Below are 137,641 nucleotides of genomic sequence, written 5' to 3'. Positions count from 1 at the left end.
TGCGACTTCTGCTACCTTTGCTGATGAAAAAGCCAATAAACCAATAATTGTAATAGTACCCAATGATTCCCTGAGCAGTATTTATATTAAGACGGGCGAGTATGACTTCATTTGGCTAGCGAACGCTCACCTTAGCAGTACACATTTGGCTAGTGGACACTCACCTTAGCAGTACACATTTGGCTAGTGGACACTCACCTTAGCAGTACACATTTGGCTAGCGAACACTCACCTTAGCAGTACACATTTGGCTAGTGGACACTCACCTTAGCAGTACACATTTGGATAGCGAACACTCACCTTAGCCGGAAGCATCGAAGTTCGACATCGTACTAAAATTTCTTCTAGTGGCTTGAAGCTTCTTACCCTGAAAAGTAAGTAAAATAAAATTACTCCGAGTTTCACAGTAACCCCAGGCACCCCAACACATGTTTGTATTATATATATCATCCACCATGAAATTTTCATAGTGCCCCTTATAAACTGTTATCATTATTATTTACTTATTCTGCCACAGTACATAAATATATAGAGTATATATAATTTATATGAAGAATATATATACAATATATATTCTGTATATATGTTTACACACAGCTATATATACACACACAAACACATACACACAGGGCGCTGGTGGCTGAGTGGACAACACCCTGGGTACGTAGTCCTGTGGCCCGGGTTCGATTCCCGGCGCAGGCGGAAACAGATGGGCAGAGTTTCTTTCACGTATTTACTGCCACTGTTACCTAGCAGTAAATAGGTACCTGGGAGTTAGACAGCTGTTACGGGCTGCCTCGTGTGTGTGTGTGTGTGTGTGTGTGTGTGTGTGTGTGTGTGTGTGTGTGTGTGTGTGTGTGTGTGTGTGTGTGTGTGTGTGTGTGTGTGTGTGTGTGTGTGTGTGAGTTTGTCTAATTGTGCTTGCGGGGGTTGAGCTTTGGTCCCGCCTCTCAACTGTCAATCAACAGGTGCACAGGTTCCTGAGCCTATTGGGCTCTATCATATCTACACTTGAAACTGTGTATAAAGTCAGCCTCCACCACATCACTTCCTAATGCATTCCATTCACTTCCTAATGCGTGTGTGTGTGTGTGTGTGTGTGTGTGTGTGTGTGTGTGTGTGTGTGTGTGTGTGTGTGTGTGTGTGTGTGTGTGTGTGTGTGTGTGTGTGTGTGTGTGTGTGTGAAAAAATTAGTTTAGATTTTGCTATGTATTCTGTGTATTGCTTTCTGGCATATTATATTTTTTAACTAATGAAAGGTTTGCATGCAAGTATAATTTAAGTCACTTTTCTAAGCTATTATAATAATAAAGGGATTTAATGTAAATACAGTAAAGGCTAATTATCTTTTCAATTTTTGGCGACTCAAGACTTCGCATGAAGCCATTTGTCTGAGGTAATTGACACAAATTTACACGTTATATTCAACTGCAAAGATGCATTTATATTATTATTATTATCTGATTAATTTCGTAATTTTGTCTGAAATATGACAAAATTATCACAGTTTATAGCTAAAAAAAATCAAAATAATTACATATAACCATATGACTTCGATGGATAAATAAATTTGTACCACCATTTACAAAGTTTTCCAAACTAATATGTATTGATCTTAGGTGGATTAATTCAAATCAACCCAACACAGATTAGTCAATATAACCATGCTTATCTCAACAAAGAGGCAGTTATCTTATTCTTCACCCTGTCCGTCGATAAACGCTGGCAAAATCTCCTGTGCTTGCCCTTCCTGAGCACTCCAGGTGCAAGCTCTGTGAGCAGGAACTGGGACATGATCTCGCACACTACATCACCGAATGCCTAGTTCAGACCATTCAGACCCATTGGTATGAGGTACCTGGAGCTTTGCAATTACTTTATTCACTCTCGGGTTCTTGAGGATATCCTCATAATGCATCCAAAATTTGCCAGTGTAGGCTACCGAACATATGGCCCTGTATGACTATGATGCGAGATGGGGACTTGTAGTATCACTGCTGCCTTATTCACTCTTGTGTTGATGATGATAGCCTCATAATGCACCCAGAGTTTGCCAGTGCAGATTACTGATCACATGCCTCTGTATGACTAACCATCCTGTGTGATGAGGAGTTTTAGCATCACGTAGCTAGTTTTTGGACACGCTGTACTCCCCTTCATATAGTCTAGGGTAGCTGCACAAATGAGATGTACCTAAATGTGTTAATAAAAAAAAGTATAAAAATGCTTAAGCAACAAATAACAAACAGCCTAATATTTTTACCATCACCTCTCTTGAACCTACTGATTCATAATTTATTCTAAAAATTAACTAAGCTTTCAGAAAAAGGTATTTACCAAATCTTAGTGCAGGGCCATAGTCAAATTTATTGTCAGTCATTCCATTTGTGATCTCTGAAGACATTATACCACACCAAATAAAATTGAACGTTACATTTCAACTCCCTTAACTAAAGCGTTTCGAACTTGTCAATACGTACTTATACTACAGAAACTATCTGAAACCAAATTAGATACTAATGCATCCTCAGAAGTGGAAAATCTAGGCAACTAAATTTCCAGCTCCAACTATATTTATGACACCAACTTCCAAGATGTCTTATAATAAGTTGATATCGTGACTACCAACAACCTACATAATTTAAAAGTGATCTATAGGTATACTAAACTTGAATATACTTATATATTCAAAGATATAATGCATATCATCAGTTTAAAAATCGTCAACTTTCATATCAAGTTTCAAACTTTCCAGCTTCCATACCATTTGATGAGGGAAATTGGTAATTTAAAACTCATGTGTGTACCTTAGCCATAACTTTATTTATTATGAATTAACCATAGCTTTATTAAAATGACTTGTGTTTAAATTTGCATACCATTGTACTCACCTAGTTGTGCTTGCGGGGGTTGAGCTCTGGCTCTTTGGTCAGTGTGTGAGTACGTGAATAATCAAGAGAGAGTTGTTGCTAAGGGAAATGTGTATGAAAATTTAGTATATTGTAATTTTAGTAAATTGTATATTGTGCACCCCATACACCCCATGTATGTATATTGTAATTTTAGTAATTTAGTATATTATTTAGTATTATTGTATTTAGTATATTGTGCATTAGCATATGCTCGATGCATCGAGCATATGCTAATTTAAGGCAGTTTTCAAAACAATAGTCAGTTGTCCGCTAATTTGCTAAATTAGGCTTTTACTTAATTTGAATGATGCATCACATTATTATGTAGAATAAGTGCAAAATGTACTGCAGAATTTATGTAAGATATGTTGGTCTATCAGGGTAGGCCTAGGTAGATATAATCTGGGTTAATATGATTGGGTAGGAGTGTGAACTCGAATCAATAATTACTACTATTAGCTTCCATAAGAAATTTCAAGGAGATTTCGGTGAATGATACTAATTAAGTTGCAAGTTTCAGTTACATAAATTATAAAAAAGTCAGACTATTGTAATTAATCTACTGGTTAAGCCTTTGCCAGAGCACAATAAACTATCACTCGCAGGATGAGTATGGGGTGTACAATAAACTACCACTCACAGGATGAGTATGGGGTGCACAATAAACTACCACTCACAGGAGGAGTATGGTGTGTACAATAAACTACCGCTCACAGGATGAGTATGGGGTGTACAATATACTAATGCTCACAGGATGAGTATGGGGTGCACAATATACTAGTGCTCACATGATGAGTATGGGGTGCACAATATACTACTGATCACAGGATGAGTATGGGGTGCACAATATACTAATGCTCACAGGATGAGTATGGGGTGCACAATATACTAATGCTCACAGGATGAGTATGGGGTGCACAATATACTACTGCTCACAGGATGAGTATGGGGCGCACAATATACTACTGGTCACAGGATGAGTATGAGGTGCACAATTTACTACTGCTCACAGGATGAGTATGGGGTGCACAATACACTAATGCTCACTGGATGAGTATGGGGTGCACAATATACTACTGCTCACAGGATGAGTATGGGGTGCACAATATACTAATGCTCACTGGATGAGTATGGGGTGCACAATATACTAATGCTCACTGGATGAGTATGGGGTGCACAATATACTACTGCTCACAGGATGAGTATAGGGTGCACAATATACTAATGCTCACAGGATGAGTATGGGGTGCACAATATACTAATGCTCACAAGATGAGTATGGGGTGCACAATATACTACTGCTCACAGGATGAGTATGGGGTGCACAATATACTAATGCTCACAGGATGAGTATGGGGTGCACAATATACTAATGCTCACAAGATGAGTATGGGGTGCACAATATACTACTGCTCACAGGATGAGTATGGGGTGCACAATATACTAATGCTCACAGGATGAGTATGGGGTGCACAATATACTAATGCTCACAGGATGAGTATGGGGTGCACAATATACTAATGCTCACAGGATGAGTATGGGGTGCACAATATACTAATGCTCACAAGATGAGTATGAGGTGCACAATATACTACTGCTCACAGGATGAGTATGGGGTGCACAATATACTAATGCATACAGGATGAGTATGGGGTGCACAATATACTAATGCTCACAGGATGACTATGGGTGTACAATATACTAGCAGCCTAACCAACCGCCAATCAAGACGCTCTTCAATATACCGGTATTATCTAAAATATAAATTATCATATATTATGGCTTTTTCATAGGCCTTGGTTAGGTTAGATTAAATTTGATGTTTAGGTTATGTTGATATTTAATTGTATTTCAACCCATCCTAAAGCAAGGTTCAATTTAGTAGCTATCTCTAAAGGTATATAGAATACGTTAATGTTCTCTCATACAGTGTAATATGACAAAAACAGAATTATCTGATTTTTTAAATATTAAATACAATGGTTAAGGATATAGGGTCAGTTTAGGCTACGGTTTTTTTGTTCCATTGACAATGTTCTTCATTTTCCATACGTGAGCTTGTGAAGCAAATTTAATAATTAATAATTAATTTTTCATTGTCCCATTTTCTTCTTGTCCTCCGACACGAGGAAAGTGTCCGGGGACAGGAAGCCAGAGTGTATTCATACACGTTAGGCGTGTGGCTAACGTGTATGAGGGGGTACTTCCCCCCCCCCCCTCCCACAAAGGGGGGGGGGGGAAAGTCGAATTACTGCCCCTGCCAAGGATACAACCCCCCCAACAAGCTGGTTAATTTTGACCAGACCACACACTAGAAGGTGAAGGGACGACGACGTTTCGGTCCGTCCTGGACCATTCTCAAGTCGATTGTGATGAGGAAGATTGATTGATAAAGATTGTTACCCAAAAGGTCGCACGGGCATGAATAGCCCGTAAGAGGTGGCTCTTTTGAGCCATTGCCAGTATCAAGAGCTGATACTGGAGAGCTGTGGAGGCGCGACTGCACCCTGTGTAACGGGATATGTCTCCCGTGTGACGAGGAAGATGATTGATGAAGATTAAGCCACCCAAGAGGTGGCACGGGCATGAAGGATTGATTGATGAAGATTAAGCCACCCAAGAGGTGGCACGGGCATGAATAGCCCGTAAGTGGTGGCCCTTTCGAGCCATTATCAATATCAAAAGATGATACTGGAGATCTGTGGAGGCGCAACTGCACCCTGCGTGACGGGAGATATCTCCCGGACCAAGTGGTGACCAAATGGTGTTCAGCATGAAGGAAGTAGATGCAGGCAATAAATAGGCAAGAGAGAGGTGAGGAGCAAAGTAAGGTGTTGTAGAGGGTTGTTGTTTCAGATTTAACTACTCAGAACAAAGTGTCCATGTAGCACGGGCTATGGTGAGCCCGTGTAGGAATAAGAACTGCAGAGGGCCTATTGGCCCATACGAGGCAGCTGCTATTATAACCACCGAATGCGAAGGAGATAGTGATAGGAATAAGAAGAGGATAGTAAGGGAATGTAAGAGAAAACAATGAACAGAAATAAGAAAGAGAGAAGAGACAAAGAAAAGGAAAGAGAAAGAAACATAAATGAAGCTGGTTAACTCCTGAGTATGTACTCACTGCTAGGTGAACAGAGGCATTAGGTGAAATGAAATGTGCTTAACCATTTCGGTCTTGCCCGGAATTCTCGATTGTGCGTCGAGAATTCCGGGACCTACAGCTACCGAAGCGGTAGTTTTATATTGACTGATGACTGAACAGTAATGACACTAACAGCGAAGTGGCTATAGCGCCGCACTCATGTTTAGAAATGTTTGGAAAACAGGAACAAAGTGCAGCACTATTCATGAGGGGCTTGCAAAGTATACCGCAGGTAAGGTAATTATGAGGGTCAAGTGTCAAGCCAGCATGACTATGGAGCACCAACGCAAGTAGTCATCTGTGTATGACTGTTAAAGTGTATATTCATAAACCAGGGTCCGCAGGCGGCGGCGTTGTGGAGATGGTCACCAATATTTGGTGGGCGGCCTATCTTGAGGTTATCTTGAGATGATTTCAAGGCTTAGCGTCCCCGCGGCCCGGTCCTCGACCAGGCCTCCTTTCTGTTACACATTCCCCAGGAAGCAGCCCGTAGCAGCTGTCTAACTCCCAGGTACCTATTTACTGCTAGGTGACAGGGGCATCAGGGTGAAAGAAACATTTTGTCCATTTGCTCCGCCTCCACCGGGGATCGAACCCGGAACCTCAGGACTACGAATCCGATGAGGTGTCCACCCAGTTGTCAGGCGCCCTAGCGCCCTAGACCAAGCACCCGCCATCAGGGCAAACCTGGTCACAGTGCTTCACATTTGACTAACCGGGAAAGCACTAATCTGGTTCTGGTAGTACGGTATAATCAATTCGAACTTTGAAAAAGACAATCACTTACTTTATCTGGGTTGAAACGTTTGAACTAGATCTTCCAGCGCATATAGTCCAGCCAGCCTAAATTTCGACTTGACAAGCACTCGCGATATTTCACTAATAACTATTACATATCATTGCTAAGTTATATTACGCATGGCTAATTCTATTGTAATTAACGCCATTGATATTTTAAAAATGAAATCACTTTACGTGTGATGGTATTTTAAGCAATTTAAAACAGAAATGTTTTAGCCTAGCAATGAGTAGTACTTCCCACAGCACAGGCACAGGACACACTAAGCTGCCCAAAGTTGGGCGGGAAAACTGATTACCTTCATTTCATTCCTTTATTATTATTATTATTATTATTATTATTATTATTATTATTATTATTATTATTATTATTATTATTATTATTATTATTATTATTATTATTATTATTATTTAAAATATATATATCCACCAAGGAGAAAAATAAAAACATCATAGCGCTTATACAGATATTAAAAAAAATCACGAAAATGCAACCCCCAAGCCTAAACTTTCCTCTATGCATAGTACATATATGTAATAAATTTTATCTAAGATAGCATACATTAGGCGTAAAATTAATTTATATTTAGGTCTTGAGCGGGCTGGATTATAAAGTTACTATACTATTAAAATTTTTAGCGCACCATTTGCGATATTCCATTAGTACAAAACATGAACGTTTGGCAGTCTATATATATATATATATATATATATATATATATATATATATATATATATATATATATATATATATATATATATATATATATATATATATATAATATATAATTATATATTATATAATTATATATATAATATATAATTATATATATATATATAATATATAATTATATATATAATATATAATTATATATTATATATATAATCTATTAGCTTATTAGATTTGCCTAATAAGCCAAGTTTTACTGAATTAATATTTTTTTAATTTTTTTCTTATGAAATGATAAAGCTACCTATTTCATTATGTATGAGGTCAATTTTTATTTATTGGAGTTAAAATTAACGTAGATATATGACCGAACCTAACCAACCCTACCTAACCTAACCTAACCTATCTTTATAGGTTAGGTTAGGTTAGGTAGCCGAAAACGTTAGGTTAGGTTAGGTAGGTTATGTTGTCGAAAAAACATTAATTCATGAAAACTAGGCTTATTAGGCAAATCGGGCCTTGCATAGTAGGCTAAGAAGTGAGTTCTGGCTACTAGGTACGACATATATATATATATATATATATATATATATATATATATATATATATATATATATATATATATGTCGTACCTAGTAGCCAGAACGCACTTCTCAGCCTACTATGCAAGGCCCGATTTGCCTAATAAGCCAAGTTTTCATGAATTAATTATTTTTCGACTACCTAACCTACCTAACCTAACCTAACTTAACTTTTTCGGCTACCTAACCTAACCTAACCTATAAAGATAGGTTAGGTTAGGTTAGGTAGGGTTGGTTAGGTTCGGTCATATATCTACGTTAATTTTAACTCCAATAAAAAAAATTGACCTTATACATAATGAAATGGGTAGCTTTATCATTTCATAAGAAAGAAATTAGAGAAAATATATTAATTCAAGAAAACTTTGCTTATTAGGCAAATCGAGCCTTGCATAGTAGGCTGAGAAGTGCGTTCTGGCTACTAGGTACGACATATATATATATATATATATATATATATATATATATATATATATATATATGTCGTACCTAGTAGCCAGAACGCACTTCTAAGCCTACTATGCAAGGCCCGATTTGCCTAATAAGCTAAGTTTTCCTGAATTAATATACTTTCTCAATTTTTTTCTGATGAAATGATAAAGCTACCCATTTCATTATGTATGAGGTCACTTTTTTTTATTGGAGTTAAAATTAATGTAGATATATGACCGAACCTAACCAACCCTACCTATCCTAACCTAACCTATCTTTATAGGTTAGGTTCGGTTAGGTAGCCGAAAAAGTTAGGTTAGGTTAGGTTAGGTAGGTTAGGTAGTCGAAACACAATTAATTCATGAAAACTTGGCTTATTAGGCAAATCGGGCCTTGCATAGTAGGCTGAGAAGTGCGTTCTGGCTACTAGGTACGACATATATATATATATATATATATATATATATATATATATATATATATATATATATATATATATATATATATATATATATATATATATATATATATATGTCGTACCTAGTAGCCAGAACGCACTTCTCAGCCTACTATTCAAGGCCCGATTTGCCTAATAAGCCAAGTTTTCATGAATTAATGTTTTTTCGTCTACCTAACCTACCTAACCTAACCTAACCTAGCTTTTTTTGGCTACCTAACCTAACCTTACCTATAAATATAGGTTAGGTTAGGTTAGGTTAGGTTAGGTAGGGTTGGTTAGGTTCGGTCATATATCTACGTTAATTTTAACTCCAATAAAAAAAAATTGACCTCATACATAGAGAAAAGGGTTGCTTTATCATTTCATAAGGAAAAAATTATAGTAAATATATTAATTCAGGAAAACTTGGCTTATTAGGCAAATCGGGCCTTGAATAGTAGGCTGAGAAGTGAGTTCTGGCTACTAGGTACGACATATATATATATATATATATATATATATGTCGTACCTAGTAGCCAGAACGCACTTCTCAGCCTACTATGCAAGGCCAGATTTGCCTAATAAGCCAAGTTTTCATGAATTAATTGTTTTTCAACTACCTAACCTACCTAACCTAACCAAACCTAACTTTTTCGGCTACCTAACCTAACCTAACCTATAATGATAGGTTAGGTTAGGTTAGGTAGGGTTGGTTAGGTTCAGTCATATATCTACGTTAATTTTAACTCCAATAAAAAAAAAAATGACCTCATACATAATTAAATGAGTAGCTTTATCATTTCATAAGAAAAAAATTAGAGAAAATATATTAATTCAGGAAAACTTGGCTTATTAGGCAAATCGGGCCTTGTATAGTAGGCTGAGAAGTGTGTTCTGGCTACTAGGTACGACATATATATATATATATATATATATATATATATATATATATATATATATATATATATATATATATATGTCGTACCTAGTAGCCAGAACTCACTCCTCAGCCTACTATTCAAGGCCCGATTTGCCTAATAAGCCAAGCTTTCCTGAATTAATATATTTACTATAATTTTTTTCTTATGAAATGATAAAGCAACCCTTTTCTCTATGTATGAGGTCAATTTTTTTTTATTGGAGTTAAAATTAACGTAGATATATGACCGAACCTAACCAACCCTACCTAACCTAACCTAACCTATATTTATAGGTAAGGTTAGGTTAGGTAGCCAAAAAAAGCTAGGTTAGGTTAGGTTAGGTAGGTTAGGTAGACGAAAAAACATTAATTCATGAAAACTTGGCTTATTAGGCAAATCGGGCCTTGAATAGTAGGCTGAGAAGTGCGTTCTGGCTACTAGGTACGACATATATATATATATATATATATATATATATATATATATATATATGTCGTACCTAATAGCCAGAACGCACTTCTCAGCCTACTATTCAAGGCCCGATTTGCCTAATAAGCCAAGTTTTCATGAATTAATGTTTTTTCGTCTACCTAACCTACCTAACCTAACCTAACCTAGCTTTTTTTGGCTACCTAACCTAACCTTACCTATAAATATAGGTTAGGTTAGGTTAGGTAGGGTTGGTTAGGTTCGGTCATATATCTACGTTAATTTTAACTCCAATAAAAAAAAATTGACCTCATACATAGAGAAAAGGGTTGCTTTATCATTTTATAAGAAAAAAATTATAGTAAATATATTAATTCAGGAAAACTTGGCTTATTAGGCAAATCGGGCCTTGAATAGTAGGCTGAGAAGTGAGTTCTGGCTATTAGGTACGACATATATATATATATATATATATATATATATATATATATGTCGTACCTAATAGCCAGAACGCACTTCTCAGCCAACTATGCATGTCCCAATTTGCCTAATAAGCCAAGTTTTCATGAATTAATGTTTTTTTCGACTACCTAACCTACCTAACCTAACCTAACCTAACTTTTTCTGCTACCTAACCTAACCTAACCGATAGAGATAGGTTAGGTTAGGTTAGGGAGGGTCGGTTAGGTTCGGTCATATATCTACGTTCATTTTAACTTTAATAAAAAAAAAATTGACCTCATACACAATGAAATGGGTAGCTTTATCATTTCATAGGAAAAAAAATAGAAAAAATATAATAATTCAGGAAAACTTGGCTTATTAGGCAAATCGGGCCCTGCATAGTAGGCTGAGAAGTGCGTTCTGGCTACTAGGTACGACATATATATATATATATATATATATATATATATATATATATATATATATATATATATATATATATATATATATATATATATATATATATATATATATATATATATATATATATATATATATATATATATATATATATATATATATATGTCGTACCTAGTAGCCAGAACGCACTTCTCAGCCTACTATTCAAGGCCCGATTTGCCTAATAAGCCAAGTTTTCATGAATTAATTATTTTTCGACTACCTAACCTATCTAACCTGACCTAACCTAACTTTTTCGGCTACCTAACCTAACCTAACCTATAAAGATAGGTTAGGTTAGGTTAGGTAGGGTTGGTTGGGTTCGGTCATATATCTACGTTAATTTTAACTCCAATAAAAAAAAATTGACCTCATACATAATGAAATGGGTAGCTTTATCATTTCATATTAAAAAAATTAGAGAAAAGATATTAATTCAGGAAAACAATATTTCTTATGTTTCTTTTCACTGTCGATGGTAATTGAAAAATCAATTCTCCAAAAATCATTTTTATTTTTAGTCTGACGCGACGCCTGAACGCGTTTCGTAATAACTTATTACATTTTCAAAGACTTTAGTTTACACGCACAACTGTAACCTGTAAACACGCTGTTGTTGTTTCAGATTTAGCTACTCAGAATGAAGTGTCTATGTAGCACGGGCTATAGTGAGCCCGTAACTCTCTAAACACGTTGTTGTTATAGATTCAGCTACTCGGAAGTTCCAAGTAGCACGGGCTATGGTGAGCCCGTAACTCACATGGCACAGGAGCGGGGCAAGTAGCACGGGCTATGGTGAGCCCGTAGTGGACTTGCCTGGCAGAGAAGCGGTGCTGTGCTTTATTGTGCTTAGGCTAACTCATCCTAAACCCATGCACAGAAGCCCTCCAGAATTTCTTTATTGAAGATCAGCATTGTTCCAAATGGATGACTAAAACTGGAACTCAACTTAGAATGTATCAGGTTCATAATTTGTACCAAGAGAAAGAACAACTGCACTTTCCTGCACCGTGGGAGATTACACCCTTTCCAGTTTTAATCCCTCCCTTTCCACCCAAGAAGCAAATTAGAGATCAGCCCAAGCTTCGTCTTGAGGCAAAACTCAACGCCTTAAGCCATATTGATGCTCTGTCCACAGAGCATTCTCTCTCTCAAATCATATACACTGACGGTTCCCTACACCGCACCACGGGTGCAGCTGGAAGTGCAGTGGTCCTGACAATGGGCGATGGCTTGTACTTTGAGTGGGGAGTCCGTATAAACAACTGGGCCTCTACCCTTCAGACTGAACTATTTGCCTTGATCTTTGCACTGAAATGTGTACAAGTATCAAAACTTGATACATTAATTGTAAGTGACTCCTTATCATCCTTAAATGCTCTCAACTCTTTAAGACATAACTGTAACATGCTCGTGTCCGAAGCTAGACACAAATACAACAAAATTATTAAGAATGGTAACAGTCCATTTCATGTGGTCTCCATCTCATGTTGGCCTCCGAATGCATGATAGAGCTGATAAGTTAGCCAAAGAATCTGCCTTTAAAGGAGCCGTTGAGTGTAACCTTGGATTGTCAATGAGCAATCTGAGAGAAGCAGTACACCGAGAACTTCAACAAGATCTTGTAGATCTGAGGCAAAGTGAAATTGACACCAGTAATTCCATCTATCATCATACTATCATGCAAGAGGAGCCACACCTTTATGGTTCATCCAATAAAATCAGCAGACTAATAGATGTTACTACTGCTCGGCTTAGACTCGGTTACAAGTTTATTTATTTATTTATTTATATATACACAAGAAGGTACATTGGGATTGTGAGGATACATAGCGTAATAATTACATTCTTGTAAAGCCACTAGTTAGCGCAGCGTTTCGGACAGGTCCTTAATCTAAGAAAATTTTAAGTAGGTAAATACTAGCAAAATTTATAAAAATGATAACAGGTACATAGCAAGAAAAAAAGAGAGAAATTTGTAGGTATATTAAAGCACATAGGTAGCTCAGATTGATTGCAATGACAGCTTGAATGGTAGTTAACAAAAATTAGTAGGCACAATACAGCATATGGCTAGCACATAAAAGAAGACAGCAATGAACACAATGATAGAGTTGTTTGGGTTAAGTACATAAAGATTGGGAGATTGGGTAACACTAGATACAGAGCAAATTTAAAGCTCAGTGTAGGAAACTACGAAGATGAAATTAGGTACTTTTTGGTTTCGTTTTTGAATGAGGCAAAAGTTTGACAGCTTTTCAATTCACTAGGGAGTGAGTTCCATAGACTAGGTCCCTTTATTTGCATAGAGTGTTTACACAGATTAAGTTTGACCCAGGGGATATCAAAGAGATACTGAATATCTCTGACTTATTATTGAATTTTGTAACTAGCTCATCAAGATTGTAACTTGCTTAGCTAAATGAATTGTGGGGTTCAGTCCCTGAGCCCATTATGTGCCACTGTAACCCTAAGATTGTAACTTGCTTAGCTAAATGAATTGTGGGGTTCAGTCCCTGAGCCCATTATGTGCCACTGTAACCCTAAGATTGTAACTTGCTTAGCTAAATGAATTGTGGGGTTCAGTCCCTGAGCCCATTATGTGCCTCTGTAACCCTTTCCACTACCGTCCACAAGATGAGTATGGGGTGCATAAGAAATGAACTAAACTAAAAAAAACTACTAGAATCACTAATAGTACTGCAACGGCTCTTGATCACATCTGGACCAGCATAACCTCTCCGCTTACTTCAGGGATAATCATCGATAGCACTACAGACCATTACCCCACATTTCTCCTAACCAACATTAACAAACCACCTCTAGAGACAAGGGAGATAAGCTTTAGACTGCACAATGAAACTGCTATAGGCCATTTTATAGATGCTGCTGCTAATGTCAACTGGGAGTCCGAATTAGGTAACATAGGGGACATCAACCTAGCAGTGCAATCTTTTCTTCAAAAAACTCTCAGCCTTTATAACACCCACTGTCCTATGCTAACGAAACAAGTCACAACTAAAAGGCTAAACAATCCTTGGCTTACAAAGGGGATACTTAAATCCATTCATAAAAACATGACCTTGAGAAGAAGTATAGGTTAGTAATCGTCTCCAAAGAATTTTCAAAGAATTACTCATCATTGCTATTTAAAATACAGTAATTACAAGAGCCAAAATTAAATACTACGAAGATAAATTTACCCACACAAAGGGCAATATTAAGAAAATATGGAGTACAATTTCACAAATATTGGGATCAAAGAAGATTTTAAATAACAAACCAATACTCCTGTCCAGTAATGATGGTCTGCTTACAGCCTCTGACACTGCTATTGAATTCAATAGGTTCTTCTCTTCCATTGGGTCATCCCTTGCAAATGATATTCCATCTTCCAGTACTAATATTCAGGACTATCTTACAGGTAACTATCCACAGTCTCTGTATCTAATGCCTACTAATTCCACTGATGTTACTGACATAATCCTTTCCCTTAAAACCAAGTCTGGTGCCCTTGAGGAGATACCAACTCTAATTTACAAAAAATCCTCCAGATCTTTAGCTCCTGCTATTGCATTGCTCTACAACAAGTCACTTGAACTCCAAACCTTTCCAGATATTCTAAAAAAAAGGCGCGAGTAACCCCTGTCCACAAATGTGATGATCCCACTGATGTTAACAACTACAGACCTATATCAATTCTACCAAACTTGTCAAAAATATTTGAAAAACTAATCGACAAGCAGCTTTGCTCTTATCTAGCCAAACTCAATATACTTAGCTCTTGTTAATATGGCTTCAGACCCAAAAAAGCACTAACGATGCACTTATTAGTATAATTAACTTGATACATGCAGCTCTTTATAAAAATGACTTCCTTGTTGGGTTATTTGTGGACCTGCGCAAGGCTTTTGACACTGTCAACCACCAAAACCTTCTTCTTAAATTACATCATTATGGAGTCAGAGGTCACTCCCTGCAATACCTCAAATCTTACCTTACTGACAGGCTCCAGTATGTTTCTGTGAATAATTCAATTTCTCCCACCCTACCCACCAACATCGGTGTTCCTCAGGGCAGCATACTTGGCCCTCTTCTCTTTCTCATCTACATTAATGACCTTCCAAATGCCTCCCAACAATTCAAACCAATTCTGTTTGCTGACGACACGACCTTCATTTACTCCAGTTCTGACCCCCTTGCTCTAAATGTCACAGTGAATACTGAGCTAAATAAAGTCCATCTCTGGCTAACTGCTAACAAACTCACCCTCAATATTGACAAAACTTTCTATATTTTGTTTGGCAATAAATCATCAAATCAAATAAATCTCAGGATAAACAATACCCAAATTTGTAACAAAGTAGATGGTACATTCCTTGGCGTTCTCATTGACCACAAGCTGAATTTCCAGGGACACATTCTAAATATATAAAAAAAGTTTCAAAACTGTTGGCATTCTTTCTAAGATCAGATATTATGTACCTCGCCCTGCCCTGGTGACACTCCATTACTCTCTCATCTATCCTTATCTCAACTATGGTATTTGTGCTTGGGGTTCTACTACCCAAAATCATTTACGTCCTCTAATTACTCAACACAAAGCTGCTATTAGGACAATATCTAACTCTGGCCCCAGACATCACTCGGTACCCTTACCCAAATTTCTGAATATGTTAGATATTAAGTCACTGCACATCCTCTCATGTGTATTTATATATATATATATATATATATATATATATATATATATATATATATATATATATATATATATATATATATATATATATATATATATATATATATAAAACGCTGAATTGTAATGTCAAACCTGACCTTAAAAGCTTCCTAGAAGGTTGTAACAGATTCCATGAGCACCACACCAGAAACAAATACCTATTTGATATTCCAAGAGTACGACTTAATCAAACTAGAAATGCTTTACAAATCAAGGGACCCAGAATGTGGAATGACCTTCCAAATTATGTTAAAGACTGTACCTCTCCCAACCAGTTTAAGATAATTCAATTTCAATTTCTTTTTTTATTATGCACCCCATACCTATCCCGTGGGTGGTGGTGTAAAGTATTACAGAGGCACATAATCGGTTCAGGAACTGAACCCTCTAGTTCGTTTAGCTAAGCAAATAACAATCTTTTGACGATAGTTACAAAATTATTAATGTTATATATACATGTACACATACTCATGCATACATGTACATATACATACGTATACATATATACATACACATACATATTTAATCACCACACAAATACACACATCAATAATCTTTTGTGTCACAAGTGATTCAACAAGAGGTTCACAACAGTCACTATACAAGGCACTTTACATCTATGATGAGTCGCACAGTTACTAGTCATGTGCTCCACACCCACCCAACTGGGCGGCAGCTTTACAGTCATGTGCTCCACACCCACCCAACTGGGCGGCAGCTTTACAGTCATGTGCATGCGTTACCTACAGTAAGCAAATTTTGGATCCTTCGCCAAGATCTCGGGCAGCACATCATTATGAATGAAGTACTTACACATTTCATGGACACTATTGATGGTGTTATCTCTAAATTCCGCGATTTTTTCACATTCCATTATATAATGACGCAAAGTATGCGAATACAGTTTAAGATAAAAACTAAGTACTACCTAATTAAACTCCATGTAACCTACCTAAACAGGGTTACAGATGTTCATTGTTATGTGATGGGAAATGATATTGATGTTGTAGCTCTCCAGGAGACAGGGGATAGGAATGAAGGATTATTGAAATTAAATGGCTATAAAGGGTTTCACCTCTTCGCTGCAAATAACATCAGAGGCACGTCGATTTATGTTAAGAACTCCATACCAGCAGAGTTAGTAGAACCGCCATCAAAAACGCAAGGTATAGAGAGTGTCTGTGTTAAATTATCATTAAGGGAAGGGGAATTTATTGTAGTTAATTTGTATGTATCCAGGAACTGCTTCGACGCTAACTATTTACCTGACTGCATTTATACTAATCCTTCACTGGTCATTGGGGACCTTAATGCTCGGCACACAAGCCTTGGGACAGTGGGTAGTATTAATGCTAATGGGGTCAAGTGGTTACAGTTTCTACAAGATCATCCAGATACCTGTCTATTGGGAAACAATGAACCAACTCACATCAGGGGAGGACGGCTTGACTATGCCTGCGTTTTAAACTCTCAGGGGATTATGGGGGAGGCTCGGGTTGTTCGGGAACTACTTAGTGACCACTTTGCCTTGAACGTTGAATTACCACTGGGGAAAAAACAAGTCCACTTTCAAAGGAAAAGGCTAAATATTAAGAAAGATATGAAAAATTATTTTATTCAAAATATGGGAGATTGGTATCAACATTACACGCCGCTCTGCGTTGATAGTTTTTACGAGGACATGGTCGAGAACATAGAGAAATTAGTACAGAGGGAAAATAACGGGGGCAGGGGAAGCAAGACGCACGGACCTAAGAAATTTAAATATTCCAATGATCAGCAAGTCAAGGGATGGGAGAGAATGCTACGGGGTGCGCATAAAGCATGGTTAAAAAATGGAATGAGGGATGAAGAGAAAAATACAATGTTGGAAGTGGCTAGGGAATGCAGTCAGGTGAGGAAGGAGGCGCGGGACAGATACTGGCAAGACTTTGCTCAGGCCATTGGTAATACTAAGAACCTTAAAGACATATGGAGAGCAGTAAATAAAGTCAGGGGTTGTAAGACTAAATTCATTGCTCACTCAGATCCAGGGAAAGTTGCTAATGAGTTAGTAGATAAATGGGCAAGTGCTGCTGGTATGGAGTCCTTACCTGCAGACACGAGAGTCGCCATTGAGTCATGGGAAAATATTAGAAATGGAGTAACTTTATGTGCCTTAAATACAAGATCTATAGCATGCACTGAGATAACCCACGATGAGCTACTGGATGCTATAAAAAGTGGCAGCTCCACTGCTCCGGGAAAAGATGGAGTAACGTATGACATACTTAATTATTTAGCCGGTATGAAACCTAATCCCTTACTTGATTTGTTTAATATGAGTTATAGAGAGGGAAAGTTACCAAGAAAATGGAAAGAGGCTGTCATCATTCCTATCCCTAAGTCAAACGGAGGCTACAGACCTGTCTCCTTAATATCCTGCTTTTGTAAAATGATGGAAAGGATTTTGTTAAATAGGCTACTCTACCTTGTAGGTGATAACATGTCCAATAATCTCTTTGGTTTTATCAAAGGCAAAAGTACTGCGGATTGTCTCTTAAAGTGTTTGTCTAATGTGGATGACAATTGTAGAGTTTTTGTTGATCTACAAGGAGCGTTTGATAAAGCCAATGGGGAAGTAATCTTATACGAATTAGCCAATCTGGGAATAACAGGGAGATTGCTACACTGGATAAGGGATTACCTGCAAGGCAGAAAAGGTCAGGTGTATTACCAGGGATACATGTCTGAGGAACGGAGGTTTCAGTTAGGTACCCCACAAGGGGGAGTATTAAGTCCCACCTTATTCAATGTATTAATGAACAGATTAGCATCAGAGATGTATCCTCCAGGGGTCACGACGATCATATATGCTGATGACATTCTTATACAAGGCACTTCTGGGAACAAAATTCAAGATGCTCTTAACATACTTGGTACAACCTGTCACAAGTTAGGCTTAGTTATAAATGCAGATAAAACCAAATACGAGTATAGGAAACGAAGAAATATAACACTTACTCTAAATGGTGTGGAACTGAGCCGTGTACAGAAGTACAAGTATCTGGGCATGTATGTTGGATACACATGTGAGAGTAAAAATGCTGAAATAAATCATATCAGCACCTTATGTAAAGCCCGTCTGCATCCTCTAAAAGCACTGGCTTTTTCTGGTAAAGGTGTTGGGGTACCTATCTTGCGGATGTTATACATAAGCACTGTTCGATCCCTGATAGACTACGCAGCACCCGTATTGTCTTACACAGGCCAAGGCAGAATTCAAAAAATAGAGCTGATACAGAACGAGGCTATGAGGATTATTCTTGGATGTCAAAGAAATGCAATGATTGAAATAATGAGAATGGAATTAAATTTACAGAGTGTGTGTGATAGAGTCCGTGACATTAACACTAGAGTATCTATTCGTTTCATGCGGAGAAAAGGAGGGGATAAGCTGTTTGAGAGCGTTCAGACCTGCTTGAGTGACGTACACACTTCCAGGAAACTGAGGGAGACACGCTATACGAGAGGATTAGCTCATGACCTCAGGGAATACGACGTACTTGACTGCTGTAAACCCTCTCGAAAGTGTAATATGTCTGCTCCCTGGAAAGTACAGAAAATAGACGTCGAAATTGTACCCCTCAAGGTGAAAAAGATTCATCATGAACCGGGACAATTACGGTGTTTGTATGGAAGCATGATATCTCGGTTACCAAGAGGCAACAGTTTACATGTATATTGCGACGGGTCGGTGGCGGAGGATGGCAGGGCGGGGTGTGGTGTCCTAATAAGGGATTATACGGAGTTTGGGACTGTGGACAGGATAATTGAACTCCGGCTTAGTAATTATATATCATCCACACAAGCTGAACTGCAGGCCATTCTGGCGTGTTTGGAGGAAGTACGTCATGACGACAAAAATGTTTTTGTATTTGTCGATAGCCGAGGAGCACTGGAGTCCTTAAACAGTCGAAACCCAGTCTTCATGTCTATAGTGGAGGACTGTAAGAGAAGAATAACTGAGATACAGCTGAAAGGTTATAGTGTGAAATTCATGTGGATTCCATCTCATGTTGGAATAGTGCTCAACGAGGTGGCGGATGACTTGGCCAAACGTGCCACATCAAAACCACAAGTTGACATTGAATGTGAATTCACAATGAGACAAATAAGAAGCAAAATCAGAAATATTCAGGCACAGGCGGGAGTGGAGAGGAGAGAGATAATGTATGAGAGTAGTCAAACCATGCAACACTACATGTATGTGAGTCAAAACACCCATTTCACTTATGGTAAAAGGAGAAATGCTTGGAGTGACTCTGTGTACATGCGGCTCAGGCTTGGGTACAAATATTACTGGGAATATGGGATAGATGTTCATGGTAATGACACGAAGTGTAAACTATGTGGTATGTTAAGGTCTCACACCCTTGCCCATTATATTCTTGATTGTCCGTTGATTAGTGTATATAGAAACACTGAGATAAGGACTGTTCCTGAACAAATAGCCTGGATGTGTCACAACGGAAAGGTTGATGATATTCTTGAGAGATATAAGAATTTTGCACCAAGATTGTAATATTTTGTTGAATTATCTGCAGATGTCTTGCAAATTGTCTATACAGTATACCTAGGTCATAAAAGTATTTGTGTGTACGTCTGATACCATACTACTTGTGAAGGAGGAAATGTATATTTTTACCTCTCAAAATGTTTGGTAATGTGTTTATTTGTGATGTGTGTCTATGTATATATTAACACGTTGTACTGAATGGGGTGAGAATAGCTTGAGCTACCTCATCCCTTTGTGTGTATTTTACCTCAATAAACGTATTTCAATTTCAATTTCAATTTCAATTACCTCACCCCTAAAATGTCAACCCATGTCTACTATTTTAAACAATGCTGTTTGTTGACCAAATTGTATTTTTACTATTTTTTCTGCCATGTTCCCTCCCCCTTTTATTTTTTTTTTATTTTCTCAGCACAATTTATACTTTATCTCAATTAGTCTTAAGTTTTAGTCTGTTTTTCCTGCCCGAAACGGTTTGCGTAATAGTGGCTTTAGGCATTATATGTACTAGCTCTATCTATAAATCCATCAACGTTTTGTATCTCACCTTGTATGTATGTACTTTACCTGAATAAATATTTGATTTGATTTGATTGAAATACTTCAATGCGACCTTAGTATGATTTCTAACGTTCGAGTTCAACAAAAGTATCTCCACCATTATTGAAAATCGTGTTCGTAGTAATATTAGTCTGTGTAAATTTAATTATCGCGTACACTGCGTACTTAAATCAAGTATTTCATTAATGGTTTAAATGATTCCGAGATGGAACTGAAATTGTTCAGGTGGAGTGAACGCGAGGAGTACTATGGCGGCAGTTTGTAGTGAGCTGCGCGAGGGTGAGCAGGTGTAAGGGCAGCTGCCTCACACCTTGCTCTCCCTGTATACTGTTATTGAAGGTAAACTGCAGACGTTATGTTCCTACCAATCTCACACCTTGCTCTCCCTGTATACTGTTATTGAAGGTAAACTGCACACGTTATGTTCCTACCAATCTCACACCTTGCTCTCCCTGTATACTGTTATTGAAGGTAAACTGCACACGTTATGTTCCTACCAATCGCACACCTTGCTCTCCCTGTATACTGTTATTGAAGGTAAACTGCACACGTTATGTTCCTACCAATCTCACACCTTGCTCTCCCTGTATACTGTTATTGAAGGTAAACTGCACAAGTTATGTTCCTACCAATCTCACACCTTGCTCTCCCTGTATACTGTTATTGAAGGTAAACTGCACACGTTATGTTCCTACCAATCGCACACCTTGCTCTCCCTGTATACTGTTATTGAAGGTAAACTGCACACGTTATGTTCCTACCAATCTCACACCTTGCTCTCCCTGTATACTGTTATTGAAGGTAAACTGCACACGTTATGTTCCTACCAATCTCATATACTCATTAGTGTGTCAATAAAGATTATTTCTTGGCTTGGTAGTTGGTCCACGACCAGTACGTCACACTGTCTTACTAGTGACCTCACATTAACATAATAATTAAATGAACAAATCCTCTAGGGCCGTGATGAGAGTTCGAACTTTGAAGTTCAAACCCTCATCACGGCCCTTGTGATTTTTTTTGTATTGTGGACCATTTTAAATACTTTACCATAGACATATATGAAGTTCTAAAGAAGATACATGTGTTTTAATAATCGCCGAGCTCCGACCCTGCACAGACTGATCGACAGAGCAACTCTCTCAGATCAATGCTTATTTCACTTAAATTTGTTAATAAACACATGTTTTATATGTCTTAAGAAAGACAGAAATATATGCTTCATTTTAAATGCTTTACCATATAAAGCTCAAGTGAAGATACGTATGTTTTTATTGTGGCGTTCAGTAGCTTGTTGGTCATGAAGCCTAGATACGCTAATAAAGGCTAAAATATTATATACCTTCAGAAAGATCGAGATTTAAACGTTATTGTGAGTGTACCGAAGGAAATATATCTTGTTGGAGGACAAAGATACATCAATTTTAAATTAAGTCAAGACTCTACTCTCGCCCCATCTATTGGAGATTCTGTCCACCTAATGACCCAAAGCTACTCAAAGCCTCCTAACATTACTTAAGTAATGAAGAAATATGGTATATTTACTCACTATAATGTTGGTGCTGAATGCAGAACATGAGAAAACATATTTACGATGAAGTAATATAATTTCATTATGAAATAGGTAAATATGTGGCCTCAAAGGAAGTAGACGGTCCAAGTGTCAATGTTGTGGAGCGACTTATCCAAGATATGTTGCTGCCTGGAAAGTGTTGGCATATCAACCTTCTATATACAGTGATCCAGTCGTCTCACTTCTCTCATCAAATTATTGCAAATTTAATTTGATATTAACAAGTAGAATGTGTATTTCTAATAATATCTAACCTAACTAGCCAGAAAACATTTAAGATTTATTGAAAAATACTGTACATGTCTGGAAGTTAGACTTCATAGAACAATAGTGTTGGTCTATATATACTAATCGTTATTCGTTAGTGTGCGTTCGCTATTTAAACTACCATTTACTGTACTTATGTATAATCTCCCATGTCTCTTCGCACATGGAACACCGAACCCTACATCCTTTCTGATCTATCGTTTAATAGAGATTCACAAATGAAGCTTATAACTGTATAAATTATACAAGTTATCAAAAAGTCATAGAGATTAGATCTTATTGAGAGAGGAAAGATATTTATATTTTAAAGAAGGTTTTTTGGCCGACGCTCTCACTATTGATGGAACTACAACCTAATGAAGATCAGTGTTAATTTTATGTAGATACTGTAATAAACGAAAGTTTGTCATCAGAAAGGTAGAAATATAGGCTACATTTTAAATCCTTTGTCATAAATATAACTGAAGTGAAAGCAAAGATATATGCATTTTGATAGTTACTTGATGGCTAGCTCTGAGTATGTGAAGCTCTGCACTCCAGCTAATAAATTGTGTAATTAATTTGCATATATGCTAATTAACCTTAAAAATCTAAGTCAGAAGAAAGACATGTGTAGACGTTAATGTGACAAAATTTCAAGGAATATATACGTTACGTTAAATAAATAATACCACCCCATCGCCGGTGTCCGGACACAAGAAAACTACCTATTGGCATCAGTGACCAGCCAGGCGGGGAACACAGGCTGCACAATACTGATAAAATATGTAATTCACAGAGATGCGCTGATAAACATTAATGTTTTACTTTTTATTAAAAATAAGCATGCCATATGTGAGTTTAGTTCATTTATTATGCACCCCATACCCATTTTGTGGGTAGTAGTGGAAAGGGTTACAGAGGCACATGATGGGCTCAGGGACTGAACCCCATATTTAATTTAGCTAAGCAAGTTACAATCTTGATAAGCTAGTTACAAAATTCAGTACAAGACGTCACATTATCAATGGGTTCGAGATCGACCACAAGTACAGTTTCTGAATTAAGCAACTGACATGTGGAGAGCTAGTGTCACAATTGATATGTTTGTCCTGCACATGGGGGGGAGGGGGCCATTCAGTGGGCAGCGGTGGATAGATTAGATTGGATTAAATTTTTTATTCAGGTAAAGGTACAGTATACACATTGAATTACATACATAATGTTGGGTTTAAAGATATAGTACATACAATACCTAAAGCTACTAGTAGCACATAACGTTTCGGGCAAGGTGAGGGGGAAAGAATAAAAACGCTTAGATAATTTAAATTTTAAGCTCAATTACTATTAAGTTTGTGTTTAAAAACATAAAAGGGGGAACAAGGCAGAGAATAGCAATTAAACAAGTTGGTCAACAAACAGTATTGATTACAATAGTAAGACATGGGTTGATATTTAGGGGTATTAAGGTAGGTTACATGGAGTTTATTAGGTAGTTTTTAGTTTTTATCTTAAACTGGTTGAGAAAGGTACAGCCTGTGACATGATTGGGAAGGTCATTCCACATTATGGGTTCTTTGATTTGTAGAGCATTTCTAGTTTGATTTAGTTGTACTCTTGGGATATCAAATAGGTATTTGTTTCTGGTGTGGTGCCCATGGGTTCTGTTACAACCTTCTAAAAAGCTTTTAAGGTCATGATTGACATTACAGTTCAGAGTTTTAAATATATAAGTTACAATCACTTGGTTACTACCTACAGTTAGCAAACTGGGGATATTTGGCTAAAATCTCTGGTAGAAGAAAATTTTGAATGAAATATTTACACATCGTTGGAACATTGGTTATAGAGTTGTCTCTAAATTCATGTATCTTTTCGCACTCCATTACATAGTGACGGAGGGTGTGCGAATAATTTTGTTGACAGTTTACATTTGGTCAGGTCTACATCGGCAGATAATGAGAATTCCCAGAGATACTTGTAACCGAGTCTAAGCCGAGCAGTAGTAACATCTAGAAGTCTGCTAATTTTATTGGATGAACCATAGATGTGTGGCTCCTCTTGCATGATGATATGATAGATGGAATTACTGGTGTCGATTTCACTTTGCCTCAGATCTACAAGATTTTGTTGAAGCTCTTTGTGTACTACTGCTCTCAGATTGCTCATTGACAATCCAAGGTTACACTCAATGTCACCTTTAAAAGGCAACTTCTGTGGCCAACTCATCAGCTCTATCATGCATTCAGAGGCCAACATGAGATGGAGACATGTACCCAGATGAGCCACAGACGTTAGAAAGAATTTTTTCAGTGTCAGTGGTTAATAAATGGATTGCACTAGGCAGTGATGTGGTGGAGGCTGACTCCATACACAGTTTCAAATTTAGATATGATAGAACCCAGTAGGCTCAGGAACCTGGATCTAGATTCACGAAGCTCCATGTATTTCTTCGTAAGTAGGTTTGCTACGAAGGTTCCTAAGTATGCCCTAAGAAGATGCTTAGGTGCCATTCACGTAGGTCCACTTAGGAAGATATTTGTGGGTTCACCTGCGTGCCGATAGGTCACTACTGTGTTTCGTATGGCCAATCAGAGAGCAGGCAACATTCGTCATATTGAAGATTTAGCGCTGGCTTATCGGAGCTCTAATGCCTCCTATTTACGTCGAATTTTCTTATAAAATTAGTATATTTCGAAGTAAAACTATGTTTTTTCAACTTCTACAGCCAGCACCAATATTGTAGTAAACAAATATGTCACATTTGTTGTTTACCTACGTAATTCTAAGAGATGCTGTGTAGCTGTCCTTGTTGCTCGGAACATGCGCTGACAATTATTGCATATACTTACTGAATTTACCCAAGGGCCACTAACTATCTAGTGGCCTCGAAGAGGACAGAAAGCCGGCAGATTTTGCCAGTGGAGGCTAATAGATCAGCCTTAAGTATTTTGTTCTCTCCTGATTCCATGTATGACTGGCCATCCTGTGAGCTGAGGATGTTGGATGAGCTTGTAGCTGGTTTTTGATCAACACTGTGTGGTCCTTCATACAGAATAGGGAAGCAGAGGCCGAGAGAGGGAGCCAGTCGGCCTAGCGGACAGCACACTGGACTTGTGATCCTGTGGTCCCGGGTTCGATCCCGGGCGCCGGCTAGAAACAATGGGCAGAGTTTCTTTCACCCTATGCCCCTGTTACCTAGCAGTAAAATAGGTACCTGGGTGTTAGTCAGCTGTCACGGGCTGCTTCCTGGGGGTGGAGGCCTGGTCGAGGACCGGGCCGCGGGGACACTAAAAAGCCCCGAAATCATCTCAAGATAACCTCAAGATAACAAGAAGCAGCATATTGCTGTGTATACCTAAACATGTTAAAAAATACATTGTTTGAGAGGAGTCTTGTAGAAACTGGTAAGAGTAATAATATAATGTTTCCATGATTCAGTGCTTACCTCTTGTGAAAATCGTGAAGAGTTTTTTAGTCAGAGTTGATTTGTTTTTTGTATTGAGGCTGGTATTTTGTACCTTGATTCCATGTATGTCTAACCATCCTGTGAGATGGGAGTATTAGATAAACTTATAGCTAGTTTTTTATTTACTCTGTGTAATATTCCATATAGAATAGGGTAGAAGCACATTGCTGTGTGTACCTAATCTTCTTAATAAAAAAAAATCAGTAATAAAGATTTTAAATTATAGTTTGTATTATTACAAGTACTGTATTATCCTTATTAAATCATGTTAACCATGGATCATTAAGATCTCATGTTGATATGTAATAGTCATATTTCTTTTGAACTGCTTATCCATGCTAATCATTTTTTAATCATTCATTAAATTGTGCATTATGTCTCAATTTTTCACTTCCTTGGATATACTGTACAGTACAAAAAGATAGGATAAAAATAAACCAGTAATATTTCTTTCATTATTTTTTTTTTTAAATAACTGCATCATTATTTTTACAGCTGAGAGGATTTGTTTTACCATACACGTGCATTATTTGTTAAAAATATTTGGTTTATTGTTACACACAATGGTGCTACATAGGCTTCCCAGCTTGGTGCTTTCTTTTAATACTTACTGATTAATAAATAAATAATAATAAATAAATTTTATTCAGGAAAAGTACATACAATGGGGCCTCGACTTGCGATGCTAATCTAATCTAACCCAGAGACGGATCGTAAGTCGAAGCGATTTTTCCCATAAGAAATAAAGGGAATTGAATTAATCCGTTCCCCACCCTCAAAAATATTAACATACAAATACATTTTATACTGAATACAATGTTTTTTCTAACTACAATACAGTACCAAAGTTGATCTTACCTTTATGGAGGGCTCTTGATGGCATATGGTGATGAGGGGGGAGGAAGAGAGTTGTTCCTGTTTGGAAGGGGAGTCCCCTTCCATTATCACATCAGGCAGTGATGTTTTCTCTGGGGTACTCTCTCTCCTACGTTTTGCCTGAATACCACTAGGACCTGGTTGTGGTTCAGTGCTTGTTTGTCTCACTACAAATTTGTCAAGAGACATTTGTTTTTTCCTTTGTTTTAACATTTGTCTGTAATGATGCATCAGTGTCATTGAATAGGTTAAGGCAACGACCTACTGCAGCTTGATTTGGGTTAGTCGTTTCAGCAAAGGTTTGCAATTCTTCCCATACTGCACACATTTTCTTAATTGTTGAGGAAGAGACATTCTGTACTCTTTTTTCTGCTCCTTACATGGGTTTTCATATGTTGAGCCTTACCACTGACTTTCCTGGGACTCATGGCATGATATATAATAATTACTTTAATGTTCAAAATGCAAAAAATCACCACAAAAGCGGAATTTCTTATAGGCGCGATCGTCACTAAGCGGGCAGCTATAGTAAACTGAGGCAGGTCGGCCACGTGACTGGGAACCACGCGCTCGGTCGACTCGAACGTGCACCAACAAATATCGGAAGTCGACGACACCATCGGATGTTGAGTCGCATTTTTCGATGAAATTTACATCGTAACTCGAAATTATCGTAAGTAGGGGGGGGCAATCGTATGTCGAGGTGCCACTGTACAGTTGATTTACAAACATAATGTTGGATTTATAGACAGCTAGTACATACAATACCTAAAGCCACTAATACTCATAGCATTTCAGGCAAGGTGTGGGGGGAAAAACACTTAGACTAAAACTTAATAGTAATTGGGATTAGGTATAAATTGTGTTGAAAGAAGGAATAAAAAATAAAAAACGGGGAGTAACATAGCACAAATCAGCAATTGTACACGTTGGTGAACAGCATTGTTTAAAAAATAGCAAGACATGGGTTGACATTTAGGGGGTAAGGTAGGTTACATGGAGTTAATTAGGTAGTACAGTACTTGGTTTTACTCTTAAACTGGTTGAGAAAGGTATAGCTTTGACATGATTTGGGAGGTCATTCCACATTCTGGGTCCCTTGATTTGTAGAGCACTTCTAATTTGGTTACACACAGCCAAATTGAGTAACAGGAAGAGGTCTTGGACACAAATTTGTTCCATGCTAAATGTAGAGGAATCAGCTGAGTATTCCTCAAATAAAATAAGCTGCCTCAGCTTATAAGGTAAATAAAATAAGCATTTCTCAAATAAGTAGCTGCCTCACCTCACTGCCTTACTGCTATATAGCCTTCCCGGCATGGTGCCTTCTTTTGATAATTACTTGTTCCACACCCAAGTTGTGTAACAGGAAGAGGTCTTGGACCCCTACCTGCCTCTTTCTTTTTTAATAGTCCATATAGTCATAATTATAGCTTTAAGTATTCAATGAATAAAGTTTTTGACATTTTTACCCTTCTTACCTAACATCATTTGTGCAGCATATTTTTATTTTATCTCACCCCGATTTAATTTAAAAATAAAACCAAACTAAATAAATTAGAAATGGGTATGTATAGCTAAGGTACACCCTTACTACTAGGTGAACAGGGGCATTTGGTGATAGTAAATGATCCCATCAGGCAGGGCTCATCACCTCTCATATTTCACATTATCTTGGTTATCTTGAGATGATTTCGGGGTTTTTTTTTTTTTTTAGTCCCCGCGGCCCGGTCCTCGACCAGGCCTCCACCCCCAGGAAGCAGCCCGTGACAGCTGACTAACACCCAGGTACCTATTTTACTGCTAGGTAACAGGGGCATAGGGTGAAAGAAACTCTGCCCAATGTTTCTCGCCGGTGCCCGGGATCGAACCTGGGACCACAGGATCACAAGCCCAGCGTGCTGTCCGCTCGGCCGACCGGCTTCCAGTCAGAACATGTTCACCAGTGTTTATTTACTTAAATAACTCCGGGTATAATATCTTGCTATTATAAAACTTATTCCACTATCATAAAAGACATATTTACTTTAAGTTTCAAGCAGAGAATGCATATATAACTAACACAAAGGACTCCTCTTCACGAGATTCGCCAACTAATAATCTTTTGTTATATTAAAATTGATCCCAGTGTTATGTAGTAGAGAAAAATTGAGTTATATCCAGTTTATGTAAAGCTATGAGTTGTCGACACCACACTTAGATCCCGGACCAAACTTACGAAGGTTTTTCGACTTAGTGTAGCTACCTGAATACCGACGTAGCTGCCACGAAGGCGCTAAGAAGGAAAACATTCGTAGCCAAGAAGAAAAACCTTCGTAAATACCTTCGTGAATCTGGCCCCTGTACACCAGTTGAGAGGTGGGACCAAAGAGACAAAGCTCAACCCCCGCAAGCACAATTAGGTGAGTACATGAAATGGACTTACCACCCTTAATAATTTCATTGTATTTTTGTCTAAGCTTCAGATACGAGCATGTTACAATTATGTCTTAAAGAGTTTAGATCAATTAAGGACGATAAGGAATCACTTACAATTAGTCAAGTTTTGGAGACTTATATTTCAGTGCAAGGAGCAAGGCAAATTGTTCGGTCTGAAGGGCAGAGGCCCAGTTGTTTATACAGACTCTACTCAAAATATAAGCTATCGCCTATTGTCAGGGACAGCTGCACCCGTGGTGCGGTGTAGGCGTGAGCCAGGGATTATTTAACCTTTTGCGTTATTTGCTTGGTGAGGAGAGGACAATAAGTATTGTAAAGGGTTAATATTTTGGAAAGGAAGAAGTTAGTTAATAATACACAGGATATAAATGCATTACCATAAATTAATTATAATTTAAAATATAATTTAACCAATTTAACAATCTAAAAAAAAATTTAACTTTTCCTCAATCTATCAAATTTAAAATTATCAGAATCTGCACTAGGCGGAACGTGTTCTACGGCATACCACTTAGCCGCCCTCGTTTTTATTGGTATTTTTTTTTTTTGCGCGTTTGAGCTGGAGTTGTAGACTCCTTTCATCAAGTAGCGCTGATCCTGGTGCTGCTTCTACTAGTGATTGTGGTCCGACAGTGCCTCCATTACCTATTTAAAAGGAATTAAAACAATTATATACAAGGTACATTTGTTTTGATAGTACATAGCATAGATCTTTTTTACGTTCTTTTAAAGCCACTAGCACGGATAGTGTTTCGGGCAATTAATATTAATTTTCTTAAGTGGTGAACATTCCAATTGTAAACTATGAACAAGAGCTGGGACATTCAAACACTATATCCGTGATTGTTCTGTTGTAAGTGCTTTAATGCTATGAGGTACTTTTAGCTCTAATTACTTCATATACACACAAGAACATCTTCCAATATTCCTACGCTGTACCCAGTTTGTTAGTGGAGACCTTACATTTTATGTTCGCCTGATGTTTAGTCAGTTTTTTTCTTTGTATTAAGGCTGGCATTTTCCTGCCAGTCTATTTCCATTTCTCCCAGAATGTCCATTTCTGGAAAGTCCATTTCTCCTAGAAATGTACTTCCTAGAGAATGCTTCCTCCCTTATAAAGACCCTGGTGAACTGCAATATTATACAATTACTACACAGCACCGCTCCTGTGCCGGGTAAGTTACGGGCTCACAATAGCCTGTGCTACTTTGAACTTGCTCCAAATAGCTGAATCTATAATGCAATATTATCAGCACTCCCCCAACTGAGACTTTACTCCCAACAAGTGCCAGGACCCACGTGTGCAGAAACCCTCAAAGAGTAAGAGGAGGAAGTTTACCCAACAAGCAACCACCACTAATGACCCCCAAAGGGGGCCTACAAACATACAAGTACCACAGGAGACAATTGGTGAATACCAAAGAGGTAGCCTAGGGAGACGAGGGATAGTGGGCATCAATGCTTACCACACACCCGCAGACAATGCTGCACACTCACAGACACCCAGGACTCAGACCCCAAACAATATCGAATGCAAGAAACAACCCCACACGGTTAACCGCAAGACCCTCCAAGAACGTATATAAACTCTGCACAAAATTCCAGCACAACATTCTTGGTGCTAATACAAATGAAGTCTGCATTCTTCTAAAGTCACTCTTTCACCCAAACCCCCCTAACCATTCAGCAGGTAAGCAGCAGCAAGTTTAACACAATGTGCAACGGACACGCATCTATCCCAAACAAGCCACGAGGTGGAAGCCTGGTTGATACCTGGTTGATGGGGTTCTGGGAGTTGTTCTACTCCCCAAGCCCGGCCCGAGGCCAGGCTTGACTTGTGAGGGTTTGGTCCACCAGGCTGTTGCTTGGAGCGGCCCGCAGGCCCACATACCCACCACAGCCCGGTTGGTTCGGCACTCCTTGGAGGAATAAATCTAGTTTCCTCTTGAAAATGTCCACGGTTGTTTCGGCAATATTTCTTATGCTTGCTGGGAGGACGTTGAACAACCGCGGACCTCTGATGTTTATACAGTGTTCTCTGATTGTGCCTATGGCACCTCTGCTCTTCACTGGTTCTATTCTACATTTTCTTCCATATCGTTCGCTCCAGTACGTTATTTTACTGTGTAGATTTAGTACTTGGCCCTCCAGTATCTTCCAGGTGTATATTATTTGATATCTCTCTCGTCTTCTTTCTAGTGAGTACATTTGGAGGGGTTTGAGACGATCCCAATAATTTAGGTGCTTTATTGCGTCTATGCGTGCCGTATATGTTCTCTGTATTCCCTCTATTTCAGCAATCTCTCCTGCTCTGAAGGGGGAAGTGAGTACTGAGCAGTACTCAAGACGGGACAACACAAGTGACTTGAAGAGTACAACCATTGTGATGGGATCCCTGGATTTGAAAGTTCTCGTAATCCATCCTATCATTTTTCTGGCTGTCGCAATATTTGCTTGGTTATGCTCCTTAAACGTTAGGTCGTCAGACATTATTATTCCCAAATCCTTTACATGCTGTTTTCCTACTATGGGTACATTTGATTGTGTTTTGTGCTCTGTATTATGTTTAAGGTCCTCATTTTTACCGTACCTGAGTACCTGGAATTTATCACTGTTAAACATCATGTTATTTTCTGATGCCCAGTCGAAAACTTTATTAATATCAGCTTGAAGTTTTTCAATGTCCTCAGCCGAGGTAATTTTCATACTGATTTTTGTGTCATCTGCAAAGGATGATACGAAGCTGTGACTTGTATTTTTGTCTATATCTGATATGAGAATAAGGAAAAGCAGCGGTGCAAGGACTGTACCCTGAGGTACAGAGCTTTTAACTGCACTTGGACTAGATTTTATATGGTTGACCGTTACTCGCCGAGTCCTGTTTGACAGAAAACTGAGTATCCAGCGTCCTACTTTACCGGTTATTCCCATTGACTTCATTTTGTGTGCTATCATGCCATGGTCACATTTATCGAAAGCCTTTGCGAAGTCCGTGTATATCACATCAGCATTCTGATTTTCTTCTAATGCCTCAGTGACTTTGTCGTAGTGCTCAAGTAGCTGTGAGAGGCACGATCTTCCCGCTCGAAATCCATGTTGGCCTGGGTTGTGAAGGTCATTGGTCTCCATGAAATTGGTGACCTGACTCCTAATCACTCTCTCAAATACTTTTATGATGTGCGATGTTAGAGCAACTGGTCTATAATTCTTTGCCAATGCTTTGCTCCCTCCCTTGTGTAGAGGGGCTATGTCTGCTACTTTAAGTGCATCTGGTATCTCCCCCGTGTCCAAGCTCTTCCTCCACACTATACTGAGTGCCTGTGCTACCGGCACTTTGCATTTCTTTATAAATATTGAATTCCATGAGTCTGGACCTGGGGCCGAGTGCATGGGCATGTTTTCAATTTCTCTTTCAAAATTTAGTGCGCTCGTGTTTATATCAGTTATATTTACAGGGGTTTGAATATCCCGCATAAAGAAATTGTCTGGATCTTCCACCTTCATGTTGTTTATTGGAGTGCTAAACATGTCCTCATACTGCTTTTTTAGGATTTCACTAATTTCTTTGTCATCCTCCGTGTATGAACCTTCACTTGTACGAATAGGTCCAATACTGGCAGTGGTTTTTGCTTTTGATTTCGCATATGAGAAGAAATATTTTGGATTTTTCTTTTTCCTGAATTGCTTTCTGTTCTAACTGCCTTTCTTCAGTTTCATATGAGTGTTTCAATTTCCGCTCGATTTCTTCAATCTCCCTATTTAAATTATTCCTTCTTTGACGGGAAATTCGTGTCTGCATAAGCAGTTCCGTTATTTTTTTCCTGCGTTTATAGTGTCGTCTGCGTTCTCTTTCTACGTTAGATCTCTTTCTGGCTTTCCTCAAAGGAACATGTTTCAGACAGACTTGATACGCTTCTGAAGTCAGTTTTTCTATTCCTTCTGTAGGACTTGTATTACTTAGAACAGTTCCCCATGGAATGTTTGTAAGTTCCCTGTTTATTATCTCCCAGTCTATCCTTTTATTATTAAAATTGAATTTACTGAATAACCCCTCTCGCTTTATCAACGTTTTAGGTCTATTCTGAGTATTGATGGTCGTTTGCACTTCAATGAGTTTGTGATCTGAGTATGTGGTATCTGATATCGTAATGTCTCTGAAGCGACCTATCAGTTTCAACATAGCCATCCAGTCATCAACAATAATTCAACACAATATTCTAAGCTAGATTCCACACAGCATTGTAACTCGGCAACTTTTACAGAGTAAGACCCAGATACAATACTCATTAACAGCCACGGAAAAAAGGATAGTGAGAAGATAAAAGATCTTCAATTACAAAATTTACCAGGAACTATTCGCATACTATGCGTCATTATATAATGGAATGTGAAAAAAAATCGCGGAATTTAGAGATAACACCAATACTGTCCAAGAAATGTGTAAGTACTTCATCCATAATGATGTGCTGCCCAAAATTTTCGCGAAGTATCCAAAATTTGCTTACTGTAAGTAATGCATGCACGTGACTAAAGCTGCCGCCCAGTTGGGTGGGTGTGCAGCAAGACTAGTAACTGTGCGACTCATCATAAATTTAAAGTGCCTTGTGAGCTTCTTGTTGAATCACTTGTGACAAAAGATTATTATTGTGTGGGGCTGATTAAATATGTATGTGTATGTATATGTACATGTATGAGTGTGTACATGCATATATAACATTAATAATTTTGTAACTAGCGTCAAAAGATTGTTATTTGCTTAGCTAAACAAACTAGAGGGTTCAGTTCCTGAACCGATTATGTGCCTCTAATCCTTTACACCACCGCCCACGGGATGGGTGTGGGGTGCATAATAGAGAAATTGAAATCAACAGATGACCAACGATGGAGCAGCATTTGATTTAAGGAGAAATATTCCACACAATATTCTATATGATTTTAAAGAAAACTTCCTGGCAATTTAACTCCAAACTACGAAAGGTATTATCTTAATAGGAACGTGTAACCAACCACCAAGATAACCTTACCTATCCCTGGCCGACATCATGAAACTCAGAAGGAACAGACCTGCCTACTTCCTGGGAGATCTGAACGCCAAACAATACTGGGACACGGAAGGAACAACCAGGCAGGAGATGCCATCCACAATATAAGGAATGGAAATCTAACCCACCTGGGGCTGGACTTCCAAACTTATGTCAGACAAGGATAGTGGTAAACTAGACAATACTGTTAAACAACCACCACTTCCTAAACACCCGCATAGAAAGGGGCCCCAGCGGGAACAAGCGACCACCTACCAATAATAATGATGCTATCAACTAACCCTTTTCAGAAACTCTCACCACCAAGACTTCATACACTAGAACTGACTGGGAAGTGTTCAAAAGGGGTGCACAGGAAATCAGTGTCACAGACTTTAATGGAAAGGAAACATTATGCATAAATACAGAGCTAAATACGTGGATTAACACCATAGAAAAATGCATGAGCGATGATATCCCCGTAGCTCACCATATAACGCTCCCACACCTCCCAGCCACTGAGGCAGTCAGGGCATTGCAAACCAGATATAACAATTTGCTACAACTCATAACGCACAGTGGGTGGACATCCATGTATGGTGAAACATGTGAAGAACCTCACGCTAACAACTCTCTGACAAGAGAGAGAAAGCTTAGCTCTCAACACCCACACATCGTGTCAGCAAGGTGGACAGCCCGCCTGCTTTCATAACTCACTATTTCCCCACTTCTAAACTTTCACCTACGCCATGCCATACCTCGCCTCGCCAATAAATAATAAATAAAAAAAATTGTAACTTGGAGGAAGGGGAGGGGTCTCCATTTGTAATCCATTAGCGTACCTGCAGGCTTATAGAGATCTAGACGAAGTCTTGACTGGAGTAAAGTGTGGTATTTACACCACTTGACGAGGTTTGCTCGCTTCATTGAAATTAAAATTGAAATAAGTTTATTGAGGTAAAATACACACAAAGGGATGAGGTAGCTCAAGCTATTCTCACCCCGTTCAGTACAACGTATTAATACATACATAGACACACATCACAAACAATAAACATATTACCAAACATTCTGAGAGATAAACATGTACATTTCCTCCTTCACAAGTAGTATGTTATCAGACGTACACACAAATACTTTTATGACCTAGGTATACTGTATAGACAATTTGCAAGAGACATGCAGATAATTCAACAAAATATTAGTCTTGGTGCAAAATTCTTATATCTCTCAAGAATATCATCAACCTTTCCGTTGACACATCCAGGCTATTTGTTCAGGAACAGTCCTTATCTCAGTGTTTCTATACATATTAATCAACGGACAATCAAGAACATAATGGGCCAGGAGGTGAGACCTTAACATACCACATAGTTTACACCTCGTGTCATTATCATGAACACTTATCCCATATTCCCAGTAATATTTGTACCCAAGCCTGAGCCGCATGTACACAGTCACTCCAAGCATTTCTCCTTTTACCATAAGTGAAGTGGGTGTTTTGACTCACATACATGTAGTGTTGCATGGTTTGACTTCTCTCATACATTATCTCTCTCCTCTCCACTCCCGCCTGTGCCTGAATATTTCTGATTTTGCTTCTTATTTGTCTCATTGTGAATTCACATTCAATGTCAACTTGTGGTTTTGATGTGGCACGTTTGGCCAAGTCATCCGCCACCTCGTTAAGCACTATTCCAACATGAGATGGAATCCACATGAATTTCACACTATAACCTTTCAGCTGTATCTCGGTTATTCTTCTCTTACAGTCCTCAACTATAGACATGAAGACTGGGTTTCGACTGTTTAAGGACTCCAGTGCTCCTCGGCTATCGACAAATACAAAAACATTTTTGTTGTTACGCTAAATCGAACAATGTCTGAGCAAGTCTCAAAATGTTGCAACCCTTCCTCGACCAAAGTCCATTCCATCCACCGGTCGACCCCAAAGACACATTCATCAATTTTTTTTTAACATTCTACTCATTCAAAACAGAACTTTTCTAAAATATAAATTAATATTATTATATACAGTTTTATCATATTGTGCATATTTAGGCACTGGTTAGATGAGGTGCTTAGGTTCTGTTGGCGATTATTTGTATTTGTAGTAGGTGGGTGAAGCATTTACAGCGTTATGGTTCGAACAAAAGTCATCAGCGAAGCACTTGCTCCGGAAGTGTTCGGACGTCATCAGTCGTGTGTAACCAACCCGTCCTGGACTCATGAAAATTACATCCAGCGGTCGACCCTACAGACGCATTTATAATTTTTTACATGCTACTCATTCAAAACGGGAATTTTCTCAAATATAAATTAATATTATAATATACTGTATTAGCATATTGTGCATATATAGGCATAGGTTAGGTTAGGTGTTTAGGTTTTGTTGGTGATTATTTGTATTTGTAGTACGTGGGTGAAGCATTTACAGTGTTGTGGTTCGAACAAAATTCATCAGTGAAGCACTTGTTCTGGAAGTGCTCGAGTAATTACCTAAGTAATTACCTAAGTGTAGTTACAGGATGAGAGCTACTCTCGTGGTGTCCCATCTTCCCAGCACTCTTTGTCATATAACGCTTTGAAACTACTGACGGTCTTGGCCTCCACCACCTTCTCCCCTAACTTGTTCCAACCGTCTACCACTCTGTTTGCGAAAGTGAATTTTCTTATATTTCTTCGGCATCTGTGTTTAGCTAGTTTATATTTATGACCTCTTGTTCTTAACGTTCCAGGTCTCAAGAAATCTTCCCTATCGATTTTATCAATTCCTGTTACTATTTTGTATGTAGTGATCATATCACCTCTTTTTCTTCTGTCTTCTAGTTTTGGCATATTTAATGTCTCTAACCTCTCCTTGTAGCTCTTGCCCTTCAGTTCTGGGAGCCACTTAGTAGCATGTCTTTGCACCTTTTCCAGTTTGTTGATGTGCTTCTTAAGATATGGGCACCACACAACAGCTGCATATTCTAGCTTTGGCCTAACAAAAGTCGTGAACAATTTCTTTAGTATATCGCCATCCATGTATTTAAAAGCAATTCTGAAGTTAGAAAGCATGGCATAGGCTCCTCGCACAATATTCTTTGTGGTCCTCAGGCGATAGTTTTCTATCTAGAACCACCCCTAGATCTCTTTCTTTATCAGACTTCTTTAAAGATTTCTCACATAATATATAGGTTGTGTGGGGTCTATGTTCTCCTATTCCACATTCCATAACATGACATTTATTAACATTAAATTCCATTTGCCAAGTGGCACTCCATGTACTTATTTTATCCAGGTCTTCTTGAAGGGCATGACAATCATCTAAGTTTCTTATCCTTCCTATTATCTTAGCATCATCAGCAAACATGTTCATATAATTCTGTATACCAACTGGTAGATCATTTATGTAGACAATAAACATCACTGGTGCAAGAACTGAACCCTGTGGTACTCCACTTGTGACATTTCTCCAGTCCGATACATTGCCTCTTATCACAGCCCTCATTTTTCTATGTCAGAAAATTTTTCATCCATGTTAGAAGCGTACCTGTCACTCCTCCAATATTTTCCAGTTTCCAAAACAACCTCTTATGTGGAACTCTGTCGAAAGCCTTTTTTAGGTCCAGATAGATGCAGTCAACCCAACCATCTCTTTCCTGTAATATCTCTGTTGCTCGATCATAGAAACTGAGTAAATTCGATACACAGGATCTTCCAGATCGAAAACCATACTGTCTGTCTGATATTATATCATTTCTCTCCAGGTGTTCTACCCATTTAATTTTAATTATTTTTTCCAATATTTTGACTGTTACACTTGTCAATGATACCGGTCTATAATTAAGGGGGCCTTCCCTGCTTCCACTTTTGTAGATTGGAACTATGTTAGCCTTTTTCCACACATCAGCTTTTTCACACATCGAGTGAAATCAGTTGTGTGTAAACCGTTTTTCATTCATAAACAGGGGGTTTGGCAGATGCATGGAATCACTTTTGGGTCTGTCTGGAGGACAGGCTGGTGTAACAGCCCGACACCAATGAAGCTGTAACGAATGTTTGTTACTACCTAACAACATAACAAAGCTGTCAACCCAGAAAATTGTGAATACATTGCGTTACTGGGTGATATGGTACAGAATACTGTATACCAAAATTGTACAATGTGATAATTGTATTCTCCAATTTCCTACTAATACAGCACCCCTATGGACTTGTATCCAAAAAATAGCAGTACCATTTTAGGCTAGGTAATCTAGCCTGACATTATTTATTGTTCAGATTTTTTCTCTAATTACTCTTGAAAAAGCCTGTTTGCTCTGTGATATGATTGGATATGATATGGTCTCTTCAAACTGTGCAAATATTAGTCACCATAGTGATCATTATACTGTACTGGACAGTGATGAGCTGTTTGTTCACATGCAAATTTGTGTAAATATTTTCAGCTGAAAAATATTCCTAGTTGGAAATATTGGAATGTCTCAGCTGCTGACATGACCACTAAATTCAATACTTTCTTCTCATCCATTGGTACATTCCTTGCAAATGAGATCCCAGCATCCGGTCGCGCCTGGGGACCTCCAGGCTGGCTTGGTAGTACAAGAACTCCGGGTCCAGGTATTCCAAGCAAATGTAGGTGAACACTCTGGCAGCTGTCATGAGTCTGCGTACCTGTCCCCAGCCAACTTTTCAGATATTGATATTATCCTCTCACTTAAAACTAGATCCAGTAGCACTTGAGAGATGCCAACCCTAATCAACAAAAAAAAACCTAGGTTTTTAGCTCCTGCTATAGCATTGCTCTACAACTTGAGCAATGCTATGACAAGAACTCAAATCACTTGAGCTCCAAGCCATCCCAGATACTCTTAGAATGGTTAAAGTCATGCCAGTTTACAAGAGTGTGGATCTCGCTTTTTAGACCAGTATCAATCCTGCCCACCATGTCCAAAATTTTTTAGAAACTTGTATACAAACAGGCCTACTTCTTCTTAGATAAACACAAACTTGTGACATGAAACAGTATCACAGCTATACTGGGCAGATGTAATGTAACTCACTCTCATCGAAGAAAAATAGTGCTGCTTTGGCCCTTGCTTTGTGGAAAGTTGCACAGGAGAAAAAATAGGCAAATGAACATTTAACAAATTTACTATAATCTTAAACAATAATAAACATTAAAAAATACCTGAAACCCTGTCTGACATACCCTTGGTGATTATACGAGAATACAAAAAAGAACATATAAGCACATTGATGTTAATAACACAAAATAATTAAGGGTAACCAGCAATATTTACTGACCACCACCACTTGCACACGACGAAACAGGAAGCAAACGACGAGTGGAGGAGGCAGTAATGATTCCCAGAGCACCCAGAAGAGACTGGCTTCAGTGGGCTTGTTGTTGTTTCAGATTTAGCTACTCAGAACGAAGTGTCCATGTAGCATGGGCTATGGTGAGCCCATAATTCAGTGGGCAACAACTGGACTATACGTACCCCTGCTGGTGATATCACGTCATGTGTCAATGATATCAGTAATAAGAGACCAGCAGAATCACAGGTAGTTTAGCAGCTGCTATAACTATTCACTGGTGAGCATACCTGGCTGGGGGGAGAGGGGTGTGGAGTGGAGTATACCCAGACAGACGTCTGGGGCAATTGTCTGTTTTTTTCTGTTGAAGAGATTATTTGCAGTATGATAGAATTGACGGTATTGTAGAAGGAAGCAGTTTACACTGCTATGTGGGGGGAATTACGTGACACTGTACATACTCGGTTCTAACCAATATGACTTCTGGGCCCCATAAAAGTACCAATGATGCACTTATTAATACAGTATACTTGACCGGATACATGTGGCTCATGACAAAAATACCCCATAGGTTTATTTCTTTACATACATTAAGCTTTTGACACTTAACCACAATGACCTTCTCAAGCTCCAACACGAGTCAGAAGTCACTCGCTTCTACAAGCCTACCTCAGTGACAGGCACAGTATGTTCCTGTGCAGTGGTGGCTCACCATAGGAGCTGCTGAGCTGCATTTCCCAAGACCCTACCAGGTGAGTGTCAATCAACTCCAGCAGCTCCTGACTAAAATAAGAAGAAACTGACAAATGTCAACAAAAAATCTTGATATCTTATTTTCAATATACTGTATTTACAACAAATTTTGGAATTTTAATTAAAATGAGACAAAAATAGCGGCTTCATGCTGTATGATAGTGTAGGATTTGTCGACTCTGGCGACGTTGACCTTGCGGTGATGCAGTCCCTCTGTTCTTTTTTCGTGAGTCGCTACTTTTTCTGTGAACGATGCAACTTCTCCCACAATGCCAATTAATCTCAGCATTGTTGCAGGATAGTATACTAGGTCCATTCATCTTTATTATATGTATCAATTTTATTTTTGTTTTTTTGCAGGGATATTCCTGTGTGGGCCCTAAGCCTCTGGCTGGCCCAGTAAGTGTTGCTTGTTTGTTTTACCTGGGCAGAGTATGAGTATTTATAACTCGTATGGTCGCTTCAGTAAAATTTTGCCATATGTGTTTAACAACTTCTGCTCTGTTGAATTTAAGTTGAAATCTTAATGGGTTTGTAACTGTGCACTGTGTTAGATAATGTTCCAGTGGTCTGTCAGGCATTTCTCCAGTGTTGACATTTCCTCTCATCTTCCGGAACCTATAAGCCTATTTCCCATGCACATGGGTATCCAAGCCTGATGCGATGTAAGTATACTTCTGTTGTTCTACTGCTCCCTTTCATCAAACTAAGTGGTTCGTAGTTGGTTGAATTCTTGTACCAACCAGCAGATCCTGATGTTGCAACTGCTGTGTTGTGGTCACTGTACATCTTTTGCATTGCTCTGTTTCATGTATCAATGATCTTCCAAATACCTTTCAACACTTGAACCAGTTCTATTTGCTGATGACTGTTACGGACCCGAGCCCAGCGTCCGAGCACGGAGCAGTGACGACCACGCCATCTGTGGGTCAGCTCCCGAAACCCCCCCTCCAAATGGACGATGCCATCTAGTGAGGACGAGATATACTGGCCACAAGGGCTAGTTTCCCGTCCTGATCAGCTCATAACACAGCCGCTGCTGACCTCTGGTGAGGTGGAGCTTAGACAGCAACGCCATCTATGGAGTGGATAGGTGGGCGTTTGTGTCTAAGCCTGTAAGTGAGGTGCCCTAGAGTGTCCCTATTACTGATGACGCGTGTCTGATTACAGAGTCGACCTGGGACCGCTGTAATGAAAGTTGGATCAGTCTACCCAAGGCAGTCGAAGAGTCTCCACGTGTTTGCTGCAGCAGCTGTGAGTCACACCCCCCCCCCCCCCCGGATGAACACTGTGGTGTTAGCCTGCCTGTGACGTGGCAGTTGAGGGATTGTCGTACTCGGGGCTGACTGGTGGAGACGCTTAACCACTGGGGTGTTGTGGTGAGGAGAGTGATCTGTGGGATCACACGAGGCTCCTGACTAGGGCTCGCAACCCTAGTATCGATCGTGGAGTGGCCTACGCAGCGTTGCTGATTGGAACCTGCCAGCTACAGGCTGGATTTGTGGTTGACGGCCTCCACGACGGTGCCCCCAGTGGAACTGTGATTTGGCTGGCCTGTGGCCAGGGTAGACTCAAGAGAATCGAAGGATTCATCGTGAGGCCACAAGAGAACCAGGACCACTCGTCTTGAACACCGTGAACGTCCAGAGTCTTCAGAGGAAGACTACATTGTATATAATAGTGTTTATACCCACCCCCGTGTGATTAATTTATATATTATTTATGGTGATGGTGATAATTATATGTATAAGTTTTTGCCTTTGACTCCCTTCCCCTTTAATTTACTTGCGTTACGGATCACATCCCTTGAAAGCCACTACTAACTTGGGGCCGGATACCCTACCTCTAACAATATCAGAGAAAGAACCCGGTTGCGACCCAATAGGGCCGTAACAATGACTCATCCTTCATTTTCTCCCATGCTATCCCACTTATTCTAAACGACAGTGAGTACTGTACTGAACTAAATGAAGTTCATTTGTTGTTGACTGCTATGCAAACTGACCATTAACAATGATGACACATTCTACACATTGTTTGGTAACAAGTCCAACAGTCAAATTAACCTAAGAATTAATAATACCCAAATTATGAGCAGAGAAGTTGGGAAGTTCCTTGGTCTTCACATTTACAACAAACTGAATTTCCATTGCCATATACAGTATATAATATATGGTAATGTTCTCATTACTAAAAAAAAGTTTCTTAAACAGTTATGCATTCTTACTGAAATCAGATACAATGTACCTTGCCCTTCCTTAATACTGTAACTTATTTGCTCATTTATCCATCTGTCACCTATGGTATCTGTTTCTGGGGTCTACCACCCATAATTACCTCTAACCTCTAATTACTCAATAAAAAATCAGCAATTAGAACAATAACAAACTTCAGGCCCAGATACCATTCTGCACCTTTATTGAACTCTTTGAGCACATCAAATATCAAGTCACTGCATATACTCTTGAGCGTACTCTATACTGTGTGTATAAAACTGAATTGCAGTGCAAATCCTGACCTAAAGTACTTCCTAGAAATTGAAATTGAAATAAGTTTATTGAGGTAAAATACACACAAAGGGATGAGGTAGCTCAAGCTATTCTCACCCCCATTCAGTACAACGTGTTAATATATACATAGACACACATCACAAATAAACATATTACCAAACATTCTGAGAGGTAAACATATACATTTCCTCCTTCACAAGTAGTATGTTATCAGACGTACACACAAATACTTTTATGACCTAGGTATACTGTATAGACAATTTGCAAGACACCTGCAGATAATTCAACAAAATATTACAATCTTGGTGTACTTCCTAGAGGGCTGTAATAGAACTCATGGGCACTTTACTAGAAAAAATATATCTGATATTTCTAGAATGAGACTCAGTCAGAGCAGAAAAGCTATGCAAATCAAGGGTTCCAAATTGTGGAGTGATATCCCAAATGTAATTAAAAGCTGTATGTACTCCAACCAGTTTATAAGAGAGATATTGACTTATTTTTAGATATTAATATTCAGATATTGACTTAAATATCATTTAACTAATTTCTCACTCATTTCTCCACGTAATAAGATATTCTTGCGTTACTGTTATCTTTAAGTGAAATTTGTCCTTTCTTTTAGTATCATCTAATTATTGTATCTACATTTTTAAAATTGCTTACTCAAGTCCTCTGTATATGATCATCTTGTTTATTTTCAAGTGTTTGCTACATTAAATTATTAAATTTTACTACTTTACTGTTATGTTCTAGTAGCTTAAGTAAATTACAACTTTGTATTTTCTTTGTTATTTATGTTAATACAAAACTAGTAATTACCCAAGTGTAGTTACAGAATGAGAGCTACGCTTGTGGTTTACCGTCTTCCCAGCACTATGTCATAAACGCTTTGAAACTACTGACGGTCTTGGCCTCCACCACTACCTCACCTAACTTATTCCAACTGTTTACAACTCTGTTTGCAAAAGTGAATTTTCTTCTTTCTTCAACATCTTTGTTTAGTTGGTTTAAATCTATGACCTCTTGTTCTTGAAGTTGTAGGTGTTTGGAATTCTTCCCTATCAACTTCATCAATTCCTGTTACTATTTTGTACGTAGTGATCATATCACCTCTTTTTCTTCTATCTTCTATTTTTTGCATATTTAATTATTGTACTATTTCTGGAACTATAAACTACATAATGTAATAGTCTCTGCCTGTCATCATTATCACCTTTATATTGTGCTGTATATACGTCATTTGTTATATTGACCATTCTCAATTATGTTAGCTTACTTCTCTTGTAGTATTAAGTGTTTACTCCTGTATACCTTTAATTTTTATCTTGGTTACTTTTAGTTTTGCCCAAAACACTTTACATATTAGTGGCTTCATTTGTATGTATAACTCCTGCCCCTACAAGTGTTCCCTTCCTCTTGTGTTCTTTGTGTACACACATGAACAAAATTATGATTGATAGTTATTTGCATTGTTGGAATTTGACTTTTATAGATTTTCTGTGCAATTGGCTGTACTTTTAGGAAGTTTATAACTATATACCTATATTGAAATGATGACTTGCAACATGCATTTGATTAGTTCGTGTCAGAATTGTCTGGATAATTACTAAATGCTATGATAACTGTCAGCTTATTTTTAGAGCTGATGCACAAAATTGGGTTATCTGTTGAACTATACAAGTCTATGCTCTTAGGTTCATAGGGCAACTGGTGAGATTTGGCAGTTGATAAGTGAGGTTATAAGGTCCTCATTCAAAAGGTCTCCCAAGGATCAGAACATCAAAGATTTCTTATTAATTCATAGTACTGTACATTTATTTTCAGTTATATCATGACTCACATTTGTCATTGGTTCTCTACACAGAGGAATGATGAAATACAAGTACAAGTGGCAAATACTAATGCTTAGTAATAATCTCATTTGGGAATATATCCCACTATTAACTACCTCCTATAATCTTTATACTACGCTGATCAGTTCCTGATCATGCTCTATTTTTTTTTAGTAGAACCGAGTCAATATTTTGCATTGGCTGGTAGCAAGGCTTTGATCACCTAGTTATTCTTTACAGATTCACACAACCACTTGATAATTATTTTAGGTTTAAAAGAAATAATTTGATAATGTTACCTACACAACCCATCCTCCTGTTTAGATATGATCTATTGTGACGATCGTCAATAGTCACACATTAGTACGTACCTAGTTTTTAGATAGTAGTATACAGACTAGTAAGGAATTCTTAAAAATAAAATGAAGCTAAAAACAAAGTTATATTTCTAGTATATAACACACACATGTATAATAGTATAGCAGACACATGTACTATATTAGGCCTCAGATATTGTGTATTATGCCTAGGAAGGTTAGGATAGGCTAGTCCACCAACGCTTAAAGCATTGTTTCTTAAAGCAACACAAGTAATAGTTTTCTGGTTTATCAAACTCAATATTGCCGATTTCTATGTTATAATTTCGTTGTTCGTCGGTACACCTGATTGATTGATAACTGATTGATGGGGTTCTGGGAGTTCTTCTACTCCCCAAGCCCAGCCTGAGGCCATGCTTGACTTGTGAAAGTTTGGTCCACCAGGCTGTTGCTTGCCATGGCCCACAGACCCACATATCCACCACATATATACTGTACTCTGGTCCTCGTCTTTACTATAAGTATTAACAAAACAGGAGGATGGGCTGACCTACACTACCTAGCCTACTGGCTTCTATGTGGGTTGTGTTCATTCAGAGCCATTAGTACTTGTTCTACCTGTGCTGGCTCATCATTCATGTGGTCAGATGTCAGGCCTAATCAGTCCTCCTTGGCCAGGATACGAACCTAGGCCAAATTGCTTGCCAAGCGTGGGGCGAGTGTGTTACCACAGGGCCACAGAGGACTTTGTAACACTTGATGAGGTCCTCTCTCACCAATTATAAATCCCTCAAGAAAAGATGAAAAATAGGTGTATTAATCATAATATAAAGTACTGTTTTGCAATCGGGTTACTGAATGTGTTTATTGCAATCATATTAATCATAAAAGGATATTTCTTAAGGCTTTACTCATAAGTTTTAAAAATGTGGTGCTTTTAAACTGGTTGTATGATTATTCTTCACCGAGTTTTAAAATGCAGTTCTAGTATATAAAGTATTAGACATTTCTCTAACATAATTTTTACTGATTTAATATTCAACAGCAATGGGTCAGGAGTTTCATGTGTTACGATGCTTCTCATGCTTGGTCTTCCAGTCGCATCAAGTACGGAAGGATAGAAAATTTGCTTGTAAATTGTGTGGAGCAAAGCAGTCCGTTAAAAAGGTAAATATTTTGTGCTAACAATGATAAAAATAACAAGCACTGAGTGATATTAAACACCGTTAAGGGCAGTACCTCCCTTAGCTTAATCCTGTGGCTTTTATTACTGTACATAGATGCAGTTACAAACAAACTGTTTGATATTATAGATAGAGCTAGTACATACAATACCTAAAGCTACTAATACGCATTGCGTTTTGCGCCATTTTGATATCTTTGCGCCATATCACGCCATTGTGATACCTTTGTGATCTGAGTGTGGTGTACGAGTGTCAACACCTTTATTGTAGTAGTGTGTGGTCAGGTTGACTGTAAAACCCTGGTTGGGCTCTGGTTTGGGGCCTCCAGAACTTCTCCAGTGAATTCAGTAGAGTTCCGGGTTGGTCGATTTTGTAACAATAATGGCTGAATCGGTTAGGGTATGTGTCTGGAATTCTCCAGAATGTGCAGTTCATTCACTCGAACCCAAAATAATTTTTGTTTATATAATTCTGTATTCCTTCTTGTACGTCGTTATTACAGTATAGACAATTATTTATTATAATAAATAAGTGTAGATAATAAACATTACTGGTGTTAGAACTGAGCTCTGTGGTACTCCAATGGTAACACTTCTGTCTGATACATTACCTGTGATTACTGTCAAGATTTTTGTCAATTTTTCATCCATGTCAGAAGTCTCCATCACTCCTCCAGCATGTTCCCGTTTTCAGAACAACTAATCATGTGGGACTCTGTCGAAAGTCTTCTTTTAGGTCCAGATAAATGCAGTCAACCCAACCATCTCTTTCCTCTAAAACCCAAACACACTTTTTCTCTCAGGGTTTTCTCATTTGGTTTTAATTATTTTTCCAATGTTTTGACTAATCTGCTTGTCAATGATACAGGTCTATAATTAAGAGATCTTCCCTACAACCATTTTTGTAGATTGGAACAATGTTTGCCTTTTTCCATATATCTGCCAAGTACATAAAGATGCCTAAAAATCAATTGAAGTGGAATGCTAAGCTTAGATGAACATTCTCTCAGAACCCAAGGTGTAACTCCATCTGAGCCAACTGCTTTGTTCCTACTTAGCTCCTTAAGCATTTTTTCCATTTGGTCTCGCAACACCTCTATGTACTTTGTTGTTCTGAGATTTGTTTTGTGACCTGTTCACTGAAAACTTAATTTTGTACAAACTCACGTTGGAACTGTTTGTTTAGTGTTTCACACATTGCCGTTTCATTCTGTGAATCTTTTCCTCATTTATAACCTCTGAATTATATAATTTACCTGGATTTGCTCTTAATGAATTTACAGTATAGGCCTCGTTCTGTTTTACATTTGTCTACAATCCCCCTTTCAATTTCTTTCTTCCTCTCCTCACTACCATATACTGTAGTTGTTTCTTGCTTCTTTGTATTGCTTGCATGTTTGAAGGTTTGGTTGTTTAGACTTGATTTCTGTGAACTCTCCAGTGTCTGTAAAGCATCACTGATTTTCTGGAGGCTTTTTCAGGTGGGATGGAGGATTGTCACTTGCTCCCTGTGGTTCCGTGAAGGGGGTACCAGGTTTTGGCTCTGGTTTCTGGAAGGTCAAACATAACTTCGACGACTAATGTGACCTTTTAACATGGAACAATCTCACTAGATACCTTCAGGGAGCTATTGGGGCTCCTCCAGAAAGAGGCATTTCAATACATTCATTGCTGGGTTTTTGGCCACATGGAAAAAAAGATGAGACTCGGAGATAAGGTCTCGAAGATGATACCTGTCTTCATTTTACCTGTACAGTACTAGTATTGGCACAAAATAATGAGATTGATGGTTGGGTGGTATAGACAGGGACACTTCACAGCCAGCAGACTCAACCCAGCCACTAATTTTTTCCTTAAATATAACACTCCATTTAGGCCTAACTTGGTGCTCTAAGCCTCTGGCTGGATATAGCTACTAGCACGTCCAGTGGCACATTTCTGCTTGGTCTCCTTGGTTTTGTCTCATGAGAGAGCAGGGAATGTTCAAATGGGTGGAGAGGATGATCATACTAGAAGCCTATTATTGTTTTATTGGTGTAATATTTTGTATTATTAAAAGCATCTTTTCTATTTTTCCTCTGATATACAGTGTATAGCATTTGCTTTTTAACATTAAAATTTACATAATTAAAAATGGAACTTCTTGAAACTTTTTAGGATTATGGTCGAGGAACAGGCAAGGACTGCAGAGTGCATGTACAAAAGCTCAACAGTTTAAGAGGAAATATTGAAGAAGAGCAAGAAAAAAGGTTTGAATCGCAGCATGAAGAGCATGATGAACCTGGGTCTCCTTGGAAAGCTTCACCTCAAACCAATGGTACATTCACTTCTGACTGTCATGACACAAACATTGGAAACAGTGCAGGTCAGGGAAATTATTATTATACAGTTTTGTTGTGATTCTTAACGCAGTTATATTTGTTTTCACAATAATGATTGTGGGGTGTTCCTATTTAACTACAATACTGCACTGTCATTTCTGAGCTGTATTATTCTGCTGTTCCCAAAGATATAGTAAATTTCTGTGTTTTCAAGAACCACAACTATGTTGAGCAAAATACATGGCACAGATATAACTTGGGCATAGGTATTGGTTGTCTTTGTCAGGGACTCAAAGCCTGTTAGCCAACAGGCTTCCTGCCCCTGACAAAGAAATTGGCTAATTGTTGGCTAATTAGCCAACAATTACCCATTCATCAGACTACAGTCCACACCAGTTAACTAATTTCCAGGTACCTCTTTACTGCTAGGTGTAAGGAAGCTTGCCCAAATGTTTTGCATTAATGGCATCAAACATATGCCCAGTGGACCGTGAGCCAACTGTGATAACTAATGCACTATAATTATATCATATGGTACTCTAGTTGGACTACATGAAAGTACTGGGGTGTCACTGGGAAAAATGGCAGATATTTAGAAGGGTCTGTTCAGAACACCAGAGTAATTAGGTTCCATTGACATGATGTACATGATTATTATATGGAGCATATTTAATAGCAATTAAAACACATGTCTAGCACCTTGTACTTTTGCCATGTGGCAGCATTACTGCATTAGAGGTCTTATCAAGCCCACCCACTCACATACATCCTTTCTACAGTTATGACAAGTTGGCAGGCTATGAGCAATTCTCAAGCAAAGTATGACCTTTGCTGCCTTGGGGATTTGGTGTGGGTGAGCATGCAGTTTACTCTGTGACCCCTGCCAAGATTTGGTCTGATATTTTCAGTGTCCCTGTTCATATGCATGATACTGGGTGATGACTTACAACTCTGCCTGTGTGAGCATTTGCTAGTTAACATCCTTTTTCTTTAGAGCACAGAGAGATGCTCCAAAAAAGATATAGATAGATAGATAGATAGATTTATATATATATATATATATATATATATATATATATATATATATATATATATATATATATATATGTCGTACCTAGTAGCCAGAACTCACTTTTCAGCCTACAATGCAAGGCCCGATTTGCCTAATAAGCCAAGTTTTCATGAATTAATATATTTTCTCTAATGTTTTTCTTATAAAATGATAAAGCAACCCATTTCATTATGTAAGAGGTCAATTTTTTTTTATTGGAGTTAAAATTAACGTAGAAATATGACCGAACCTAACCAACCCTACCTAACCTAACCTAACCTATCTTTATAGGTTAGGTTCGGTTAGGTAGCCGAAAAAGTTAGGTTAGGTTAGGTTAGGTAGGTTAGGTAGTCGAAAAGCAATTAATTCATGAAAACTTGGCTTATTAGGCAAATCGGGCCTTGCATAGTAGGCTCAGAAGTGAGTTCTGGCTACTAGGTACGACATATATATATATATATATATATATATATATATATATATGTCGTACCTAGTAGCCAGAACGCACTTCTCAGCCTACTATGCAAGGCCTGATTTGCCTAATAAGCCAAGTTTTCCTGAATTAATATATTTTCTCAAATTTTTTTCTTATGAAATGATAAAGCTACCCATTTCATTATGTATGAGGTCAATTTTTTTTATTGGAGTTAAAATTAACGTAGATATATGACCGAACCTAACCAACCCTACCTAACCTAACCTAACCTATCTTTATAGGCTAGGATAGGTTAGGTAGCGGAAAAAGTTAGGTTTTGTTAGGTAGGTTAGGTAGTCGAGAAACAATTAATTCATAAAAACTTGGCTTATTAGGCAAATCGGGCCTTGCGTAGTAGGTTGAGAAGTGAGTTCTGGCTACTAGGTACGACATATATATATATATATATATATATATATATATATATATATATATATATATATATATATATATATATATATATATATATATATAATATATATATATATATATATATATATATATATATATATATATATATATATATAATGTCGTACCTAGTAGCCAGAATGCACTTCTCGGCCTACTATGCAAGGCCCGATTTGCCTAATAAGCCAAGTTTTCCTGAATTATAATATTTTCTCTAATTTTTTTCTTATGAATTGATAAAGCTACCCATTTCATTATGTATGAGGTCAATTTTTTTTATTGGAGTTAAAATTAACGTAGATATATGACCGAACCTAACCAACCCTACCTAACCTAACCTAACCTATCTTTATAGGTTAGGTTAGGTTAGGTAGCCGAAAAAGTTAGGTTAGGTTAGGTAGTCGAAAAACAATTAATTCATGAAAACTTGGCTTATTAGGCAAATTGGGCCTTAAATAGTAGGCTGAGTAGTGCGTTCTGGCTACTAGGTACGACATATCTATATATATATATATATATATATATATATATATATATATATATATATATATATATATATATATATATATATATTGTGACGATAATCTCCTTCAAGAGATTGAGCCTGCTCTTCCCTCCACAATTACGTCGTTGTGGTTATATAAAACGACTATGGAAGACATGTCCAACAGAAACAACAACACCAGCAAGGCTTGCCAGGGTGAGCAAACGTATGCAGCCAGCCACCTGTTCGGACTCAAACCACCAAACTACATGTTGATCGCTACCGGCTCCGCTGATTGGTCGCCGGTCTGGCTGCACCTGCACTCGCCCCCCATACTACTTGATGTCTGGGGTCGCCCCAAACCCCAGACTCAGAATGTTCAGTGCTCTCGTTGTCACCACTCCTCCCAGCTAGACGCTAGCGTGTACTGAGAGAAGTGGTGGCTTTAAGCCAATATTCCAAACACCTCCCATTTACTTTGTATTGCACTTCTTGTTATTCTGCCTTAACGTAACTTTTCATTGTGTCATTTAATTATTCTTATTATTTTGATTGATTGATTTTATTATAAGAATTTGTTTGTGCATTTTATTCATGTTTTGATTTATTTAACGTAATTAAAATTTCATTGTTAAAGTTTACTTGTGTTTTGTGTGTCTTCTCCTTACCTTACCACAGACGAAGTTCCAGTTTTTCTATTTTTTTTATAACTATGTGACGAGGCCATACCCCTAGCCTTAAACAGCCGAACACCAACGCGTTACCGTCACAATATATATATATATATATATATATATATATATATATATATATATATATATATATATATATATATATATATATATATATATATATATATTTATTTATTTCAACAATATTAAATTAGAAGAGTATGACAGCTTGCTGAAATCAACACTAGAAAAAGCCCTCAATCTTTCCCTCAGCGACTCACAGACTCACAGTGGAAACGGGCCTCCCTTCCTGTCAAACTCGGGGGCCTTGCCGTGCGCACAGCAACACAAATTGCTGTACCAGCGTTCCTGTCCTCTTCAGTGGGGTCTGACAACTTGAAGGAAATCCTACCTGAGCACCTAGTTCAACAGGCAGGGGTGCATGATCCCAGCTTCACAGACTGCACAACCAAATGGATCTCCCTCACAGGACCAGCACCCCAACCACCGCCTTCTGAAGCCCATAAGCAATCCAGCTGGGATCGCCCCATTGCCGACCAAGAAGCTGCAACTTTGCTAGAAGCTGCGACAACACCACATGACACTGCCCGACTTAGAGCTGTAGCAGCTCCCCATGCAGGTGATTTCCTATTAGCAACCCCAATGTCAGCAACCGGCACCCGTCTCACACCACAGGCCCTCCGAATTGCTGTGGCTCTCCGCCTAGCTGCCCCAATCCACACCGAATACAGGTGTATTTGCGGCGAGGCAGAGGCCGACAGATATGGACGGCATAGCCTTCTTTGCCAAAGGACGGGAGAATGGCATGCAAGACATGGCGAGGTTAATGACATTATTAAGAGAAGCCTTACCACAGCCGGTTGTCCAGCAGAGAGAGAGCCCCGTTACCTAATGTCCCGCAACTCTGATGAGCCTGTCGGTCACCCAGACGGAATTACGGTGAACCCCTGGAAGAATGGTAGACAGTTGGTGTGGGACTACACTTGCGTTTCAACTTTAGCCAATACCTATGTTGACTTCAGTGCTACACAAGCAGGAGGAGCTGCCAATCACCGGGAAGCGGCCAAGTCACGTAAATACAGAGACCTTGAGCACCACTACAATTTTGTCCCCATTGCCTCAGACACACTTGGTGCCTGGGGTAAAAGTGCTGCTAGCTTTTTTAAGGAGTTGGGGTCTAAGCTAATCGAAACAACTAGAGACCCTAGAGCTGGCAGTTTTCTTTTTCAGCCCTTAGTGTGGCAATCCAGAGAGGAAATGCTCACTGCATCCACGGTTCCTGCCCGCCATCTGAGGAGCTGGAGGAGCTGTTCAACATGTGACAAGCAGCCTTGTACCCTGCATGTAATCAATATTGTAACTTTTTTGTGTAATGACATTTTCAAATAGTTAGATAAATATACACACTTAACAAAAGAATAGGGGTGGTAGGAGAAGAAAATATCAGTGTTCAGTGAGGATCCACAAGGTCTTCTCTGAGTACTCTTTATTTTCTTCTCTGAAGCTATGGGTCCCTACACTTGCACCAGAGGTGGTACCCCTTCTAGGTATATATATATAATATATATATATATACATATATATATATATATATATACATATATATATATATATACATATATATATATATATATATATATATATATATATATATATATATATATATATATATATATATATGTTTCATTGAATATGACCGCATATTCTGTATTTATTATTTTCTGGTTTAGGGCTTCTATCTCTCTAACTATTTTCTTAGCATCAGGGCTTAATTGGAATAGGAGTTCTCCAAAACTCATTTTCGTACTTTTAAGGTGAAGAAAAGAAGTGATTTACTATAGAGTGTATTACACTTATTTGTATAATTTGCACGACGTTTCGAACCTCCATGGTTCATTCTCAAGTGAACAGATCTTACAATACTAGTTGATTTTATACCCGCATTAGGTCAGGTGATAATACAATGAAGTTGAAAAACATGGGGGGATACATAAGGGATAAACATAGGGGCTGCAGAAGGCTTATTGGCCCATACGAGGCATCTCCTATCTAAACACAAAGATTAATCCAGTGTAATTGGCCTGTTATGTTGGACATTGTCTTCTGTGTTGGCATCGATATGTTCTTGTCTTGTCCTTACTCTCATGGTGGGTAGAGTAAATAGTTCCGTGATTTGGGTGTTCATGGTAGGTCGCTCTATTCTTATGTGAATTGCCTCAAGAATTTGTAATCTTCTTGAATCTTGGGTTTTGTCTATTATGCAAGTATTCTTGTTCAACATTTCTCTTGTTAGAGTAATGTCATGGGCTTGTCTCATGTGATTCCTAGGGGCACCAGATTGAAGATGGCATGTCAAACGCCTCGTCAGCTTGGTCGACGTCATACCTATGTACTTACATTGAAGGCTACATCCTTCGTGGGGGCAAGTGTACATGTATACAACGCTTGACTGCTGTAGAGGGTTCTCCGTCGGCTTCGGGCTGTTTTTGATAAGGAGTTCGGAAGTCTTCTTGGTTTTGTAGAATATTATCAGGTTTATGTTTTGGTTAGGAGTAGTGCTTTTTACTCCTTTACGGATTATTTCTTTCATTATTCTTTCCTCTTTTATATGTTCACTGTGCATGGTTGATTTGTAATATAATTTTATTGGGGGTGTTGTGGTTTCTATTCTAGGTTCTGAATTATACCAACGGTCCAAGTGTCTTCTTATAGCAGCGTTTATTTCCGCGTTGCTATATCCGTTGTTCACCAATACCTGAGTTACTCTTTCAAACTCTCTACTCACGTTGCTCCATTCAGAGCAGTGGGTAAGCGCTCGACGAATATAAGCATTGAGAACACTGGCTTTGTATCTTTGGGGGCACTCACTTCTACCGTTCAGGCATAATCCTATGTTGGTGGGCTTGGTATATACGTTGGTGCTTAAAGAGGTTCCTGTTACATATATAAAGTGAACATATAAAAGAGGAAAGAATAATGAAAGAAATAATCCGTAAAGGAGTAAAAAGCACTACTCCTAACCAAAACATAAACCTGATAATATTCTACAAAACCAAGAAGACTTCCGAACTCCTTATCAAAAACAGCCCGAAGCCGACGGAGAACCCTCTACAGCAGTCAAGCGTTGTATACATGTACACTTGCCCCCACGAAGGATGTAGCCTTCAATGTAAGTACATAGGTATGACGTCGACCAAGCTGACGAGGCGTTTGACATGCCATCTTCAATCTGGTGCCCCTAGGAATCACATGAGACAAGCCCATGACATTACTCTAACAAGAGAAATGTTGAACAAGAATACTTGCATAATAGACAAAACCCAAGATTCAAGAAGATTACAAATTCTTGAGGCAATTCACATAAGAATAGAGCGACCTACCATGAACACCCAAATCACGGAACTATTTACTCTACCCACCATGAGAGTAAGGACAAGACAAGAACATATCGATGCCAACACAGAAGACAATGTCCAACATAACAGGCCAATTACACTGGATTAATCTTTGTGTTTAGATAGGAGATGCCTCGTATGGGCCAATAAGCCTTCTGCAGCCCCTATGTTTATCCCTTATGTATCCCCCCATGTTTTTCAACTTCATTGTATTATCACCTGACCTAATGCGGGTATAAAATCAACTAGTATTGTAAGATCTGTTCACTTGAGAATGAACCATGGAGGTTCGAAACGTCGTGCAAATTATACAAATAAGTGTAATACACTCTATAGTAAATCACTTCTTTTCTTCACCTTAAAAGTACGAAAATGAGTTTTGGAGAACTCCTATTCCAATTAAGCCCTGATGCTAAGAAAATAGTTAGAGAGATAGAAGCCCTAAACCAGAAAATAATAAATACAGAATATGCGGTCATATTCAATGAAACATGTTTGAAAGAAAACCTGCTGCCAGTATACACCAATATATATATATATATATATATATATATATATATATATATATATATATATATATATATATATATATATATATATATATATACATATATATATATATATACATATATATATATATATATATATATATATATATATATATATACATATATATATATATATATATATATATATATATATATATATATATATATATATATATATATATATATATATATATATATATATGTATCTGAAAACTCACACCCCAGAAGTGACTCGAACCCATACTCCCAGGAGCCACGCAACTGGTATGTACAAGACGCCTTAATCCACTTGACCATCACGACCGGACAAAATGAGGTGATAGCCGAGGCTATATGAACCACCCCACCGCCGGCACTCGGATAGTTATCTTGGGCATAGCATTTTACCAAATCACCTCATTCTTTGGGGCACACGTGAGGAACACAAATGCGAACAAGCCTGAATGGTCCCCAGGACATATGCAACTGAAAACTCACACCCCAGAAGTGACTCGAACCCATACTCCCAGAAGCAACGCAACTGGTATGTACAAGACGCCTTAATCCACTTGACCATCACGACCGGACAAAATGAGGTGATAGCCGAGGCTATATGAACCACCCCACCGCCGGCACTCGGATAGTTATCTTGGGCATAGCATTTTACCAAATCACCTCATTCTTTGGGGCACACGTGAGGAACACAAATGCGAACAAGCCTGAATGGTCCCCAGGACATATGCAACTGAAAACTCACACCCCAGAAGTGACTCGAACCCATACTCCCAGAAGCAACGCAACTGGTATGTACAAGACGCCTTAATCCACTTGACCATCACGACCGGACAAAATGAGGTGATAGCCGAGGCTATATGAACCACCCCACCGCCGGCACTCGGATAGTTATCTTGGGCATAGCATTTTACCAAATCACCTCATTCTTTGGGGCACACGTGAGGAACACAAATGCGAACAAGCCTGAATGGTCCCCAGGACATATGCAACTGAAAACTCACACCCCAGAAGTGACTCGAACCCATACTCCCAGAAGCAACGCAACTGGTATGTACAAGACGCCTTAATCCACTTGACCATCACGACCGGACAAAATGAGGTGATAGCCGAGGCTATATGAACCACCCCACCGCCGGCACTCGGATAGTTATCTTGGGCATAGCATTTTACCAAATCACCTCATTCTTTGGGGCACACGTGAGGAACACAAATGCGAACAAGCCTGAATGGTCCCCAGGACATATGCAACTGAAAACTCATATAGCCTCGGCTATCACCTCATTTTGTCCGGTCGTGATGGTCAAGTGGATTAAGGCGTCTTGTACATACCAGTTGCGTTGCTTCTGGGAGTATGGGTTCGAGTCACTTCTGGGGTGTGAGTTTTCAGTTGCATATGTCCTGGGGACCATTCAGGCTAGTTCGCATTTGTGTTCCTCACGTGTGCCCCAAAGAATGAGGTGATTTGGTAAAATGCTATGCCCAAGATAACTATCCGAGTGCCGGCGGTGGGGTGGTTCATATAGCCTCGGCTATCACCTCATTTTGTCCGGTCGTGATGGTCAAGTGGATTAAGGCGTCTTGTACATACCAGTTGCGTTGCTTCTGGGAGTATGGGTTCGAGTCACTTCTGGGGTGTGAGTTTTCAGTTATATATATATATATATATATATATATATATATATATATATATATATATATATATATATATATATATATATATATATATATATATATATATATAATTTTTTATGAAATGTAAGTCACAGCCTGGTCGATCAGGTATCCTTTGAAGGATACCTGATGTCCCTTTAACACTGCACACAGAAATGCCCACAAGGCAAAACACCACTCGGTGCAAAAGCAAAACACTGGCGCCTAAGCAACAGGGAGGCGACCATGCACACACTACACATATCAGCATAAAACTGAGGGTGGTGGTGTGGGCTGACCATGAGCTACCTCCCCCTCCCCCCAAACAAGGGAGGAGGTGGGGCAAAAGAGTTATTGCTACAGTATTTTCAAAACCTTTTGAACATTTGTTTACATTGTTGGGCGAGTTCTTTTGGCAGTTCTTGAGGCTTTGGTCTTTTCTTAAGCCAGCTGTGGTCTGTTGTTTTGCTGTTGGTTCTGGCACTGGTCTGTTTTGGTTCTGGCTCTTGGTCCCCGATAGGCCACAGAGAACTCGGCGGCTGATGTGACTTAGTAATTGTCACACTATCAGTGATAGTAGCTTCAGGGAGCCACAAGGTGCTCTCCCCAAGGAAGTTAAAACTTTTAAAGAGAGGGTATGAGGCATCATGGTGTGTCTTCATCCAAATCATCCATTAGGCTCTACTGGGGAACCAGAGCACAGAGTAATGGTGCAAGAGGCAACATAGGTCTTGTTTACCAAAACATTTTTTTAGCTTATAAATATATAGATCCTTTGACTCCTGAACTATGTGGCTATTTAAAAGTACTACATTGAGGTGTGCATGAATCAAATTAGAAAATAATTGCAAATAGCGATTTGAGCTTGGGAGAAATTTACAGATGGTAATTGGAGCAGAGTAAGTGTTAACACCAACAGGCAAGTAGTGTAGTATCAAACTGGAACTGAACTGCAGTATAAAGAGAAAATTCCCTATGACCAGTTTGATTTGGTGTCACAGTTTGGTTCTGAGTAGAGGAGCAAAGTTAAATGTTAGTTATAATCTTTGAAGGTTGCACATAATTCTACTTGGGTGCAGGTGCATAGACTGAAGGACACATTCATGTGGATTAGGAAGCATTCACTGTGAACAGTTAAGGTTAGACACATCAAACTTTACATCTTGACTACAGTTACAGTATAGTACTCTACTTTTGTTTGATGAACAAGATCCAGTCCTCAAGCTATTTTCTGTCTCTTGGCTCCCTGCAGCATATGCTAGATGAGATTTGTAGAATTTTTTTCTGTATATAAATGAGTTGGTTACTGAACTTAATTTAAAGTAGTAAGATTTAACATTAGTTGTTGTCTTTTGGTGTCATTATTAGGTACTGAAGGTTTTCTGGCTGACTCGCATTACCAAAGTTTGCCACGGTTTTGTTGCCTCTTCAGCATTTCTGTCTTCTGCATGTATGTAGCTAAGCTGTTTCACTCTGATTTCCTTATCTTGAGGTTATCTTTAGACGATTTTGGGGCTTGGCGTCCCCGCGGCCCAGTCCTTGACCAGGCCTCCTTTTTGTTACACAACCCCAGGAAGCAGCCCGTAGCAGCTGTCTACCTCCTGGGTACCTATTTACTGTTAGGTAACACGGGCATCAGGGTGAAAAACTTTTTGCCCATTTGTCTCCGCCTTCGCCTCTACCGGTAATTGAACTCAGAACCTCAGGACTACGAATCCGAAGCGCTGTCCACTCGGCTGTCAGGTGCCCTAAATGGTTCACATGGTTCATTTCATGAATTGGTGTGGGTTTACCCACACCAATTCTTCCTTCACTTCGTAGCACACTTCATAGCAATCTAGTTCACACTGCTCCTCCTGCTTCTAATGCTGCTGGTGTCTACTCTATTTCCTGTTCATCTTGTCCTCTCCAATACTTTGGCGAAACTGGCCGTACACTGAATGACAGACTTAAAGAACACAAGAGAAGTGTTAAGTCTGCAGACACTAACAATGCTCTCTTCTGCCATGTGAGGGATTCTAATCATCCCATTGATTGGTTTTCCTCCAAAATAATCTTTCCTGCTTCTACTCTACACGGACGCCGTCTTGTTGAATCGGCTCTAATACACAATGTACCCAACATGAACTGCAGTTCGTTTTCCTACTATACCCTCTACTACACCTTTGCTCCTCACCCCTCTCTTGCCTATTTATTGCCTGTTTCTACTTCATCACAATCGACTTGAGAATGGTCCAGGACGGACCGAAACATCGTCGTCCCTTCACCTTCTAGTGTGTGGTCTGGTCAACTTACTTTAGCCACGCTATTGTGACTTATCGCCTGCTAATTCTTCCTTCAAGATTGCTTCCTACAAGACTAAGCAAGAGTAATAATTATTAATTAATTATATTTTTATTATAATAATATAATTGTTGTAATAAATAATTATTACTCTTCTTCTGCTTGGTTTTGAAGAAGCCGACCTTGGGTGAAAAGGGGCTGTGACGTTCTCTGTCTGGACCCCGTAGCTGCGGGACTCAGAAGTCCATCTCCAGGGGGCTCGGAAGTCTACTTCCAGGGGGGGGCTTGGAAGTCCACCTCCAGGGGGGGGGGCTTGGAAGTCTGCCTTCAGGGGGGGCTCGGAAATCTGCCTTCAGGGGGGGGGCTCAGAAGTCTGCCTTCAGGGTGCTTGGAAGTCCGCCTCTCGGGGGGGGGGGGGGGGGCTCAGAAGTCTGCCTTCAGGGGGCTTGGAAGTCCGCCTCTCGGGGGTGGGGGGGCTCAGAAGTCTGTCTTCCAAGGGGGGGGGCTCGGAAGTCTGTCTTCCAAGGGGGGGGGGCTCGGAAGTCTGTCTTCCAAGGGGGGGGCTCGGAAGTCTGTCTTCCAAGGGGGGGGCTCGGAAGTCTGTCTTCCACGGGGGGGGGGGCTTGGAAATCCGCCACCTGCGGGGGAGGGGGGCTGGAAAGTCCGCCTTCCGGGGGTGGGGGTTCGGACGTCCGTCTTCCCGGGGGGAGGCTTGGAAATTCGCCACCCAGGGGGGAGGGGGGCTCGAAAGTCCGCCACCCGGGGGGGTGAGGGCTCGAATGTCCGCCTCCCGGGGGGGGGGGCTCGGAAGTCTGCCTCCCGGGGGGATGCTCGAAAGTCTGCTCCCGGGGGGGGGAGGGGGCTCGAAAGTCTGCTCCGGGGGGGGGGCTCGAAAGTCCGCCTCCCCTCTCGAAAGTCTGCCTCCCGGGGGGATGCTCGAAAGTCTGCCTCCCGAGGGGGGGGGGGCTCGGAAGTCTGCCTCCCTGGGGGGGGGGCTCGGAAGTCTGCCTCCCGGGGGGGGGGGGTCTCGGAAGTCCGCCTCCCGGAGGGGGGGGTTCTCAGAAGTCCGCCTCCCAGGGGGGGGGGGGCTCGTACAGCCCAGGATCTGCTTCATGATTCTCGGGTGGTTCTTCTCTGGCCCCAACCACAACAGTCTCCAGGTTTGGAGTCCTTGTGCCTTCTTTTAACAACTTTGAGGTAACCTTCGGAGTTGGAGCCCCTAGGGCAGTTCGATGTTACCTTCAACCTCGTTCTGACAATTCCTGTGATGGCGTTGAAACCAATCGTATTGACATTTGCCTTTCCATTGGAGACTTTCGGTGACTTGGAGAGGGGGTGACCTGCTGCATGGGTAACAGCTTCTCCCCCATATCAACTTACCCTGGCTTTGCGCCCTGGAGAGGCCACTCCAGACCGACAATCAGCACACGACTACATAGTCTCCTGAGACTGATGGATGCCTACTATTACCTGTTCTCATCCCATCCAGGTAGAATAATTAAGCGTATCAATAAATTGTAGAAGTTCCACATTCACCCTGACATTACATACAGAATACCATTTTTCTTCATTACCTTATGTACTGTACAATGTGTACAGTGCATCCGGATTCGTTCTCAACTCACTATTGGGAATTTTGGGTTCAAATCCTGGGTGGGACAGAAATGATTGGGCCCATTTCCTATCACTTAATGCTCTGTTCACCTAGCAGTGGATTGGTATCCAGGAGTTAGCTTGTTGTGGGGTTGCATCCTGGGAAGGGTCAGTAATTCGACCCTCCCAAGGATGCCAAAATTATTATTTACTTTTGGTCATTCACTTTCAGACACATCAAATTTATCACCCACAAACCACCATAAATTCTGACGCATGCCTTGGTGAAGTTTATTATTTAGTACTTCATTCATTCCTTTCATGTAGTAGATTCACACCTTTTCCTAATAAACTTTTACAGATAATGTAGATAGGGCATCTAGCAGTGTATATGAACCAAAAAGCAAATGGGCAAGCTACATAACACCTGAAGCAGATAACAGTGAAGAAGATACTGTAGCAGACACAGCTCCTGGGATATCTTTCAGGTATGTTATCAATTTATTATTGTGCACATTCTTGTCATACCTTCAATGAATTTGACTTAGATTTTAGATTGTTACAAATCTCATTACATTTCTTCTAAATAACATCTGAGCCGCTTCATTGGTTTAATCCTGCAACTGCACTTCACAACAAGGGTTGTTTTAGGCCTATCATAAAGTTTAAAACTCCCACACATACCTGTGGCTCACATTTACTTTCTCAGTTCTCCAGTAACCATCCCCATTTTGAAAAAAAAAATCCAGAGTCCCTCACTTTCCATCTAGGACCTTAGTAGGAAGATTAGGACCATGTCTTGTACATCACCATCTAGTGTCGGATTGTGATGGGTGGCCATGTTAGGAGCCATTGAAGTTTTTATGAACAGTAAATAATTACCATGTATATATATTTACAGGCAAACTGTGTGCTATGTGCAGTTATAAGATTTAGGCTTATAAATATATATACAGTGTATATTAGGATGAATAAATACATGGTTTGCATATATTTATACTTATAACATCACCATTGGCACATCAATGCAACGTGTTTGAACGAAAAAAGTAAATAAAGTGAGAAACAATGACAATAGACAGTGATTCTTGTGCGGCACCTCACCTCATTTTTACCGAAAAAGTGCAACTTCTCCAGGGCCACTACAGCTAAACCACAAGTGATAGAGACTATGTTTATTATTATTATTACAGTATTTAGGGTAAAAAAAAACTACATTTGTGTATTTGTGAAATTTTTATTTAAGGAATTTACACCAAGTCTTTTGCACTCGCCTGAGTGCTACATCAAGGTGTTGAGTGTGTGATTAGGATGAGACATGAATTGTCAACTTCTAATTAGGCGTTGAGATGTAAATTTCATCCTAATCACACACTCAGACCTTGACAAAGTACTCATGAGAATGTGAAAGACTTGGTGTAAATTCCTTATATAAATTTTCAAATACACAGAGTAGGTTTTTTATATAATGTTATTATGTCTGTGAGAAGACATTACCATTACTAATAATTATTATTATTATTATTATTATTATTATTATTATTATTATTATAATAATAATAATATTATATACAGTGGTACCTCGGTTTAAGAGTTTAATCCGTTCCTGGAGACAGCTCGTATTCCGAAGCTAATTTCCCCATAAGAAATAATGGGAAATGAATTAATCCGTTCCTGACTACCCCAAAAACCCCACATCAAACTAAATTTTATACCATCATCTTTCGAATGATCTCTTGTTTCTCCTCTATTGTCATCCTCACATGGGCTTTCTTGCCTTGATCCTTACCACTGGCTTTCTTGGGACCCATGGTGAGATATATAATAACTTTTATGGTCAAATGACCAAAAATCCAACAAAACACTGAAAATCTGGGTGAAGAATTGACATGGGATAGTCACTTGGCACTGGTAAACTGAGGGGCGGAGGGGCGACGATCGCCGTACCACCACGCTCTAGGTCGGCCTGAACGTGTATCAACAAACACGCATTCCGAGGTAACCCTCGCCTTCCTAGGCACATTTTTCGAGGAAATCCGGCTCATATTCCGAAAAACTCGTATACAGGGACACAGACTTGGAAGGTGAAGCTGGAGGAGGCAGAAGTCACACTGCAGCAAGCTCCTGGAAATATCGAATTACCTAAGTATTGGGCACAGGTTGAGGGCTACAGTGGTGTCCCTGGTTACATAAAGGTTCAGGGAAGAGTAAAAGCAAATAAAATACAATAAACAAGTAAAAGTGAGTGAAAATAGCCGAGTGGAAAAGTTTGTTTTGGTCTAGAACAAAATCAAAGATGGCCGCCGCCACCACCCCCACTGAGAATGTAGACACACCATCAGATGATGGTTTCAAAGGATTCTCACCACAAGATATAAGGAAAGGAGGTGTTCTTGGCAGGTTAGAGATAATTGAGGATATGCAAAAGAAGTATGAAGAAAAAGTGCTTAAATTGGAAGAGGACAATGGAGCTCTTTGGAGTGAGCTTTGCACTCTAAAAGGGAGTATTCTTCAGCAAGGTAAGATTATTACTGCATTAACAGACAAGGTAACAAATCAGGAGGAGCAAATCAAGGAACTAGTGAAAGAAAATGAGGCATGGAAAGTGAAGTGTGGTGACTTTGAAGAAATAAACAAGAAAATAGACTCATATGGTGAACAACTCCAAGCAAGCCTAAGGGCTAACATAGAGTTAGGTAAGGATTTCCAACTGGAAACTTCACTGACAACTCACATAGAGGAGGTGAATAAAGAACTAGAAAAGTATAAAGAAGAAATAAAAGCGACATATGCTGAAGTTGTAAAAGAGAAAGAGACTATCAAAGAAGTGTGTTCGGAAGTCAAAACCAGAAATGACCAACAAGAAGCAGAAATTAGGCAAGCAATTAGGAAAGAACTGGTTACCAACAGTAAACTAGTACAAAACACTGCAGATAGAACCAAGTCCATAATCATTTTTGGATGTTTAGAGAAGGAAATTTCATCTAGGGTGGACCGAGCGGCAGAAGAGATGAAAATCATTGAGAAAATAGTAGGTTTAGGAGAAGGCTCAAAGGAAAATGTCTGTGATTTTAGAAGAATAGGAAAATATGAGAAAGAAAAGAACCGCCCCTTAAGGGTGACGTTTAATGGAGTGAAAAACATGATGGAAGTGCTAAGAAATGCCAGGAAACTGCAGAGTGATGAGGTTGGCAAATTATGGTCAATAAGACGAGACCTCTCCAAGGAAGACAGAGAAAAGCTGAAAATGAACCTAATTGAGGCAAAATGTCTAAATGGGGATAGAAATGAAGAAGACAGAAATTCTTTTTTTTACAAAGTGACAGGGACTGGAAAGCTTGTGAAATGGTACATAAAAACAAAGCAACAAGATCAGTAGTGGAAGGGGGAGTAAAGAGCAAAGGAAAAGGGAACATGTTCCTGAAAATTGTATATACCAACATAGATGGAGTGAGGTCAAAAACTTTGGAGTTGCAAGATATAATCCAGCTTAGGGTCCCAGATATTGTTGCATTATCAGAAACGAAACTTGAAGGAAATATAATAAATGAAGTCATATTCCCAAGAGGCTACTTAGTTTGGAGACGTGACAGGAAAACTAGGAAGGGAGGAGGAGTGGCTGTACTGGTGAAAAAACACCTGAAGGTAAAAAGAGTTAATATTTGAAAACCCTCGAGATATTGACATAATGGCATTGCAGGTCTGGAATCAGGATGATAAGCTGATAATTGTAAATACCTACAGCCCACCAGCAAGCAACACATGGACAAAGGAAGAACTGGATGACAAACGAGAGGGCCTCATAATGGTCATGAGAGATATTATTGTACAAGCAGATAAAGATAAATCACGACTGTTGATACTGGGGGACTTCAACTTTAGAGCAATAGACTGGGAGGCCTATGAAGCAAGAACGGAGGACTTTTGGACATGCAGATTTGTGAACCTCATTCTGGAGACATTCTTGTATCAACACATAAAGCAAGCCACAAGAATGAGGGAAGGAGATGTACCGTCAGTACTGGATCTAGTATTCACCAGGAAAGAAGAAGAGATTTTTGACATCCAGTACCTTCCTCCCTTGGGAAAGAGTGATCACGTCCTGTTAGACATTAAATATGCTTTAAGATATCATCTAGAAGAAAATGGGGACATTGAAACAGTTGATAAACTCGATTTAAGGAGAGGCAACTATGGGGAACTTCGAAATTTTTTTAATGAGTGTAATTGGACAGAATTGTTGCTAGGCAGGGAAGTAAATGAAATGTATGCCAAATTTTTAAAACTATACGAGGAAGGCACACAAACATTCATACCAAAACAGAGATGCAGGGCCAGAAAACAGGATTGGTTCGACAGAAATTGTGAGAGGGCAAGAGACCAAAAGACACAAAAATGGAATCAGTATAGGAAGAGGCCAAACCCCCAAACATACCAGCGATACAAAGATGCGAGAAACAACTATACAGCAGTAAGGAGAGAGGCAGAAAGAAATTTTGAAAAAGGGATAGCAGATAAATGTAAAACAGAACCGGGCCTATTCTACAAATTCATAAACAACAAATTGCAGGTAAAGGATAATATCCAGAGGTTGAAAATGGGAAACAGATTCACGGAAAATGAAAAGGAAATGTGTGAAACATTAAATGAAAAGTTCCAAAGTGTGTTTGTACAAAATGAAATCTTCAGAGAACCAGACACAATAAGAATTCCAGAGAACAACATAGAGCGGATAGAGGTGTCTAGAGATGAAGTGGAAAATATGCTAAAGGAGCTCGGGAAGAACAAAGCAGCTGGCCCAGATGGCGTTTCACCATGGGTTCTGAGAGAATGTGCATCTGAACTCAGCATTCCACTTCACCTGATCTTTCAGGCATCCCTGTGTACAGGAATCGTAGCAGACGTGTGGAAACAGGCTAACATAGTTCCAATCTACAAAAGTGGCAGCAGGGAAGACCCCCTCAACTATAGACCTGTATCATTGACAAGTGTAATAGTGAAAGTATTGGAAAAGCTAATCAAAACTAAATGGGTAGAACACCTGGAGAGAAATGATATAATATCAGACAGACAGTATGGTTTTCGATCTGGAAGATCCTGTGTATCGAATTTACTCAGTTTCTATGATCGAGCCACAGAGATATTACAGGAAAGAGATGGTTGGGTTGACTGCATCTATCTGGACCTAAAAAAGGCTTTCGACAGAGTTCCACATAAGAGGTTGTTCTGGAAACTGGAAAATATTGGAGGGGTGACAGGTAAGCTTCTATCATGGATGAAAAATTTTCTGACTGATAGAAAAATGAGGGCAGTAATCAGAGGCAATGTATCGGAATGGAGAAATGTCACAAGTGGAGTACCACAGGGTTCAGTTCTTGCACCAGTGATGTTTATTGTGTACATAAATGATCTACCAGTTGGTATACAGAATTATATGAACATGTTTGCTGATGATGCTAAGATAATAGGAAGGATAAGAAATTTAGATGATTGTCATGCCCTTCAAGAAGACCTGGACAAAATAAGTATATGGAGCACCACTTGGCAAATGGAATTTAATGTTAATAAATGTCATGTTATGGAATGTGGAATAGGAGAACATAGACCCCACACAACCTATATATTATGTGAGAAATCTTTAAAGAATTCTGATAAAGAAAGAGATCTAGGAGTGGTTCTAGATAGAAAACTATCACCTGAGGACCACATAAAGAATATTGTGCAAGGAGCCTATGCAATGCTTTCTAACTTCAGAATTGCATTTAAATACATGGATGGCGATATACTAAAGAAATTGTTCATGACTTTTGTTAGGCCAAAGCTAGAATATGCAGCTGTTGTGTGGTGCCCATATCTTAAGAAGCACATCAACAAACTGGAAAAGGTGCAAAGACATGCTACTAAGTGGCTCCCAGAACTGAAGGGCAAGAGCTACGAGGAGAGGTTAGAAGCATTAAATATGCCAAAACTAGAAGACAGAAGAAAAAGAGGTGATATGATCACTACGTACAAAATAGTAACAGGAATTGATAAAATCGACAGGGAAGACTTCCTGAGACCTGGAACTTCAAGAACAAGAGGTCATAGATTTAAACTAGCTAAACACAGATGCCGAAGAAATATAAGAAAATTCACCTTCGCAAATAGTGGTAGACGGTTGGAACAAGTTAAGTGAGAAGGTGGTGGAGGCCAAGACTGTCAGTAGTTTCAAAGCGTTATATGACAAAGAGTGCTGGGAAGACGGGACACCACGAGCGTAGCTCTCATCCTGTAACTACACTTAGGTAATTACACTTAGGTAATTACTCGTATTCCGAGGTACCACTGTACAAGAGTTTTTACGTTCCTGTAAAGCCACTGGCATGTATAGCATTTCGGGCAGGTCCTTAATCCTTGTGTTGCTAAGGGCTATTTGGCCATTGTCACCCACAGGTGCATAACAAAAAATAAAAAGTAAAAATTTAAATTTTTCTTCTAAACCTGTTAATTTGTGTTCCCTGATCACAGGAAAAATAATAAAAAACTCGTAAGTGGCATATTTTGCCCACTATAGGGCGGGGAAGTCTGGCAAAAAATAGGCGCTGACTCAGCATGCATTGGAGGTGGTCTGCTCAGCCCCAGCTGTCAGGCAGGAGTGGTCACAAAGAGATAATTACCTAATTATTTCAATGTCTCTGATTTATTTTTATTTTTTTTTTTTTGCTGTAATATTATTCAAAAATATGTAATGTGATATATTTATATAATAAAATGTGTAAATCATCGCTGTATTCAAAATTATGGTGTGCATATTATTGATTCAATTATTGTGTTAATAAAACAATAAACAAATACTTTGTTGGTTATTACACTATATACACAGGTTATAAATATGTATCTGCACGTTTTGTTCACCATAACGAACCATTAAGTTGATATTGCGAGTCAAAAAGCAGCGAGGTGTGGCCACCACATCTGCTAGTCAACCTCTCACCGCCACTCCCTTAACACTTTGGCGTGCCCCGCGTGCCACCCCTCAACTGTGCGATTTGGGTCCCAGCGTTTCACGGGAGCGCGCGTTAATTCTGAAAAGTGTACACTCTTCAACTTTGTCACCTTAATTCTCGTCCTACGAGATTAAATTTGGTATCATTGTGTTCGCAATAGAATTCTCTACAGCACTAAATGCATATAAACTCCAAAAGCCCGGCTAATTACCCGCAGCAAACAGAGAAAGTGTGAACGAGTTACCCAGGAGCGCGCAAAAGCGATAAAATGTGTTCACTCTTTTCACTCTGGTCACCTCAATTTTCGTCCTAGGTCTTGCATTTTGGTATCAATGGGTTCGCAATAGAATTCTCTAGAGGAACTTTAGCATATAAAAATAAAAAACCTGGTCACGCTCCACTCGCCGATGAGTTGAAGACGAGCCACGCGTTAGCCGCGAGTGAGCTCCCAGACGCCTTCCAGCTACACTCCCAATTCCTGCCCACAAATGTTTAGTATTTAGTATTTTAGTATACGCAGTATTATAGTTTAGTATTTTTTGTGTAGTAGTTGTACATCACATAAGCATTGTAGATAGCCATTTGCACAAAATTGATGGTCATTTTCTTCGTCCATTTGTGAGTTTTCCTTAAGTGATAATATTTGATCATTTGGTCAAAGTGATCAACACCTTTCATGTTTGTATTGTAGTCACAGATTGCATTCGGCTTACCTTAAGGTTACCTTGAGGTGCTTCCGGGGCTTAGCGTCCCCGCGGCCCGGTCGTCGCCCAGGCCTCCTGGTTGCCGGACTGATCAACCAGGCTGTTGGACGCGGCTGCTCGCAGCCTGACGTATGACGTATGTGACCAGGCTTGTTGACAGTTACCAAACAGTCCCCCAAAAATCGGATAAAAACCTGATTTTTGGCAATTATTTTAGTGGATGACGCAATGCTGCGTCATCCCCGAGATTACCTACAGTAAACGGATGACGCAATGCTGCATTATGCCCGGGCGAAAGTGTTAATGGCTCCTCACTCGCCCACATCCTCCTCCCACCGCCACTCTATCAATGACTCCTCACTTGCCCACATCCTCCTCCCACCATACTGTTTTTGCTTTTATTCATTATATACAGACGTTATATACAAGTATCTACATGTTCTATTCACCATAACTGTTCAACTAAGCTGGTATCGTGCTCAAAGAGCATAGTGGCCACCCATACCCAGCATATCATGCGGATGTCGCCACCTCCCTCACCAAAATGACTTCTCCCAACACTCCTTTTGTTATTACACTATATATACATGTTATATAAAAGTATCTACATTTGTGTTCACCATAATGAACCACTAAGTTGGTATGCTAAGTGGCAGTGGCAGCCAGTGGAACCCTCCCCCCCCCCTAGTTTACTCCTCCCACTACGACGCTAATTATCACAATAATCCTGCTATTATCAGAATCTTGGTCATTTTTATCAGCCGGGGGTCTTCTGTAATACTATCATCGCTAAATAATAGCATGTACATATATATTTTGATACTAGCTGTTCCTGGCCACTCGTTGCTGTGGCTCAGCAACGCGTGGCCAAAGCAACCTTCTCGTCTCCCAGTCCTCCCCACCATTCCACCCTTCCCCGTCCCCATGTCCTCCCAACAATTCCTCACTTCCCCGTCCCATTGTCCTCCCAACCATTCCCCACTCCTCCCATCCCCTTGCCCTCCCCACCATTTCCCCCTTCCCCCTTGCCCTCCCCACCATTTCCCCCTTCCCCCTTGCCCTCCCCACCATTTCTCCCTTCCCCCTTGCCCTCCCCACCATTTCCCCCTTCCCCCTTGCCCTCCCCACCATTTCCCCCTTGCCCTCCCCACCATTTCCCCCTTCCCCTCCCCACCATTTCCCCCTTCCCCTCCCCACCATTTCCCCCTTCCCCTCCCCACCATTTCCCCCTTCCCCTCCCCACCATTTCCCCCTTCCCCTCCCCACCATTTCCCCCTTCCCCTCCCCACCATTTCCCCCTTCCCCTCCCCACCATTTCCCCCTTCCCCTCCCCACCATTTCCCCCTTCCTCTCCCCACCATTTCCCTCTTCCCCTTGTCCTCCCCACCATCCCCCACTCCACTGTCCCCCACTCCACTGTCCCCCACTCCACTGTCCCCCACTCCACTGTCCCCCACTCCACCGTCCCCCACTCCACCGTCCCCCACTCCACCGTCCCCCACTCCACCGTCCCCCACTCCACCGTCCCCCACTCCACCGTCCCCCACTCCACCGTCCCCCACTCCACCGTCCCCTCATTCTCCCCACCATCTCCCACTCCTCCGTCCCATCATCCTCACTACCATTCCCCCCTTCGCAGTCTCTTTGCCCTCCCCGCCATTCTCCATTCCCCGTCCCCACCATTCTCCATTCCCCATCCCCTCATCCCCCAACTCTGCCATCCGTTTGTCTTCCCCACCATTAGCCCTAACCCTGTCCCCTCGTCCTCCCCACCATCGACCACTTCCGTCCCTTGTCCTCCCCACCATCGACCACTTCTGTCCCTTGTCCTCCCCACCTTTCCCTATTCCCTCGTCCAATGCATTCCCAAATGATCTGATGTTCCCATCAGAAAATTGGGAACTTCAAGTGATCTGATGTTCCTATCACTGAAAAATAAGAACGGTTAAAAAAAACGAAATGATAAAAAATGAAAAAATAAAAAATAAACTATACTCACGAAATTAACGGTATGGTAACCTACACAGCTTAATTCCAAAACAGTCACACAAAATAATTAAATCAAAATGAAAATAAATCGAAATCCATGAAAATTCAATTTATCAATGCAATCAGAAACACTAAAATGGAATCATAACATATTTAGTATAGCATGTGTTGCACTTAAATGCAACAGGTGGTGCTGTATTTTTATAAAAAACCATGGATTTACCTGTCACAAGTGTGGCTTCTATGCTTATACTCACGAAATGAACGGTATGGTAAGCAACACAGCTCAATTCCAATGCAATGTCACACAAAATAATGAAATCAGAATGAAAATAAATTGAAATCTATGAAAATTAACTTTATCAATGCTATTGGAAACAATGAAATGAAATCGTAACATATTTAGCATAGCGTGGGCTGCTCTTACATGCAACAGATGGAGCTGTTTTTCAAAACATGTTTTTTCCGTGTCACATGTGTGGCATCTATACGCTAGGTATATAAAAACATGAGTGTTCGATTGGAACGTTGTCAAAATATCAAAGCAATTGGTGAAAAACTTTTGGAGATTACTCGGTGTGTTGATCTTATGTCCAACAGATGGCGCTGTTTTTCAAAAATGCATGTTTTTTCCTGTCACAGGTGAGGCATGTATATAGTAGATATATAAAAAAACATGCGCCTATTTGAATGCAACATTGTGTCAAAATTTCAAAACAATCGGTAAAGAGGTTTCGAAGATTTCCAACATATGAAAAACACTGTTAAAAAAAAAAACATGTTTTTTCCCATATCACGTGACATACATATACTATGTATATAAAAACCTGCTCGGATATCAATGGAATGTTGTGTGAAAATTTCAAAGCAATCGGTGAAGATCTTTCGGAGATTATGGATTTTGAACAAATGAACATTTCCATTTTTATTTATATAGATTTATAGGCGATGCTGTGGTCACAAGCTGAACAGCAGTGCTGTGAGCTCATGCTGCGTGCGCCATCCTTGGTGGCTCACTGAGTACTGAGGCCCTAACACTCAGGAATGTTGCCTACGATTTTTTTTAAATGGCGTTTGTTCACAAGAGCCCTGTTGAAGGTGAGGTGAACCTCGTGTATCCGTGGGCCGTTTAAATATTGCGTAGTAGTCCAACACATCATATGATGTGATGCTCAATTTTGGGTAAGTTACTCAACACATCATATGTGTTTAAGGGTTAATCTTAATTTTCCCCCGGAATACAACTCGCCAAATTGTTTAACAACCAGGTACCCATTCACTACTGGGTGAACAGTTAAGGATTGGCACCCAGTCAATCCTCCCCGGACAGGATATGAACCCAAGCCAAATCGCTTGTGAAGCTTGGGGAGTGTGTTAGCACTGAACAACGGGAGACTTGCTTTTTGTGCCTTCTGGATGCTAATTAACAAAGTAAAATGAAAAAATATTTATTTTTTAAGGATGAGAGCTGCACTCGTGGTGTCTCGTCTTCCCAGCACTCATATAACGCTTTGATATTAATGACTGTTTTGGCCTCAACCACCATCTCCCCTAACTTGTCCCAACCGTCTACCACTCTGTTTACAAAAGTGAATTTTCTTATATTTCTCCAGGAGCTTTGTTTCGTTAGTTTAAATCTATGACTTCTTGTTCTTGATGTTCCAAGTCTTGAGAAATCTTCCCTATCAATTTTATCGATTCCTATTACTGTATTAATTTGTACGTAGTGATCATATCGCCTCTTTTTCTTCTATCTTTTAGTTTTGCATATTTAATGGCTCTAACCTCTCCTCGTGGCTCTTGTCGTTCAGTTCTGGAAGCCACTTAGTGGCATGTCTGCACCTTTTCCAGTTTGATGTGCTTCTTAAGATATAGGCACCATACAACTGCTGCATATTCCAGCCTTGGTCGAACAAAAGTCGGATAAATTTCTTTAGTATTTCTCCATCCATGTATTTAAAAGCAATTCTGAAGTTAGAAAGTGTAGCATAGGTTTCTCGTACAATGTTCTTAATGTGGTTCTCAGGTCATAGTTTTTTATCTAGAACCAACCCTAGATCTTTTTTTATCAGAATTCTTTAAAGATTTCTCACATAATTTATAGGTTGTGTGGGGTCTATGTTCTCCTATTCCACATTCCATAACATGGCATTTATTCACATTAAATTCCATTTGTCAAGTGGTGCTCTATATACATATCTTGTCCAGGTCTTCTTGAAGGGCATGGCAATCATCTAAGTTTCTTATCTTCCATATTATCTTAGCATCATCAGCAGACATGTTCACATAATTCTGTATTCCATCTGGTAGATCGTTTATGTAGACAATGAACATTACCGGTGCAAGAACTGAACACTGGTATTCCACTTGTGACATTTCTCCAGTCCGATACATTGCCTCTGATTACTGCCCTCATTTTTCTATCAGAAAAATTTTCATCCATGTTAGAAGCTCACCTGTCATCTCTCCTATATGTTCCAGTTTCCAGAACAACCTTTTATGTGGAACTCTGTCGAAATCCATTTTCAGGTCCAGATAGATGCAGTCAACCCAACCATCTCTCCCCTGTAAAATCTCTGTGGCTCGATCATAGAAACTGAATAAATTCGTTACACGGGATCTTCTAGATCGAAAACCATACTGTCTTTCTGATATTATATCGTTTTTCTCCAGGTGTTTTACCCATTTACTTTTAATTATTTTTTTCCAATATTTTGACTATTACACTTGTCAATGATACAGGTGTCTAGTTGAGGGAGTCTTCCCTGCCACCTCTTTTGTAGATTGGAACTATGCTTTCCTTTTTCCACACATCTTCTAGGACTCCTGTACACAGGGATGCCTGAAAAATTAGTTAAGTGGGATGCCGAGCTCAGGTGCACAGTCTATCAGGACCCATGGTGAAACTCCATCTGGACCAAATGCTTTGTTCTTAGTTCCTCGAGCATTTTTTACACTTCGTCACAAACATTTTTTACACTTCTTTCCTTACACTTCTTTTCCTTCTTTTCCACACTTCCTTTTCCTTTTCCCTTTTTCTACACTTCCTTTACACTTCTTCTTACACAAGCATTTTTTACACTTCGTCACGACTCCTCTATGTGCTCTTTGTTGTTCTCTGGAATCCTTATTGTGTCTGGTTCCTTGAAGATTTCATTTTGTACAAACACACTTTGGACCCTTTCGTTTAATGTTTCACATATTTCCTCTTAATTTTCAGTGAATTTGTTTCCCATTTTCAATCTCTGAATATTATCCTTTACCTGCAATTTGTTGTTCATGAATTTATAGAATAGGCCTGGTTCTGTTTTGCATTTGTCTGCAATACCTTTTTCAAAATTTCTTTCTGCCTCTCTCCTCACTGCCGTGTAGTTGTTTCTCACATCTTTGTATCGCTGGTATGTTTGAGGGTTTGGTCTCTTCCTATATTGATTCCATTTTGTGTTTTTGGTCTCTGGCCCTCTTGCAATTTTTGTTGAACCAATCCTGTTTCCTGGTTCTGCATCTCTTGTTTTAGTATAATTTTTTTGTGCCTATATCAAATATTTCACAAAACTTGACATGCATCTCATTTACTTCCTTGCCTAGCAACAAGTATGTCCTATTATACTTTTTAAAAAAAATCTGAGGTCCCCATAATGTCCTCTCCTGAAGTCAGGTTTTTCAACTGCTTCAACCTCCTTATTTTCTTTCAGATTATAATGTATTGCATACTTTATTCCCAAAAAGACATGGTCACTTCTACCCAAGGGAGGAAGGTTATGAATGTCAAATATCTCCTTCTTTCCTGGTAAATATCAAATCTAGCATGGAGGGAACATCCCCTTCCCTCATCCTCGTAGCTTGTTTAACATGTTGATTCAAGACTGTTTCCAGGTTGAGGTCTACGAATCTTCATTTTCAAAACTCCTCTGTTCTAGCTTCATATGCTTCCCAGTCTATGGATTTCAAGTTGAAGTTGTGGACTACCAACAGGTGTGATCTATCTTTATCCACTCTCAATATAATCTCTCTCATTATTGTTATAAGACCCTCTTGTTTATTATCCAGCTCCTCTTTTGTCCATGTGTTGCTTGGCAGTGGACTATATGCATTTATGATTATTAGTTTATCATCCTGATTGCAGATCTCTAGTGCTATTATGTCAACTTCTTGTGGATTGGCAGTTATTATTTCGTTTACCTTTAGGTGTTCTTTCACCAGCACAGCAACGCCACCACCTTTCCTAATTTATCCGTCCCGTCTCAAAACTGAGTACCCCCTTGGGAATATGACCTCATTTAATATATCAAGTTTTGTCTATGTGAGTGCAACAATATCTGGTGTCTGCAACTGTATTACATTACTTAACTCCAGTATCTTTGTTCTCACTCCATCGATGTTGGTGTATACAATTTTCAGGAACAAGTTTCCCCTCTCCTTATTCTTCACGACCCCCTTTCTCTACCGATTTTGTTGGGTTGCCTTGTGTAACCTCACTTCACATGTGCACCTCAAAAGATGTCATATAACAGGTGCACAGTACAGGGGTTAAAAAACCAGATGCATATATTGTTCACAGGTGAGTGTGTTACCCCATGTTCATGTGTGCGTGTGTGCTACAGTGTTTTCATGCTATTTAGGAGGGTTAAACAAGCAATTCCACTGTGAAAAGGTGCATGATAGTGAATGAATGGTTGGCATACAGACTGAAACCAAAAAAAGTTAAAGGAACAAAGCATGTACACCTTTGTATAGTGTTTTTCAATGAAATGATGCAGAAGCACATGGTGAGAGTGACCAGTGTGATAGGGTGAAGACAAGTATGTGACCAACCAACCAACCCAGCCACCAACCCAACCACCCATGGTTTTTACTGTGGGGAAAATCATCCTTAACATGGAAAACCACACTGCTAAGCCTGCTACAAAGGCTGTCACCGTTGTAGCAGTACCAACACTGATACCAACGGTAATATCTATATATTCGAGTTGAAATAAACTATTATAGCCACAGCTGTCTTTTATGGAATGCAACAAAAATGTCATGGACCTTAAAAATATAAATTGTCAATGGTGATCTGCGGTCGTACTTGCAATTGTCAACTTCCAGTTACTGTACTTTAAGGAAAAAATAGGAATGGCTATTAATTCCTTATACAGTGGAATTTCGGTTTACAAATACCCCACTTTACAAATTTTTCTGTTTACGAGCTCAATTTCTTTGAAAAAATTTGACTATTTACGAGCTTTGCCTCGCTTCTTGAATTTGTTGATACACTTAGGGGTCGACCGAGCGCATGGTTCCTGGTGGCAAGGGTGAGGTGAGTTTCAATTTATCAGTGTCTCCTGCCTAGTGATGATCGCACTTAAATTCTTTGTAAAGAATTTCATTTTTTTTTCTGAACATAAAAGTAATTATTATATATCCTGCCATGGGTCCCAAGAAAGCCAGTGGTAAGGTTAACCTAAGAAAACAAATGCCAGTGTGTTGCTGGAGGACCCCCTGCCAGTGTGTTGCTGGAGGACCCCCTGCCAGTGTGTTGCTGGAGGACCCCCTGCCAGTGTGTTGCTGGGATCCCCCCTGCCAGCGTGTTGCTGGGGACCCCTGCCAGCGTGTTGCTGGGGACCCCTGCCAGCGTGTTGCTAGAGACCCCCCTGCCAGTGTGTTGCTGGAGACCCTTGCCAGCGTGTTGCTGGGGTCCCTTGCCAGCGTGTTGCTGGGGTCCCCCCTGCCAGCGTGTTGCTGGGGACCCCTGCCAGCGTGTTGCTGGAGACCCCTGCCAGCGTGTTGCTGGGGACCCCTGCCAGCGTGTTGCTGGAGACCCCTGCCAGCGTGTTGCTGGAGACCCCTGCCAGCGTGTTGCTGGAGGCCCCTGCCAGCGTGTTGCTGGGGACCCCTGCCAGTGTGTTGCTGGAGACCCCTGCCAGTGTGTTGCTGGAGACCCCTGCCAGCGTGTTGCTGGAGGCCCCTGCCAGCGTGTTGCTGGGGACCCCTGCCAGTGTGTTGCTGGAGACCCCTGCCAGTGTGTTGCTGGAGGCCCCTGCCAGCGTGTTGCTGGGGGACCCCTGCCAGTGTGTTGCTGGAGGCCCCTGCCAGCGTGTTGCTGGGGGACCCCTGCCAGTGTGTTGCTGGAGACCCCTGCCAGCGTGTTGCTGGAGGCCCCTGCCAGCGTGTTGCTGGGGACCCCTGCCAGCGTGTTGCTGGGGACCCCTGCCAGTGTGTTGCTGGAGAGTAGAAGTGGTGTTTTGGCCCCGTGGTGATACTGAAAATGATTTGGCCCATGATTTACTGAAAAAGATGAACTCACCAGCGTGAGGACCTTAGAAGACAAGCTCATAGAGGGAACCTTGAGTGGTGTACAATACGAGATAGAAGAAGATTGCAAAAGTTGTATAGTGTCCTGTGTGAAAGTGACACCTGCAGTACATGTGTGTGTATATAATTAAAAAGTACTCTTGGTGATGGTTTTCAAGTACAATATATTCACAGGTCACGACTTTGGGTGAACATTGGTGCATGGAATGAGAATGTTGTGTATAACTTGATGATGAAGTGTATCATCAAGTTATCTTGACCAGTGCATTCTTGTCTATTAGCTGATGAATAGAATGACACCCTGATGAATGAATGACACAGGAGAGATACATAATAATTTACACATGGAAAATAGTAGGGGGGGGGGGGCTGGTCCCAAACCTGCACACAGAAATAACAGCACATGAGACCAAAAGGCATGGCAGGATGTGCAGAATACCCCCGTTGAAGAGCAGAGGTGCAACAGGTACTCTGAGAGAGAACTATCAACATCAGAGGCCCGAGACTGTTCAACACGCTTCCACTACACGTAAGGGGCATAACTGGCCGACCCCTCACAGTGTTCAAGAGAGAACTTGACAAACACCTCCAAAGGATACCTGATCAGCCAGGCTGTGACTCATACGTCAGACTGCTAGCAGCCGCATCCAACAGCCTGGTTGACCAGTCCAGCAACGAGGAGGCCTGGTCGACGACCGGGCCGCGGGGTCGCTGAGCCCCAGAATCACTCACCTCAAGGTAACCTCAAGATAACCCATCAATCAGTTGCAATGTTCCTCATGAGAATACCAGTGTTGGGTCCTGGAGGAGCTTGCAAGGGGCCTCCTTGGGACACAACTGCCAGGCCTTTAAACTGACCAATAGCAGCATTGCAGAGGTGCCGGATCCAGTAATACATGCCTGTACACGATGGCTTGGAGGGCGACATCACGGCTTTTTCCCTCGCAGCGGTTGCAGCTGACTCTGAAGGTCACAGCTTATTCCCACTCACCTGGCTAATGTTCCATCTTGCAATGATCTGCAACTTCAAACATAGTGGGCTCTCTGACACTTGTTGTTATAGCATAAAGGCTTAGTTTGTCATGTTTAATTTCCAACGTGACATGCTGTGGCCTCCATGTTATCACTATGTTCTGAGCCATGTGAGCTTTCTAAGAGAAACCCAATATGCCAGATTTCCATCCCGTGATAAGAGAGATAGGAGTTTGTGCACTGCTTGGTACACCTTGCACTACAATTTGCCACTTAAATTAGCTCTGGGTAAATCCTTGTCCAAATCCTGTACTGAGTGGGCAGGCTCTGGCTGCTCCTAGGAAGACTTGTAAGGGTCATTAATAAATTCTTCAGCAGCTATTTAATGGTGTTTCCATGTACAACATCAACACAAACTAAAACATGAAACAATGGATTAAAATTGGATAATTTTTATTCAGAAATGACCTGGATAAATATCGTTTTGGGAATGGGATTATTGATTTATGGAATAAATTACGTGGTAGTAGGCATCCTTCAGTCTCGGGAGACTATGGAGTTGCACCCTAGTTGTCAATCCTGGTGCAGCGTCTGGTGTGACTGATGAGGCCAATCCGAGAGTGGCAGTCCTTCCCACACCGAGCACAAACGAAGTCCGATTCTGGTCTGTCTTCCTGGTTACCGGCTTTCCTTCTCTGTCTCTTTGCCTCCGATTCCTTGGCAAGTGACTCCTCGAACTTGGAGAGACCTCGTTGAACAGACTGCCTCCAGGCTGAACGGTCTGCAGCCAGTGTCTCCCATATAGCAAGATCGACGTCCATGGCTTTCAGGTCCCTTTTGCATACGTCTTTGTACCGTAGCTGGGGCTTGCCTACTGGACGCTTTCCCTGCCTCAGCTCTCCATACAGGAGATCCTTGGGGATCCTGCCGTCGCCCATTCGCACAACGTGCCCGAGCCAGCGCATTCGTCTCTGTTTCAGCATTGTGTACATGCTGGTGATTCTTGCTCTCCCCAAGACGTTGTTGTTTGTCACCTTGTCCTGCCAGGTGATGTCCAAGATGTGTCTAAGGCAGCGCATGTGGTAGGCATTCAGCCGTCTTTCCTGACGGGCGCGGAGTGTCCAAGACTCACTGCCATAAAGGAGAGTGCTCAGGACACAGGATCTGTAAACCTGAATCTTAGTATACTCAGTTAGCCTATTGTTGGCCCACACTCTCTTTGTCAGTTTGGACATGGTAGTAGATGCCTTACCGATGCGTTTGTTTAGCTCCGTATCAAGAGAGAGGGAGTCAGAGATTGTGGAGCCCAGGTACACGAAGTCGTGAATAACTTCCAGTTTGGAATCAGAGATGCTGATGTCAGGTGGGGAGTTCACTCCTTGTCCCATGACTTGTGTTTTCTTCAGACTGATGGTGAGTCCGAAAGCCTGAGAGGCCTCGCTGAAGCGGGTTATGAGCCGTTGGAGGTCTTCAGCTGAGTGGGCAGTGACTGCTGCGTCGTCGGCAAAGAGGAAGTCGCGCAGACACCTCAGCCGAACCTTTGTCTTGGCTCTCAGCCTGGCGAGGTTAAAGAGCTTTCCATCCGACCTGATCCGGAGGTAAATGCCTTCCGTGACAGATCCGAAGGCGTGCCGCAGCATAACTGCGAAGAAAATCCCGAATAGGGTTGGAGCCAGTACGCAGCCCTGCTTTACTCCACTTCGGATGTCAAAGGCGTCTGATGTTCGGCCATCAAAGACCACGGTGCCCCTCATGTTCTCATGGAAAGATCTGATGATGCTGAGGAGCCTAGGTGGGCATCCGATCTTGGGGAGGATCTTGAACAGGCCATCCCTGCTGACGAGGTCGAAGGCCTTCGTCAGATCTATGAAGGCTACAAAGAGTGGCTGCTTCTGTTCCCTGCATTTCTCCTGCAGTTGTCTGAGGGAAAAAACCATGTCGATGGTGGACCTGCCAGCTCTGAATCCACATTGTGATTCTGGATAGACTCTCTCTGCAAGTACTTGGAGCCTCTTCAATGCGACTCGAGCAAACAGCTTTCCGACAATACTGAGGAGGGAGATTCCACGGTAGTTGTTGCAGTCGCCCGTCACCTTTATTCTTATACAGTGTGACGATGTTGGCATCCCTCATGTCCTGTGGCACCTCTCCTTCCCAGCAGAGGCAGAGAATTTCGTGCAGCTCCATGAGCAGGCTACCTCTGCAGCACTTCAAGGTCTCAGCAGGAATGCCATCTTTGCCAGGAGCTTTACCAGAAGCAAGGGAGTCCAGGGCATCGCTGAGTTCTTCCAGGGTCGGTTCACTGTCGAGCTCCATTAACACAGGCAGACACTCAATGGCGCTCAGGGCATCTTCGGTGACCACATTGTCCCTGGCGTATAGCTCAGAGTAGTGCTCGACCCAGCGCTTCAGCTGCAGTGTCTGGTCCTGAATCACCTCGCCAGTGGCAGATTTCAGAGGAGCGGTCTTCCTCTGGATTGGGCCGAGGGCCTGCTTGATGCCGTCATACATTCCCCTTACATTGCCTGTATCCGCTGCAGTCTGTATCTGGGAGCAGAGCTGGAGCCAATAGTTGTTGGCACATCGCCTGGCGCTCTGCTGCACTTTGCAGCGGACGGCCCGAAGGATCTGTAAGTTGCGCTGACTTGGGCAGGCTTTGTAGGCTGCCAAGGCGTTTCTCTTCTCTTCGATTACAGGTGTCATCTCTTCCGAGTGAGCCTCGAACCAGTCTGCCGACCTGCTGGTCTTCTTGCCAAAGGTGGAAATGGCAGCGTTGAACACAGTGTCTCTGAGGTGCTCCCATCTTTTACAGGCAGTGACCCCAGAAGGGCCAGGGAGAGCTTCCTCGAGCACGTGTGCAAAATCTTCCACCTTGTCCTGGTTGCGGGTCTTGGTGGTGTCGATGCGAGGTCTGCCTGCCTTTTTCGAGTGATGAATCTTCTTTGGTTGCATCTTGACCCTGCTACATACCAGGGAGTGGTCGGTGTCACAGACAGCACTCTGGTAGCTACGCGTAATCTTGACGCTGGGTAGACTTGCACGCCTGGTAAGAATCAGGTCAAGCTGGTGCCAGTGCTTGGATCTGGGGTGTCTCCAAGATACTCGGTGTTGAGGCTTTGTGCCGAAGAACGTGTTGGTGACACAAAGACCATGAAGGCAGCAGAGTTCTAGCAGACGTTGCCCGTTCTCATTCATCCTTCCTATGCCGAATTGACCCAGGCAAGTGGGCCAAATGTTGTGCTCGGCACCCACTCTGGCGTTGAAGTCGCCGAGGATGAACAGTGGCTCCTTTACAGGGATTCTCGCTATGACTCTGTTGAGGTCATCATAGAATTTTTCCTTTGCCTCTGCTGGAGAAGTCAGGGTTGGTGCATATGCACTAATTACATTGACTGGTCCTGTTTGGGAGTACAGTTGCAGAGACAGAATTCGTTCGGTTTCCCCCATCGGTGGCATAATGTGTCCCAACAGTGCATTCCTGACGGCAAATCCCACACCATGTTCTCCGGTCTCATCTGGAGGTTTTCCTTGCCAGAAGAAAGAGAAGGTCCTCTCTCTCACAGATCCTGATCCTGGGAGCCTGGTCTCTTGGAGAGCAACAATATCCATCTGCAGCTTGCTCAGCTCCCTATCGATGATTGCTGTTTTTCGGGCGTCATTGATTTCTTGCAGGTCGTCAGAGAAACCTGGTGTCAGTGTCCTGACGTTCCATGTGCCCAGCTTTAGGGCAGTTGATATTTTCTTCTTTGGTTTGGTATTGCGTGGTGCAAAGTTGTCGGGCCGCTTGTCAGTTTTCACCCTAAACCCCACGCACCCAGTGAGGTTAACGGACCGTGGCGAGGCAACACCTTATTGGCTGGGGTTTGCCCAGCTTGAGGCGGGCGGTAGCTGCCCAGTGGGGCGCGATGACCCCTCCCACCGTCGGAAGCAACCCCTGGCGTCACACTCTTCGCCAATCGAGCAGAAGACTTAAAACCGGTAGACTGTCGCTTCCCGTGTTGGTTCGACGCTGTGAGGCGAAGCTGGAGTGTCCTCTCCAGGGCGCAAAGCCTGGGTAGGTAGATATGGAGGAGAAGCTGTTACCCATGCAGCAGGTCCCCCCTCTCCACGTTGCTGAAATTATCCAATAGAGAGGCAAATGCCAATACGCATGGTTCCAGCAACGTCGCAGGAGCTGCCAGAACGAGGTCGATGTCAACAACGAACTGCCTTAGGGGCTCCAACTCCGGATTTTTCCTCGAGGTTGACTCCTGAAGCCTTCCCAAAAACAAGGGTATGGCCGCAAGGCAGCGGAGGTTTAAAATCAGGGTTTTCCTTCCCCTAGATGGGCTGCCTTCCCAGGCTATCGAGTCCCATCTACGTGGTACAGTAGCATAATAAACATGGGAATGCTGAATTGTTTGAAGCAAAGGTTAGAAACCCTGCTCCTGCTCCAAAGATTTAGGCATTGATCATCGTGATCATGATTTTTACCCAAAATCATCCATGCACAATGTTGCTTTTCATATCAGCACATAATTTTGTCTTTTATAGTCAGCCATTTAAACCCTTTATAACTAGTCATTAATGTATTTAGTTTATTAGATGAATGTGTAATAGTTTTTATTCTATACCATTATCAATACTGTAATACCATTCAGTCCAAGAATTCTAAATTTTGGAGTTACTGCTTTCTAGGCATTATTGAGTTAAGGATTGTAGTTAAATCGGTATGTAACAAATACATTCTATATTTTCAGGCACAATCATATAAAAGAAAGTTTGGATACTGTACTAAGGCACAAGGCACCTCAGATCATTCAGAATAAATATGATCCCCAGAATAGTCACCGAGAACCTGTTAGGAGTCGTGTAAAGAAGACAGGACTTTTAAAATGGAATAAAGGACAGCTTGGCCCATATCCAGGATGCTCAGTTGATGTGAGAAGAAATAGATCAGCTGCAAATGAGATATTAATTAATAAACCAGCTTTGATAGGTGGTGGAGAGCCAAATGGGTTAGTGACTGTAGATAAACAATCATTCAAATCAGAAGAGGAAGAGATTGACGAAAGTATCACTTCCCGAGGAACTGTCAAAATCTCAACTACAAGTATGACAGTCATGGCATGTAAACAGCAGTGTGGAGATAATAAAGAACATACAGCAACCTTTGCAGACTTGGAAATAAGGAATCTTTCTAACTTTAAGGTTGGGCATACAGCATTTTATGGTAACAGTTGTGTGAGCTCTAATCAGAGGTGTGAAATAGAAAGTCCCTTTCTAAGTAAATCTGATAAGTCGCTGGAACAGAATGCTGATCCTAGTTTTATAAGCAAATCAAAAGAAATGTCTAAGAATTGTGGATGGTCACAGCAAGGAGGTATTTTGACAGGGTGTACCATTAATGACAATCTTAAGAGTAAGGCTACTGCTATTGATGATAACCAAGCTGTACATGATATTTCATTAGGTAATGAAAGTTATCCTGTACACAAACTAAACCATTTCATAGTTAAACAAAACATCACACAGAACCATGTTCTAACAAATGCTAAAGAAAAATCAGTCTCATCATCAATGAATAAGGAAAGATCCTTGCCCATAAAGAATCAGTTAACTAGTGCATCACTTAAGAACTCTTCAGGTGTTCCTCAGGGTGTGCATGGACCTACTTTAGCTTTGTCACTAAATCATTCTGATTTGAGTAATGAAGGTAATAATAATAATTGCTCAAAAAGAACGTATAGTTCTATACAACTGTACAGTAAGTATGAAGCAGCAGAGGAGCTTGATAATTTGACTAATTTTGATTTGTAATTTTTTCCTATACAGAATGTAGTAGTTTGTTACTTGTACAGTGGCAGGGTTGCCAGATTGGGCTACAAGTAGCGAATTGGGCTACTTTTGAAAGCTCCGCGCTCCCAAATTTTTAATTTCGCTACTTGCGACTTTTTGGGCTACTTTAAAAGCAAGTTGGGCTAGTTTGGGCTAGTAATATTAACAAACTGAATGATGATTATTTATACTTTTATAATGTAATGTGCACAAATCACAGCCGCGTCAAACAGCCTGATTGACTAGACCACTTACCACAGGAGGCCTGGTCAGAGACCGGCCCTCTGGGGAAGTTGATCCTAGGAACCTTTGAAAGAAAAAGTAACCGCAAGGCAATGTAATCCCCCCCAGGGGCCATAGATTTCCCAACCTTAATTGTCGTTAATACTTCATCCCGAAAGTTACATCTGGTTCCACAGATCTTCATTAAGGAGAGAACGTTATCTAGAAATGTACAGATTGATAAATGATTGTAAACATCCTTTACAGTTCATACCTTTGTCAGAAGACGATGGTTGGCAAGGAGCGGTAGTGTAAAGTGGCTGTTAGATCAGTGGGATTCTTTAACAACTCGTTACCAAATCGCTTCTTGCTCTTTGTTGGGACCGAACTGTCGATTACATAGCCCAACACATTTAATTTATTCTTTTCTAGTGTATAATTACTCTGATAACTATAGTTTATAGATAAATCTGGTATTATCCGAATGTAGTCCTCTCCGACTTAGTCAGGGTTTGTCCTCCTCAGCCTGACCTGTTGTCACGTGCGACACACGTACATAACTGAGCCCTGACTAAGGAGAAAATAAAATATAGGTAAAATTTTATCATGGATATTTATCTATATTACCAAAAAACGTGGGTATCTTATATGTCGAGTTATATATACAAATTACTGGACACTATATATAACTGTACATTAGATGTACAGTTATATATATATTGAGTACAATAACAAAGAGCAACATTACTCAGTAGTGATAATGGTTCTCTTCCGAACCCTTTTACTTCTCTTGCCTGTATCCACTACGTAATAGCAAGACAGTTCTTGAGACCCTCAGCCAACTACACTGACACGACAGTATATACATACAGCTAACGCAATCGTCTGGTGAACTTTTCTACCTTCTCGTGGCTCAATATTATTATCCTGATGTCGACGGTAGATTTCTAACACCCCCACGGCGTTGACAGTCACCATCTTCCAAGGGTCGTATTTCAGAAGAGAGTGGATCCTCGTCACAATTTTGCCATACGGCTGGTCACACAACTAGGCCATGTCGACAGTGTGGAAGAGTGTAGAGTACTGCCCTGCCCATGTTCTGACTGGTACTCATTGTCTCGCCCGGTGATTTTGATTGGCCAACAGAATTCCCGCCACCGGACGAGCCACGCCGTGTGGGGCGTTAACAACCTGCATGGTTGTTAAAGTCGTTCCCCTGTAACGTTTAGTAGGAAAGCATTTACTCTTAAGTACTAGTACCACTACTTATACTCTGATGCGACGCAATAACACGATAACAGAAACTTCCTGTAACACTCCTTCCCCCCCTTAAATGAGTGTTATTTCTGAGCATCCAATCAAATTTTCTTCAACGAATGTAGCAGTATTCATTTTGCGTTCATCATACTATGATTAAGCTTGTTCTAGTCATGACACGTCTCATCAGACATACCTTATTTTGTAGAAATGACTTCCCACTGACCATAATTCTACGGCGTACAGAATCTTCTTAGCCTCTCCACTGCTGCACACCATCTGTCCTAAAAACAACTTTTTTTTTTATACTAGTATATACAAAATAATACACAAGTAAGTATCCTGTAAACACCGCCTTTGAAAAGGGGTGGCCGATGCGAAAGGATTTTACTTAGTTTTTCTCTTCCACTGTTTCTCATCACTTCACTATCCTATTTTCTTGTCCAAAACGTCTTATTCACACTTTCTACTGTTTTCTTTATACCATACTACGGGATAATGCGTCAGCCATTACGTTTTCCTTTCCTTTAATATGTACTCTATTTATGTTATAGTCTTGCAATATTACAGCCCATCTGGTTAGGCGCTGGTTGGCATTCTTCATTCTATTTAGAAATACGAGGGGATTATGATCTGTGAAAACCGTAACAGGTCCTATGCTCGCTCCCACGTATACCTCAAAATACTGTAGCGCCATCACTAAGGCTAAGGTTTCCTTTTCAACGGTACTATACGCTCTTTGATTAGTTAAAAACTTCCTAGAGAAATAGGACACTGGTTTACAAGTTCCATTTTGGTCCCGAGTCAAAATAGCGCCAGCACCTACATCACTTGCATCGACAAAGAGGAAAAATGGCTTCTGAAAATCGGGTGAAATCAATACAGGGGCTTCTGTTAGCAATGATTTTGTTTTATTAAACGATTCTTGAAAGGCTTCGTCCCACTGCCACCTCTTATGCTTCGCTAAAAGTCCTGTTAACGGTGCCACAATGGTTGTAAAATTTCTGCAGAGTTTTCTATAGTACCCCACCATACCTAGGTACCTGAGTAAATCTCTTCTCCCTCTAGGCACAGGGTACTTATCTATGGCTTCAACTTTTTGTCTGACAGGGGCAACCTCCCCTTGCCCTACAATGTATCCAAGATATTGCAATTTTGCTTTGGCAAATTCACTTTTTGGGAGATTAACAGTCAAATTTACCTCTATCAATTTTTCAAACAACTCCATTAATTTATGTAGGTGTTCTTCCCATGAGTGTGAATACACTATAATGTCATAAATATAAACTGTACAACCTACCATTCCTTGTAACATTTTATTCATGGCTCTCTGGAAACAACTTCCACTATTTTTCATACCGAATGGTAGGACTTTATATTGATAAAGACTGTCAGGTGTCACGAATGCAGAGATTCTCTTGGCACTCTCTGAGAGGGGTATCTGATAGTACCCTTTCAGAAGGTCAATTTTAGATATGAACTGGGCATGTCCTATTTAGTCGATACAATCCTTAATTCGAGAAATTGGGTATGAGTCTGCAACAGTGACCAAATTTACCTTTCTGTAATCCGTGCACAACCTGTGTATGCCATCTGGCTTTTTCACCAGTAGACAAGGTGAGCTCCAATCACTGTCGCTCAATTCTGCCAGATCGTTATCCAACAGATATTGTACCTCACATCGCATAATTTCTCTCTTTTTCAGGATTTACTTTGTAAGGATGTTGCTTTATTGGTCGAGCTGCTCCTACATTTACCTTGTGAGTGATTTCGCGATGTCGTCGCGGTACGTCAGAGAATAGTGATATGTATTTCATGAGAATCTCCTCTATGTCCTGCCTCCTTTGATCATCTAAGTATGTCAAGTGTTCATTCATATCTCATAACCACTGAGAATTTGAGATTCGGGCTCCATCTGCTCTTTAGTCTCTTATGGTTTAATTCCATAAACTCGTTGGAAACTGCACACATTACAGCAGTGTCTAGTTGCCCATCCTCATCTCTATCCCAATACCTTTTCATTAAGTTTACGTGACATATCTGGGATTTTCTCGGTCTGTCAGGCATGTGTATTACGTATGTTAAATCACCAAGTCTCTTTTTGACCATATAGGGTCCACAAAATTTTGAATCATTTACCATCTCTCTTACAGGTAGATAGACCAATACCTTATCACCTACATTAAATCTTCGCTTTTTGGTACCTTTGTTGTAATATCTTGCCATGGTTGCTTGGGATATTTTCAAATTTTCCTTCGCCAATTCTCGAGCCCTGAACAATCTGCATTTAAACTTTTGGACATACGTTTCTATATTATCTCTTGAACCTTCAGAAGTTAGCCGGTCCTTCAACATAACTATTGGGCTTCTCACCGTATGCCCATATACTAATTGAAATGTCATGCCTAAGGACTACTACCAAATCCCTGATAGCAAACATTATTGGGGCGATGGCCTCGTCCCACTGTGCCCCTTGCTTGGCACAATAAATTCGCAAAAGGCTCTTCATAGTGCCATGAAAACGTTCGATGGCCCCTTGAGATTGGGGATGGTAAGGAGATGACCTAACCTGTTTCACATTCCAATCCTTCATTGTCTTTCGGAACAGCCTTAATTGAAAAATACTGCCCAAATCGGATTGCAAAACCATCGGCATTTCTACCCATGAAAAATATTGCTGTAACCTGTCAAGCAATATTCTGGAGGTTATCTTCCGCACGGGAAATGCCTCGGGAAAACAAGTTGCAGAGCACATGATGGTATATATGTATTCGTTCCCTTTTCTTGTTCTGGGTAGGGGACCTATGCAATCTACTATTATCCTTTCAAAAGGTTCCCCAAATGCTGGAATTGGATTTAGTTGGGCTCTAGGAAGCGCTGGAGCAGGTTTTCCCGCTCTCTGACATGATAAACAAGTTTTGCAATACCTTTTTACATCTGCAGCCATACCTGGCCAATAAAAATGCTCTTGTATTTTCCTAAGTGTCTTATGGACACCGAGATGTCCCGCCATTTCTAATGCATGGGCAACTTCTAATACAGAGTTCCTATAACCTTGAGGTACAATCACTTGTTCCTTTTCAACCCAGTCTTTGTCAGCTGGCGCGTGGTCTGATCGCCATTTTCGTATCAAAATACCCGTCGTCCAGGTAATAGTAAGTGGGTGACGTGATACAAGCATTTCCTCCCTCAGCTTCCTCGATATATTTCTCAAATTCTAATTTCTGGGCAGCTATAAAATCTGGTTTGCTTACCTTTATGTGGGATGGTAATTGTTAATTCCACTCTCGTTGTACCTGGTGCTGTATGTTCCTTGAACAAATCTTTTAGGCCAAAATCCACCTCTTCCTCCTCAGAAGATACGTCCATTCTCTCTGGCACATCTCTTAGTCGAGCACTCTGCGCTCGGGTTACGACACAGGCTGGTTATACTTCCATTGATCATCTTCCGAGGGATCATCCAAAATACTGGCGAGCGTTATGTTATCACATTTTTCATCTTCCCAACTGTTTTGATGTCCGTTTGGTATATCACTGCGCAGTACCTCTGGCAACACACTTGAACCACAAATTGTTGCCCAAGATGACGTGTACTCCAGGAATGGGTATGTCCGAGCACACTCCTAACATCACTTCATCTGTAAAGTAATCAGAAGTTAGCTTTACTGTACACACAGGTATATCCATCTCTGAATTTATACCCCGTGCCTTAATTATTTGTCCGTTTATACAAGATGTGTACTCAGGAATCAGGCTTTTCAGTATTAAGCTCTGATTCGCTCCTGTGTCACATAATATTGTGACTTGGTCAGGCTGACCCCCAATACTCGCCATACCTTTGCTAATGAAAGGGTTATATCCTTTAGTAATGAACGTCATCTCCTGGGGCAATTCCTCCTTTAAACTCGTATACGGACGACTGTATTTACTTACTGTGAGGGACACCACTCTCCTGCCTTGCCTACACACTCTACTTAAGTGTCCAGGCTTGTTACATGTGTAGCATATTACCTGAGATGGGAATCCTTGTCCTCTCTAACTACGTTGTCCATTATAATAGGATTCGCCACGTCTCCATTTTCCTGCACCTCGATTTCTAGACGATGTTGTATTTCCTCCCTGACCTGAGGGTGCGCTAGCCTGACCCTCGAATGCGTCACCTCCCGATGGAGAAAATTCTACATACCCCTGACTTTGTCAGGTTATAGGCTTGCCAGTATATCCACGACCATCTCCACTGTTCCATGTATACTGTCTTTTACTACCCTGCAACTTTGCATGACCTTTTTCTTTGTTCCTGGACACTTCTGTAAGCTTCCGTAATTATATCTGCTTTGTCCGCTGCTTCTAAGAGTGTCTTTATTCCTGCTTCTTGAACCTTAAACCTGGTGTCTGGAGTCAACATCTCCAAGAATTTTTCCATTAACATCAGTTGTTTTAAGTCTTCGAAGGAGTCTACCTTTTTGGAACCCATCCATCTTTGGAATCTGCGTTCCAAATCTCTGGCTGTTTCAGCGTATGTGCTCCTCTGTGTCTTTACCATTTCTCTGAACCGCTTCCGGTAAGCTTCAGGTGTCAGTAGAAATGATCTTAATACACTGTTTTTCACTGTCCAGTAATTTTTACAATCTTCTAGAGAAAGCTGTGTATAGGCCTCATGCAGCCCCAGTCAACCTTATTTGCACCAATTGGGCCCAATCCTCCTCTGGCCACTGCTTTAGTTTAGTGACTTTTTCAAAATGCTCAAAAAAAGACTCGGCCTTATGATCGTATGCTGCAGGCATAGGTATGCTCTCCGAGTGTACCTCTCGCCCTTGCCTCTGAGCAGCAACAAATTTATTTGCTTCGATTTCCATTTGCTTCGTTTTCTCCTTTTCTAATTCTACACGCATTTTTTGCTCACTCAAGTCGCACTCTCTTTCTCGGTCTCAAGTCTCATTTTTATCTTGCTCACTCTCAAGTCGCAATTTCTTGCTCCAGTTTCAGTTTCTCTAACTGAAACTGTCTCTCTTCCCTCGTGATTTGAGCTTCAAGTCTCAAACGTTGTAGTTCATACTCTAAATTTCCACTCCTATGTGACGTATTAGAAGATACGTCCTCATTATCTTGTTCCCCACTTTCCTTTGCACTCACATCTAATCCTACTGCTCCTACGTCTTCGCGTCGTGACTTTACTTTATTTCCAAGTTCTTGTCTCATATAGACCACTTTAGTCAACACTAATTCTATCTCATAGTGTTCGGCGATTTGCTTCAAATGTTCTTTCGTACAGCTCTCCAAAATCAATGGGTCCTCTTTAGATATAAATTCTTGGACACGATCCATGATGAAAACTTTACCTGGCTGGATACCTAGGTGACTAGCAATGGGTGCGACAAGTGTACACAGTGTGTGTCTTGCTCAAAACACTCCCGGACAGGTCCCCATAATGTGTTGGGACCGAACTGTCGATTACGTAGCCCAACACATTTAATTTATTCTTTTCTAGTGTATAATTACTCTGGTAACTAGCAGCATTACTCAGTAGTGATAATGGTTCTCTTCCGAACCCTTTTACTTCTCTTGCCTGTATCCACTACGTAATAGCAAGACAGTTCTTGAGACCCTCAGCCAACTACACTGACACGACAGTATATACATACAGCTAACGCAATCGTCTGTTGAACTTTTCTACCTTCTCGTGGCTCAATATTATTATCCTGATGTCGACGGTAGATTTCTAACACCCCCCACGGCGTTGACAGTCACCATCTTCCAAGGGTCGTATTTCAGAAGAGAGTGGATCCTCGTCACAATTTTGCCATACGGCTGGTCACACAACTAGGCCATGTCGACAGGGTGGAAGAGTGTAGAGTACTGCCCTGCCCAGGTTCTGACCGGTACTCATTGTCTCGCCCGGTGATTCTGATTGGCCAACAGAATTCCCGCCACCGGACGAGCCACGCCGTGTGGGGCGTTAACAACCTGCATGGTTGTTAAAGTCGTTTCCCCTGTAACATTTAGTAGGGAAGCATTACTCTTAAGTACCACTACTTATACTCTGATGCGACACAATAACACGATAAAAGAAACTTCCTGTAACATCTTGTGATAAATACTAGTATGTTACAAGGCAACTTTTTCAGTGTACTCTGATCCCCCAATTAGCTATATTTCACATTTCTCAGACCAATCCTAAATCTTTTTGAAAGTATGAATTGACTTTATCAAAAAGATGAAGCAGATCAGTGTAGCCTTCACACTGTCTTAGAAAACTTCACTCTTGGAATACTCAGAAGAATCGTGCATCCTCATCATGCAAAGATTCATGTTAATTTGGACGACAATTACATATGTCTGCCTCTGGAGAAAGTGGACTTTGGTTACGATTTTTTAACACTTCAGGCAACTAACAGACAAAACAATTTTTTTTATAACTCGGGAAAAGTTTCAAAATAATAAAAATATTCTAAAATAATAATAAATATTATATTAAAAATATTCAAGAAAGATGCCATAATATTTAAGTGAAAGCTTGCAAAGAGCATCTTTCTCGTATTTCAAGTAATGCTGAAACTTTCAAAATCGTGTAGTGTACTCTATATATTAAAATATATTACTTTGAAACCTGTATCAGTCACTTAAACAAAAAATTGGGCTACTCTTATTGCAAATTTGCTACTTTTAGACCCTCAGCTTGCTACTTTCAGTAATTTGGATCTGGCAACCCTGTACAGTGGTAGTATTGCTTTTTGTATGATTTTGTTTGTGAATAAATTGTGATCTTGCATTTTAACAATGCTTGGCATCCTGCCACATTTTCAGGCATGGTATCTTTTGGCAATTACTTTAAATTTCATAGTAATTAGTGATCTTTTCTTTTACATTGTCCTACAATACTTTTTTTATATTACAAAGACATGCAAATCTGTTGCTTTTGACTTTATGCTTTCCTTTTGATATAGGCTTATTTTGTTGAGGCATGAAGAATGCAAAATAGTGCAAGTTCCAGATAAAGGAAAATACATCAGCAGTTCATAGTATGAATACAGATTATATAAAATCTTTCTATGTAAATTATCATAAAATAACAGTTGACCTGATATAATAGAAAGGTATGTCAAGGACAATTTTTGTTTCACTTAAAAGTAGTAAATGAATATTATGTTAAGGATGAAGGCAGATGTTTATTTAAAAACTAGGGAGGTCAGTTTACTGAATGTATAATTTTTTTTTTTATGTTTCATGTTTAACTAGAGAATCTTTAGCACTTGAAGATGCACTGTTCCCGTGGTGAAGCGGTAAGACACTCGCCTGGTGTTTTGCGAGCGCTTTAGCCTGGGTTCATATCCTGGCCAGGGAGGATTTACTGGGCACCAATCCTTAACTGTAGGCTCTGTTTACCCAACTAGAAGGGGTAGCTGGTTGTTAAACAATTTGGCGGGTCATATTCCAGGGAAAATTAGGATTAAGGATTTGGCTGAAATGCTGTGTGTGCTAGTGGTTTTACGAAAATGTAAAAATGTGTATAAATAAATAAATGTACGGATGATGAGCCCAAAATGTTTTAAGTAAGTTATGCATCATCTTCTATAGAAGCAATTATGATAAAAATGTTATTAAATGTTACTGTGCAATGACTGAAGGAAGGTATGGTTTCTTACAGGTGGGGACAAGAAGCCTGTTAGACTTATCCCGTTCTTCTTCTAGGCTAACTACTAACATCCCAGGTTGCAACTCGCAACAGCTGTTTAACTCTGGGTACCTATTTAGTGCAAGATGAACATAGGCATCAGGTGAAAGGAAACAATGACCAGATGCTTTCCTGCCATGGGAATTGAAACCTGGACTTCTCTAGTGTGACACAACTGTACTGAGCATTGCACCATGGGATCCTGTATGTAACTACAGTATACCGTACTCCTATTAAACTTAACCTATGGAAGTGAATCATGGACATGGAATGAGACAGGTAAGTACAACATTCAGGTTGTTGAAATGAAATACTGCAGTATATAAAATGCATAACAATTACTTTTGTTGTGGTCAGGAAGTCTGTTTATATGTGTATGTATATATATATATATATATATATATATATATATATATATATATATATATATATATGTATATATGTGTATGTATATATAATATATATGTACATATATATATGTACATATATATATGTACATATATATGTACATATATATATGTACATATATATATGTATATATATATATATGTATATATATATATATGTATATATATATATGTATATATATATATGTATATGTATATATATATATGTATATATATATATATATGTATATATATATATATATGTATATATATATATATATGTGTATATATATATATATATATATATATATATATATATATATATATATATATATATATATATATATATATATATATATATGTCGTACCTAGTAGCCAGAACTCACTTCTCAGCCTACTATGCAAGGCCCGATTTGCCTAATAAGCCAAGTTTTCCTGAATTAATATATTTTCTCAATTTTTTTTCTTATGAAATGATAAAGCTACCCATTTCATTATATATGAGGTCAATTTTTTTTTATTGGAGGTAAAATTAACTTAGATACAGTATATGACAGAACCTAACCAACCCTACCTAACCTATCTTTATAGGTTAGGTTAGGTAGCCGAAAAAAGTTAGGTTAGGTAGGTTAGGTAGTCGTAAAAACAATAATTTATGAAAACTTGGCTTATTAGGCAAATCGGGCCTTGCATAGTAGGCTGAGAAGTGAGTTCTGGCTACTAGGTACGACATATATATATATATATATATATATATATATATATATATATATACACACACACACATATACATACATACATACATACATACATACATTATATATACAGTATGTGAAAATAGTAACCCACTATTTTGAAAACGCAAGGAAAATGTAGACTGTACATTTCAATCCCAACCCGGGATCATCTTCAGCAGTGAGCTAGAATAATGGCTGTAGGCTACTTTTATGGCATAAAGTCAGGTGTCCTGGGGAGAAGAGTATACACAGGGTATTAACACTGGGAATGCGTTGGGTAATAACCTCCTTGTTATATAAAAACTTAACAAATCTGGTAACCACTGCACCGAGGTGATATTAACCCTTTAACTGCACAACGCGCCTGCAGGCCCAGGGTTCGGGTGCGCAACGCGCTTCCGGGTGTTATTATTTTTCACGTTCCATTCAAAACTCCTGTGGCTGATATGGGGTTCATATCAGCTTCCTCAGGGCTCTTGTAAACAGACACCATCTTTAAACAAAATCATGGTCCACATTGCCGGGTGTAAGAGCCTCAGTAGTGAGTGAGCAACCAAGGCTGGCGCTTCGCAGCATGAGCTCACAGCTCTGTTGTTCAGCATGTGACCACAGCATCGCCTAATAATGTCAAAATATATATATATAACCAGTATTATTTAGCCATGATAGTATTATAGAAGAGCCTGTGTGTGATAATGACTGGGTACAATGTTCAAATATCAGTGATTCAATGCTGTTCATGATGTTCACAGTGCTAGCCACAGCACCACAGCATTATTTCGTCCATCTAGGAATCTTCAAATGACTTCTTAGGTTCCTTTTCAAAATAAAATTGTGGTCAATTATTCATTTACAGAAATTAGTGACCAGGATTGTGGTTATAACTAGCGTGCGTAGTATTGTGGAAGGAGGAATTTTGGAGAGGGAGGGAGGGAGGGAGAGAATTGAGGTAGCCTCACTGTGTGGACAGCCACTCTTGTTTTGCTCACCATACTAGCTTCGTGGTTCGCTATGGTAAACACACATGTACATGGGTATATACAGTGTGTGTGTGTATATATAGTGTAATAACAAACACAGGAGTATGGTGAGGGAGGTGACGTCGTAATCGTAGCATCGTCTGCTGTCTGCTGTGGTATTTCTCATGCAGTGTATGGTGGCCACTCTACTGTTTGAACACAATACCGGCTTACTTGCATAGTTCTGGTAAATAAAACATGTAGATAAGTACAGTATATATAACATGTGTAAATAGTGTAATAAAAACAATAAAAGTATGGTGGAAGGAGCAATGTTGGCGAGTAAGATGTTGGAGTGAGGGAGGGCCTGTCTGGGTGTGGCTGCTCACACTCGCGATGTTCTGAATGTGTTGATGGTGAATGTATATAGTGTGTGACAGTGTATAGTCTGTAAATAGATTGTATATATATATAAATTAGCATGATACATGGTAAATATGTGCAACATATGTGTACACAAGTGTCATGCACGTAACACAGTGTCCTTGGAGAGTAAGGATGTTTTACTGCCATAATATAGTGTGTGTTCATTATACATAGGATTAGCACATAAAAGTAAATAAAATGTATTTGGAACTTTGCGCAAAAAATTAACAAAAATATATTCGCGGCAACTCGCACGCCTCGCCCCACTAGCCCCGGAAGCTTACGGCACTGGGCGCACGGCGGATGATGATATCACCCGCCACCTTACGGACCCCATAGCAGCCAAAGTAAGTACAATTTCGAAATTCCGTTGCTATACCCATATACAGGGAGGGGTTTTTGACACTTTCAGAACAAAAAAAAATAATTTTTTCCCAATAATTTATTTCTTGCGCACTGGGGGGGTGTCATATTTATAGGCCGCGCAGTTAAAGGATTAAATTTGGATTAATGTTTATAAAAATAATTCTATTATTTTTCTTTTGAAACCACTGTTGGGGATAAATTATACAAGAATTATCCCATATAATTTTGTGATCAGCCTATGTTCATATAAAGCTGAGCTTTCTTGGCCATAATAAACTTTGTTACAATCACCACAAGGAATCTTATAGACTCCAGTGCCCTCAGCTTTGTCATTCTTCTGATAGACATTTACTAATTCTTTTCCAACTTTATTTGGATAACTGAAAATGAATTTTGTCTTGGCCATTTTGCTTAAATTAAGTTCTTAGCAGTGTGCTATATGTTAGAACTATATGGAATGACCAAGCTGTTCTTAGTAGCAATCTCCTGCTCCCTAGTGGTGTCAATCTGGTAATAATTTGCTTTGGCAAGCTTTTAAAGCTTTGCCCAGGAACCAATTAGGGTATCCTGCTTTATTGAGTTGATTGTATATTTTATTGATTTCAATGTCTAACCATTGAGGACTACAGATTTGCAATGCTCTTAAGAAAAGACCCAACGCAACACATTTTACTTTCTTCGCATGATTGCTGTAGGGAGATAGTTATCTGTATGTGTATCTTTCATGTGCTCAGTGAAGCTCAGTGAGGTGTTACTCATTATTAAGGTGTCTAGAAAGGGTAATTTATTATCTGACACCCATTGAGGGAGTTGACTACTTCAACTTGGCCGATAGTGTTTGAGATAGTTTCTGACACTTACAATCTGCCCCGGGTGGCACCAAAGGAAAGGAAAACCTACGGAATTTTCTCAATGTCTACAAAAACAGGCGTGTCCTTCCACTTTTGGATTCTATCAGTTTGGTACTTTTTTAAAATTTTCCAGAGTATATCGGACAATTTCTCGAAGAGGAAATCAAAATCTCCATTGAGTGCGATCAAGAATATATCAAACTACATTAGGCAATTCGCAATATAAAAATGAAGTGGCTTGATAATGAAACCTTTGAACAATTAATGCTGTTTGCTGCATAATGGTGCTAACCACATATGCTGGGAACATAAAGAAAACTCAATAGCAAACTAAATAGTGTCCTTAACAATATTATTTCATCAAAATTCTCACTTAAATAGTGTTTTGAATCTGACAGTGTTGACTAAACACACAACTGAATTACTAGGATTGTCTTAATTTTGCCATTAAGGGGCCAGGTGCATGTGCACCGAAACTTCCTCACACTAAATTTTTTTTGTGCATAATCTCCATGGTAAATGCTCCTACTTTTCCTAATGGATCAACATCATACCATGGAAAGAAAAAAGTTAAAAACAAAAAAACAATAATAAATCAATTTCAAATTGCTATAAATGTCTTATAGTGTCACCAATTGTTATTTTATTCATTATGGTCTTAGAATGGCATATAACGTTCATTCTCCTCTGACGCAATTATTGTTTAAAAATATAGTTTACTGTAAAACATTTTTTGAATGTGGCCATCCAAATATGGGCCAAATTTATTCGCAAAATATTTGTAACTCCAAACTTTATGGCTTTATAAATAAACGATTCAGAAGAAACCTTAGAACTAAGAACTTTGCACATATGTAAAAATGGTGAGAAGCGGTCAGAAACTGAATTTTTATTAGGTCTCAAAGTTGAAAATGTTGTTCATAGAGAAAAATGCATTTAAAGTTCTCTACAATAAATATAGTACTTCTAATTTATGACAAGTCTTGTAAGTTTTAATTAAGATTGCTGGGCATTTGTAGTAGAAAATGTGTTAAGTGGTAGGTCAGTATGTGTTGATGTCAAGAAAAAATAACCCCCAAAAATAACAAAATAAAAAGGAATACGTTGGGGATAACTGTAAAACAGACACTGTTTTACAGGGGGTGTCACTGTTCGTAACACCCCTTAACTGTCTAACAGTAAGTTTGACATATATATGAATGAGATTGGATGGATATAAATAGGAGCTGCCTTGTATAGGCCAATAGACCTTCTGCAGTTACCTTCATTCTATGTTCTTAATGTTCTTATAATGAAACATTTATTGCAGTAACATTATTACCCATATATAAGTGATAAGACCCTCATCTGGTCCTTATTCATCAATACAAGCTAAATAAAAAGAGAATAGAGTTTGAACTCTGTAAATAAATCGGCCAAAAAAAAATGTCCACTTCTGCCACCTGTGGCTGAATAACATGTTGACCAATTTCACTCCACCTTGACATGCTTAGTGCCGAATATGCATTCTCCAAGATGTAAAAGTTACAACAAAATCCAAATAAAAACGAGAGAAATTTAAAAAAAAAAGTGGTTGTCACCTTTTTGTACAAAGGGACATAAGAAATACTGTCATTGGGCAATGTATTTATATGAGATATAATAGAATACAGCATAATAACATACTAGCTCATAATTGTGTGAAATCTGGTCCTCCAGGTGTCATCAGCAGCATATCCATTTTGTAGACCCTACTTATTACTACTTGCCTTCCTTGTGCATTGGACAGGTGCTTGCATCTCTTTATCCCCGATTGCCAATAAATAGGTGTTATCGTTATTATCAGTACGGGTTGCTTCCCGTCACGCACGCATTTATTTATTTTTAAATTCAGAAAAAATCCATTTCTTAACATATTGGGATGAAATTTTCACGACGCTGATGCCAAATAACGGGAGATTTCTTTTTTAATTTTTCACTACAGTATACTGTACTGTATTTCATATTTTGAAAAGTCTCCACATGCACCGGGCCCCTTAAGAGGAATAATGTGTTGGATTACATCATAGGTTTTGACAGATTCATGAGTAACAATAATTATGATAAGGATCTCTCTGTCTTAAAGGTATGATGTTACTAGCAATCGACGAATGCTTTGCTTATAATGTGTGTCCCTAAACTATATCAATTACTGCAACTCCTATGAATCTCAAAAAGAATGATACAATTATAATTACCAAATCCAATAAAGGAGCAAAAGAGTAATTCTCAACAAAACAGATTACTGCCGAAAAGCAGAAGTACTGTACTGTATTATTATCTGACACGCACGTGAGAAACTGACTAAAGATCCGCTTGTATCGGTTGCTTTAGAGTTCAATAAAAAAGTCAGAAACATGGGTAAGAACAAAGAAGTAATTCAGCTGCTAGAAAGGTTTGTTTGTAACTCAGACTTACCATATTTCTATGGTCTACCCAAAACCCATAAAGTTGATATTCCTTTATGCCCCATAATTTTGAGTAGAGGTTCTTTTTTCTACAAGTTAGCAAAATGGCTGAGTAGAATATTATCCCCTTTCATGTGTGTCATCTCTGACTCGCACATTAACACTTCCTGCCCCGGTGGATGACTCTCCACGCACCTTAAGATCGGCCGAGAGGTACGCGTGAACTCGCCATCGCCCACAAATGTTTAAACTCACTTCAGCTTTCTGACCTCAATTTTCATGCTACGGACACAACACAAGTGACTTGAAGAGTACAACCATTGTGATGGGATCCCTGGATTTGAAAGTTCTCGTAATCCATCCTATCATTTTTCTGGCTGTCGCAATATTTGCTTGGTTATGCTCCTTAAACGTAAGGTCGTCAGACATTATTATTCCCAAATCCTTTACATGCTGTTTTCCTACTATGGGTACATTTGATTGTGTTTTGTACTCTGTATTATGTTTAAGGTCCTCATTTTTACCATACCTGAGTACCTGGAATTTATCACTGTTAAACATCATGTTATTTTCTGATACCCAGTCGAAAACTTTATTAATATCAGCTTGAAGTTTTTCAATGTCCTCAGCCGAGGTAATTTTCATACTGAATTTTTGTGTCATCTGCAAAGGATGATACCACCAACCGTTTCCGGGCCTTGGACCCTGATACGCCCACTGCCCCCTCCTCTGTCCCTTTGTGTTCTGTCCCGAGGGGTCCCCCTCCTGGTCCTCTGTCTGGGGTTCCCCTTCTTTCTACCCGGTCTGTCATGTCTCCTGTGTCTTCTTCCTCGTCCCCCTCCTGATCTTCCTTCCCATCCTCTTCCTCCATCTATCGGCTCTCCCCGCCGCCTGTCGGTGCAGGCGGATGTCCATCGCTCTCCTAATGGCCGTCGTGTGTGCTCTCGTTCGGCTTCTCCTGTTGAGACACTGGAATCCGTTGCCCGGTACGTAGTTGCTGGGACCCCAGTCTCTTTAAGTCAGAAGCGTAAGCCTGGCTCCTCTCCTTCCTCCTCCCCGGTGGGTAAGAAGGCTTCGCTTTCTTCCTCAGCTCCTACTTCTGTCTCTGTTGCTCCTTCCCCTCCCGTTTCAATGATTGCGCCCCCTGTTCCTGCTATGGAAGTTTCTTTGGCCCCTGCTTCCCTTTTGGTTGCTGCTCTTGCTGAGGTGCGCTCCCCTCTTTCTACTCCCCCTCTTCCTGCTGCTGTCCTTGACTGCGTCTCCTCCTCCTCCTCCTCCTCCTCCTCCTCCTCCTCCTCCTCCTCTTCCTCCTCCTCCTCCTCCTCATCCTCCTCCTCTTCCTCCTCCTCCTCCTCCTCCGGACCCCGCCCGCCCACCTCTGATCTGTTCTCCCGTTTCCTTCCCTCCGTCTTTGCTCAGTATACCCATGCCCCCTAACCCTGACTTTGCTGACCCTGATCCCGACCCTGATATTCTTTAACGTGCTCTGTTGCTCTATCGCCTTTGTTTCTTCCTTGTTCTCTGTTTTTGTCCGTTCTCTTCTCGTCGTTGTCCATTCTTCAATGGAACGTTCGAGGTTATTACGCCAATTTCCTCGAACTCCAACTTCTGATTTCCCGGTTTTCGCCCCTTTGTGTCTGTCTCCAGGAGCCGATGCTTGGTGCTCGTCCTGGTCGTTTTCGTGGCTATTCCTTTCTCTCCCCCTCCCCAGCCGTTGCTGGGGCTTCTAATTCTTCTGCTCTCTTGATTCGTGCTGATGTTCCCTTTGTTCCGTTACTTTTTCCTTCGCCTCTCCATTGTTCTGCTGCTCGTATCTTTGTGGGGAAATGGTACACAGTTTGTTCCATTTATCTCCCCCCGAGTGTCCCGCTCTCTCTTCCTGATTTGAAACACCTCCTAGACTCCTTGCCGGAGCCTGTGCTCCTGCTGGGTGACTTCAATTGTCGTCATTCTCTTTGGGGTGACGTTCTGACGAATACCCGGGGTCGCCTTCTTGAGCCGTTTCTCCTCTCTTCTTCCCTGTCTCTTCTGAATTCTGGTGAGCCCACTCATTTGGACTCTCGGACTCGCACCTTTTCTTATCTTGATCTTTCTCTCTGCTCTTCTTCTCGTTACTTAGATTTCACGTGGCAGGTTCTTGATGACCTCCATGGAAGTGATCATTTCCCCATCCTTGTTTCCTTTTTCTCTTTTCGCCCTTCCCTCTCTTTTCCTAGGTGGCAGTTTGCTAAGGCGGACTGGACCCTATTTACCCTCAGTGCTGCTCTCTCTGACCTCTCCCTTCTGCCTCTCCCTCGCGCTCTCCTCCTTTTTCATGACACTGTCTTCAACGCTGCCCTCCGCTCTATTCCTCGCTCTTCCTCTCGGGGTCCACGGAAGTGCGTTCCCTGGTGGAATGCGGACTGTGCTCGGGCTGTCCGCTGTAAGCATGCAGCCTGGAAGAGGCACCGCCGTAGGCAGACGACCAATTCTTTTCTTTTCTTTCGGAAAGCGAGTGCGGTGGCCCGTAGGGCCATCCGTACAGCTAAATGTGAATGTTGGGCATCTTATGTCTCAACAATTACGTCCGAAACCCCTCTGACCCAGGTCTGGAAGCGTATCCGCAAGATAGCGGGTAAGTTTGTTCCCGATGTTTCACCGGTCCTTCACCTCCATGATACTCTTGTGGCGGACCCGTTGCAGGTCGCTTCCGAACTGGGTTCCCACTTTTCTTCTGTTAGCTCTGGTCTTCATCTTCCCCAATCTTTCCTTCTTCGTAAACCTGTCCTTGAGTCTCATCCTTTAGATTTCTGCACTCATCTTCAGCTTCCCTATAATGATCCCTTCTCTCTCTCTGAACTTCATTCTGCCCTGGCCCTCTGCGGTTCTACGGCGGCGGGCTCCGATGGTATTCATTGAGATGAGATGCTTCGCCGTCTCCCTCCGTGCACGTCTCAGTATTTACTGAGTCTGTATAATCGGATCTGGGAGTCGTCGTCAGTCCCTGAGGACTGGCTCGATGCCGTTGTCCTCCCTGTTCGCAAACCGGGGTCTCTGGGTACTTCCCCTAAGGACTTTCGCCCTATTGCTCTCACAAGTTGTGTCTGCAAACTCTTTGAACTCATGGTTAACGTTCGTCTGATGTGGTTCCTGGAACACCATCACCTCCTCTCCCCTTCTCAATTTGGTTTCCGCAAGTGCCGCAGCACGACAGATGTCCTGGTGAACTTGGAGGTCTATATTCGTACTGCTTTTGCTGCGAAGACCTCCGTTGTTGCCATCCTTTTTGACCTGGAAAAGGCTTACGACACCACTTGGCGATATCATATTCTCACTCAACTTCATTCTTTTGGCCTTCGTGGTCATCTCCCTCTCTTTCTCCGCAGCTTCCTCTCTCGTCGTTCCTTTCGGGTGTGCCTTGGTACCGCTCTCTCTGCCTCTTTTCAGCAATACGAAGGTGTGCCCCAGGGTAGTGTTCTGAGCACTACTTTTTCTGGCTGCCCTCAATGGTCTTCTTTCCTCTCTTCCTTCTGGTGTCTTCTCTGCTCTCTATGTCGATGATCTTACCCTTTGCTGTCAGGGTGATGATTCGCCTCTCCTTCAGCGCCTGCTTCAACTTGCAATTGATGCCGTGTCCTCTTGGGCCACCGATCATGGCTTCAAGTTCTCTACTTCTAAGACGTGTGCCATGACTTTTACGCGGAAACGGGTTGTTCTTCGTCCCTCTTTGTCACTTTATGGTCATCCCCTTGAATACAAAGATTCCACGAAGCTTTTGGGGTTATTCCTTGACACTCGTTTGTCTTGGTCTCCCCATATCTCTTACATCCGTGTTGAGTGCTCTAAGGCCCTTACCCTCCTTCGGGTCTTGTCCCATACTTCTTGGGGGGCAGATAGGCGCGCACTCCTTGCTTTACATTCCTCTCTCGTCCTGTCTAAGCTCGATTATGGTTGCCCTGCTTACTCGTCTGCTTCTCCTTCTACTCTTCGCTGTCTTGATGCTTTGCACCATACTGGGTTGCGCCTCGGTTCTGGTGCCTTTCGTTCGACTCCCATCCTTAGCTTGTATGTTGACACTGGCTTCCTGTCTCCAGGACCGCCGTGATCGCTACTGTCTTCGCTATCTTGCGCGGTCCTTGCAACATCCTTCCTCTCGCCTCTGTCGTGCTTTAACTTTTACCCCTCCTGGGGTTCCTGTTCCTCTTCACCACCTCCCTCTTTCTGTCCGGTTATCTCGCCTACAGGATTCTCTTTCCGTTCGTATTTCTGATGTTTCTCCTCGTGTTGTTCCTTCTTTGCCCCAGTGGAGAGTCCCTCTTCCGTGGTTTTGTACATCCTTGACCCGTATCACTAAAGCTTTTACCCCTCCTACGGTTCTAATACGCCTTTTCCTCGAGCACTTTTCTTCTCACTCCCGCTCCGTTTCTGTCTTCACCGGTGGGTCTAAGTCTGCGGATGGTGTTGGCTACTCTGTTGTTTTTCCTGATCGCACTTATCTGTGTCGCTTACCTCCGGAGACTAGCATCTTTACAGCAGAGCTTTATGCTATTCTCTATGCTCTTCGTCTTCTGCTTTCTCGTTGTCAGTCTTCCTTTGTAGTTGTTGTTGACTCTCGTAGTGCCCTCATGGCTCTCGGGTCCTTTAATCCGGTTCATCCAGTAGTTGTTGAGATCCGGCATTGGCTGTTTCTTGTTCACAGTAAATTTAAGTCGGTTGAGTTTTGTTGGGTTCCCAGCCATATTGGCGTGTCTTTAAATGAGCGTGCGGATGCCGCCGCCAAGGAAGCTGTCCGCTCTTGTCCCATCTCTCGTAAAGGTATTCCATATTCCGACTTTTACCCGGTTATCCATTCCTCCGTCCTTACCCGTTGGCAGGCTTCTTGGTCGTCTGTTACTGGTAACAAACTACGTACTCTTAAATGTTGTGTTTCCTCGTGGCCGTCCTCCTACCACCGTAACCGGCGTTGGGAAACGGCTCTGGCGAGGTTGCGTATTGGCCATACTCGCTTAACCCATGGTCACTTGATGGAGCGCCGCCCTGCTCCTTACTGTCCTAGTTGCATTGTCCCTCTTACGGTCGTGCATGTCCTTCTTGAATGTCCTGACTTCCAGGACGAGCGTTTGTCTTGCTTTCCGACCGCCCCTCGCGGTCACCTGTCCCTCAATAAAATTCTTGGTGACTCGGATACTTTTGATATCGTTCGCCTTATGCGTTTTTGTTCCCGTATTGGCATCCTTGGTGATATTTAGCGCCCTCTGATTATTCTGCACATTTGATGGTGCTACATAGCCTTCCCGGTTTGGTGCCTTCTTTTGATAATTACTTACTTACTTAGACCTGCTGCGTACCGCAAGGTAGGCCAAGCGTTGCCCGAGAGCTCACCACTCCAATGTTTATTCTCTTTTCGGCTTTCTGACCTCAATTTCCGTGCTACATTGTTCAATTTTATATATCAAATTGTTTGCAATAGAATGCTGTAAAGGAATATTTGCATATAAGAACATATAAGTCTCGCTTACCAATACTTTCGATGAAAACTCAGCAACTTTTCCCTCATGTGTGTTTCATTCAATGCTTTCATCATGGATTGGCTCTGTTCTTGATCAGTATCCATCAGGAAGTCAATTTGCAGTGTTTATAAAGCCGGTAACAACAAATACACGAGATAAAGTGACGAGAATGGGGAAACTTTTCGACCCCAGGGAAAGCTGCGGCTGTTAGGAGCGAGGTCATGAGAAGAACGAGCCTCTGGCATGGGTGGGTGCCCACACGGTAGGGTCAGGATGCCACGTGGGGTATACAGAGAATGGGAAGAAGTTGACGCTCATTTTAAAACAAGAGTTGGACTGTGATGGAAGGCTGGGCTTTGTAACCCCTGCTACTTTGGGTCCTGATCAAGCTGCTTCTGACTATCCCAACTGACACACACTGCTCCCCTCCCACCTCTGTGGCAGGGTTGAGCCCTAAGCCCTCAGTGGTGACCATCTCATTGCCTGGCAAGGCTCCGTCTCTCATTGTAACAACTGTGCATTTAATCCCCCCCCCCCCCCATCTTAATGGACGTTCGGCACAGTCACCTACGCATTTGCACTGACATGATTCCTTCCCAATCTACTACATTCCAGGCTTTGTTTAGTCTTGCTAAGTGAATCAAGTATTTTGATCACACTCATGTTGATCTAACTCATCCTAATGATTTATTCTTCCATAAACACCTCTGTTGATTTGGTTGATACATCTGTCACTTTTATTCTCACCTGTATTGGTAGACGTGGTGTTGCATCCCCTTCTCAGGAAGCAGCTGACAACTTGGCTTTATTGTCCTGCATTGGTGAGACCCCTGTTCAGATTTCCAAAAATACTCAGTTAAATGCCAGCATTGGCACAGTTCTTCTCTCGTACCATGTTGAGACTGGTGATAGAAAATTGAATGACTGCCACGAGGATATTAAATATATCCTTGAGGCCCAAGGCCATTCTATCCTCTAGATAGATACGTTCACTTGACCCCCTTATGGTCGTCAGCCGCTTCACGTTGTGAGGGTTACTTTTGATACTAGGTCCCTTCTGTCTTCTGTCATTCTTGCTGGTGCCAGATGCTCCGGAGATTTGGTCATGGTCCCTTCAGGTGCACATACGAGGAGAGTGTATGCCCCTTGTGTGGAGCCTTGGGTCATTCTAAGACGGAGTTCTCTTCTTCCCAAGCGCATTGCATCATTTGCGGTGATGCCCACCCTGACTTGTCCCATGCATGTGTGCACTACAAATTTGAGGAAGCCAATCTTTAATTTTTAACATCGCAATAGTTTATCTATTCTTGAGGTGAGATACCAGGTTCACTGTCTTCCCTCTTTCTCTGGCGTGTCTTGTGCTAGTAGGTTGCTTTATTCTTTTCCTCGCCCTCAACCGCTTTCTCAGTTCCCCAAACGTTTCCAGGTCTTGGACCCCGACACCACCACCTCACCTGCTTCTTTGTGTTCTGGGCCAAAGGGTCTTCCTCCTGGTTCTCCATCTGGTGTTTCCTTCCTTACCAGTCGTCCTTGTCTCCTGTACCCTCTTTCCTTCTTGCCTCAATCCTTCTTTTCAGCCCTCCTCACCACCTGTCTGTCTAGACCAGTTGTCCATCCTCCTCCCAGTGTTCTTGACCACTCCCGTTCTCCTTCTCCTGTTGAGACTATAGAGGCTGTCGCCGAGTACATTCCTAATGGTATGCTTGTCTCTACATCAGAAACGTAAGCCTGGCTCTCTCCTCCTTCCTTCCCGGTGGGTAAGAAGGCTTCAATACGTTCCTCACTCTGACACTATCCCTACTTGCCCTCCCATTTCGGTGGTGGAGTCGCCGGTCCCTGCTATGGGGAGTTCCCTTGGTACTTGATTCTCTCTTGGATGCTGCCTTTGATCCAGTGCACTTTCCTGTTTCTGCCCTTCCTTTTCCCAATTTCCTTCATCGCCCCTCTCCAATGTCTCCTCCCGCTACGAACTCTGTCAGTCTGTCTCTGGTCCATCCTCCCGCTCCCTTGACTCCAGTGTCTTTGCTAGCTTTGCATATGCCTTGTAATCCTGATTTCACTGATATTGATCTTACTTAGTCTACTGCGTTCTTCTTTATCTTTGTTTCTCTCTTGTTATCTCTGTTTCTGTTCCCTCTCATCTATGTCTGTTCTTCAATAGATTATTCAGGGTTTTTATGCTAACTTCCATGAACTCCAACTTCTGATCACGCAGTTTTCACCGCTTTGTGTTTGTCTCCAGGAGCTGATGCTTGGCACTGGTCCTGATCGCTTGCGTGGTTATTCCTCTCTTTCCCTCCAGCTTTTGCTGGTGCCCATAACTCTACTGCTCTCTTGATTGGGCATACCTGCTTGATACCTGCTTGATGGTGTTTTGGGAGTTGTTCTACTCCCTAAGCCCGGCCCGAGGCCAGGCTTGACTTGTGACAGCTTGGTCCAATAGGCTGTTGCTTGGAGTGACCCGCAGGCCCACATGTCCACCACAGCCCAGTTGATCCGGCACTTCTTGAAGAAAACAATCTTGTTTTATCTTGAAGATGTCCACACTTGTTCCAGCAATATTTCTTATACTCGCTGGGAGAATGTTGAACAGTTGTGTACCTCTGATGTTCATACAGTGTTCTGTGATTGTGCTTATGGCACCCCTGCTCTTCACTGTGTCACGGGAATCCCCTGCGTAGCAGTGGAACTGCCTTTTTCCTCCACCTTCAGTGTCTCTGTACTGTACCATCTACACCAGCCCAGATGAGTCATCAGTCCTGCCACCTCTCCGTACCCCCCCCCCCCAGGGCCTGGCATGGCCTGGTACGACTCAGAGGCAAGCGGGCGCCTCTGCTAACCGGTAGTTTGCCCCCATAAGTAAGCAGTTAGCCACCTTCAACTGGCAGTGGTGCAGCTCAACACAAAGGCACTGCCAGCCACAAACGAGCAGTTTGCTAGTTGACCAGATGTCCACCTTGCGTTAACATTGGACGAGTCATCACCACCGGACTATATAATGGGCTCTCCCTGGAGAGCCAGTCTCTCCCTTAGTGCTCTTGGAACACCTTCGTGTCTCTCACCCGTTGTCCACCTTCAGCCAACGTTGTGTGACTGGTGGTATGGTAGCTGTCTTCAGTACACCAGTACATCTTTATGCTTTTATTCATTGCTTATAGTTTATTTTTGCATTTAAGGTCATACTAACTTGTTCACCTTTGCATTACATGATAGAAAAGTATTGTCATGTGTCACTTTTGTTCATTACTATTTCAGTAAATTGTTTAATTATTTATTTGATGACTTTCATTTGTTTTCACCTGCGACTTACACACTGCAAGGCCAATAGCAGCATTTTTTTTTTTTTTTATTTGTGAGAGAGAGAGCCATACCATCTTGTTTCAGTATAGCTGTGATACTACAACCCGTCACAACTGGTTCTATTCTGTATTTTCTTCTATATCGTTCACTCCAGTATGTTGTTATTTTACTGTGTAGATTTGGGACCTGGCTCTCCGCTATTTTCCACATGTATATTATTTGATATCTCTCTTGTCTCCTTTCTAGCGAGTACATTTGGGGAGCTTTGAGATGATCCCAATAATTTAGGTTCTTTAACGTGTCTATGTATGTTGTATATGTTCTCTGAACGCCCTCTATTTCAGCGATCTCTCGTACCTTTATTTCAGCGATCTCACGTGCTCTGAAAGGGGAAGTGAGTACTGAGCAGTACTGAAGACAGGACAGCACAAGTGATTTGAATAGTACAACCATGTGATGGGATCCCTGGATTTGAAAGTTCTCGTAATCCATCCTATCATTTTTCTGTCTGCCGCAATATTTGGTTGGTTATGCTCCCTAAACGTTGGGTCATCAGACATCGTTGCTCCCAAATACTTTACACGCTGCTTTCCTATTGTGGGCAAATCTGATTGTGTTTTGTACCCTGTATTATGCTTTAGGTCCTCATTTTTACCATATCTGAATACCTGGAATTTATCACTGTTAAATATGTTATTTTCTGTTGCCCAGTCAAAAACTTTATTAACATCTGCTTGTAGTTTTTCACTGTCTTCAGCAGAGGTAATTTTCATGCAGATTTTTGTTATCTGCTAAGGATGATACGAAGCTGTGACTTGTATTTGTGTCCATATCTGATAAGAGAATTAGGCAAGGCAGTGGTGCAAGAACGGTCCCTGAGGTATTGAAATTTTAACTGCACTTGGACTCGATTTTATATGGTTGACCGATCCCCGGCCGTCCAAGTGGTTGGGCACCATTACTTTCTCCCCCTTATCCTGACCCCCTTCCCAGTGCTATATAGTCGTGATGGCTCAGCGCTTTCCCCCTGATAATACCCCTCCATGGTCACATTTATCGAATTGCCTTTGCAAAGTCCGTGTATACCACATCTGCATTCTGTTTTTCTGCTATTGCCTCAGTGATTTTGTCGTAATAGTTCAAGTAGCTGTGAGAGGCATGATCAAATCTATGTTGGTTTCCATGAAACTGGTGACTGACTCCTGATCACTCTCTCAAATACTTTTACTTCGAGTCCCCCTACTTTTTCAGTCGCCCATTCAGTGTTCTGCGGACCGTATCTTTGTGAGTAAATGGTATACAGTCTGTTCCATTTATCTTCCTCCAAATGTCCTGTTTTCTCTTACTGATCTTAAACACTTGTTGGGCTCCTTACCAGAGCCTGTGCTCCTTTTGGGTGATTTTTAACTGCATACCCTCTGGGAAGATATTCTGACAAACACCTGGGCCCACCGACTTGAACTATTTGTCCTCTCTTATTCTCTGTCATCTGAATTCTGGTGAGCCCACTCATGTTGACTCCTACACTTGCACCCTTTCCAGTCTTGATCTTTCTCTCTGCTCATCTTCTCTTTATTTGGACTTCACCTGGCAGGTTCTTCATGACCTCCATAACAGTGACCATTTCACCATTCTTGTTACCTTCTCTTTTCACCCTCCCTTCTCCTTCCTGGAGACTGGAATCTCTTCACCCTACTCTTTCCAACATCTCTGATCTGCCTTTACCCTTCTGTTTCATGACATCTTGACTGATGTCCTTGTGAACTTGAAGGTCTATATTTGCACTGCATTTGCTGTGAAGACCTGTGGTTGCTGTCCTTTTTGACCTAGAAAAGGCATATGACACAACCTGGAAATACCACATTCTCTCCCTATTCTGTTATTTTGATCTCATGGTAATCTCCCTCTCTTCCTCTCTTGTCATTCCTTTTGAGTGAGGCTTGGTACCACTCTCTCTGCCTCTTTTCAACAATACGAAGGTGTATCTAAATGTAGCGTTCTGAGCATTATTTTTGTCCTGGTTGCCCTCAATGGCCTTCTTTCCTCCCTTCCCTATGGCATTTTCCTCGGCTCTTTATTTTGACGATCTTACCCTCTGGTATCAGGGTGATGACTTGCCTTTCCTCCAACGGCGGCTTCAACTTGAGGTTGATGTGTCATCCTGGGCCACCGATCATGGCTTAAAGTTCTTTACAGCTAAGACTCGGAAGCAGGTCGTTTTTCGACCCCCTCTGTCACTTTATGGTAATCCTCTTTTGTATAAGAATTCTGCTTAACTTCTGGGGGTTAATCTTTGACACTCGTTTGTCTTGGTCACCCCATATTTCTTACCTCGTGAGTTGAATGCTCTAGAGCCCTTCACTTCAGGTCTTGTCCCATACTTCCTGGGGAGCGGATAGGCGCACGCTTCTCTTTTTGTTGATCTCTGGTGCTGATTAAACGCGATTATGGCTGTCCTGCTTACTCGTCTGCCTCTTCCTCAACTCTTAGTTGTCTTGATGCTCTTACCATACTGTGCTACCCTTCAACTCTGGTGCCTTTTGTCCGACTCCCCCCACCCCCCCCCCCCCCCCCCACCCTCTCCCCATCCGGCCAGTTGGCGTCGTGAGGGGGGCTTCGTGGACGGCTGCTGGAGTGTGATGTTCTGTGGGACAGTCCTCTCTCCTTTTGTGGCCTTGCACTCCTGCTGCTGTCTTCTCTAATTGTGCCGGATCGCTTTTCCTTTTCCTTTTGTTTCGTTTTTCTCCCCCCTCCCCCCTCTTCTCCTATCTGCTTGTCTTTTCCTGCTGACCTTTTGCTTGTTTTGGTTCTTCCTTTGGACTTCTTCTATTTTGACGCCCTGGGTGCTTGAGGAGGCATACTCTTGCACCCGTAGAACTGTAGTACCCGATGTCTCGAGCGAGGGGAACCTTTTATTGTCAATCCCCCTTTCTTCGCTGAACCGGATCTCGACGGACTGACGGTTCTTAAGGTGGCGTTTGTGGGGCGTATACTCACGACGCACCCCTAGGGGGCCCCGGCATGATCAGCAATAGCTTCCTGTTGGGTGTCCTGCCTCTAATTGTGGCTCCATGGTGGGTATGGGGGCTCATTCGTGGATGAATTTCTTTTTCTACGTCTGTCGTTAAAAGTTTCTGTTGTACCCTCTCAGGCTCGTGGGGTGGGCGACCAAGCCCACGAGTTGGCCTGTATTGGTAGACCGGGCTCTGTAGCCCCCGCTGCATTGGGCCCCGACCTTGCTCCTCCTTTGACCGTCCTGAATTCTTCCCCCAGCTCCCCTCCCTCCTCTGTGGTTGGGTCGAGCCTCACGCCCCCAGTGGTGACCACTTCGTCCCCTGGTGCGGCTTAGTCTCTCGTTGTGACTACTGCGCCTTTTGACCCATCTCTCTCTGGGGGTTTTCAACGTCGTCGGTGCCACGGCCTGCGCTCGCTCGTTTCCTTCCTGTACTGATGCGTATCAGGCCTTATTTGGTCCTGCTTCGTGGGCCAAATACTTTGATCTCCTCCCTCTTGATTCTGCGCTGCCTGACGATTTCTCCCTCCATCGGCATCTCGTTGATTCCGTGGATGCGTCTGTTACTTTCAACCCCACTTGTCTCGGTACACGTGTCGTTGCTGCTCCTCAGGTTGCAGCTTCCCGCTTGGCTGCCTTATCCTGCCTTGGCGAGATCCCTGTTCGGGTCTCAAAGAACGTTCAGTTGAACGCCAGTGTTGGCACTATTTTTCTCCCGCCCCATGTTGCGACCGGTGTTCGAGATCTGCGAGACTGCCACGACAATATTCGACATATCCTTGATGCCCAGGGCCATTCTGTCCTCCAGATAGACTCGTTTACTCGTCCCCCTCGTGGTCGTCACCGTCAACCCCTTCGTGTTGTGAAGATCACCTTTGATGGTAGGACCCTTCCATCCTCTGTCATTCTTGCTGGTGCCAGGTGCTCTGTCCAGGAGTATATTCCTTCTCCTCGGCTTTGTATCAAGTGCTGGAGGTTTGGGCATGGTGCCCTTCGCTGCTCTGGGACTGTGTGTCTCTGTCCTTTGTGTGGGGATGATGGTCACTCTATAAGTCGGAGTGCACTTCTCCCCAAGCTCGCTGCCTCAACTGCGGTGAGGCCCATCCTACCTTCTCCCGTGCCTGTATCCATTACAAGCTTGAGGCAGCCGTCCTCAACTTAAAGCATCGGGAGCGTTTATCTTTTCCAGAGGCGAGGTGCCAGGTTCGCCGGCTCCCGCCTTATGCTAACATCTCTTGTGCTCGTGTGTTGCGGTCTTCCTCTCCTTGTCCTTCCCACCTTCCTCCGACTCTCAACCGTTTCCGGGCCTTGGACCCTGATGCGCCCACTGCCCCCTCCTCTGTTCCTTTGAGTTCTGTCCAGAAGGGTTTCCCTTCTTTCTACCCGGTCTGTCATGTCTCTTGTGTCTTCTTCCTCGTCTCCCTCCAATCCACCTTCCCATCCTTCTCCTCCATCTATTGACTCTCCCCGCCGCCTATCGGTGCAGGCGGATGTCCATCGCTCTCCTAACGGCTGTCGTGTGTGCTCTCGTTCAGCTTCTCCTGTTAAGACGCTGGAATCCATTGCCCAGTACGTAGTTGCTGGGACACTGGTCTCTTTGCGTCAGAAGCGTAAGCCTGGCTCCTCTCCTTCCTCCTCCCCGGCAGGTAAGACGGCTTCGCTTTCTTCCTCGGCCCCTACTACTGGCTCTATTGCTCCTTCCCCTCCCAGTTCAGTGGTTACGCCCCCTGTTCCTGCTATGGAGGTTTCTTTGGCCCCCGCTTCCCTCTCGGTTGCTGCCCTTGCTGAGGTGCGCTCCCCTCTTTCCACATCCCCTCTTCCTGCTGCTGTTCTTGACTGATCCTCTCCATTGTCTCCTCTTCCTCCTCCTCCGGACCCCATCCGCCCACCTCTACTCTGTTCTCCCGCTTCCTTCCCTCCGTCTTTGCTCAGTTTACCCATGCTCCCTAACCCTGACTTTGCTGACCCTGATCCCGACCCTGATATTCTTTAACGTGCTCTTTTGCTCTTTCGCCTTTGTTTCTTCCTTGTTCTCTGTTGTTGTCCTTTCTCTTCTCGTTGATGTCTATTCTTCAATGGAACGTTCGAGGTTTATACGCCAATTTCCTCGCTCTCCAACTTCTAATTTCACGGTTTTCGCCCCTTTGTGTCTGTCTTCAGGAGCCGATGCTTGGTGCTCGTCCTGGTTGTTTTCGTGGCTATTCCTTTCTCTCCCCACCCCCAGCCGTTGCTGGGGCTCCTAATTCTTCTGCTCTCTTGATTCGTGCTGATGTTCCCTTTGTTCCTTTACGTTTTCCTTTGCCTCTCCATTGTTCTGCCGCTCGTATCTTTGTGGGAAAATGGTACACAGTTTGTTCCATTTATCTCCTCCCGAGTGTCCCGCTTTCTCCTCCTGATTTGAAACACCTCTTGGACTCCTTGCCGGAGCATGTGCTCCTGCTGGGTGACTTCAATTGTCGTCATTCTCTTTGGGGTGACGTTCTGATGAATACCCGGGGTCGCCTTCTTGCGCCGTTTCTCCTCTCTTCTTCCCTGTCTCTTCTGAATTCTGGTGAGCCCACTCATTTGGACTCTCGGACTCGCACCCTTTCCTGTCTTGATCTTTCTCTCTGCTCTTCTTCTCTTTACTTAGATTTCACGTGGCAGGTTCTTGATGACCTCCATGGCAGTGATCATTTCCCTATCCTTGTTTCCTTTTTTTCGTTTCGCCCTTCCCTCTCTTTTCCTAGGTGGCAGTTTGCTAAAGCGGACTGGAACCTATTTACCCTCAGCGCTGCTGTCTCTGACCTCTCCCTTCTGCCTCTCCCTCGCGCTCTCCTCCTTTTTCATGACACTCTTCAACGCTGCCCTCCGCTCTATTCCTCGCTCTTCCTCTCGGGGTCCGCGGAAGTGCGTTCCCTGGTGGAATGCGGATTGTGCTCGGGCTGTCCGCTGTAAGCGTGCAGCCTGGAAGAGGCACCGCCGTCGGCAGACGGCCGATTCTTTTCTTTTCTTTCGGAAAGCGAGTGCGGTGGCCTGTAGGGCCATCCGTACGGCTAAACGTGAATGTTGGGCATCTTATGTCTCAACAATTACGTCCGAAACTCCTGTGCCCCAGATCTGGAAGCGTATCCGCAAGATAGCGGGTAAGTTCGTTCCCGATGTTTCATCGGTCCTTCACCTCCATGATACTCCTGTGGCGGACCCGTTGCAGGTCGCTTCCGAACTCGGTTCCCACTTTTCTTCTGTTAGCTCTGGTCTCCATCTTCCCCAATCTTTCCTTCTTCGTAAGCCTGTCCTTGAGTCTCGTCCTTTAGATTTCTGCACTCGTCTTCAGCTTCCCTATAATGATCCCTTCTCTCTCTGAACTTCGTTCTGCCCTGGCCCTCTGCGGTTCTACGGCGGCGGGCTCCGATGGTATTCATTGAGATGCTTCGCCATCTCCCTCCGTGCACGTCTCAGTATTTACTGAGTCTGTATAATCGGATCTGGGAGTCGTCGTCAGTCCCTGAGGACTGGCTCGATTCCGTTGTCCTCCCTGCTCGCAAACCGGGGTCTCTGGGTACTTCCCCTAAGGACTTTCGCCCTATTGCCCTCACAAGTTGTGTCTGCAAACTCTTTGAACTCATGGTTAACGTTCGTCTGATGTGGTTCCTGGAACACCATCACCTCCTCTCCCCTTCTCAATTTGGTTTCCGCAAGTGCCGCAGCACGACAGATGTCCTGGTGAACTTGGAGGTCTATATTCGTACTGCTTTTGCTGCGAAGACCTCCGTTGTTCCCGTCCTTTTTGACCTGGAAAAGGCTTACGACACCACTTGGCGGTATCGTATTCTATCTCAACTTCATTCTTTTGGCCTTCGTGGTCATCTCCCTCTCTTTCTTCGCAGCTTCCTCTCTCGTCGTTCCTTTCGGGTGCGCCTTGGTACCGCTCTCTCTGCCTCTTTTCAGCAATACGAAGGTGTGCCCCAGGGTAGTGTTCTGAGCACTACTCTTTTTCTGGTTGCCCTCAATGGTCTTCTTTCCTCTCTTCCTTCAGGTGTCTTCCCCGCTCTCTATGTCGATGATCTTACCCTTTGCTGTCAGGGTGATGATTCGCCTCTCCTTCAGCGCCGGCTTCAACTTGCAATTGATGCCGTGTCGTCTTGGGCCACCGATCATGGCTTCAAGTTCTCTACTTCTAAGACTTGTGCCATGTCTTTTACACGGAAACGGGTCGTTCTTCGTCCCTCTTTGTCACTTTATGGTCATCCCCTTGAGTACAAAGATTCCGCGAAGCTTTTGGGGTTATTCCTTGACACTCGTTTGTCTTGGTCTCCCCATATCTCTTACCTCCGTGTTGAGAGCTCTAAGGCCCTTACCCTCCTTCGGGTCTTGTCCCATACTTCTTGGGGGGGGGGCAGATAGGCGCACTCTCCTTGCTTTACATTCCTCTCTCGTCCTGTCTAAGCTCGATTATGGTTGCCCTGCTTACTCGTCTGCTTCTCCTTCTACTCTTCGCCGTCTTGATGCTTTGCACCATACTGGGTTGCGCCTCAGTTCTGGTGCCTTTCGTTCGACTCCCGTCCTTAGCTTGTATGTTGACACTGGCTTCCTGTCTCTCCAAGACCGCCGTGATCGCTACTGTCTTCGCTATCTTGCGCGGTCCTTACAACATCCTTCCTCTCGCCTCTGTCGTGCTTTAACTTTTACCCCTCCTGCGGTTCCTGTTCCTCTTCACCACCTCCCTCTTTCTGTCCGGTTATCTCGCCTACAGGATTCTCTTTCCGTTCATATTTCTCTTTCTCCTCGTGTTGTTCCTTCTTTGCCCCCGTGGAGAGTCCCTCTTCCGCGGTTTTGTACTTCCTTGACCCGTATCACTAAAGCTTTTACCCCTCCTACGGTTCTAAAACTCCTTTTCCTTGAGCACTTTTCTTCTCACTCCCACTCCGTTTGTCTTCACTGATGGGTCTAAGTCTGCGGACGGTGTTGGCTACTCTGTTGTTTTTCCTGATCGCACTTATATGTGTTGCTTACCTCCGGAGACTAGCATCTTTACAGCGGAGCTTTATACTATTCTCTATGCTCTTCGTCTCCTGCTTTCTCGTTGTCAGTCTTCCTTTGTAGTTGTTGTTGACTCTCGTAGTGCCCTCATGGCTCTCGGGTCCTTTAATCCGGTTCATCCAGTAGTTGTCGAAATCCAGCATTGGCTGTTTCTTGTTCACAGTAAATTTAAGTTGGTTGAGTTTTGTTGGGTTCCCAGCCATATTGGTGTGTCTTTAAATGAGCGTGCGGATGCCGCCGCCAAGGAAGCTGTCCGCTCTTGTCCCATCTCTCGTAAAGGTATTCCGTATTCCGACTTTTACCCGGTTATCCATTCCTCCGTCCTTACCCGTTGGCAGGTTTCTTGGTTGTCTGTTACTGGTAACAAACTACATACTCTTAAATGTTGTGTTTCCTCGTGGCCGTCGTCCTTCCACCGTAGCCGGCGGTGGGAAACAGCTCTGGTGAGGTTGCGTATTGGCCATACTCGCTTAACCCATGGTCACTTGATGGAGCGCCGCCCTGCTCCTTATTGTCCTAGTTGCATTGTCCCTCTTAAGGTCGTGCATGTCCTTCTTGAATGTCCTGACTTCCAGGACGAGCATGTGTCTTGCTTATCGACCGCCCCTCGCGGTCACCTGTCCCTCAATAAAATTCTTGGTGACTCGGATACTTTTGATATCGTTCGCCTTATGCGTTTTTGTTCTCGTATTGGCATCCTTGGTGATATTTAGCGCCCTCTGATTATTCTGCACATTTGATGGTGCTACATAGCCTTCCCGGTTTGGTGCCTTCTTTTGATAATTACTTACTTGGTCATGCGCTCAGGTTCAGGTTATGGAGGTGAAAGCTGTGAGGACGGAGTAAGTGGGGCTGCTCCAGAGCGAGGACAGCAGCAGTTGTGAACAAGGATTGGCACAACGGAAAGTCATAAACAAAGGCCTATACTGTACTTAACCTTAAGTTCAATAGTTTCTTCCTATCAGTTGGCACATATGTTGCAAATAATATATCTCAGTATCCCTAGTCAATGTAAATGACTACAAGGTCTCTCAGGGAGCTATCATGTAGCAACCATATTAAGAGTACAGTAATATAGTTGCTCCGTGTTGTTTTAGATTCAGCTACTCAGAACAAAAAGTTCCAAGTAGCACGGGCTATGGTGAGCTCGTAGTGGATTTATCTGGCACTAGAGCGGGGCTGTAACAGAGTTGCTCTGAAGTTCTTGTTTGATTTATTGCAGGCAATAAATGTTCCTATTAATTCCACATAACTTATCCCTAAGAATTTCACATTCAAAGAGGTTCTCCAATAAGTCTATGTGCACTAATTACACTTAATACTTGTTCCCAAGGTTTCCAGGACTCACTCGGCACAGCTGAAGTAACCAGCAAGATGAAGATGATTATAATAATGATGGTAAACTTCCTCGGTCAGGAGAAGCGTGTAAGCCGTAAAGAACGCAGCATCATTAGTCAAGTTGTATTGTGGTTCAGTACTTGCTTAGTTGTGCTTGGGGGGGTGGGCATTGAGCTTTGAGTCTTTGGTCCTGCTGCTCAACTGCCAATCAACTGGTGTAGAGATTCTTGAGCCTTTTTGGCTCAATCAAATCTACATTTGAAACTCTGTATAGAGTCTGATTCCACCACATCACTGCTTAATGCATTCCATTTGTTAACCATTTGTTAACTACCCTGTTACTCTGAATACAAATGCTAACACAGTGACAGATACTCTGGATGTACCATAGATCATCTCTAACACTATTGACTGTCGACAGCATAAGATGTAACTCTCATGAGACACTACAGAACAGATAGCAATTTCGGCTATATTTGCTCACATCCTGCATTCGAGCTCTACGCTCTCACTCCTGACCTCACTCAAGCTCTCGGCTCCAGGCCATGCACAGCACTCTTGTCTCGGTTATCACAACATGCAATTACATTTCCATCTGCTGTAATCAAGATTATATTAAATAAACATAAATAACTACAGTACTCTTTGAATGTCACCCAAAATAATATGTTACAATCCCAAGTCTCTTTACTATCCCCAACAAATTCTACAAAAGTTAATGATATAATCATACCACTTAAAACTTCTGAGATATGAACCTTAATTTATCAAATTGTCTCTTAGTGTTATAGTTCTACCCATAGAATTACTCTACAATATGTAACTTGAACTCCCAGTCCACTTATGTGAACTGGGATCCTTTCCAATTCAATGAAGTGGAGATCTCTCCACTTTAAACCGATATAATCCTGCCTATTTTGTACAAAATAGTTGAATATTAGATTTACAATAATACAAATACTTTATTTCAACAGTCCTGCGAGATCCAGCATTGGCTGTTTCTTGTTTACAGTAAATTTAAGTCGGTTGAGTTTTGTTGGGTTCCCAGCCATATTGGAGTGTGTTTAAATGAGCGTGTGGATGCTGCCGCCAAGGAAGCTGTCCGCTCTTGTCCCATCTCTCGTAAAGATATTCCATATTCTGGCTTTTACCCGGTTATCCATTCCTCCATCCTTACCCGTTTGCAGGCTTCTTGGTCGTCTGTTACTGGTAACAAACTACGTACTCTTAAATGTTGTGTTTCCTCGTGGCCGTCGTCCTACCACCGTAACCGGCGATGGGAAACAGCTCTGGCGAGGTTGCGTATTGGCCATACTCGCTTAACCCATGGTCACTTATGGAGCGCTGCCCTGCTCCTTATTGTCCTAATTGCATTGTCCCTCTTACGGTCGTGCATGTCCTTCTTGAATGTCCTGACTTCCAGGACGAGCGTGTGTCTTGCTTTCCGACCGCCCCTCGCGGTCACCTGTCCCTCGATAGAATTCTTGGTGACTGATACTTTTGATATCGTTCGCCTTATGCGTTTTTGTTCTCGTATTGGCATCCTTGGTGATATTTAGCGCCCTCTGATTATTTTGCGTATTTGATGGTGCTACATAGCCTTCCCGGTTTGGTGCCTTCTGATAATTACTTACTCAACAGTCCTGCCAAGTTAAACTTAGCATTGCTCTTGCCAATATGGCTTCTGATCAAGAAATCCTTAGCAATGCTTTAATTAATATAATTGAATTGAGGTTAAACAATTCAAGAATTGTTTGAATTGAAAATGAGTAATCTTAAGTCTAATTGTTGAAGTTCATAAGGCTATTGACACATAACCACACGTATAATCTTTTCAAATTGCCTTGCTATGGAATTCAGAGATTCTCCCTTCAATACTCTCGATTTTACCACAGTGACGGGCACCAGTATATTTTTATAAAGAAGCTACCATGCCCGTCTTAACAGAATTATGGCCCGCTGGGCAAACCAGTGTGCTAGGGCCCCTACAACAACCACTCCCAAGAATAAAAGGTAAATAATTAATAATAATATATATTTATTTTATTGACACCAACAAAATTGGGTGCTGATACATTAAAACCATGCAATTAATCAACATGATAAACAGTTGAATAATACATAAGGCTTGAAAAAAAAATAATCGGTAAGCTACACATTAGATGGCACAGTATGAAATTACTATGAACTTATTATAACAAGCATTTGCATCTTTTCAGAGAATTGCTTTATTATTGGCTTAAGTCAGTGGTCTTCAGGATGACATTTTCCATGCTCATGAGTGAAAACCAGTTCAAACGATGCTGCACCATTGTGCAACTAAGCAGGTTTTGTTGTAGTTTCATTCTTGAAAAAGAATGTTCTCCTGTACAGTTGGTCACCATCATGAACATGAACACACTCGGTGCAATTTCAACATTCGGGAATACAGATTTCAAATTATCCCAAATTATTTTTCTGTACAGTGCTGGGAGTCTAAATTTTCATAAAGAGTCGTGTGGTGCTTGAGATGCTCACATTCATTTAAAAGGTAATCATAATTCAAGTCTTTGTGATACATATTAGACAGATGTTCACACTTTTTCTTTAGTGCATCAGAAGAAATGGTTTTCAATTCATTGAAAAAACATTTCCAATATGTGAATAAGCCTCTGCACGTTTTGTCAGTTCAAAGATTAGTGTGTCCAGAATAGAGGAAAGTTTCCACCTTGATTTTCTCGGTTTTAATGAGACGTACCTCTTCTGATGATCCATCATATCTACTAAGAGAGAGACTTCGTTTTCGTTTAAATTTTTTCCCATCACTAATCTGTATCTCGACACATACTCCTGGCTTTGAATTCATATTCACTAAATTTGTCTCTAGTTTCCTAAAGATAGGTTTTCATAGACTCAAGAAGATTTGTGGCAACAAGGATGTTCACATCCTTTGATTGCAGGACCTTGTTTGTTTTGTTCATTATTTCAAGCATATCATTCCCCAAAATTGTGAGAGAGGTTGTTTCCAGGTTTTCAATTTTTCTTCTTGAAACCCCCATACAAAGCATGAACAGCATCAAAATATGCTGATCCTCGTGTCACAGATGCTTAACCACAAACTCTCTTCCTACAGATGTCAATACATTTCAGCGATGAGTAGAACCAGCAAAAAATTAATTCAGCTGTTGAACAGATTGTAACTTGTTTAGCTGAATGAATTGTGGGGCTCATTACCTGAGCCCATTATGTGCCTCTGTAAAACCCTTTCCGCTACTGCCCACAAGATGGGTATGGGGTGCATAATAAATGAACTAAACTGATGAAACTGGTTGATTGGTAGCAGGAATCGATGTAAATGTGGATGCTATATTTGAAGGAACAGTACTAGTGGCTGACACTGGAGGAGTGGATGCTGATGTGGATGTTATAGCTGAAGGAACAGTACTAGTGGCTGACACTGGAGGTGTGGATGCTGATTGTGGATGTTATAGCTGAAGGAACAGTACTAGTGGCTGACACTGGAGGAGTGGATGCTGATGTGGATGTTATAGCTGAAGGAACAGTACTAGTGGCTGACACTGGAGGTGTGGATGCTGTATATAAAGGAATGGTATGAGTGGCTGTCGGTGCACCTGAGTTGTTCCACCATCTTAATTTAGGATGTTTTGCTGTTGTCTCCTCTGCAGCTCTTCCTCTTCTGTGCTCCACTCTGCAGCTCTTCCTCTTCTGTGCTCCACTCTGCAGCTCTTCCTCTTCTGTGCTCCACTCTGCAGCTCTTCCTCTTCTGTGCTCCACTCTGCAGCTCTTCCTCTTCTGTGCTCCACTCTGCAGCTCTTCCTCTTCTTTGCTCCACTCTGCAGCTCTTCCTCTTCTGTGCTCCACTCTGCAGCTCTTCCTCTTCTGTGCTCCACTCTGCAGCTCTTCCTCTTCTGTGCTCCACTCTGCAGCTCTTCCTCTTCTGTGCTCCACTCTGCAGCTCTTCCTCTTCTGTGCTCCACTCTGCAGCTCTTCCTCTTCTGTGCTCCACTCTGCAGCTCTTCCTCTTCTGTGCTCCACTCTGCAGCTCTTCCTCTTCTGTGCTCCACTCTGCAGCTCTTCCTCTTCTGTGCTCCACTCTGCAGCTCTTCCTCTTCTGTGCTCCACTCTGCAGCTCTTCCTCTTCTGTGCTCCACTCTGCAGCTCTTCCTCTTCTGTGCTCCACTCTGCAGCTCTTCCTCTTCTGTGCTCCACTCTGCAGCTCTTCCTCTTCTGTGCTCCACTCAAAACATTACGTCTCATTTCTGCTGAAAGGATTATTTATCTGTAAATATTTCGTCCCACGTCAGAATGTATGGGTATATTATATCGGTGTGCTTGCAACAACACCTAAATATTTAAACATTCTGCTTCCATAATGAACATGTATTATGCTCGTGGCCCCCGGGCAGGTGCCCACCGGGCCCCCGGGCAGGTGCCCACCGGGCCCCCGGGCAGGTGCCCCCCGGGCCCCCCGGGCAGGTGCACACCGGGCCCCCCGGGCCCCCGGGCAGGTGCCCACCGGGCCCCCCGGGCAGGTGCCCACCGGGCCCCCCGGGCAGGTGCACACCGGGCCCCCCGGGCAGGTGCCCATCGGGCCCATGTGGTAAGGCGGCTCTGATATAGCTGTGGGGTTGCATCCTGGGGAGGCTCAGTAATTCGTCCATGTGGGGGACCTAACTTCCTGGGAAAGCCTATCATGTACTGAATGTATACCTGTACAGACAGTATATATACTGCCTGTCCTCCAACACAACAAAATAGTTGTGCTAAACACAACTTAAGAGCAAAGGGGATTTGTTACCTTAGTTTTAGTGTCGACAAACAGGATGGTAACTAATATGAATTTGTTATGTTAGAGGTTGTGATGAGTAGAACGTGGACGTTGTGAGAGGTTGCGCCGTAGTGTGCTACTGATGACTGTCGGTAGCCTTAGAGATGCCGTGTCTGGCTAGGCGAGTCGTCGTGTATCCAAAGTGCTGCTGTTCTTAACCAACGATGGAGTGAGACACCTTACTGCTGTGATGTGGCGGCCTTGTATACCTGCCCACCTGATCCTGTTGCTAGCTCTAGACTGCTCCTTATTTGGTTGATAAGAAACTGCATGGTTAGTTAGGTTTTAGTTTAGTTCATTTATTATGCACCCCATACCCATCTTGTGGGCGGTAGTGGAAAGGGTTACAGAGGTACATAATGGGCTCAGGGACTGAACCTCACAATTCATTTAGCTAAGCAAGTTGTCAGTGTCCTGTTACGATTGATTTGAAACCAAATGGTACGTGATACTCTGAGCTTTGTAATTATTTCACACAATCACGAATATTGGAAGATATTACCGTATACCATCCAGAATTTGCTAGTGCAAGCTAGTAGATTAAACTCACATATCACGTTTTTCCCCCCTGACTTATGTATGGCTGGGCATACTGTTAGATTGAGATATTAGATGAGCGTATAACAGCTCTTGATCTGTACACTCCCGTATATTGAACAGGGTAGTAGAACTTGTTAAACTTGTTAAGCCAAATTATTTACATTCCCGGCAATTTAGTTACCGTTAGCCTGATGAACAATGGCGGCTCTTCCCGCCCGCCCTCCCTCCCCGGCACCTGAATTGAAAGAACCGTCAATGTATGGTATGTGTAATGTAACTTTGTAATTTTTATGCATGCCGAACGATATTATTTGCAGTCCACGAGTCCGGGTTCAATTCCCAGTAGAGACAAACTAATGGGGGATTTCTTTCATCTGATGCCTCTATTCACTTTGTAGTAAATTGGTTCCTGGGAGTTAGACAGCTGCTGCAAGCTGTATTCCGGGGATGAGAGAGAGAAATGTTTAGTAGATATGATAACTTTGGAGTTATTTTCTTTTCAAGTTGTTATATCGTGGGGGCTGAGTTAGGGCAACCGCAAATGGCGGGCACATTTGCAAATTGAGGAACAGTCCTTTGTATAAAACTACCAGGCCATTAACATTACTTCCTTAACCAAACCTACCAAAAAACTATAATTTAAATAACACTAACCTTTAAATAACATAATGAGGGCTTTGTCACTCAAATACGTACATAAGTGAAGGGTCCCCTATTTTATATGTAAACGCTGCTATACAATCCCAGTTGAAAACGAAGACAGTTACACTACAAGACAGTGGCTGCTTACTCCCCAGCCTATCCTCATCAACAAAGGTCAAATGGTTATTATTCCGGCCGCCAAAACCCCATGTTTATGAATAAAAAACACTTTATACACGACTCTCAGCTGATGACGTTTGTACATTTCTTATACAGTGTTTCGCCGACGACCTCTGTACGATCCGCAACTCTGTAAACGCTTCACCCACGTACTGCAAATACAAATAAGTGTCAACAGAACATAAATACTTAGCCTAACATAACTTTAACTATACATAGAACTCTAATTCATAAATTTAATTTATACCCGAGAAAAAAATCATTTTCATTAGACAATGGTGAAATTTATGAATGCATCTTATTGGGGGTCAGCTGCCGCTTTAACGAGCCTAGCCCTGAGGACGGGTTGCACTCCCATTGGAAGCTAAGCGCGATCGTGGTGTCACTGAGTATAGTATACTATTTTGTGTGTGTGTGTACTCGCCTCGCTGTAACGCGGGGTGGGGGAAATAGCTCTCTCTAGTCCATTATCCCACCCCTAGTTAACTATTCTAACGGGAGGGTGGGGGAAATAGCTCTCTTTAGTCCATTATCCCACCCTCCCCCCCCCCCCCCCACTCCAGTCAGCTAGTCTAAAGGTTTCCCCAAAGTCCCTACTGCTGCCTCTCTAATTCAACACCTTGTGACCCAGGTATTTGATTACCTAGGTATCGCGAACACAAGGCATTGTAACTTGATCAGCTCCTCGCGACTCTAGAGAACTCTAGGACAGCTCACTGCCACGAACGAATCAGAGAAACGAAAGGAAAGAGATGAATAATGAAGTAATTAGTGAGGGTTTGGGGTGAGGGAGGAGTGTGGTCAGGTGAAAGGGAGAGAGGGTACGGAGATGAATAGGAAGTAGTGGTAGAGGTAGAATGATAGATAGGTAAAAGTAGATAGTAGAAGGTAGACTGCCACCATCCATTCAAGACCATTATGTACAAGACAAGGAATGGAACTTGTCGGTATCACAAAATTCTCTAAGATGTATCAACAGGTCATTATTAGCATGAGTTAACTGGAATCGTATTCCAGGCAAGATTCTGTTAGTCACTAACTCTAGAGTACTCTACCCTCTAGTTTGCATATATCAGTAATTCCAAGAACTCGGGAACACAAAGTCAAATTAAACGTGAATCAATTATTTATTTAGCATGATAACTATCAGAATTCAACCAATCGAACTGAAGATTCATTATTAATGTACAAAGTGAGTCACTACACCAGAATTCGAGACCACTACAGCTGACTGCCCCCTGATAGTCACACAACACTAGTAAACACGACTACGTCACCTTTCATGTTCAACTCACCAAGTGTCTCCCCCCCCCCTCTCTATCCAGCTATAGGCAATGTAGTTGACAGAGACTGTCCCGCCCCGTCCGGCTGACAGCCTCTCGGTTCTGCTGGCTGTTCCCCTGTCTTCTGTCTCTCTATCTTGAGTGTACAGTACTCTGGGTATATATTTGCGACCAACTAGCTAACTCCGCCCCCAAGTAGATAGCCCCAGGCACTCTACCAAGCCACACCTTAATTTGGGGGCATGTTTGAAGGTCCCCCCCCCCCCACGGCTAGCCGCCTGCAATTATGATATTAGCAGAGACCAGGTCAACTTCCCGCGACCTGATCTTGGTCACTTGGTGGTCATTAACACTTAGAGGTGTTAATTACTAGGGGCCGCCAACCTGGTGCCTCTCGAAATCTTGTCTGTGACGCCTGTACTATGTATATATTAAATACAAAACACCTTTACGGTGTTACATCTCCCCTTCCCCCCATAATAAAGTATTTGCGACACTGCTAATGCCAATAAGCTGGGTGTGAAAATTTTGTAAAAAAAAAATTACATCCTAGCTAAATAATTTTACATCCTACGCTAACAAACAACATATATGTAGACCGACATCAGTTGTCTCTGGCTGGGTGACATAACTGCTTGGTCTTGTAGATATATCCTGTGACGCCTTTCATCAACACAACTGCATCAGTCGCATCTCCGTCGTCGACGCACAACAACGCCGTGGAAACTGTACTTCTTGCACTGCGCACAGGACCGTGGAATTCGGTTGTCCCAGCTGATCTTGAATTGGCCCTACGTCCGTCACCATGATGGCCGTATCTTGGGGTTCTTCACAGCATATAGGGAACTGCAAGTTTCGAAACCTCCATATAATTGGCACCGTAGAATCCATTCTACTCTTTGCCTCCCTGTTGCTCCAGCACGTCTCCTTCAGAGAGCCACTTCTGACAACTACATCAAGTTTGCACGACACAGGGGGAATCACTCAACAGAGCAACATATTTGCAGGAGCGGCGGCCAGTTAAGGCAAACGATCATGTCTTGCAATTACGCTCCGTTTCTGTCTTCACCGATGGGTCTAAGTCTGCTGACGGTGTTGGCTACTCTGTTGTTTTTCCTGATCGCACTTATATGTGTCGCTTGCCTCCGGAGACTAGCATCTTTACAGCGGAACTTTATGCTATTCTCTATGCTCTTCGTCTCCTGCTTTCTCGTTGTCAGTCTTCCTTTGTGGTTGTTGTTGACTCTCGTAGTGCCCTCATGGCTCTCGGGTCCTTTAATCCGGTTCATCCAGTAGTTGTCGAGATCCAGCATTGGCTGTTTCTCGTTCACAGTAAATTTAAGTCGGTTGAGTTTTGTTGGGTTCCCAGCCATATTGGTGTGTCTTTAAATGAGCGTGCGGATGCTGCCGCTAAGGAAGCTGTCCGCTCTTGTCCCATCTCTCGTAAAGGCATTCCGTATTCCGACTTTTACCCGGTTATCCATTCCTCAGTCCTTACCCGTTGGCAGGCTTCTTGGTTGTCTGTTACTGGTAACAAGCTACGTACTCTTAAATGTTGTGTTTCCTCGTGGCCGTCCTCCTTCCACCGTAACCGGCGGTGGGAAACAGCTCTGGCGAGGTTGCGTATTGGCCATACTCGCTTAACCCATGGTCACTTGATGGAGCGCCGCCCTGCTCCTTATTGTCCTAGTTGCATTGTCCCTCTTACGGTCGTGCATGTCCTTCTTGAATGTCCTGACTTCCAGGACGAGCGTGTGTCTTGCTTTCCGACCGCCCCTCGCGGTCACCTGTCCCTCGATAGAATTCTTGGTGACTCGGATACTTTTGATATCGTTCGCCTTATGCGTTTTTGTTCTCGTATTGGCATCCTTGGTGATATTTAGCGCCCTCTGATTATTTTGCGTATTTGATGGTGCTACATAGCCTTCCCGGTTTGGTGCCTTCTTTTGATAATTACTTACTTACTTGCAATTACGCTCCATGCAATGATGCTGACACAAGCAAGGGACACTAGGCATCGTGTCTCAGCTTGGTCTAATCCTCTCCTCCTCTTCTTTTTGAGCACAGGAGGAGGAGGATACTCAATAGTGCACACAAACTAAAAGATATCGCAGATATAACCAAGTTTACTTAGCTCCAGACTTCACAGTGAGGCAGCAAAATAACTACATGGTGCTAAGAGGCAAACTGAAGGTGTCAAGAAACGCAGACCAATACAAACATGCAAGGCTAAAGATCATGAGAGGGCAGGTGATGAAGATATTAGATGGAAGGGCGGACATAGTCCTTCACCCAACTAGGCAGAATTAACTATATCTCAGGAAATGTATGTTTATCTCTCAGAATGTTCGGTAATACGTTTATTGCTTGTGATGTGTGTATGTATGTATTAACATGATGTACTGAACGGGGTGAGAATAGCTTGAGCTACCTCATCCCTTTGTGTGTGTTTTACCTCAGTAAACTTATTTCAATTTCAATTTCAACTATATCTCTGACGCCAAACAGGATCAGAATCAGAGTGACAATGTGCAGAACAGTAACGTGCTGAATACAGGAACAGTCTCTCAGTTCTTCAAGGACAACGTCAGTAGTTTAAATTATATCTACACAAATGCCAGAAGCCTAGTAATTAAATTTGACCCGTATGCTGGGGTTGAAAATGCTGACATCATTGGCATCAGTGAAATATGGGGCCGAGAGGACATAATAAAGAGATGGAATTCCATCTCCCAAGATACCACCCAATTCAATTTCTCAATTTCTTTATTATGCACCCCATACCCATCCCGTTGGGGGTGGTGTAAAGGACTACAGAGGCACATAATCGGTTCAGGAACTGAACCCTCTAGTTCGTTTGGCTAAGCAAATAACAATCTTTTGACGATAGTTACACAATTATTAATGTTATATATACATGTACATATACATACGTATACATACACATTCATATTTAATCACCCACACAAATACACACATGGGATTACAAATAAAACAAGTGAACTCGGAGAATGGGCACTAGAAGAAAACCCAGACATAATAGCACTCACAGAAACAAAGCTAACGAAAACCATAACAAACGCAGTGTTTCCACAGGACTACTATGTAGTGAGGAAAGAGAGAGAAGGGAGAGGAGAAGGTGGTGTAGCTTTGCTGATAAGAAAAGGTTGGAGTTTTGAAGAGATGGTAAATCAAAACTGTGAAGGTTTCAGTGACTACATATCAGTCACCATAGTAACTGGAGGACAGAAAATTATAGTAGTAGTCATATATAACTCCCCATCGAACGACAGAAGACCCAGACAGGAATATGATAGAAACAACTTGACCACCATCAATATAATAGAGAGAGCAGCTTCTGTGGCTAGCAGGAACGGATCCAGACTACTAATCATGGGAGACTTCAACCATGGGAAGATAGATTGGGGGAACAGAGACCCACATGGAGAGCTAAGCTGCTGGACGTGGCAACAAGAAACTTTCTAAGTCAACACGTCAAGGGACCGACAAGAATGAGAGGAGAGGACGAACCAGCCTTGCTTGATCTGATATTTACCCTAATTGAGTCGGATATAAGGGAAGTTAAGTTGGAAGCCCCCTTGGGAATGAGTGATCATAGTGTATTGAGCTTTGAGTACCTGGTTGAGCTAGGAATTATCTCCCCCAAAAAAGAACTGGGAAACAAAGGGCTGTCGTACCGAAAGGAAAACTATGAGGAGATGAATAAATTCCTATGGGATATACATTGGGACACAGAACTCGGAACCAAATCCGTACAAGACATGATGGACTATGTCACCCAAAAGTGTCAGGAGGCTGTAAGCAGGTTTGTCCCAGCCCGACAGGAAAAAAACAGAGAAGCAAAAGAAGAATCCATGGTTTACTAGGGAATGTATGAAAGCAAAAGAGCTGAACAAAAGGGCATGGAGGAACTTCCGTAATAACAGAACACCAGAAAGTAGAGAGAGATACCAGAGAACCAGGAACGAGTATATTAGTGTGAGAAGAGCAGCTGAGAAAAGGTATGAAAATGATATAGCTAACAAAGCCAAGACCGAACCAAAACTACTACACACCCACCCAACTGGGCGGCAGCTTTACAGTCATGTGCTCCACACCCACCCAACTGGGCGGCAGCTTTACAGTCATGTGCTCCACACCCACCCAACTGGGCGGCAGCTTTACAGTCATGTGCTCCACACCCACCCAACTGGGCGGCAGCTTTACAGTCATGTGCTCCACACCCACCCAACTGGGCGGCAGCTTTACAGTCATGTGCTCCACACCCACCCAACTGGGCGGCAGCTTTACAGTCATGTGCTCCACACCCACCCAACTGGGCGGCAGCTTTACAGTCATGTGCTGCACACCCACCCAACTGGGCGGCAGCTTTACAGTCATGTGCTCCACACCCACCCAACTGGGCGGCAGCTTTACAGTCATGTGCTGCACACCCACCCAACTGGGCGGCAGCTTCACAGTCATGTGCTCCACACCCACCCAACTGGGCGGCAGCTTTACAGTCATGTGCTCCACACCCACCCAACTGGGCGGCAGCTTTACAGTCATGTGCTGCACACCCACCCAACTGGGCGGCAGCTTTATAGTCATGTGCTCCACACCCACCCAACTGGGCGGCAGCTTTACAGTCATGTGCTGCACACCCACCCAACTGGGCGGCAGCTTTATAGTCATGTGCTCCACACCCACCCAACTGGGCGGCAGCTTTACAGTCATGTGCTGCACACCCACCCAACTGGGCGGCAGCTTCACAGTCATGTGCTCCACACCCACCCAACTGGGCGGCAGCTTTATAGTCATGTGCTGCACACCCACCCAACTGGGCGGCAGCTTTACAGTCATGTGCTGCACACCCACCCAACTGGGCGGCAGCTTCACAGTCATGTGCTCCACACCCACCCAACTGGGCGGCAGCTTTACAGTCATGTGCATGCATTACTTACAGTAAGCAAATTTTGGATACTTCGCTAAGATTTCGGGCAGCACATCATTCAGAAAAGACAGAACAACAATAGCGTGTGACGTGATGATGTGAAAGAGAACTTTATCTTTGTCTTTGTAGATTATGTTAGACAGACTAATAATGGCATCATTGTACTCTTTTTTTGGGGGAACGGAAGCCAAACTGGCAGGAACTTATTATGTTGAGTTATACAAAGTAGGAATAGAGCTGTTTGTAAATAATCTTATGACAGTTACTTGCTTCGTGAGGAGAGGGCAGTGTGTGTGGCGGGTTGTAGAGGCAATTAGAGTTTTGGAGAGAAAGATGTCGGCTAATGAATTTATATCCTGTGTACTGTTGAGTGCAGATTCCCAGTTTATATTGTGAAGTGCATTTATGAGGTTCCCTATTGCTGATTTGATGTGTAGTCTAAAGGTAAGTTTATTGGTAACCGAGGGTGTTATGTCCATGTATGCTGAGAGGAAGGTAGGGCGGGGATCGGTTGGGCTTGTATAAGGATCTACATGAAGTGCAAAGTGTGTGGAAAAAGACAAGGACGCACTTTAGATCATTATATCTTGGCCTGTAATAAAATTGAGCCATTTAGAGATAAATCTAAACTCATGCTGTATAAAATGGGAAACCATCTTATTACTAAGGAACAAATACCTGAAATCCTTGCACCGTATCCATGTTTCGCTTCCAGTAGATAAACGACATGAGATTAAGAAGCAAGTAGTGAATTGTGAAGACTAGTAATAACAAAAATCAGCTTCCTATGACTCTTTAATATCTCCGTTGCTCAAATAATTATCTATTAGCGATAAGGCCTAATTAATGTATAATAATCATACATGCTACCACTTTTATAGATTGGAACTGTTAGCCTTTTTCCACACATCAACTACATCCTGTATTTCCACACATCCCTGTGTACATCCTATACACAGGGCATGCACAGGAATGCCTGAAAAATCAGTTGAAGTGGAATGCTGAACTCAGGTGCACATTCTCTCAGAACCCATGGTGAAACTCCATCTGGGACAACTGCTTTGTTCTTACTTAGCTCCTTGAGCATTTTATCCACTTCGTCTCTAGACACCTCTCTGTGCTCTATGTTGTTCTCTGGAATTCTTATTATGTCTGGTTCCCTGAAGATCTCATTTTGTATAAACACACTTTGGAACCTTTCGTTTAATGTTTCACACATTTCCTTTTCATTTTCCGTGAATCTGTTTCCCATTTTCCACCTCTGAATATTATCCTTTACCTGCAATTTGTTGTTTATGAATTTATAGAATATGCCTGGTTCTGTTTTACATTTGTCCGCAATCCCTTTTCAAAAATTTTTCTGCTCCTCTCCTCACTGCCGTGTAGATGTTTCTCGCATCTTTGTATCGCTGGTATGTTTGGGGGTTTGGCCTCTTCCTGTATTGATTCCATTTTTGTGTCTTTTGGTCTCTGGCCCTCTCGCAATTTCTGTTGAACCAATCCTGTTTCTTAGTTCTGCATCTCTATATTGGTATAAATTTTGTTGTGTCTTTATCATATATTTCACAAAACTTGACATACATCCCATTTACTTCATGTCCTAACAGCAAGTCTTTCCAGTCAAATTCCTTAAAGAAATGTCTGAGTTCCCAATAATGACCTCTCCTGAAACCAGGTTTTTTCAATTGCTTCAACCTCATTTTCTTCCAGATTGTATAAATAAAGTATACGCATTGTATACTTCATTCCCAAAAAAGACATGGTCACTTTTACGCAAGGGAGGAAGGGACTGAATGTCAAATATCTCTTTCTCTTTCCTGGTAAATATCAAATCCAGCATGGAGGGAACATCACCTTTCCTCTTCCTCGTAGCTTGTTTAACATGTTGAAACATGAATGTTTCCAGGATGAGGTTTACGAATCTACAAGTTCAAAAATCCTCTGTTCTAGCTTCATATGCCTCCCAGTCTATGGATTTCAAGTTGAAGTCGCCGACTACCAACAGTTGTGATCTATCTTTATTCGCTCTCGCTATAATCTCTCTCATTATTGTTATAAGACCCTCTTGTTTATTATTCAGCTCCTCCTTTGTCCATGTGTTGCTTGGCGGTGGACTATATGCATTTATGGTCATTAGTTTATCGTTTTGATGAAAGGGAGCAGTAGAGCAACAGAAGTGCACTTACATCGCATCAGGCTTGGATACCCATGTGCATGGGAAATAGGCTTTACGGGTTCCGGAAGATGAGAGGAAAAGTCAACACTGTGGAGAAATGCCCGACAGACCACTGGAACATTATCTAACACAGTGCACAGTTACAACCACAACAGACCACTGGAACATTATTTAACACAGTGCAGAATTACAAACCCATTAAGATTTCAACTTAGATTCAACAGAGCAGAAGTTGTTAAACACATGGGACAAAATCTTACTGAAGCGACCATACGAGTCATAAATACTCATACTCCGCCCAAGTAAAACAGAAACAAGCAACACTTAGTGGGCCAGCCAGAGGATTGAGGATTAGGGCCCGCGCAGGAATAGCCCTGAAAAAAATCAACATATTTGGCATTTAAAAACTTAATTTCTGGGTGTAAAAGCTTATTTATGAGTGTATAAACATCTATATCTAGATGTTTAGAAACAGATGGAAACAGCTCTATTCCCACCTCGTAAAATTCGACATACTTGTAACGGGGGGAGGGGGGATATAGCTCTCTCTTGTCCATTATTCCACCCCCCCCCAGTTAACTAACGAGGCTGGGGGAAACCTCTCTTTAGTCCGTTATCCCGTCCCCAGTTAGTCAACTATTCGACTACCTAGGTGTGGGGACTACAAGGCGCCGTAACTTGATCAGCTACCCGAAACCCTAGAGAACTCTAGAATACATTTCATTGACACAAACGTCTAAGAGAAACGAAAGGAAAGAAATTAATAATGAAGTAATTAGTGAGGGTTTGGGGTGAGAGAGGTAGAGAGGTGGGAGGAGCGAGGAGGGTCATTAGTTGAAAGTGAAAGTTCGGAGAGGGGTGGAGGGAGAGGAGTAGATAGGTAGAAGTAGAAAAGTAGATAGTATAAGTAGAAGAGTAGATAGTAGAAGTAGAAATGCTGCCACCATCCATTGAAGACCATTACATACAAGACAAGGAATGGAACTTGTCTGTACAACAATATTCTCAAAAGGTCTTATTAGTATGTTCCATCTGTATCATGCACTCATTAAAATCATGAACCCAGTAACCGCAGAGGCCTTTCTCACCTCAACTCAAAAACTCTAGGGAACAAAGTTAAAGACAATTTCAATAATAAATTCATCAATTATATTTCACATAAGTATCATAATTTAAGCAATTCAAATGTTCAAGATTAATATGCAAAGTGAGTCATCATCCAAGAATTCGAGAACCCTACAATCCGTCTGCCCCTGATCCTCACACAACATATGTAAACACGACCAAGTCACCTTAATGTTCAACTCACCAAGTGTCTGCCTATAGCTGGATTGAGAGGGAGGGGGGAGTCTGTAGTTGTCAGGCAGCGTCACCCCCCGTCCGGCGACAGCCTATTTCGACGGCTCGCCTCTGCTCTGCTCTGCTGTCTGGTCTCCTATTGCTTCTCTTCTATGCTCTGCTCTCCGAGTATATATTGGGGAACCTAGTAGCTAACTCCGCCCACAAGTAGATAGCCCGAGGCTCTCTACGAAACCACTCCTTACACGTCGGCATGTTTGAAGGCTACCAGGCTACAATTATCCGATTAGCGGAAGCAAGGTGAAATTCGCATGATCTGACCTCAAGTCAATTTGAGGTCATTAACGCTTAGAGGTGTGAGTCTCAGGCCGACAAACTGGCGCCTCTCAAATCCTTGTCTCTGACTCATGTATCTCTATATATGTATTAAATAAAACTAAACCAAACACCTTTACGGTGTTACATACTCAGCCCCTGCCAGTTTGGCTTCCGGTCCCAAAAGAGCACCAATGATGCAATCATTAGTCTCCTTGACGTAATCTACTCAGCCCTTGACAAAAATGAGTTTCCTATTGGACTCTTCATTGACCTAAGAAAAGTCTTTGATACTGGTAATCACAACTACCTCTTAAACTCCAGCATTATGGAATCCGAGGCCTTGCCCTTGACTACATCCGATCCTGTCTTAGTGACAGACACCAATGTGTAACCATCAATGATACAACCTCTTCCACTCTACCAATAACCGTTGGAGTGCCACAGGGCAGGATCTTAGGACCTCTTCTATTTCTTATATATATCAATGATCTGCCTAATGTCTCTAATATTCTTAAACCTATATTGTTTGCTGACGATACTACCCTTATCTATTCAGACCCCAACCCACATACACTAAATAATGTTGTGAATAATGAATTAAAAAAAAAGTCCACTTATGGATGTCAACTAACAAACTAATATTAAACATAAAAAAGACCTACTACATCTTATTTGGAAGCAAATCATTGAATGCAATTCAGCTACAGATAGACAACATTAAGATCAGTAATTAAAATGATGGCAAGTTTCTTGGCCTATTCCTAAACAAGAGACTCAACTTCAGCACCCACATTCAACACATAACTAAGAAAGTCTCTAAAACAGTTGGTATACTCTCTAAAATAAGATATTATATAAACATCAGAGGTCCGCGGTTGTTCAACGTCCTCCCAGCGAACATAAGAAATATTGCCGGAACAACCGTGGACATTTTCAAGAGGAAACTAGATTTATTCCTCCAAGGAGTGCCGGACCAACCGGGCTGTGGTGGGTATGTGGGCCTGCGGGCCGCTGCAAGCAACAGCCTGGTGGACCAAACTCTCCCAAGTCAAGCCTGGCCTCGGGCCGGGTTTGGGGAGTAGAAGAACTCCCAGAACCTCATCAACCAGGTATGTTCCTAACTCTGCTCTCCTCTCACTATATTATGCACTAATCTATCCCTATCTTAATTATGGTATCTGTGCATGGGGGTCTACCACTGCAAACCACCTTAAGCCCATCATCACCCAGCAAAAATCTGCTATCAGAATAATAACAAACTCTGCTTTCAGACAACACTCAGCTCCCTTGTTTAAAGCCCTTAACTTGCTAAATATTAACTCCCTCCATACATTCTCTTGTGTCAACTACATTTACAAAACCCTGTTCTTAAATGCAAACCATGCTCTGAAACTCTCCCTAGACAGATGTAATTATCACCACACCAAAAATAAATATCTCTTTGATATCCCCAGGATCAAACTTAATCTGTGTATTAATCTTAATTCTGCAAATTAAGGGACCTAGTCTATGGAACTCACTCCCTAGTGAATTGAAAAGCTGTCAAACTTTTACCTCATTTAAAAACAAAAACAAAAAGTACCTAATTTTATCTTCGTAGTGTCCTACACTGAGCTTTAAATTTGCTCTGTATCTAGTGTTACCCAATCTCCCAATCTTTATGTACTTAACCCAAACAACTTTATCATTGTGTTCATTGCTGTCTTCTTTTATGTGCTAGCCATATGCTGTATTGTGCCTACTAGTTTTTGTTAAACTACCATTCAAGCTGTCATTGCAATCAATCTGAGCTACCTATGTGCTTTAATATACCTACAATTTTCTCTCATCTTTTATTTGTTTTTTCTTGCTATGTACCTGTTATCATTTTTATAAATTTTGCAAGTATTTACCTACTTAAAATTTTCTTAGATTAAGGTCCTGACCGAAACGCTGCGCGTACTAGTGGCTTTACAAGAATGTAATTACTATGGTATATATCCTCACAATCCCAATGTACCTTCTTGTATATATATATATATATATATATATATATATATATATATATATATATATATATATATATATATATATATATATATATATATATATATATATATATATATATATATATATATATAAAAATAAATAAATAAATAAATAAATATATAATGAAACAAACACGAATGACAAAAGCATGTACAGCAAAACCTAAACCAGAAAACAGAATGTAGCAACTCATTGACATATGAAAATATTTGAAACATTTACTACCATTCATTCATAATTGAGGCATTTACTATTTCACACAATAAACGGCTTCTTGCCATACGTCCCCTTGTACTTTTATTTTATTTTATTTATTTATTTATAAATACAAGAAGGTACACTAGGCTTGTGAGAGTACATAATATTGATGTTTATACAGTGTTGCAAAGCCGTTAACACGCAAAGCGTTTCAGGTACGCTAAATAAAATGTTCTATATTAGTAAAATGGCATATTGTGGAACATAATGTTTACTACATAAATATAATTTGAATACTTATTTATAATCCAATATTATTCTCAGCATATTCTGTGCATATTCCATGGAATATAAATACAGAATTTATAACGATTCATGGACACCTAGTTAGCAGTGTTGGAAATAAATTTGTATATATCCAAAACAGAAGGATTATATAGATGGAGACTAAATAGCAGGGGTTATATATCGAGACTACATATACATAGAGACCAATTCAATTCAATAGAGACCAAGCAGAAGGAAGAGTAATAATTATTAATTAATTATAATAATAATTGTAATTAATAATGATTATTATTCCTTCCGCTTGGTCTTGAAGGAAGCCGGCCTCGAGTGAAAGGGGGCTGTCTGGAATCAGTAGGAGCGGGGCTCGGAAGTCCACCTCCTGGGGCTTGTGCGGCCCTCAGGAGGCTGGGGTCGTTCTTACCCTTGCTGGGGTGGTTCTTCTCCTCCTTCAACCACGACGGTCTCCAGGTTTGGAGTTCCTGTGCCTTTTTTTTTTTTGCCAACTTCGAGGTAACCTCCGGAGCTGGAGGTTACCCTAGGGCAGTTCGTTGTTGCCTTCAACCTCGTTCTGACTGTTCCTGCGACGGCGCTGGAACCAATCGTATTGGCGTTTACCTTTCCACTGGAGTCTTTCGGTGCCGTGGCGAGGGGGGACCTGCTGCGTGGGTGACAGCTCTCCCGTATCAACCTACCCTGGCTTTGCGCCCTGGACAGGCCACTCCAGACCGATAACCAAAGCGCAACTCCATAGTCTCCTGAGACTGATGGATGTCTACTACTACATATTTAAAGCTAGGTAGACAGGGGTATAAGGTTAAAGAAAACGCAACCAACCATTTCTGTGCCTCCCGGGATTCGAACCAGGAATTCTTGATTGTGAGTCGAGAACGAACCAGACTGTACTACAGGGACCTTCAAATGAGGGGACCTTTGACAAGCCGTCGGCTTCCTGTCTTCGTCGAGGCCACTATAGTATTAGGGGTCCCTCAGGTAAATTCAGGTAAAATGAATGCGTGTCTATAGGCAACTCATGACAGAGTTGCCTAACAAGCCGAGTTTCCTTAACTTTTTTACTTGTTATTTTGCCCCAGAGGGCTAGCTTATTGGACAGCGGCATTCATCCTGAGTTTCCTTAAATATTACTGTTTTCGAAATAATATTCTTATTAT

At 41.6% G+C, this 137,641-nt stretch overlaps 2 protein-coding genes across 6 annotated transcripts; one reads left to right on the top strand and one right to left on the bottom strand.

Moving 5' to 3' along the window:
- The first annotated feature begins 21,319 nt into the window (after positions 1-21,319).
- On the top strand, positions 21,320-118,376 carry LOC123757258 (uncharacterized). Of its 5 annotated transcripts, XR_011229382.1 has the most exons (7): positions 21,320-21,428; positions 46,478-46,599; positions 48,773-48,980; positions 61,871-61,997; positions 83,197-83,647; positions 93,399-93,704; positions 117,734-118,376. XR_011229382.1 is itself a non-coding variant. In XM_069329384.1 (5 exons), exons 2-5 carry the CDS (start codon positions 46,480-46,482, stop codon positions 84,254-84,256), a joined length of 1,467 nt encoding a protein of 488 aa, XP_069185485.1. In that variant the 5' UTR covers positions 21,320-21,428; positions 46,478-46,479; the 3' UTR covers positions 84,257-93,287. The 5 variants fall into 5 exon arrangements, 4 of the variants coding, with proteins under 4 accessions (XP_069185485.1, XP_045596751.2, XP_045596741.2 ...); XM_069329384.1 differs by lacking the exons at positions 93,399-93,704; positions 117,734-118,376 and having other exon boundaries at positions 48,773-48,932; positions 83,197-93,287; XM_045740795.2 differs by lacking the exons at positions 93,399-93,704; positions 117,734-118,376 and having other exon boundaries at positions 83,197-93,287.
- A 2,785-nt stretch (positions 118,377-121,161) lies between these two features.
- On the bottom strand, positions 121,162-121,995 carry LOC138367642 (uncharacterized). The gene has a single exon (XM_069329370.1). It carries the CDS (start codon positions 121,993-121,995, stop codon positions 121,162-121,164), a length of 834 nt encoding a protein of 277 aa, XP_069185471.1.
- Between the last annotated feature and the right edge of the window lie 15,646 nt (positions 121,996-137,641).

This window comes from Procambarus clarkii, chromosome 22 (assembly GCF_040958095.1).
Source record: "Procambarus clarkii isolate CNS0578487 chromosome 22, FALCON_Pclarkii_2.0, whole genome shotgun sequence".
Lineage (NCBI taxonomy): Eukaryota > Metazoa > Arthropoda > Malacostraca > Decapoda > Cambaridae > Procambarus > Procambarus clarkii.
The sequence above is the reverse complement of the archived record's forward strand: the minus strand, read 5'-3'. Positions and strand labels throughout refer to the sequence as shown.

Excerpts from the sequence above, each read along its gene's own strand:
- LOC123757258 (XM_045740795.2), top strand. The coding sequence starts at position 46,480 with ATGGGTCAGGAGTTTCATGTGTTACGATGCTTCTCATGCTTGGTCTTC. Across the intron at positions 46,600-48,772 it reads CAAAGCAGTCCGTTAAAAAG|GATTATGGTCGAGGAACAGG; the intron begins GTAAATATTTTG and ends GAAACTTTTTAG. Across the intron at positions 48,981-61,870 it reads AAACATTGGAAACAGTGCAG|ATAATGTAGATAGGGCATCT; the intron begins GTCAGGGAAATT and ends AAACTTTTACAG.
- LOC138367642 (XM_069329370.1), bottom strand. The coding sequence starts at position 121,995 with ATGAGACGTAATGTTTTGAGTGGAGCACAGAAGAGGAAGAGCTGCAGA.